The 121,896-nt window shown below is 39.5% G+C and overlaps 16 protein-coding genes, 1 long non-coding RNA gene and 2 other non-coding genes across 30 annotated transcripts; 10 read left to right on the top strand and 9 right to left on the bottom strand.

Moving 5' to 3' along the window:
* The first annotated feature begins 8,544 nt into the window (after nt 1-8,544).
* LOC135609709 (uncharacterized) lies at nt 8,545-11,162 on the top strand. The gene is made up of 2 exons (XR_010485848.1): nt 8,545-9,106; nt 9,237-11,162. It is a non-coding gene; the product is annotated as an uncharacterized LOC135609709 (long non-coding RNA).
* On the bottom strand, nt 9,227-10,436 carry LOC135609708 (probable WRKY transcription factor 65). Its single transcript, XM_065103246.1, has 3 exons — nt 10,288-10,436; nt 10,050-10,187; nt 9,227-9,951 (listed from the first exon to the last, which is right to left on the bottom strand). Exons 1-3 carry the CDS (start codon nt 10,434-10,436, stop codon nt 9,420-9,422), a joined length of 819 nt encoding a protein of 272 aa, XP_064959318.1. The 3' UTR covers nt 9,227-9,419.
* A 2,241-nt stretch (nt 11,163-13,403) lies between the features above and the next one.
* LOC135582552 (uncharacterized) lies at nt 13,404-14,406 on the top strand. Of its 2 annotated transcripts, none has more exons than XM_065102039.1 (3): nt 13,404-13,634; nt 13,707-13,808; nt 13,887-14,406. In XM_065102039.1, exons 1-3 carry the CDS (start codon nt 13,425-13,427, stop codon nt 13,965-13,967), a joined length of 393 nt encoding a protein of 130 aa, XP_064958111.1. In that variant the 5' UTR covers nt 13,404-13,424; the 3' UTR covers nt 13,968-14,406. The 2 variants fall into 2 exon arrangements, with proteins under 2 accessions (XP_064958111.1, XP_064958110.1); XM_065102038.1 differs by having other exon boundaries at nt 13,707-13,788; nt 13,887-14,385.
* Nucleotides 14,407-17,069: 2,663 nt separating this feature from the next.
* LOC135582556 (neutral ceramidase-like) lies at nt 17,070-23,422 on the top strand. Of its 5 annotated transcripts, none has more exons than XM_065103251.1 (10): nt 17,070-17,219; nt 18,483-18,882; nt 19,604-19,812; nt 20,057-20,407; nt 20,518-20,776; nt 20,861-21,131; nt 21,224-21,349; nt 21,928-21,991; nt 22,262-22,431; nt 22,585-23,256. In XM_065103251.1, exons 2-10 carry the CDS (start codon nt 18,581-18,583, stop codon nt 23,131-23,133), a joined length of 2,301 nt encoding a protein of 766 aa, XP_064959323.1. In that variant the 5' UTR covers nt 17,070-17,219; nt 18,483-18,580; the 3' UTR covers nt 23,134-23,256. The 5 variants fall into 5 exon arrangements, with proteins under 5 accessions (XP_064959323.1, XP_064959321.1, XP_064959322.1 ...); XM_065103249.1 differs by having other exon boundaries at nt 17,077-17,293; nt 22,585-23,422; XM_065103250.1 differs by lacking the exon at nt 17,070-17,219 and adding an exon at nt 17,352-17,503.
* A 1,045-nt stretch (nt 23,423-24,467) lies between these two features.
* On the bottom strand, nt 24,468-26,027 carry LOC103981610 (probable membrane-associated kinase regulator 2). Its single transcript, XM_009398357.3, has 2 exons — nt 24,788-26,027; nt 24,468-24,700 (listed from the first exon to the last, which is right to left on the bottom strand). Exons 1-2 carry the CDS (start codon nt 25,974-25,976, stop codon nt 24,603-24,605), a joined length of 1,287 nt encoding a protein of 428 aa, XP_009396632.3. The 5' UTR covers nt 25,977-26,027; the 3' UTR covers nt 24,468-24,602.
* Nucleotides 26,028-26,434: 407 nt separating this feature from the next.
* TRNAD-GUC (transfer RNA aspartic acid (anticodon GUC)) lies at nt 26,435-26,506 on the bottom strand. Its single transcript has one exon. It is a non-coding gene; the product is annotated as a tRNA-Asp (tRNA).
* Nucleotides 26,507-28,708: 2,202 nt separating this feature from the next.
* On the top strand, nt 28,709-30,614 carry LOC135608959 (reticulon-like protein B2). Its single transcript, XM_065102040.1, has 5 exons — nt 28,709-28,917; nt 29,300-29,480; nt 29,574-29,715; nt 29,803-29,872; nt 29,961-30,614. The coding sequence occupies exons 1-5, from the start codon at nt 28,719-28,721 to the stop codon at nt 30,128-30,130; spliced, it is 762 nt and encodes a 253-aa protein (XP_064958112.1). The 5' UTR covers nt 28,709-28,718; the 3' UTR covers nt 30,131-30,614.
* An 868-nt stretch (nt 30,615-31,482) lies between these two features.
* On the bottom strand, nt 31,483-31,555 carry TRNAA-AGC (transfer RNA alanine (anticodon AGC)). Its single transcript has one exon. It is a non-coding gene; the product is annotated as a tRNA-Ala (tRNA).
* A 2,287-nt stretch (nt 31,556-33,842) lies between these two features.
* LOC135609710 (uncharacterized) lies at nt 33,843-45,617 on the top strand. Its single transcript, XM_065103253.1, has 14 exons — nt 33,843-34,456; nt 34,558-34,644; nt 36,259-36,368; nt 36,503-36,553; nt 38,032-38,203; nt 38,318-38,635; nt 38,767-38,970; nt 39,054-39,533; nt 39,637-39,846; nt 40,631-40,819; nt 42,509-42,672; nt 43,265-43,417; nt 44,420-44,498; nt 45,010-45,617. Exons 1-14 carry the CDS (start codon nt 34,022-34,024, stop codon nt 45,445-45,447), a joined length of 3,090 nt encoding a protein of 1,029 aa, XP_064959325.1. The 5' UTR covers nt 33,843-34,021; the 3' UTR covers nt 45,448-45,617.
* Nucleotides 45,618-50,943: 5,326 nt separating this feature from the next.
* LOC135611389 (uncharacterized) lies at nt 50,944-51,837 on the top strand. The gene has a single exon (XM_065107139.1). It carries the CDS (start codon nt 50,944-50,946, stop codon nt 51,835-51,837), a length of 894 nt encoding a protein of 297 aa, XP_064963211.1.
* A 1,088-nt stretch (nt 51,838-52,925) lies between these two features.
* Nucleotides 52,926-58,029, bottom strand: LOC103980941 (V-type proton ATPase subunit E). Its single transcript, XM_009397478.3, has 6 exons — nt 57,820-58,029; nt 56,933-57,033; nt 55,650-55,806; nt 55,143-55,339; nt 53,940-54,039; nt 52,926-53,180 (listed from the first exon to the last, which is right to left on the bottom strand). The coding sequence occupies exons 1-6, from the start codon at nt 57,919-57,921 to the stop codon at nt 53,145-53,147; spliced, it is 693 nt and encodes a 230-aa protein (XP_009395753.1). The 5' UTR covers nt 57,922-58,029; the 3' UTR covers nt 52,926-53,144.
* A 99-nt stretch (nt 58,030-58,128) lies between these two features.
* LOC135609711 (ubiquitin-conjugating enzyme E2 28-like) lies at nt 58,129-62,617 on the top strand. 2 transcript variants are annotated; one of them, XM_065103254.1, is made up of 5 exons: nt 58,129-58,218; nt 58,353-58,450; nt 60,809-60,936; nt 61,705-61,809; nt 62,269-62,617. In XM_065103254.1, the coding sequence occupies exons 2-5, from the start codon at nt 58,381-58,383 to the stop codon at nt 62,410-62,412; spliced, it is 447 nt and encodes a 148-aa protein (XP_064959326.1). In that variant the 5' UTR covers nt 58,129-58,218; nt 58,353-58,380; the 3' UTR covers nt 62,413-62,617. The 2 variants fall into 2 exon arrangements, with proteins under 2 accessions (XP_064959326.1, XP_064959328.1); XM_065103256.1 differs by having other exon boundaries at nt 58,190-58,222.
* Nucleotides 62,618-63,622: 1,005 nt separating this feature from the next.
* Nucleotides 63,623-64,521, bottom strand: LOC135608960 (arabinogalactan protein 20-like). The gene is made up of 2 exons (XM_065102042.1): nt 64,244-64,521; nt 63,623-63,856 (listed from the first exon to the last, which is right to left on the bottom strand). Exons 1-2 carry the CDS (start codon nt 64,347-64,349, stop codon nt 63,750-63,752), a joined length of 213 nt encoding a protein of 70 aa, XP_064958114.1. The 5' UTR covers nt 64,350-64,521; the 3' UTR covers nt 63,623-63,749.
* A 6,186-nt stretch (nt 64,522-70,707) lies between these two features.
* LOC103980944 (jasmonoyl--L-amino acid synthetase GH3.5) lies at nt 70,708-75,054 on the top strand. 4 transcript variants are annotated; one of them, XM_009397483.3, is made up of 5 exons: nt 70,708-70,844; nt 71,678-71,991; nt 72,089-72,190; nt 72,437-73,257; nt 74,326-75,054. In XM_009397483.3, exons 2-5 carry the CDS (start codon nt 71,714-71,716, stop codon nt 74,868-74,870), a joined length of 1,746 nt encoding a protein of 581 aa, XP_009395758.2. In that variant the 5' UTR covers nt 70,708-70,844; nt 71,678-71,713; the 3' UTR covers nt 74,871-75,054. The 4 variants fall into 4 exon arrangements, with proteins under 4 accessions (XP_009395758.2, XP_009395759.2, XP_009395757.2 ...); XM_009397484.3 differs by lacking the exon at nt 70,708-70,844 and adding an exon at nt 70,923-71,061; XM_009397482.3 differs by lacking the exon at nt 70,708-70,844 and adding an exon at nt 71,031-71,170.
* Nucleotides 75,055-75,569: 515 nt separating this feature from the next.
* LOC103980945 (probable polygalacturonase) lies at nt 75,570-81,220 on the bottom strand. Of its 2 annotated transcripts, XM_065103259.1 has the most exons (7): nt 80,990-81,128; nt 80,777-80,901; nt 80,196-80,543; nt 79,785-79,905; nt 78,999-79,173; nt 76,539-76,609; nt 75,570-76,343 (listed from the first exon to the last, which is right to left on the bottom strand). In XM_065103259.1, exons 3-7 carry the CDS (start codon nt 80,538-80,540, stop codon nt 75,706-75,708), a joined length of 1,350 nt encoding a protein of 449 aa, XP_064959331.1. In that variant the 5' UTR covers nt 80,541-80,543; nt 80,777-80,901; nt 80,990-81,128; the 3' UTR covers nt 75,570-75,705. The 2 variants fall into 2 exon arrangements, with proteins under 2 accessions (XP_064959331.1, XP_009395761.2); XM_009397486.3 differs by having other exon boundaries at nt 80,777-81,220.
* Nucleotides 81,221-82,260: 1,040 nt separating this feature from the next.
* Nucleotides 82,261-98,556, top strand: LOC135609713 (ATP-dependent zinc metalloprotease FTSH 9, chloroplastic/mitochondrial-like). The gene is made up of 17 exons (XM_065103257.1): nt 82,261-83,071; nt 83,607-83,760; nt 84,480-84,572; nt 84,719-84,807; nt 87,314-87,437; nt 88,496-88,615; nt 88,977-89,027; nt 89,921-89,982; nt 90,523-90,580; nt 94,951-95,076; nt 95,156-95,236; nt 96,569-96,698; nt 96,860-97,008; nt 97,136-97,417; nt 97,494-97,583; nt 97,668-97,721; nt 98,270-98,556. Exons 1-17 carry the CDS (start codon nt 82,479-82,481, stop codon nt 98,405-98,407), a joined length of 2,394 nt encoding a protein of 797 aa, XP_064959329.1. The 5' UTR covers nt 82,261-82,478; the 3' UTR covers nt 98,408-98,556.
* An 883-nt stretch (nt 98,557-99,439) lies between these two features.
* Nucleotides 99,440-102,298, bottom strand: LOC135609714 (abscisic acid receptor PYL8-like). The gene is made up of 3 exons (XM_065103260.1): nt 101,970-102,298; nt 101,322-101,537; nt 99,440-99,943 (listed from the first exon to the last, which is right to left on the bottom strand). Exons 1-3 carry the CDS (start codon nt 102,177-102,179, stop codon nt 99,686-99,688), a joined length of 684 nt encoding a protein of 227 aa, XP_064959332.1. The 5' UTR covers nt 102,180-102,298; the 3' UTR covers nt 99,440-99,685.
* Nucleotides 102,299-103,646: 1,348 nt separating this feature from the next.
* LOC135609715 (probable protein phosphatase 2C 52) lies at nt 103,647-110,407 on the bottom strand. 2 transcript variants are annotated; one of them, XM_065103262.1, is made up of 8 exons: nt 110,117-110,407; nt 108,535-108,662; nt 108,354-108,452; nt 108,087-108,245; nt 106,989-107,075; nt 106,445-106,536; nt 106,078-106,152; nt 103,647-104,080 (listed from the first exon to the last, which is right to left on the bottom strand). In XM_065103262.1, the coding sequence occupies exons 1-8, from the start codon at nt 110,221-110,223 to the stop codon at nt 103,910-103,912; spliced, it is 918 nt and encodes a 305-aa protein (XP_064959334.1). In that variant the 5' UTR covers nt 110,224-110,407; the 3' UTR covers nt 103,647-103,909. The 2 variants fall into 2 exon arrangements, with proteins under 2 accessions (XP_064959334.1, XP_064959335.1); XM_065103263.1 differs by lacking the exon at nt 103,647-104,080 and adding an exon at nt 105,168-105,208 and having other exon boundaries at nt 110,117-110,366.
* Nucleotides 110,408-112,663: 2,256 nt separating this feature from the next.
* Nucleotides 112,664-115,700, top strand: LOC103981613 (endoglucanase 6-like). Its single transcript, XM_065103261.1, has 8 exons — nt 112,664-112,873; nt 113,081-113,293; nt 113,754-113,954; nt 114,051-114,140; nt 114,251-114,415; nt 114,495-114,779; nt 114,872-115,220; nt 115,399-115,700. Exons 1-8 carry the CDS (start codon nt 112,688-112,690, stop codon nt 115,698-115,700), a joined length of 1,791 nt encoding a protein of 596 aa, XP_064959333.1. The 5' UTR covers nt 112,664-112,687.
* Nucleotides 115,701-121,896: the final 6,196 nt, after the last annotated feature.

Genomic DNA, 121,896 nt, shown 5'->3' on the forward strand with positions numbered 1-121,896 from the left:
CGAGGGTAGTAGAGTTAATCCATGTGATTGTGAAGAAATGCAATTAGATTAACCTTTTTGCTTTTATGATCCCATTGATTTAAAGTCACATGTTGATGTTGGAGAAATTTAGATCATACGTTTGATTCTTAAAGATCGAGGCACAAGACAAATATAAAAAATTGGTGTGTGAGGGATTGATCAAACAATCCCCTCGAAGAGGAGGATGGGAGAAAAAGAAACTCAGACTCCTTTTAGGAATGAATGCCAGATTATTATACACAAGTGACTATAATAATCGATAAATTAAAGTAACTATGATACTAATATTAGATGTAGCTCATAATAGCATGCATCATTTTAGATCCCTCAACAAAGATTTAATTTTATATTTATTATAATTATAAAATTAATCTATAGTGAAAATAATTTTATGAGCCTTATGACCTACATGAATATAAGCATAGCTTTATTGAGATATTATTACAACATTTATATGTTGTAAGGAGTCATATTGTCGAAATAATGATGTTAACATGAAAAAACAAATGTGGATACATATTGGTATATGACTAGTGCCGCATATCAATTTTATGACAACACTTCGTATAATCATTTTATAATAATTAATAAAAATATATAATTATATTTAAATATAAGATAAATTAAACCCGTAGTTTATCCTTTCAACTAAAATAAAAAATCTAATCACTAAATAATTAAATAAATATCCATCTATTGTCTCTTTTTTTTTCTAACTTTTCTCCCCTTTTCATATTAATTAGTTAAATAAAAGTTATTTTTTAGAAAATACTAATATTTTGGGTATTTCTCATATTCCTCTTTTTTTTAACAATACCATTAACTTGGAAAAACCCAAAGTACCCCTCAAAAGTTTTTTTGCCAAATTTTTGTATCTATTTTAAAATCAATTTTCAACCGTTACACTATTTTTATTTGATAATAAAATATTATAAATAGTATTACAAAAATATTATAAATGACTTACCTTTTTTATTATCATTGCTCATAGATAATTACAATATCATATTGTTTAAGCTTTTAATTCATCTAATTGAGGTTAAAAATCTATTTAAATTATTTATAATATTTTTAAATATATTTTACAGTGTTTTTATTGTGGTGACTTAAATATTGTAATGCGTCAAAAATATTATAACAAATCAGAAAACCATAATAAGTAGAAAAGTTTTTGAGAAACAATTTAGGTATTTTTTTTAATTAAGAGTCCTATTTATATAAAAAAAGGTGTCGATTGAAAAATACTAATATTTTCTCGAAAAATCATCCTTAAATATGATGAATCTCATATTTTGATGATGAAACCACTTGATATATGTTTATGATTTAATCTGCGTTTTGAGTGACTCAGGATGCTTTGATTAGGATGAGACAATTAAAGCAGGAAAATCATGTTGTGCCAGATGAACATGTCAAAAGATTGGACGTCGGGCCGGTGGATCGGTCGACGTATCGACAGAAGGCTTCGGGTCGTGGACTCGGGCATCGGGCCAAAAAGAGCGGGTATTGTGCCAAGGATATCGGAGTTGCGGAGTCAACTGGCCGATTGGACAATAGGGCGCAAGAGAGGACGATGCGCCGGAGAATCGGACGAAACGTCAAGGGACCAATGACATGCCGGACAACTTGGTTAATTGCTTAGGATTAATTGTCTCGATCGAAGTTTTGTTTTACATGTGCAGGATTAACTACGATGGAAGTAAGACATGTAGTAAAAGTTGCGCCGGAATCAAGACAATGATCACGTTGGGAGTTCGAGAGTTCGACGGAAGTTCGGACAGTCATCGGAGGTTCTGTGGGAATAAATCCGAGAAGTCCATGAGCTTGCCAAAGAAGCTCGTCGGAACTCGCCAAGTGGATCGTCGCAAGTCCAGGAGTTTGCTGGAAGTCCGCAGGAGCATCACCGAGGGTTCATCGGATGATCGACGGAAGTTCGCCGGAAGAAGCGATTGACGCACCGGAGCAAGTTGCAGTAAATGTCTTAGGAAATATCGTAGTTAGCACAATGATTAAGTTGGAAATGGGAGGTGATCCCATTAACTTAATCTTGGGGCAATTGGGCCCCTGAAAACCCAAATTTGGCCGAATGGATCAACCCATTCGGACCCTGATTTCTAGCGGGAGGTGCAACCGCCCAAGCCAGGAGGTAGCATCGCCTAGGCTAAGTCTCCGAGCGAGATTGGGCGGTGCAACCGCCCCCAGCCAGAAGGTGGCACCGCCTGGGCTCAGTCTCCGAGCGAGACTGGGCGGTGCAACCTCCCCTGACAGGAGGTGGCACCGCCTGGGCTCAGTCTCCGAGCACTGGCTGAGCGGTGCAACCGCCTCAGTCAGGAGGTTGCACCGCCTGAGCTCGGTCTTCGAGCTCTGGCACGAGGTGCAACCGCCCCTGACAGGAGGTGCAACTGCCCCTGACAGGAGGTGGCACCGCCTAGAGGCTCAGTCTTCGAGCTCTGTCAGGCGGTGCAACTGCTCCAGTCAGGAGGTGCAACCGCCAGATCCCGGAATTCCGGGAATTGACAGTTTTGAGCTCCAAATTTGAACTGGGTTGGGGCCTATAAATACCCCACCCATTCAGCACTGAAAGAGCAAGAACATACATCGAAATCTTGATCTTGTTCTGTGATTTTTAGAGCTCAAAATTGTTGAAAATGCCAAAAGTTCTTCTCCCTCTTTTCTTCCAAGTTCTGAGTTTTAAAGAGAGGAGAGAAAAGTCTGTAAGGGTTGTCTCCTTAGCCCGCCAAAAGGAGTGAAACTGTAAAAGGGTGGTTGGCCTTCGCCTATTGAAGGAAGACCTCTAGTTGACGTCGGTGACCTCGTTGGTGGAGGAAGCCAAAAGTGGAGTAGGTCAAGATTGACCGAACCACTCTAAATCTCAGTTTGCATTTACTTTGAGAATCTTATCTTTATTGCAAACCTCCTCAATAGCTTACTGCCTTCTGTGTTTTTATGAACGTGTTTCAAAGTTCAGTGCTTTCCGAATCGGCGTTTAGACGCAAATCAGTTTTATCGTACGAACATCATATTTCAGTTTGCGCTTACGTTCTGATTTCCATCATAACTACAAACTGCCTTTATATCCTTGCTTTAACTACATCTCGCTTCATCTCAAGTTAAAGTGGTTTACGAATCAACTTTCACACCGAAATCACTTTTATCGTACGAACGTCGTATTTCAGTTTGCGCTTATATTCTGGTTTTCATCATAACTACAAACTGACTTTATAGATTGACTTTAACGTCATCTCGTTTGATCTTAAGTTAAAGTAATCTTAGAATCGGCTTTCACACCGAAATCGTTTTTATCGTTCGAACGTTTAGATTTCCGCTGTACTAATTCACCCCCCCCCCCCCCTCTTAGTACTCTTGATCCTCATAAAATAAATATTTATTTATTTTTTTATAATCCATTTCAATTCCCAGTTTAAATAAATAATAAATATTCGCACAACGCAGCGCCAAAATATCACTGGCCCGCGCGAGAGAGCGTCTTCGACTATGTCCGCCTCGTCGGCGACTCTCGGAGTGCGCAATGCTAACCTGCTCGCCCGTCACCGCAGCTTGTCCGTCGCTGTCTCAAGGTCATCAAGGCCCGGATTCGGGACACCGCTGGCCAGGAGAGGTCCTCTATCCTTCACTTCCTCTCCATCGTTGAGTTCTGTTTACCTGATTTCCGTTCTGCTTTTAGGTAGGGTTTCCGGGCTCTTAGATGGGATTTTTTCGTGCTTGAAGTAAGATTTCACCCAACTCTTCCAAGTATGGGCGCCGATGTGGTGCTCACATCTCGTCATTCGGTCAAATTAGGAGAACTCTTGTTAGATTTAAATCGTAGCGTCGGACATGCGACCGATGCCACAGACGGGAGCATGATCAGATTCCGTGGGTCTAGTTTCTCCTTCTCTTTTTGACTTGCGAGGGACATCGAAGAAACACGTTCCTGCTATCACTGACTTCTGATTCTAACCTGTTATTTGCGTCGTGGGGAACTAGCAAACGTGGAATACAAGGTTAGTGCGACGCTGATGCATGATTGTATCTGCGGATGTCAGGCTGTCGTGCTTGATTTTTCTTCTCAAGGAAGTGGATGGATTTAAAGTTGGGGAAGACTTTTAAGGCTAGATATCAGTCATCATGCTGCATCAGTTCTTGGAGAACAAGTCGCAGAACTTCCAAGGCTCACTGAAGATGCACCCACGTGAGGAGAGGAACTGAAAACCTTCACTTATGGTTGGTATGAAATTCTTATAGCTATAAGATGCGCACATAATATAGAAATGACTGTATGGAATCTCCCGATGCTAGCAAAGTCTATTCCCATATGAAGGAACTGGCCTAAGGTTCAATCTTCTTCATTTCAGTGTGCACACTATTTTTTAGCATTTCTTGGACATCGAAATCCTGTACTCCCATTTCTTTTTGTTATTTCCTTGCCTTGTTTAGACAATGTAACTAATGTGATTCTTCTATAGAGTAGAATATTGTGGGTTACCTCAAGAAAATAGTTTTTAACTTAAATTTGTAAAATTTTATCCAATCAATATATGTATACTTGAATTTGGACTAATGTAGAACCAGTGAGTTTGTAAATGGGTTGCTTCATGGATGAAAATAACATCTTTTGTTTGCCATTTGTGCACTGATTTTTTACACCTGAAGGTCCTTATGATCTATCTAATCTTTGAAAATGTGATGACTATTGTTTACTTCCTATACTTGTTTAATATAAGGCTGTAGCACAACCTGTATCTATAATGCTGAGGCTCCTTCATGAGAGTACATTTTAACTCAAATGGCACATCTTGTTTATCTTTCCCTAAATTATTTTAGTTTCAAATTTGGATCCATTTGGATGCAGTGAGAGGATTGTGCAGGGGCAAGAATATACATGATTCATTTGCCAGTCGTAGTTCTAGTTTTTCACTTCAATCAACGTTCTTACTATTGATCTGCTTTCTTCTGAAAATTGTTGTCTGATCTTAGCTTAAATGTGAGTCCATTGGTTACATGATGAGAACTCTTTAGTTCTATATTATTTGTCCTCGTCCTTTCAGCAGGTCAGTTGCTTAATAATTTGGTATTCTTTTAATACTTGTTATTGCTTTAGGATGAATACATGGGAGAAAATTAGAGAAAGTTGTGTGTGAATTATGTTTAAATCTCATGTAGACATTACATTTTAAAATTTTAGAATTTTCATCATTTTTCTGGAATAAACAAATAGATTGGCGTATTGGATTTGGACCCACATCATGGCATCATGTGATGGTGACTTACAGAAATTTCTGTTGATACAGAACCACATAATGGTGTCGACCTACAACATAGTCTTTGATAGAGCAATAGGTAACACAAAGTGCCCATGAGGGAAGTAATGCATAATTTTTCTAGTGCCCATATGTTTTGAGACCATGCAGCAAGGTCCTCATTTTTACCCTTGTTCAGTTCCTCTTCGGCTCACAACATTACCATGAAACATGCAACCGTCCAGCACAAGTTGGACAGAGTGTAAAATGCTAATCTGTGCATAATCCTACATGTAATTGCAGGTATCATGCTGTCACCACTCACCTGCGCTTAGCTGTAGGTGCATTGCTAGTCTATGATGTAACAAGATGTGCTACACTTGGAAACATTGAGCTGACTTAGGCACAGATCCAAATATAGTTGTGATGCTCATCACAAACAAGTCATAGTTCCATCACCTTGTTTCTTTTCTACTGAAAATGACATGGCTTATTCAGAGAGGGAATCTTTGCATTTCATGGAAACTTCTGCACCAGAAGCAATGAATGTGCATAATGCATTTCAGAGGCTTGGACTCAAATTTACCATATTGTGTGAGCAAGAAGGCAGTTAAGGCATGTGATGATGCATCATCTGCAATCCTAGTAAAGGAGAAAGGATAAAAGTGAAACATGATGTTTCTCCAGTAAAATAAGTTGGCCGCTGCTCAAGTTAGGTGATGGTTAATTGTGATTGCTTAAGTTGTGTTTTTTATGCCTGTGCACTTTTCCATACAACACTAGAATGCCTTTTTTTCTTTTATTTAAACTCTTTATTTTGAATTACCTTAATACCTTTTATTGAAAATCAACATCAAATCCTTTCCCTGACAATTCCAGCTAAAGTCGCTAACTTAGCATGTTGTATATAGTTCATGATAAACTAAGGAACTTACAATACTTTGCAAATTTGCTAAACATATGGTTTCTCATTGTAGCTTCTTGGAAATCATGGATTTGACAACACTAATTAGTGTCATTTGTGAACGCGAATTTGTGCTATACATAACAGTTTCTCTCAGTGTTTCTCTTAAGGACTTTGGTGGGATATGTGAATATTGCAGTTAGAAGTGCTGAACACAGTATTTTGCAGTAGTGATGAAATTGTTGGGGTGGATTTGAGGTTGAATTTGTGCAAAGTGCATATCAACACTAGATCATAAAAACTGAAAATGTTTTCTTATATAGATCTTGAGATATTGTAGAAGTTGGATACTATCGATCATTCCGTAATTATGCATTTTTGCTATTTAAATCTGAAGTTTTTCTTTCAATATGGTGGCAAGGGCTAACAAAGTATTCTGTAAGCAAATAATGATAAATCTTTAGTTGGCTTTCCAACTATGCAGTTGGGTATGAGACCGATTTATGTTTAAGCCACATCATCCTCTCTCATGTGCAAGCAGGATTAGGTTGATGCGTTGATCCAAGTGCAAGTTAAAGCAAACAAATGAGACAGGATCTATTGATTTAAGGCTTACAAAAGCTTAAGCTGTTAGAAGATAGTCCATTTTGTATTTAAAATTTAACATCCATGCTGATTTGCAAGCCAGATTAGGCTTAACATTTAAACCCAAGTGTAAGTTAATGGTGCAAGCTCAACTTAGTAGATGAGGCAGGATGTTCTGATTTATAGACATTACAGTTTTGGAAACATTAGGCCAAGCCTAACATGTAGAACTTGAATTAAATAGGAAAGATATTGTGTTGCATGGCTTGGAGACAGACATACTACCTTCTGCACTAATATCATGATAAACTTTTACTTGATTTAGGTTAAGCTATTAGGAAAGAGATCAATTTTTATGTAAATTTTAACAAATAGGCTGTTATAGAATGCTAAAAATCACAAGCATGAACTTATGGTCCATGGAGTAGCATTGGAATGTTTTGTGCTGTGAAGAACGAATTGCTGATTTGTAAGTCTGTATCATTCATTTTCCACAAAAGTCACTCTATAAAAACAAACTATGAAAAATCAACGAGACTAGTGATCTTTATGCATAAGCTGTCCATAGATTGAATTTAAAATCTGGATTGATTGTTCATTAACTTTCAACTTTTTTGTTGTATTATCAGCTAGAATCTACATGCTGTAAGGATTCTTTTTATCGAAATATGCTTTGTTTCCTGTACAATCACCTGTCTTGTATATGCTGTAGATTATAGCAGTACCATGAGATCAAAATCTCAAAAATGTATAAATTAGGGGCAGAATGGAACCAAGTATCAGATCATCTAGCAAGATTTTTCATTAGAAAATTCTCAATATAGGATACTGTTACAGGTGAATTTGGTATTTGATGTTTCATATTTGTTCCTTTGAAAAATAAATTCTTTTGTTTGATGAGAGTGGGAGTTGAATTCTTGCCCTTTCAAAATGTGGTTCTGATTGAAACATGATGGGGTAGTTTTGCAGGTGCAAAATGTTATCATGTTTATGTTTTCAGAGCTATTTGGCAAAGAGCCCTACCATGGAGCAGCATCTCGCTCACGATAAAGACCTGATGAGCCAAGGAATCGTCATGAAAATATCAACAACCTGTTCATTAGCCATTTCTGGATCCGTTTGGTGATACAGAATTTTCGTTGGCTGGATTCTTCATGTCAAAGTGTGCTTTCTCGTGATATTTGGTTGACATGGATATGGCAAAAATAAGTTTGTTCAGACTCGGTCGTGATAGTTGAGGTTTGGTCATGGTTGATTTGAAGAACAGGCAGGAAAATTACCATCACCGGAAGATAATGACTACGACTATGCCCTTAAGATCAAGACATGCTGAACATCCAGATTTACATTTGGCCTGAGCATGAAACTTGAACGGTGATGAGACTAGTAGCAGCGTTTGAATGGAGTCTGAGCTGGGAGATGCCCACTCTTTGTCAAGGATGGAATGGCACTCCACATTTGTCCTTTCGTAGCAGCTGGAGGAAATTAAATGGTCCTTAGTGGAGACACTCTTTGTCTTCTTCCGGTATCTTTTGTTTCCTCCCTTTCCTACAAGGCTGCTGCCTCTCTTAGGGAAGAGATTTCATCTGCTCCTGCTTCTACGGAGTTCATCTAGTACAGAAGAATGGCAGACAGATAGACTTAAAGTCGATTTCAGGTACCTCAGTTTTTTCCAGAAGTTTGAGTTCAAGCAGAGTTTAATTATTGGATAGGAAAGTGAGATTTTATGTCGTGCAGCAAAATATTATATTGCTTGTTGGGCTCTCACAGGAAACCCAATGAGGTCGCACCACATCAGCACTGCCCACGCGTTAGGGCACCATGCAGGGCCCCACGTGATTTAAGTTGGGATGGTGAGATGGCAGCATCCACCTTGCGTCCGCTGTCCAAGAATGCATCTCACAAATGCAGCTGAAGTGACGGAGACAAGGATGTTTATCTAATCGGGTACCATTTCTTTGGTGTTATCTTCTCACCTCCTGTCACTGTACGTGCTTCATTTGTTTGCTTTTGAATCGTCATGCCTTTGCCCTGCGCCTCAAGCTACATCCCATTATTATTTAGTATAAGCACATGGATGACCTCGTTAGCATAAACAAGTGTTGTTCTACCAGCTTTCATCAATAATCTATCCTTTGCTGACGCCCATGGTGACACCTTTTCCAGCTGAACCTTGATGGTTTGATTAGGCTCAGGGAATCATACAGCTCAGCTTCGAGATGTTCGTTGCCGCCCATGGGAAAAGTCCGAGTACTCCTGACTGTAGCAGTGGATAAGGAAGTGCTTGTGAACAAGCAAACAATTACAATGGGAGAGCAAAAAGGAACTCCACGCAGTGGCTACTGAAACCTGAAAGGTTGATCCTAACACTCGTAGATTGATGGGTCCAAATGTTCAATTATTTCCTTCTTCTCTAATTAATTTTCTATTATTTTTATACATCACCTTTCCCATGGACGATTCCAAAATAAGCATATGTATAACAGGAATTCATTATTGGAGCCAACAACGTGTAGGTAAAAAAGATAAAAAGAGGGAAGAAGCCGGAAAAGGGGAAAAGAAATCAAGAAGAGGACGATCTATGTACGTCAACTACAAAGGAAGGAAGATCCGCCAATCGTACGCCGCACGGCTGCTCTTCTCGATCGGATCGACGGCGGGGGTGACCGTCACCCGGTGGTCCCCAGCCACGACGCCGGCACCAGCCCCCGGCGGAGCACCACCGAATACTCCGGCAGTTCTCCGAGCCCGGCGAACAGCGAGTCCTCCTCGGCCCCCCCGCCTCCCCCCGCGGCCTGCTCCTCCAGTTCCTCGGGCAGCGCGGCCGCGGCCCCGGCGAAGATGACCGACCCGTAGAGCAGCTCGTGGGAGTTATCGACAGAAGGGGAGGCCGAGGGCGTGAAGCAGACGTCGGCAAACCACGGGAAGCCGCCACGCGCGTCGACCGTGAGCGCCGACTCCTCCTCTGCGATCGGATCGGAGAATTTCTCGTCGCGCTCCGCGGAGTCCGGCGTGCCGGATTGGCCCAGCTGCTCCTCGGGTCGTGCCGCGGCGTGCTTGTGGTGGTGGTTCCTGGGGACCGGCCAGGTGTGGTTGTGCTCGAAGGAGTAGGTAACCACGATCACGGCTGGGTCGACGCGGCTCCGCTCCACCTGCTTCCTCGCCGGGCACCCCTTGGAGCTGCTGCACCTGTAGTAACCCCTGCACGTCCCATCAAAATCACCAGATCGGTTTCATCTTCTTCTCCATCTCCCTTGTGCTTCTTTCTACTGTAAAAAAAAAAGAAAATACGTACAAACCTGGGATAAGGTGAACCTTTGATAGGCTTCTGGCCGTACTTCCTCCAGGTCCACGAATCCGGTGGCGGAGCCCCCTCGCCGCCGCCCTTCGCCTCGCTGATCGGCATCGTCACCACCCGCTTCTGCACCGCCCGCCGGCTGTTCATCCACGATCCCAGTTTAATGCCAGTAAATCAAGAACACTAAGAAGGGCACGGAACAAGAATCGAATAGCTGTCGAAGGAGAAGAAGGATCCACCATCTCTTGGGACATGGAGCCGAAGACCGGACGGGCTGCGAGTCGTCGGTCGATCCAGCTGACACCGGCCTCCCATCGTTGGCCTCGGATGCGTCCCCGACCTCGTCCGCCTCGGATGCGCCGGGCTCGTTGCTGCAGCTCCCGGTCATTACGATCCACGAAGAAGCAAAATAATTAAAGCTGTACCAACTATATGCTCCGCAGCTGATCCTCCAAGGCAAGCACTCAATCACTCACTTTGCTCGAACCGGACAAGAGAGCTTTGCACCAACATGGCACAAAAGAGCTTTCTTGGGGAATGGATAGAGGAAGAAGAGAAACGGGGAGAGGTGAAGGGTGTTGGGTGGAGGAGCAGATGGGGACAGGAGGCAGTTCTAGTAGTCATCGCAGGCGCACATCCAAGCTATTAAAAAAGCACATAATGGCCGGGTCGCCTGGGCTAGACTTTGTCTACGAGTTGCTCGCCATGACTGCACGGGGAGAGGAAGAGGATGAAGCGATGTGGGGGCACATAACTCCACCTAAACTACTGAAAGAGGCCCGCCCCCACCATCATGCCAATATATTAGTGGTAGCAGCCCCAGCCATGCCCTTCTATTATTGAACCGATGAGATCCGGAACATGAGGGAGGCGAGCTTCACGATGGCAACTTGCTTTTGCTAATCATCTTCTCTTTTCACAGCTATTTCGTCTTGAGGATAAGTTCCCCATCTGCTATTGGTGAGTCGGGATGCCGTGGGACCCGGTGAATCCATCAACCTCGAGTCACCTTCATCTAGAAAGCCTGGAGTCTGGACCCTGTCTGAGCTCACACAGCTACGCAAATCTTCCTTGTCATTTGCCTTGGTGCATAAGAAACTTGGCCTTTTTTTTCTTTCTTCTTCACGTCAGCGATGGGATTAATTATAAATCAAGCGGCTTATAATAATAATAATAATTATAATTATTATTATTATTATTATTATTATGCCATTAACGTGGCCAGAGCTGTATCTATTTGACAAAAGCGACATGTGGTATTGTCAAGCGGAAAGTCAACGCAACTGCCGGTGCTAAACAGCCACTTAGATTCTATTCAATGAGTGGGAAGAATCAGATCGATGGCTGATGGAAGGCACCGTATGACCTCAATCTCTCTGATCGGTCGTCAAGTCTAATCTAATCGCTTACACTTTTTGAGGTGGTTTCCGCCAATACCTTGGAAAGTAAATCCTACCGAAACATGGCTTTAATCGTACACGCATATCCTAATTCCCACTTCATTGGGCCGACACGAGATGAGGAGCATCCCACACGCGCGATAGCAATCTCTACCAAATGGCCGCCTCGTCGCGTTAAACACGTTTCGTCGTCGTCATGCTTCTACTTTTCCGAGAAGGAAAAGGGCAAATACTGGAGACCCCACAAGTCTATTCTACGTCGATCCAATGTTCTTCTCGTTAATATTTTCCTCCATTGGTCGCTCTCTACCGTTCCGATGTCGACACCCATAGATTGACTTGCTCGAGATTTCTCATGCACGCATGGATTGACTAAAACCCATCGGATGGGTTAGAAAACATGTTGTTACAAGTCATTCAAAGTATGCAACGCCGGAAAATAACTATACACGATTCCAAGTTGCTCAACTTGTGCTACGCATGAAATAAAAGGAACGAATTGTTATTTTAATTTTGTCATTATATCTCGTCTACGCGAGTATTTCTATCCATACATTATAACAGTTAACATTCGATACATATATCGGTCGTTATTTTTCCTTGTTATATTCAAATAATGCGATGGCTACAGAGCAGAGCGTAGGACCGACCTTTCGGAGTCCAAAAAACATCTACTCCGAACTCTACCCGAATAACTTCCTGTTACTTGTTGGCTCACACGTAACCTACTGCGGGGGCCACATGGGATCATAAGGTTTTGGGGAGAGATTCTGAGTAGACGAAACATTATGCGACCTTTATTTTGTAGTACGAGTCACGTGCCAATTGAACCGTTGTGACTTCGAAGAAGAAGCAGTCGCTCGATTCAAACCGCGGGTGGCCTCCGCCTCCCTCCTCGGGTCCTTCATCTCGTCGTCGTTGCCGCAGCTTCCTGTGGAGACTCCACCATGGTCGAGGGTGACGAGGTGGTCTTCCACACCTGGGACTCTCTTTGGTTCTTCGGCAACATGCTTTCGCCTCCCTCTCCCGTTCCCAAGAGCGCAGATATATCTTACCCATGTGTGCAGCAAGAGAAAGACTGTACTCCCGCAGCAGATAGATGCCAAGAATCAGAAGCAGGAACCACCGGAGAAGCAGGGATCAGCGAAGCAGGAGCCTACAACACCACGGAACACAGGAGGAAGCAGGGGAAGAAGAGAAGAAATCAGAGATTTTGCTGCAAGGAGAAGGAGCAGGTCAAGGATTTGGAAGAGCTGGAAGTGTGGTTGCGTGGACTGAGGTCGAATGGCGGAGTGCTTACGGCGAGCCGGAGCTGCGGTCGATTCGCGCACTGTGATGGGAATGTCAGGCTTCGTCGTTGCGGTATGCCTCCTCTTGCTGATGGCCTGACCATGAAGCAGCACCTCAAGTCATGGGCTCATGCGGTTGCCTGCGCTGTTAGATAACTCATCAAGACGCAGTTCCTCCTTTGATCGATTGTAGCAGAATTCTTCTTCTTCTTCTTCGTTGCCTGCTGCTAACTTTCTCATTGTTGTTTGTGGCCTTCGTTGGCTTCGCTGTGCTTTGATAATGGTGCTGCGTCTCTCTATTGACATCTATTGGCTGATAGAAGATTGTGTACATTGGTTCTTTCAGTGAGATGGAGAGACTCCCTCATTCCAATTCGCATTGTTCATATCGAACACAAATGAATCGCTGAAGTGAATCAAATATAACCCAAAAGCATGCCATGTGTTATGTTGCAATTGGGCCGTGCACGGGTCCACATATATATATATATATATATATATATATATATATATATATATATATATATATATATATATATATATATATATATATATATATATATATATATATATATATATATATATATATATATATATATATATATATATATATATATATATATATATATATAATGGAAGAAGGGTTTCCCTGGGAATTCAAACACCACCGACTAGGAGGCCCGCGCGATGCCCTCCGCCCTAAAGCCCTCCACCACCACCAGCGCCGGCGGTGACCATGGCGGCGGCGACGAAAAATCGAAGGACACCCCAGTGGCTGCGAAGACCATCGGTTTCCTGGTTGTCTTTGGCATCGCCGCGAGCATCGCCAAGGCCCTTTTGACGAAGCCGAACCCTCATCCCCAGCGGCCTCGAGGCCCCCGCATGGGCTTCTCCAATGTAGCGCCGTCCTTTCACTCGACTTGTTCTCCTCCGTATTACTGGTCTCACTCCCTTTCTTCTCCTTTTTAGAGAGCGGTGTCCGGCGACGGATGGGGCGATGGGCCCTCCTCGGCTCGGACAGTGGTGATAGCAAAGGGGGACACGCTTTGGGGTCTGTCCAAAACATATGGGGCAAGATCTCTCTTCATTATTCTCGGCGACATGGAAATCTCTATGTGAATTTAATGTTTGAAGTGTCTGGTGTTTTAGGTCACCGTCGATGCGATCAGAGAAGCAAATGGGATCACCGGAAACAAGATCTACGCCGGAAAGAAGCTGATCATCCCCTGACTGACCTCAATCTCTCCGTTTCGGTGACCTCTTTAACCTCCTCTTCTTTTAGCTTCGTAGTGGGTTTTATGCTTGAGTAGAAGCAGCCCATGTTTGTTGTTGTATTGGTGAACTGTACTACTACTACTACTCCAACATGATTCTATGACTGCTTGTGAGAGAAAGAAGTAGCGATCCATAAGACTCGTTGAAGTTGAGAACAAGGAATTAGGTTAGTTAATTAAGCACTTCAGCTGAGAAGTAGACTGGAATCTCTATTGTGGATTAATTGCTTTGGAACTGTTTGATCTGTAGAATCTCAGGGAAATGCTGCAGCAGCATGTTTGGTGTATCTAAGATGTAGTCCATGACTAACATTGTTTTGTTTTATTTTGAGGTAACATCAAACAGATAATGTTTCCCTTGGTTTAGATCTCATCACTTCATCCCTGTGCTACCACATGTCTTTGATCAATGATTGAAATGTATGTCACATTCGAGAATGTTGCAACCTAGTCTCTTGAATCAACAGTTGGTACAGTCAGGTTCTCAGGTTCACTGCTTTGAGTACCAACATCATTACATTTGCAGTTTTATGATTGTTAGATTATGTGATCCTATCTAATTAGGTAAGATATATTATCGATATGATTACATTCTAATTATGATTATCGACTAATAAAAAGAAAATCTAATTATAATATGATTCCTTAGGTGATGACCTTGATGGAAGGGACTCTCCTAATCATCATCTTAGACCCTCTACTCTTGTCTATAAAGGGACATGATCTCAGAAGGACCATATATCAGTTATTGAGAGATATAGATCTGTTCTCATCTCTTCTTGTCCCTAATCCATCGCTCATAACGATTCTGTGAAGAACAGGAAAAGAGGAGAAGACGAGTTTAGTTTTACTTGCAGATCGACATTACTGTCGCTTTCGGATCTGACAACGATGCACCTATAGATCAGATAGATGTTTTTTTAATGACATCGAAAGGTAGGCAACGTAAATTTGATCTATGGTTATTTGATTTTAGTTTCTGGTATTAAAGTTTTTCGTATAATAGCATAATCATAATTTTTATGCTTATAATTGATATCAGAGTCATGTTTTTAAAATCAAATATGTTATATTTGTTTATTACCACCCTTTGCTTGCAAAAAGGTGTTTTTTAGTTTTTATATATAATGCATGAACGATCCGTTTGTATTGTCGATCTGTTTTTTATCTAGTTCGTCCTATCGCTTGTTTACGGGCGATGTGAGGTTTCTCGTATTTGATCGATGGACCACTATCGATAGCTTGATGTCGATGATAGTATTGTTGGGGGTGGTGGCTTCTGGTGATCGTCAACCCAATCATGGGGAGCGGTTGTGTACAGGTGCTACTGTACACAGCGAAAGAGTCGTGAGGTATGGTAGTCGACGATGGTCGTATGCACGGATGCTTATGTGCAATAGTCTTACGATGGTTGGCTTGCCTTAGTCGTAGGCGGCTATAGTAGTGTCGTTGCCTACGTGACATTTGCTAGTTGCAACCCGTGTCAACATGACGTTGATGGTCGCGATTCCCAATGGTGATGGTGCGGGCGCATATTGTGCTGCGGTGGAAGCTGTCGCAGATGCTTGGGCATTGTGGAAAGGGGTCGTGGTGGAAAAGGGAATGGTGGCGGCGGCTGGTGAGCTGTGTCACCAGCCAGCTGTGGGTGCCAATGCTGGCAGCAACTATACTCCATGTCATGAGCTAGCTAGTGTAAACTTCATAGTGTTTGGGTTTATTAGAACCTGTGATGACCACTTAGCGGGGAGCTTTATGACTCCGCACATTTGGTATTCTGCAACGTAAATTATGTGAACCGTTTCAATCAATATTTTTCAGGTCACATTTTATTGCAAATGAATGAATGATTGGCCAAAATTTGCTTAAGAATCTGCAATGAAGATGCTGCCTTTTGTTTGCCGGGTGTTGTTCCTTGTCCTGTGTTCTTTCTTTTCTTTTCCTTTACAGTTTGCCACTAATTGATGCCCTTTGTTTCCCGCATGTTGCAAAACCTTCTTGCAGCTGCATTCTTTAGATTTGGAGTGCACGTAACACTATTGTCATCAATATTAGCTGATTATAAACCTTGTCTAATGCTGTTGCTTAAACGCTCATTTCGTCTATTGCTTGTCTGCCCATTTCTGCCCTTCAATCACACGGCAAGTAGGTGAGACAGGTACGCTAAAGTACGGTGTTTTTCTTCCTGAACAAGGTTTGGTGTTCTGCAATCATCTGAAAGATTACTCGGTGGATTAGATAATGGCAATTCCGCATTAAGATGTGAATATGTCATTGTGTTGGATTGGAATTCGTTTGTTTCTGCATTAAGTTTGCTTCATAAATCAGCTTAACCCAATTAGGCCAAATAAGTAATCATTTTCTGCGTTGAGCCAATACCTTCGTGGTTATTCGTATCAACAAGAAAGATGAAAGTGAGCGGTTTGATACACCAGGCTTCATATTTTATTGCAGGGTTTGTTGCTTTAAGTTCTCAATGTAACTAACAAAAATAGAAGTTTACTATTCACAATCCCCTCTTTACTATTGATGATAATCCTCTTCTTGTTGATTTTTTTTTTAAAAATAATAAAAAATATTATTTTATTATTTATAGTTTTAGTATTAGCGATTTTATGTTTTTTTTCACAATCCCTTATTTCATCTTCGTTGTCGATGTTATCATCATCAACCTTGCTCGTCACCATGTCCCTTTGATGCTCATCACAAATATAGTCGAAGGTAATGTGCTCGTCGGCTCTTTGCTTCTTGTTGATGTTTTGCTTGTTGTTGAAGTTGCTTGATCCAAAAATAAGACGAGAATGATTTCAAAGGGAAAGTTTAAAAATTTAAAAATGAGTTGTAAATATTAAGAAATAATTGCAAATAGTAATTTTCTAAAAATAATATGATCTAATTTTAATGGTGTGGCCTTGTCCTTCCTGGTCAGTGAGCTGTGAGAGATGCGTAGGTAATGTTTGATCCAAGTCCGATTGGAGTTCTATCTATCCACCATCTGGTACTAATTGGGCTTCAAACGTGTCGGTGAGATTTAAGTAGGTTGCTTTACTCATGACCTAATTCGTCCGGTGTTTGCGAACACAAGAAAGCGTACTGTGCGAGACCGTCCCAACCCCTCATCCTTGCCGAGCGATTGCGTGCCGTTGCACGCCACGACCTCGTTGTTCCCTCAACTAAATCTCCCAGCGACTTCACCAACAACACGTTGGGGGTATGCAATCCGCCTTGCTTTGTTCCTCCCGTTTCTGACCGTGGTCTCTATCTAATTCGCTGGTGCCAAGCGCGGTACGCTTCTCTGTGATTCGTGCTACTTTTGATTGTTTTTTTCTTGGGGTATCGACTAAAGGGGTTCAGCTTGTTGACCTCGTACGAGGAGGAAGAGGAGCAGCAGCAGCCCTAACACTTGCTCGCTGCTGAGATCTCTTCCCCTCTCTCTCCTCTCTCTCGTTTTGGAGGCGCGATCGGAAGCCGACGTAGTTATCACCGCCGCCGGTGGTCTGTACCTTCCGATCACCTTCACTTTCAGTAGTAATTTGACAGTCTGATCGGATCAGTCTGCATGCGATTTTGAAACTCGAAGCAATCCCACCTCCATCGTCCTTTCCACAAGAAATCCCATATCACTATATACGGTCTTTATTAGTTATCTTCATGGTAGCCAACGTCATCTGCTACCGTGTTAAAAGTTGATTGTTTTCGGCTGTTTCTATGTCTTTTCCATGTATAGTTTGTTCTTATCTGTTAATTAGTTCGTGCTCTCTCTCTCTCTCTCTGTTCTTATGTTCCAAATTTACTATCTTTTCTTTCATTTTAAAATGCTATAATTTGTAGACGCAAAAAATATGTCCATTAACTTGGAGATCTGCTCACTATCGCGTTGTCTATCCATTAGCAGTTTCCATATTTATCTTTTGGTAACAAATACAGCTGATGCCGTGGATGCCCACATCAGTTTGTTACTGTTGCTGAAGTATAATTGTATTGTAACTGTTCCTTGAAGTAGTTATATATTTCAATATGCTACAATTGTCTGAATATTATTTAAAAATCATATCCTATATAAGCAAATATATTAGATAAATATATATTCGTTTGGTATCTTTGTTCATATTTTTTTCCGTGTAGTTCTTCAGATATGATTTGCCAACTTTTAGTCCAGAAAATACATTTGTTGCCGAAGCCTGAGGTTAAGGATCAGCCTCGGCGTCCTAATTTCTGGTTGTGCACTCTTATGTGCTGTAATTAGCTACATATGAAACTTTCATTTTGTTAGAATATCAGCCTTACATTTTAAAGTCAAGTTTTGTTGATGTGCAGTGTTATCTTTAGAGCATGGTGCAATATTTTCTGTCCATCTTGGTGAAATGCTGGATTATGTTCTGAATGTGCATCTACATGTTTAGTTCTTCTACATGCCGGATTCAGTTATTTTTCAGATTTTCTTTTTAACTCTATCTTCTTCCCTGTTGTCTAGGTTCAGCTCAAGATGGCTTGTACTTGAATTTGATTGGGAGGTCCCTTTCCCAGTGCAAGAGGAGTCACATTCGTCTTCTCCGTTGTACCATTGGTTCAATGGCAAACATGTGGTTTTACCTCTTGCTATTAGTTTCCATCCAGAACATTGGAGGAACTCAATCAGATTCAACATATTTAATTGGGCTTGGGAGCTATGACATAACAGGACCTGCAGCTGATGTCAATATGATGGGATATGCTAATGCTGAACAGATTGCTTCTGGTGTCCATTTCAGACTGAAGGCCCGGGCATTTATTGTTGCAGAGCCAGGAGGGAATCGTGTAGTTTTTGTGAATCTTGATGCATGCATGGCATCTCAGCTTGTGACGATCAAAGTCCTTGAGAGACTAAAGTCAAGGTATTCTAGGCTAAATTATCTAAAAAAAGTAGCTACGTTAAGTTCTAATCTCTATGGTGCTCTTTTACTTGGTATTTCTTTTACTTTGTAAAAAAAATATCTTTTTGTTAATGCTGTTTTAAGATTTGGTTTTTCACATTGTTCTCCAAGTTATTTTGCTTTTTTTTCTTTTAGTTTTTTGGTTGTTGATCTCTAGTTATAGCACCATTTCAGGATGTATTGATTGTACTGATGTCATTTAGGCTACCCATGAACTGGTGCAAGTTGATAAGAACTATTGGAGTTCTATGATGGTAAGAGTCTAAGACAGAGTAATTCTTCGTGCTTTATTGGGATATGGAAGTTGCTGCTTTTTTGTTATACCTCAAGTTAGATTTAATTAAATCATCCTAGAGATTCTAGATTATGGTGACAATAGTGTCTACCTATGATTTACAGACACAGGAAATTCAGTGTAAAATTCATGTTGGATTTCTTTTTGGACCAACTTTGTATACTGATACATGAAGAATGTTTTACTGAATATCATCTAAATTTCTTCCTAGCATTCAAATTGAATCTTTTGCTAGGTTTATAGTGCAATGGAGGTGTAATTACTTTCTTGGATATTATATGTGATGATTATTATGCTTAAATCTTTTCATGAATCAAAATGTCTCAAGATTTTAATTTCCATATATTTCTAGTCTAATAATGCATCATGGTGTTTCATTTTTGGCAGGTATGGGGACATGTACAATGACAAAAATGTAGCCATCAGTGGGATTCACACTCATGCTGGTCCTGGGGGTTACCTCCAATATGTTGTGTATATTGTAACATCTCTTGGATTTGTAAGGCAATCATTTGATGTCATTGTCGATGGCATCGAGAAAAGCATCATAGAAGCCCATGAAAATCTCCGTCCAGGAAATATCTTTGTCAACAATGGTAGTGGAAGTCTCTCATGTTTTATGATGGGTGTTTAATTTTAATTTTATTAAGTGTATCAGTGTAGATTAATCTTAGAAATTGCCAATTTAGGAGTATTAATTTCTTTGGTTTATTTGTTTACCATTACAGTTTGTTGAATGATGAAAAATTAGAGCATGCATGCTATTTCAAATTAGCCATGAGAAACATGTAAAGGGATCTGTATGTCTATTTATAATGCAGTTAGTTCTATGATTTTCAGGAGAACTCTTGGATGCTAGCATAAATCGCAGTCCTAGTGCCTACCTTAATAATCCTGATGCAGAGCGAAGCAAATTCAAGTATGATGTTGACAAAGAAATGACTTTATTGAAGTTTGTAGATGATGAATGGGGTCCCATTGGGAGTTTTAACTGGTTTGCGACTCATGGTACTTCAATGAGTCGTACAAACTCCTTGATAAGTGGCGACAACAAAGGAGCTGCTGCACGTTTTATGGAGGACTGGGCAGAGCAAACGGGTTATGCTAAAGGAAGTGACATTGTCACTAGCGTTAGACATAGTTCACTTCATCGAAGGGTTTCAATGATAATTCCTCAACCACATGAGAACTGTATGTTTTTTATATTCTTTTCATTCTTATAGTCAAAGTATGTAAATTACTTGTTAATATGGTATAGGTACTTTCACAGTATTTTGACTTTGTTAAGTCATCTTTTGCAGTTCATAAGTTAAGGCAGCTGGCATCCTCTTTCCTGGCATCAGGTGGAAGGCATTTAGCAAGCTCTGAAAGTGTGTCACAACGTGTCCGAAATGGGCAAGATGGCAAACCAAAATTTGTATCTGCCTTTTGTCAATCAAACTGTGGAGATGTGAGTCCAAATGTGCTCGGGACTTTCTGCATAGATACTGGACTTCCTTGTGATTTCAATCACAGTACCTGCAACGGGAAGAATGAACTTTGCTATGGACGAGGCCCAGGGTATCACTAATTTGCTTTCCGAGTCATTTATGTTAACTTAATTTCAATCAAGTGTTAATCCCTTGGATCTACTTCATTTGTCAGATACCCAGATGAATTTGAAAGCACCAGGATCATTGGTGATAGGCAATTCACGAAGGCTGTTGAACTCTTCGATAAGGCTTCTGAGCAGGTAAAAGGAAAAGTTGACTATCGTCAGACCTACATAGATTTCTCAAAGCTTGAGGTCACACTTCTTTCAAGTGATGGAGGCCAGGAAGTTGTTAAAACATGTCCGGCAGCCATGGGATTTGCTTTTGCTGCAGGAACCACAGATGGTCCTGGAGCGTTTGATTTTAAGCAAGGGGATGACAAGGTTGGTTATAAGGAGTTGGTCATTATTATTTCTCCTCTCTCTCTCGCTCTGTGCGGTAAAACATTGATTACAGAATCTTAATGATGGTTCAGGGTAATCCTTTCTGGAAACTGGTGAGAAATTTGTTGAAAACACCTAGCAAGGAGCAAGTTGCTTGTCAACAGCCAAAGCCGATCTTACTTGACACTGGTGATATGGATCTACCATATGATTGGGCGGTGAGCTTCATATCTACTGAATACAGTAGTCTGTCAATAGACCTAGATCATCATTTATTGAGAAGGAAGATTTAACCTAGATACGATTACCTTCATGTTTCTCTGTGCCTGGACGGCATCCACAACAAAATAAGGCAAAGGATAACATAGTAAGCTGCTATTATCTCAGTGAGGATAGTGAGTTGTAAATTCTAAAAAATCGAATACTTTGTCAATAGGGCAATAGTTGTCAATTGGAAGATTGATTTTCATGAGAATTTTAAGGTAGTTTTGTATCTTTCTCCTCTTCCGATATTTGTTTAGTAACTATTTAATTTTGGATGAAAGATTTTGAGTTGAGATATGTAGATTGGTGCTACTGATATATCAAAAGGACCAAGTATGGACTAACTAAATGCACATTTGTTTTAATCAATAAATTGTCTGTGTCTACTGCATTTTTTTGTGGGATGGTGGCACATTGCACCAATAGTAATCATGCAATAGAGCATTTTGGAATAACTGATACATTACAGTGGCTCTATCTCTTCTTGTTCTCTTTCATTATTGATCATCACTGATTTTCTTTTCCCCTCCAGCCTGCGATACTTCCAGTGCAGATAATCCGAATAGGACAGGTGGTCATCCTCTGTGTACCTGGAGGTAGATGCTTAGTTTGCTTTTTTGGCACATTAAAAGGATTTCAAAATTTTATCATCAGCATCTCGGATTGTGTGTATGTGAATAAATTCTCCGTCTATAATTTCTTTTGGCAGTAATGAATCATTTGAAGAACTGTTTCTCTCTTTCATTATTGCTTATATATTTCACATTTTCTTCTTCATAAATGTCAATTATTTTTTATCCTTAAAATCATCATGTATCAGGTGGATTTTAGAGTAGTTATGAATGTTCTGTTATTTCGCATTGCAGAGTTTTCTACAATGGCTGGGAGGCGCCTGCGAGATGCTGTTAGAACAGTACTTACCAGTGATGGCAATGGCGAATTTGATAGTAATGTTCACATTGTTATTGCTGGTCTATCAAACACATACTCTCAATATGTGACAACATATGATGAGTACCTGATCCAAAGATATGAGGTAAAACTTAGTTATGAATCATGAGAGTGTTCAGTGTATCATCCATTTTCATACATGTCGCTTTCTGCCTTTATAAGCATAGGCTGCTATCTAGTTTTAAATTATTTATTTGTCAAAATTTCCTTACGCTTGATTTGTCTTGTTTTTCTTTAGGGTGCATCGACTTTGTACGGTCCCCACACACTCAATGGTTACATTCAGGAGTTCAAAAAGCTAGCGTCCGCTCTCCTGGATGGCAAAATCATCGAATCTGACTTGCAACCTCCTGATCTCTTGGATAAACAGATCAGCTTTCTCCCTCCCGTCGTCATGGACACAACTCCATATGGTGTCAAGTTTGGGGATGTGGGCACCGATGTTCCTGAAAACTCCACGTTCAGGCCAGGTGACATGGTCACTGCAACATTCTGGTCTGCTTGCCCCAGGAATGACCTCCTGACCGAGGGCACATTTTCGCTGGTGGAGATCTTGGACGGCAGCAGTACTTGGGTTCCTGCATACGACGACGACGATTTCAGCTTGCGGTTCAAGTGGTCTAGACCTTCAAGGTTCAGTGCCCATAGCCATGCGACGATAGAATGGAGGATCCCGGAAACAGTTGCTGCAGGTGTCTACCGACTAAGGCATTTCGGCACATCAAAGAGTTTGTTTGGGAAAATTCGTCATTTCACTGGCACATCCCGTGCCTTTGTCGTGCTGTAGTCTCATCGCCGGCTTCCACGTTGGACATCAGTATTGCAGGAACTCAAATCACTTGCAGCCATTGAAGTTAACACATACTATTTGCTACTCTTGTTTATAAAATCACATCGGTGGCCTTCCGCATCTGATCATATGAATTCAACTATCAGAGTGATGAGTGCATTACATGCATTATGTGTAGTCGAAAGATGAGAGCTGTGATGCTTGTGTTGCATTTGGATGATATTATAGTGCTTGTAAAATATAATATTTTTAAACATCTAAATTAGAAAGATATTAAAACTTTTAATGATTTTCTTGAAATATTTTTTTAAGTTTTTTTTTTTAATTTTGGATGATGCTCTCATTTTCAGTTTTTTTTCATTTGCTATCCTCATTTTTTCTTTCAATATCCTACATATCTCTCGCTTCAATCCCATTATTTCTTCGCCTTCTTCCCTTTCACTTTGCTTTCATCAAATAGAAAAATTAAATACGAGAGATGAATGTTTTCTGAAAAATCATTCTAAAACTTGTAAATATTATTTTTTTTTCTAAAGCGAAATTTTACCCGTTCACAACAAACTACTTACGATGGACACAAGAAAACATGGTTTCTTAAAGAGATCATTGTTGCATCCAAAAGGCCTAAAAAGATGCCCACATAAAACAATCATCCGAAAGCAATAACGAGCCTACAGTTCATTAGCGGTTGAAGAGTTCATCACCATGCGCGTACGACGAACTGTGTGCAGACGAAGCAATTCAATAGATCATGTACACCACAGTACCTTTGACTCCGTTAGAAGAGGAAGATCACCATGACCAATGCCATGCAAGTAATGGTAAAAGCAATTCAATGGTCTATAGTTATGCACTATACTCTTTTCGCTTTTTCTCCTCTTCGCAAAAAGGGTCACCCTTTCTTTTTATAGCACCAAAGCCATGCAAGTCAATGTAAGGAACCATTGCCGTGAAATCAAGCAGTCAATCACGAAACTACTATGTTTTTGTTGGAACTCGAATCCTATGCTGGAAGATCTTGGCGAACGCTTTGTTCCAGAAGACATCAAACCTGATGAACTAACATTATCTACATGCTCAAACAAAGCTGCTGTGACCACCTGACCTGGGAATCCTCACAGGGTTCTAATACTGTCTTACCTGCTGAAGGCTCACAAGAAGCAGGTCTTGAACCGAGCACTTCCAAAAGGAGGAGCATTGGATTCGCTGCTACCACTGTCCGCGAAATCACAGTATGAATACCCTCTCTCTGTCTCTACTTCTCGTCCCTGAAAGAGGAGGGAGAGAGAGAGAGAGAGAGTCGACACAAAAGGAACCGAGACTAAATTGCGATGAGACGATGTTGCATGCTGATCTAATTACAAGAAAGCAGAAAGAGCTCTGCCTAACGACAACACTATCCAATCATCTTCTTCTTTCCTTAAATTTCCTTCGTTCATGCGTTTTGGTCTCCGCATGGACGACGGTCAAGTGGTGCTACTGTTGCTGCTGCTGCTGCTGCTTGATTCCAGCGATCTCCCGTTGCCGGAATCGCTCCTCGACCGCGTCAGCGGCGAGTCGGTCCCTGCAAACCGAGTTGACACGGCCGTCCTTGATTGAGATGGAAGATATAGACGTACTGTAGCACGGACTCGGAAGCTATCGTACGTACCTCTGTTGAATGAGCGCTTGCAGTGAGCGATGGCGCTCTGGATCCCGTCCTGCTGCTCCATGAGGAAGTCATCCTGCCTCCCGGCAGCCGAAGCCGACCGGCTCTTCCTCAATCGTCTGCTAACAACCTTATGCCCCGCCAGTGTATACCCGTCTTGCGACTTAAGTGGCCCGTTAAAGCTGCTCGCAATTGACTCTGCCACTCTCTGCCGGTCTTCTCCGCCCGCCTCTGCGCCCTTCCCGACAGGCCGCAGCGACTCGGAGAACCGGCGCTTCGAGATCCTGGTGTAAAGCGGCTTAAGCTTGTCAAGACACCTTTGGAGCACGTCCCAGGGGAGCTTTTTCTCGTCCGACGCAGGTAAAGCGCCGTCGATGCGAATCTGGGCCGAGCTGCGGCTGCTGGAGCTTCTTGAGATGTTTTCTCTGGCGAAGAGCGACACCGGCGGCGCCTCCTCCGCTTTGGCTTTGACGTGGATGTCGTTGTGATGCTTTTGCTTCGGCGAGGTGGAGGTAGTAACGGGGGAGGCGGCGGGGTTGAGCTCCGGCGAGGCCGACTTCGATCTCCTGTGAAAGCCCAGCTTAAAGGCGCGAACTCTGGCGGCGGATTTGAGGAGGAAAGCGGGAACCTGTGACTTGGTCGACTTGGGCAGCGCGGAGGCGGAGAAGACCCCCAGGGAAGACGGCTCGAGCGGGAGGAGGCGACCCTTTAAGAAGAGGCCGTCGGAGGGGTAGAGCGACAGGACCGGGTCGCAGAGGTGACTGCCACCGTCGTCGTCCTCCGAATCCGCGTCGATGGAGGACTGCCGGTTCTCCCGATGGAGGTCCGCGTCTTCCCGCAGTGGCAGGGCGAGGTCGAGGTCGAAGAAGGGTCCGTCGTCGTTGTCCGGGCAAAGGTCCGCGGTGGCGGCAGGCCTAGTAGCCGAGGAGGGCGCGCCGCCACCGTGTTTACCACCATGTGCGAGCAGCCTGAAGAGCTCCATGGCGTGCTTTAAGGTGGGACCGCCAGACGAGGAGCGGGAGGCAACTTCAAAGAGCGCCCTCGCTCCACAGCAGCGGCGGCAGTGGCACCATAGATTCGAATCAACGATGAGGACGAAACGATCGGAACCTTTTCTCGGCTTCCGCCAGTAGCCTGCGCCACCTAAAAGACTCCTCGGACTACAGTAAAGAAGGTAACTAAGCTGTATCATACTTTTCCTCCAGTGAGTGAGTGGTCGATCGTGAGGACAGGGAGAGGCGGCCACCCCCGAAAGTCCACGGACAGGGTTAGGATACTGTCTCGCGTTCATGCTACATGATTCCAAGAAGTCTTTGGAATCGATGAGATAGGAGGTTGCACGAGGTTGACCGTCCTTCTCAGTGCAGAAAACAGGAACAGGATCCACCAGAACAATGGGTACGACGCTACTGGATCACTCCCACCAGCTTCGATCCATGGAAGACGATGGCATGTGATCTTGATGTGACGACTTGGTTCCACGACAACCCCCGGAAAGTCGACCTGCTACCATCTTCCGGTCTTTCGCCTTCTCTTCTGCAGTAAGCATTCGCATGAGGTCAGAATGTGATCTCGACGATGTGTTCTTTCTCTGCTCGTCGAGCCAAAAATAATAATAGCAATAACGAAAGCACGAGGTAAAAATCAATCCGCCGTTGCCGGGGATCGAACCCGGGTCACCCGCGTGACAGGCGGGAATACTCACCACTATACTACAACGACTCAATGATAAGTCGAATATAATAAACTTATTTATAAAAATATTTACATTTATTTACACTCCCAACCACCAAAAAATAAAAAGTTTTTTTTTTTTCAGGTCAAGAAATTTATTTTGTTGCACTCCTTTTAGATTTTTTTTGGGGGATGATTGATATTTTATTTTTAATTTTCTCATTTGATATATTTATTATTTTTTAATATCTTAAATATTTCTCGGTAGAGACCATCGAAGTAGGTTAGGTCAAGCAAAAACGATAAGATCTCACGTAAGGGAAGGAGATAGCTACGATAGGATAGGAGCGATAGAGAGCGTTACTGTTGCCATAAATAATTTCACTCCGAAGGAATGTCATCGTCGTCACAAAGAGAGAAAGAGACGACGATGTCAACATTTTTATGATAATAAAAAAAATGATATCAATTAAGAAAACTAAAAATAAGAGACATCATTGACAGCCTTTGTTTCCACATGCTAATCGATTCCTATCAAAAGTAAAACTACAGCTTGCAAGTACAGTAACATCCTCATCGTTTCTAATAATGAAATCAATACATCTGTCCTTGGTTTCTAAACATTATAAACCTTATTATTTGATTTCAGATGTGATGTGTCGATGACATGTTCATAGAACGTCACTGTCGACGATAGAAGATCTTTCCCTGGATGTCGAGGGCAGTTACGTATATGAAATATTTACATGTATGGAGTATTATTATATGTACACGTAAAATGTAAATTTTGGAGATATCGTACATTCAACTTTTATCTTATCGCAAGGAAAAAAAAACTTTATGTTTGGTTGTAAATTTTGGAGATATCACGCTTATTAAAGTTTTATCTTGTCTAAGAAAAAAAAAAACTTTATGTTTGATTGTTTGAGTCTGAATCTATCATAAACTCTATTCTAGAAGGTGAATGAGTTCGATAATGAATCTTATAAAAAATTATATTGGGAGCATATCCAACAATGTCAAATGCTTGAGTCAATGAAGGATTAAAAGATCCGATTTAAGTTACGAGTCTAAGTGTTCAAAAGATTAAGATATAAGAGGATGTATTTGAAGGATTTTTTTTATAGTGAGACAGTAATCACATACATGCTTCCTTCGATCATAGATGTAATCACGTACCATCAAACTTAAAAAATTTAAGGCATTACCATGCCATCTAAATAACAATAGAGTGTTAGTCACATGACAATGAGATGTTAGTCAGGCGCCAATAGCATTCAATGTGTCATAATCCTTATATCATCGATTAGGATCACGACACAATATAACTTTTATCAAACTATTAATTTAATTATTTAATTATTAAAATAATATTTTAAGTTGAGTTGATTCGTATTAGTGTTGTGAACCACTTGTTCGAGATTGTATTATTATTACTTAATTATATTGATTTATTGTTTTATCCTACGAAGGATTTTATACGATGCAACTATAGCCTCCATGTTGTTGTTCAGCCTTAACAATAGCTCTTGTAATATTGACGTTCATTTTGTCTAATATATTTCACTATGAGACAAACATAAAATAAAAATATAATTGATTTCGAATCAATATCGATGACTTACAATAATTAATAAATAATATTTTTTTATCCTTATGAACAAAAACTCACATATAATTCATAGTAAGAAGGTTTTACCACCAATATCTGAATTAACAATATTGTTTAGCTTTAGGAACAAAAAACTCGTATATAATCGAAGCATTCGCGGGTTCAAACGAGCAGCACAAAAGGGCGGGAACAAAAACGAACTCGAAAGATGCACGAGATCCCGCTTTTGCCCTCTCTCGAACCTCTCTTTCCCGTGTCGCCTCGGGTCCCACCAATGACTTACCGCGTGCCATCGGCCTCTCTTACCGGCTTACCTACGCGTTTTATCTACCACAACGGCACGTGAGGTGGGCGTGCGGGCCAGTACAAACAGAAAAAGGCAACGGGAAACTAACGTCGCCGTCCGGACGGGCGTCACAGCCCTCTCCGAACAAATCACCGTCGACGTCGCCGTCAAACTAACAGCCGTTCAACTCTTTTTGGACAATGTTGCCCCTATCAATCAACATATTTCCATATTGCCCGTTAATCAAACCGAGCAGCGCCCGATTCGACGGTCGTGATCGCGTCTCCGTGGCCCGGGCCCCTTAATACCTGCTTAAGAGCCGCCGATCACCCCCTGCTTCCCGCACGGGGAGCGAGAGAGAGATGGCGGAGCACAGGGAGGAATCGTTGCTGGAGAAGATCACGGAGAAGTTCCACGGACGACACTCTTCGTCGGTGGTGGATTCGGACGATGAAAAATCTTCGAGGGGACCGTCTGCCGCCGCCGAGGCCGTCAAGGCCAAGATCTACCGGCTATTCGGCCGCGAGAAGCCGGTCCATAAGGTCTTGGGTGGCGGGAAACGTACGAGCTCCTTGTGCTTTCTTCATTTAATTATCTTGCTTGGATTCTCATCGGATATATTTTCTTGATTGCTTTAGCCTCGATCATTTGTTCCGAGTAATTTGGGTAGTCTTGATGCGAATCAACTGTATCTCTTTGGTTCGTCAATCTTTTTACGAGAAAAGTTGCATCTTTTTTATAGTATGTAAGCCCTAATTCGGCCCAAGGAACCTTATTGACCTCGATTTATGCTTGGTTTATCAGGTCCTGCAAACTTTATCGAATCGAACTATGTGGGTTGTCTTGATTGATTAGTAGCTTTTAGCTTGAGAAGTAAACTTTAGATTTAGATTCGTCTCTTTGTCGTATCGACTCCGATGATCCGATGAACAATCTTGAGCAGCTGCTGATGTTTTCCTATGGAGGAACAAGAAGGTATCCGCCTCGACGTTTGGTGCGGTGACGGCTATCTGGGTCTTCTTCGAGTTGATGGAGTACCACTTGATCACCCTGGTGTGCCATGGGCTCATCCTCTCTCTGGCCATTATTTTCCTCTGGTGCAATGCGACCACTTTCATCAGCAAGTGAGCTTATCTATCTCTGTGATTCATGTTGCTCTGTACTGTTTTTTCCCTTATCTCCAATGGCTCCACTACTATTCGTGCTTTCTTTGGCAGGTCGCGGCCACACGTTCCCGAGGTGAGCATTTCTGAGGATCTAGCTCTGAACGTTGTGCTTTCACTTCGATACGTGATCAACCGGGGCTTGGTTGCACTGAGGGACATCGCATCAGGGCGTGACCTGAAGAAGTTTCTTGCTGTATGCTGCTTATTGTATTCTGTCCAAGACGTTTGATAGTTTTGGTGCATTGTTTTGGGTCTCTAATGGCTTGTGCTTTGATTTTAGGCTGCTGCTGCATTGTGGGTTCTATCGATCATTGCCAATTGCTGCAGTTTCTTGATGTTATTTTACATAGGTAATCTAAATTTTGTGATAGCTCATGAGTGTTTTTATCCTTTTTTCTGCATCTTTAGACTTTTAACATCCTTGTGTATCGGGAACAGCATTTGTCGCACTGTACACGGTTCCTGTTCTGTATGAGAAATATGAGGACAGGGTTGATGCATTTGCAGAGAAGGCAGAGGCAGAGTTCAAGAAGCACTATGTTGTGATTCACGTAAAATACTTGAGCAAGATTCCAATGGGGCCTCTGAAGGATAAAAAGTTCCAATAAAGAAGAAGGTATTGTGTGGTTGCAGTTGATCCTGGCAATTCATTTGCTACTGAGTGGTGCTTCAATTGTTGCAGTGTCTGCTTATCCATTTTGCTTGCAACTCTCACTTTTTGAGTTCTTAAGTAGATGTCCATGGACACCCCGAGTTTTACGATGTGGATCTAAGTTAAGTTGGTACTTATTATACCATGGTTAAGAGCTGTTTTATACCAATGGTGATCTTATGAATCATCTGATATAGTTAGTATTTCTGTAAGCTGTCATGGAGTTGTTCCTATTCTAGTATATGTTAAAGTTGGATGAACTATGTGTCTTGCTACAATGAACTACCAGGAACAACTGGTTGTCCAATTGCTTCATGGATGGAAAGATTGCGCAAATAATCCCAGATGCATGGAAGCTGAGAATTACTTGATGTATTATGGCGATAATAGTGTACTTATGCTGGATCAGAGATGCAAGCATAGCAATGGCAGGAGATGGAATGATTGATCAGGTCAGAAAGCAGCTTATAAAATGGATGTGGGTTGGTCTTAGATGGATCTTGTTATCATTGTGAATTATAGTCTGTGTATGGTGTGAGATGAGTGAGGTGAGAGTTGAAATGACCTTTTGATGATTACTCGAATAAATCTACACAATGTTGTGTTGTTTACCTTATAAAATTATGTGAATTTCTTTTCATGTATTGCACATTTCAAAATTGTATATCTGTTTGTTTCTTTTGTATGTTAAACTTTGTCAATCATCATGCCATACATACAATAAAGATGAGTTAGGTGTTGTTGTTACATATATCTTGGAAAATTGCAATTTCATATACGTTCTGAAAAAAATCCCTATTTTTCAAGATCTTTAGGAGATTCTTTTTTATTTTTTAAAGTATATTTTTCATCATGGAAACAAAAAATGGTTGTATGAACTTTTATATTTTTTTTACATGTACTTAGCATGATATTATGACAAATATAATAATAATAATAATAATAATAATATTTTTTATTTTAAAAATATCAACTAGTTTAGTTGGTAAAGATTTTGATAATTTATAAGCTCGAATCTTTTGGCTCTGTCACTTACTCTTTGTAAAAAAAATATATATTTCAATTTATTTTACTGTAAATAATTGTTAGCTTTTCAAATTTGTTGAAATATCATTTTACTAAAATTATTATATTTCCTATATTGTTGAATTATTGTTTACCAAAATTATATCTAATTAGAGTGGAATAAAACACACATGTGGTTTATTGCTTTAATGTCTATATATTTTGTATTAGTGGTTTTTTATATTGTTGTGCCACTTTTTTTAAAACAGTTTTTTGTTTTCAGAAATAAAAAAAAAAAAAAAATGGAGATGCGGGGTATCGATCCCCGTACCTCTCGCATGCTAAGCGAGCGCTCTACCATCTGAGCTACATCCCCGAATGAGTCTCCTTCTAATTTCATGCTATATATTAATTTTAAATATAGTAATTAGCCCTATCGCAGCAGCAAATGTCGATTTGGTTGGACTGACTACTGAGACTAGTCCTTTGGTGAGTGACCACAGCCTCTCGTCCGGGGCAAAGGTGGTCCCTCTGAAGAAGAGGAGGAGGAGGACCTGTCCATGGTCTCCGATGAGTCCTCCGGGCCTCCTCATTTCCCCGAAGAGGACAATCGTTCCTACTGCTATCTTCGCTCCAGCACTTGCTTTCAGGGTGGCGGCTGCCTCTGCTCTGCCTTGACTCCGACTGCTGGATTGGCCGCTGGCGGTGCCAAGAAGAGGAGAGTCGAACCAGAGCCACAGAGACAGCGTTCTTCTTTGTTGGATGGCTCTGCCAGCTCGCCCCTGTTCAGCTTCTCCAAGCCATGCTATATTCCTGATCCGTACTCTCCATCATCTGGTTTCAATCCGTACTCTCTTGTAGCTTTAAGGTGCATTTCTGGTTCTCCATCTAAGTCTTTGTTCGAATGATAAGATGATCAGTGTGAATTAAAATATGCTATAACAAATACATAAAATAATGGATTCGATCTGACCACAGACGACGCTGCTTAGTTTTATACGTGCTTTCCGAACAAACGCAGAGATCTGGACTTCACTCGTCAGGCTGGAGGCTTTAAAGAGGTGAGCCCAGAGGCATGTCCCACTTGTGAGAATACACTCACTCTGCATTAATATAAGCTCGCACGCATCCATGTAAAGCTGCAGGGCGAATCCCGCAAGGAATCGCTCAAAGCATCAATGCCTTCACTCTCCCACCACAAATGCAAATATACTGTTTACAGCACTATCAAAACCATTTTTATAGCGCTGGGCGCTGCCAAGCTGGAAGAACATGGATGCTGCCGCTCTGCACTGTCCATCCATGGAAGCACCGCTCGGCACTTACCCCACTGTTGTGGGCGTCGACCACGAAAGCTTCTTCGATCGCCAGCCTCTCGGTGTCATCCTGTTTAATGTGGCGTCCCTACAATGCATGACAGGGTAACATTGTGTCCACAACACCGCCCATCGGTACCACTTGGCGGACGTTATCGGTAGGTGAGGCATCGTCTTCAACATCTGGCATTTCGATCTTCCTCGCAAGCCAACAAGTTTCTGAATAGCTACTGATCAGATCGACACAGACCTTTGATAATAAGATACTACTGTCCTTGCAGAACGAAGGCTACATCGCAGCAGGTAGATTCATTATCTTATTCTTTCCATCTGACCGTCAAAACATTAGGTACTCATACGTATATAATGTCTGGCTTTGAGTGGGGTCCACGTTCAATGTGATGGGGAGATCTCGTGAGACATGGGGTGGCGCCCATCACATGGGATGAGTCCTCGGCATGTCTTTTTTCCTTTTGGTCCCTCCAGTTTACTCGCATCCGTCCATCCATCACCGCGAAACTTAATGCACGACGTATTACTGTCTCGCCATAAGAATTCACGTCAAAACAAATCCGTCGTATTTAGAGGCATAAGTAAATCTTTTTAAGGGAGGTTTCGATGTAGCGTAGCAGTTCGGATAGCACGCGTGAGCTTCTATTTCTGAAAGGAACGTCGATTAGTTCTGCCCTTTGAGCCGACCAAGCGACGTCACATTAATGCCACAAAGATAAAGCAGAGTTAATGACGATGATGCCCTCTAACTGAAAGTTTCTCCGAAATAATCCCTTTCCGGAAAAAAAAAGCACTTTTCAGAATTTCATAACAACATTCTTTGTTTTCTAACACTTTAAATTTCTTTTTCTTTTTTTGGACCGATCCATAGAATCAGTTACAATATTTTTTTACACTACAGTATTTTTTTAATTTAAATTATATTTATTTACACTATATTATAATATCTTTAACATAATATTTTTTAGTATTACTAAAAATACTATTATATAATATAAAAATAGGATATAATATAATTATTGAGAGAAATTAACAAAATATATTTTTATTTGAGAAAATTATGATGCTACACGTGTACGTACTCGGACGCCATCAACGTGGCATCGAGCGCTTCAGGGGTATCTTCGTAGATATAATTCTATCGGAGGGCAAAAGGTCAAAATGAAGATAGGGGTGTTGTGGTAAATTATTACTTTTCATGAGAAATCCCTCCTATTCCAAAGACGAAGGGAGCTGTCATCACATCACCCAGCTCCCGACAACGGATGTACGGTTACGGATCATCCGCGTAGCCCTCCGCGTCGCTATCCTTCGTCCGATTACCCCACCAGCCTTTCCCTTATTCCCATGTTCGCCCACAGTGAGCGCTCCTCCACTCTTTCCGACTCTGCTCGAATGCTACGCTACTCTTCCCGACCTGTTCTTTCCCTTCATGGCTTCCGGCGCCGTACGAAGCCTTCACTAACTACCGCTACTCTTAAAGCTCAATTCCTCCTCCATGCTTCTCCAGTAGAATGGGTTCCCTTGAGGCGGCCGTAGTAGGAGCTCCGCCGAAGCGGAGCCCCCTCCTCCGCTCCTCCCCGCCCCCCGCCGCCGGCCGGTCCTCCCTCCACCGCGCTCGATCCCGCCTCGCCCGCTTCCTCTTCTCCGAGAAGGTCGGATACGTCCAGTGGGTCCTCACCGTCGCCGCCTTCCTACTCGTCATCGCGCTCTTCCAGGCCTTCCTCCCGGGGTCCGCCGTCGAGCGGCCCGGCGGAGGGAGGGACGCCGGCGGCGGGGGACTGGCCCAGATCCAGGGGTTGGACTTCGGGGAAGGGATCCGCTTCGTGCCCACAAAGCTGCTGGAGAGGTGGGAGAGGGAGAGCCGGGAGGCGAATTCGTCGGCCTCCGGGGCTTTCGGGGGCAGACCACCGCGGCGGTTCGGGCTCCGGAAGCCGCTGCTTGCGCTGGTGGTTCTCGGTTCTTTGTGCTAGTTATATTGGTTCCGCGGTGTTGCTGATGGGTGGGTGTCTCATGGCGGTGGGTTTCCGTTCTTTTTTTTGGTGCGCAGGTGTTCCCGGATCTGCTCCCCGATGCCATGCAGCTGCAGATGGTCAGCATTGCAAGCGTCCTCAAGGAGATCGGTTATGATGTTGAGGTCAGTTTCGAAAGCGATTGATGCTGCATTTCGGTAGTAAAAGATTGATGTTTATTTCATTGGCTTGTAGATGAAGTGACTGCAGTTGAGTTTGAAGTCGAATCTACTGATTCATCCGCAGTTTTGGTTTTTTGGGAAAATGACAAAATAATTGCTTGACCTGTTCGGTTTTAGCTAAAAATTCAATAAAAACGATTTTTTGATCTGGTAAAAATATAATTAGGTTCGGTTTGAATGATTCAATTTTCTCGATGTTCAATTCCGATTGCATGTTTTAGCTGGCTTTCCCTAAGGAGCTGTTTCATGGAGATATATGTTAAGCCTCGTGAAGTGTTCTCTTTTTACGTTTCCCCCCCTATATATACACACGTTACAGACAATATAAGATATGACTTCTACTGTAAAGATCTGGTGGCAGAGAAGCCTCAGGTTTAGTACAACAAATTAAACCTTATAAAATGAAACCCATAGCTGAGTCAAATTTACTGAGCCATCTGCAGTTTTCAGCATGTAAATAGTTTCGCTTTTCCTGGGTAAATGAAAAACAATTACTTGACTTGTTCAGTTATAGCTAAAAATTCATAAAATAAATTATTTTGAAATCTAGTGAATACAATTAGGTTTTGATTGCATGGTTCAATCTTCTCAAAGTTCAATGCACCATTGCAAGTTGTAGCTGGCCTTTCAAATGATCTGTTTCATAGAAAAACATATTACGCCATGTGAAATATTCTCTTTTTTAATTTTTTTTCCTATATATATAAATATGATATGTGACTTCAACTGCTAAGTTGGAAGCTTCAGGTTACATGTTAAACGTCACAAATGCATAGGTGTCCATCCCATTAAAAGTAACTTGAGCTATGAATATGGAACTCATAGATGGAAACCCATGTTGTAACTCTTCGATTAGTCCTATATTGGAAGTGAGCAAGGTTAAGATTGGCTCATAAGAGTTTAATAAGTGTACTATTATCAACCTCAGCTTAAGCATTTTGACCAGTGGTTTCGGTTCAACGAAGTTGATAGGTTAATTAGTCTACCAGACCCGGGTCGTGACATTTGGTATCATAATCGACCGAGTATTGGGGCTGGTGAGAGAGCTCAAGCAGAAAAAAGCTACCCATAGATGGAGTCAAGAGGACCTGTCATGGCGTGGAGGGTGTACTGGTATCAACTTTCAGTGGTTTGGGTTCAACGAAGTTGATAGGGCAATTAGTCTATCGGGCCCGGGTTGTGACACGTGTAAAATGATCCTAGTGCAACTTGATAGAGAGTGATTTAATGTATTTTCATGCTTCATTTTACAAGCTTTTCCTATTCTTTAAAATCCTTTTGGAGGGCTTTTATTGGAAAATTTGTCTACATAGTGGAGGATTGTGCTCATTGTGGGGCTTCAGAACATGTTCTATGAAGTTCTTTGTTCTTCCATGATTCAGTTGACTCTTTTATCCACTAGGATGATGATTTACTAATGTGGAATATTGTGCTGATTAGTCAAATTAGTTTTCATGTCATTCACTGGGAAGATGATCTACTACTAATGTGGAATATCGTACTGATTGGTCAAATTAGTTTTCATGTCATTCTGACAAAATATTTCATATGTTGCAGGTCTTCTCATTTGAAGATGGTCCTGTTCATTCTGTTTGGCAGACTATAGGGGTATCTGTTTGCATCCTGCCTATAACAACAAAACGAGAAATCACCATAGATTGGTTAGAGTAAGTGACAAAGTTGACCTAGTTAAAATATTATATATTTACTTTCTTAATGTGCTTAAGTGTCTTCTGATAGAAACATTATTAATTTCTTGATAAATTGCTTTCTGATTGGGTTTTTCACATTCTTTCTGCAGCTATAATGGTATTCTTGTGAGTTCTCTGGACTCAAGGCCTTTGATTTCATGGTAAACTCATCTTCCATAATTCTAATTCTATTTTCACTTTAATGACTTAACATGCAGATTCTTCAGTGTAGTTTGTTGTGTTTGGTTTGAGATTTCAGTGAAAATTCATTTTTTTGGTTCTATATGGATGCTAAACTAGTTACTGTCAGAGATATTGTTCACTGTACCTGTGTATATTATGTTTGGCATGCTTATATGATGTTTTTATATTTTCAAGTTATTAGTTATTACCATTGTAATTGATTTTAAATGTTGAAATTGAATTCTATAGATGTAAATTTACTAACTATTAACCAAAGGAAATGAAGCCCTTGTACATTCTAACTCTTGAATTGCACAAAATAAGCTTAGACAATAAAACACTAAAAGATAAAAGCAAGTAGTTTAACTCTTTTACTTTGTATCTTTTAGTAGATGTATTAGTCACCAATATATTTTGCCCAAAGTAGCAAGTGAGTAATTTTAATATGAACCAGGACCCAAAACAATGAACCAACTAGTCTTATTCTCCATGTATCCCAAATCAAAATATATGGTGTAGCCCATAGGCCCCATACTTGCACCTTATAAAGGCCTGCTGGGTTTTACTTTCTAACTAGACATTAAAAAAATCTGAATTCTTATTTTCTACCTTGTTTTTATTCTCTGTGGTATGGCTGATAATTCAAACCAAGAAAACCCAAAAAATTGAACCAAATTGAGTTCGGTTTGATTTAGCTTGGTTTCCGTCATTGGTCCAGTTAATGTCAGTTTCGGTCTGTTAAAAACACACCTCCTGACTTTGCTTTCAATTTAACAGGTTGACAAACTTGAGTTGTTGATGATAAACCGAATAGCTATGAGAACTATCCTTATCCACTGTTGATCTTGATAGGTTGAATGGTTAAATTACTTATAGCATCCATGCTATGTTACCATTCGTGCAGCCCGAAATCTATTTACCTCCGCCACTTTGTTGCTCATCCTCTTTCCTACTTTGTCTCTCTTTTCCTCCTTCCCCTTTCCATTATGGACCTCTGCCTCTCTCGCTCTTCCTTTGCTTCTTCTAGCTAGCTGCAGTCGCAGTGCCCACAGCCAGCAGCGTAGGTAGAGGGTAAAGGAACAGAGGAGCTCTTGGCCTTTTAACTGGTAGGTCTCAAGATTGGGGTCTCATCCATCATCAATCTAGTGGTGTGATCTTGGAGGTCATAAGTGGAGTTGCTTATCTTGCTGCAGGCAAATTCACCTTGATCTTCCATGCCACTGGCACTGTACATGCTTCCTCACGGCTGGCTCCTTGCTCTAATGGAGCTATTTCCAAAATAGAAGGATCGTATGCTTCATTAATGCATCTGGAATAGACTCCATCAAACTTGAAAGGAGTAAGAAAAAATGAAATAAATGTACTGTTAAATATTGTTCATATGTTGCTAATAGAAATCTAAATCAGAAAAGTGCTTATATTTCTTTCAAGGTGATATATTCATGTTGGCTTACAGTCTTTTGCAGGAGCCTTTTAAAAATGTACCTGTAATCTGGACCATCCATGAAAGGTCTCTGGCCCTTCATCTAAATAAATATGCTGCAAATGGTCAGGTTCAGCTTTTGAGTGACTGGAAGCAAGCTTTTAGTAGAGCTACCGTTGTAGTGTTTCCAATGTATATAATGCCGGTAATATGTTCTTGTCATGCTGAATCTTTTCACTGATATTGATCCACACAGGGCTCAGATATAACTTGGTAGATTTGTATTATAATGTTTATCAATCTTTTTTCTGTTCTTCAGATGATGTATTCAGAATTTGATGTTGATAACTTTCTGGTTATTCCTGGTTCTCCTGCTGAAGCATGGGAGGCAGATAGCTCAGCTAAACAGAAACACCATAATTTAAAAGAAAATATGGGTTATGGACCAGAGGACTTTGTCATTGCTATTGTCAGCAGTCAATTTTCATATAGTGGTATGTTACTAGATCATGCATTGATCCTGGAAGCACTAACACCACTGCTCCAGCAGCTTCCATATGTGAATACTTCTTTTTCTTCTCTAAAAATTGGCATTTTGAGTCCCAATTTGACTGCTGCAAGCAGGACTGCTTTGGAGGTAATGTTCTTTCTTAAAGCCATCATTCATCCTTGCTCCAATGTTCCTGAGCTTGCTCCTTGTTTCTGGATCCTTTTTTTTTTCTTTTCAATTTCTATTCTTTAATGTCATTGTCCTATGAATAATTTCAGGCAATTGCCCAGAAGGTTGGCTTTCCAAACAGCATTGTGGAAAATATTATAGTTGATCAAGACATGAACAACTTTATGGACATAGCAGATATTGTAATATATGGATCATTTCTTGAGGAGCAATTCTTTCCTAATATTCTTATGCAAGCTCTGAGTCTAGGAAAGTTGGTTGTTGCTCCAGACCTTGTCATGATTAGCAAATATGTATGTAGATGTCTAAATACCTCTTTGTTTTGCCAGTTCTTGCATCGTATTCATAATGAATGACTGCGTTGTTTATGGCTTAGGTTGTCAATGGGATGAATGCATATCTTTTTTCTAAAGAGAAAGTTGACACACTGAGTAAGATTTTGCTTGAAGTAGTTTCAAATGGAAAATTGTCTCTATCTGCTCAGCAAGTTGCATCAGACGGGAAAAGGCATGCCAGAAACTTAATGGCAACTGAAACGATCCAAGGCTATGTTTCATTGCTAGAAATGGTTGTCAAGTTTCCATCAGAAATTGCACCTCCTAAGCCTATTGAAGAGATACCTGTGAAACTAAGAGAGGAATGGCAATGGGATCTTTTTTTGAATATTAGAGGCATGGATAATCTGAACGGAAGCTTTAAAAGATATAAAATGTTAGACAAAGTTGAGGAGCAGTTCAATCAAAGAAATTCTGGTAATACTTCTGCAAATTTCGATGAAGCATTTTCCTCGATAGCCTGGGAGGAAGAGAAAATCATAGAGATGATGAATGCTAAAAGGCGAATAGAAGAAGAAGAGGTGAGAAAGTAGGGTTGTTACATTTCACTATCGTTTAACAATTTGTATTGACTTTCTTTTAACCACTTTTCCTCAGAGCATATTCTGTTGAAACTCGATGCAGTTGAAGGATAGGAGTGATCAGCCTCATGGAACATGGGAGGAAGTCTATAGGAGTTCTAAAAGAGCTGACAGAGCAAGAAATGAATTGCATGAGAGAGATGAAAGAGAGCTTGAGCGGACAGGTCAGCTCCTGTGTGTATATGAACCTTATTTTGGTGAAGGGGCTTGGCCTTTCCTGCACCAAACCTCGCTCTATCGTGGAGTTGGCTTAGTAAGTCGTTGAAAAATCTTATATTATGACAAATTTGTTATCAAAACATCATATCAATACGTCATTCCATAATGATCATAAAGAAAAGTGACAACGATTACTGAAAGTAGTTTATGAAGAAAAGATATATAGCCACCTTGCCATCTCTGTCTCAATTAATTACAAGAAAAAAAGCTGGCTGGTGATTACACTGATGACTTGCAACCATATGTTAGATACTGGTCTTAGCCAAAGCAGGTGATCATATGTTTCAAAATTCTAATCTTATGCCTACGAATTGTGGAAACTTTACATTCTTTCAGAAGTTACTGAACATGTAAAAATTGAGGGAATCATGTCTAGGCAAAAAGTTAGATAATTTGTTGAAATATAGATAATATCTAGTTTACTGAGTACTTAGTAGGTTGGTCTGCTCTTCTTGTTCGGTTATGCTGCATACATTATTAGGCATTCAAAGGATACCACAAGAAGCTTCTTTTGATGATTGTACTCTTATCCAATGACCATTGTTTCTGGGCAAGGGAGTTTGGTTGTTACCTTATCAGCATAAGTATGATTCTGTGCTTTGTCAAACCAAATCTAGCCTAGTCATATGTTAGCACCGCTGACATATGTCGACATAACTTGTTCAGTACCTGTCTGGCATGGTATGTCTTGATCCATGCCAGCACGTGCCTATCAGTATGAGAATTCTTATGTTTAACAATTAAACAGTTCTTATTGTCATTATGACTGGCTATTTACTGATCTTTCCTGCTAACCATGAAATATTGTTATTTAATAGTCCTCTAAAGGACGAAGACCTGGAGCTGATGATATAGATGCTTCTTCTCGTCTTCCACTTTTAAGTAATTCATATTACCGAGATGTGCTTGGTGAATATGGAGCATTCTTTGCTTTGGCTAACCGGATTGATCGTGTACATAAGAATGCTTGGATTGGTTTCCAATCATGGAGAGCTTCAGCTAGGAAGGTTTGTATTGATTTATAATAATTTTACAGTTTGTATAGATCCATGTGTTTTTTGTGGCAATGCCTCTATTGTTGAAGGCTAAAATCCCTGTTTTTCCTGTTCAAATAGCAATGTTGTGTTAAATTTTGTGTTTCTACTTTCGAAAGTAGTTTTTTTTAATGATGCTTTATGACAGTAGGAATATTTCTAAACTTGATAACTTGTATAAATTTCTTTACCTAACTTTAGCAATCACTAGACTCAAAAAGTCATGTTAATCTTGACCATATATTTAGGATGAGATGGCTGACAAGGCTTTCTGGGTTATGTTATAAATTTTCTACCTTTTTTTTGTTTCTCAACAAGTACAAGCTACCATGTTTTTTGGTTTGTTACACTTATCAACGCCATTCATTTGACAACCAACATCATTTATTTTTGGATAAACAATAAACATTTAATTGATTGACAAACATTGAATTGTTGTGTGATACCTCGATTAGTCCCATATAGGGAATGGATATGGTTGATTTTCTAAATAAGATTAGATGGACCTATTTTGTAATGCATGTGGGCCATTTGTTACGACTTGACTAAGGATGTGAAGCCTGGGTAGATGTATTAAGATTTGACTAAGGATGTGAAGCCTAGGTAGGGAGAAACCATAGTACCCCAATTAATCCCACATCAGGAATTGATGATAGGTTTATTGGTATATAAGACCAGATGAGCTTACTATTAGTATTTTGATAGAGGTTCAGTCAGATCAAGACACTGCTTTTATGGTGAGAAACTGAGATGGCATATTCTCCTGATGACTTGTGCTCCATAACTTATATGGGTTGTTTGAATGCCATAACATGGTATACAAGAATAATAGCATTTCTGTTAGGTGTCTGTAAATCTTTTGCACTAATTGTCTTATTTTTCACTGCATGCAACTGCTGTAGAACAACCCTTGGTCTCAGCTTTTATGGCATTGAAATGACCTAAGTTGGTAGTACACCATGGCTTTTGAGGCTTCTCCTTTGTTGCATTGCTTTGGATTCACCAATGTTGCCAATTTGTCACATGCAATTTCTTTACTATTATGTTCTATATTTCTACTTTCCATATGCAGTGTTGTTTTGTTCCCATAATTTTGCCTTCTGGTTACAACATACAAAAATCATTCTTGTAGCACACTTGTTACTCTTGCAGCTTGTTCTTACCTTCTCTTGTTCCATTTTCTGCTCTTCTTTAATCTTTAATCTTATTTCAGTGTGTTTATCACTAATTGTTTAATGTTCTTTTTCCAATTGAACTAACTGAAGCTGCTGAACATAGATATAATTAGTTGCTATATATGTTAATCATTTTTTTTTGTTTTACTGTTTCGAAGGGGAATGCCTTGATGACATACACTGAATATGTTTGCAGTTACTTGATTGTTCATTTTGGAAAATGTAGCAGGCAGAAAGTGCAATAGTTTGTCTCTTGATTCTTGGCCAACTTATTTTATATTTGCAGATAAATATGGTTTTCTTTGCTTCATTCTTTTTATGGAAGCATGGAGGCTAGAAATTCAATATGAAAACTTGTATCTAAAACCTTCAACACAGTGGTTAAATGATGTTGTGATTGCATATGAAACATGTAGAGACTAATAATCGGCAACATAACTATTGTTTCGTTAAATGGGTTAACTGTGGTATTTATTTCTATCTACAGAACAGTTTATCTAAAGAAGCTGAGGCCAAACTCTTGGAGGCCATTCAAAAACGAAGGCATGGAGATGCTTTGTACTTCTGGATTCGGTTGGACAAAGATCCAAGAAATCCTCAGCATCTGGATTTTTGGGATTTTTGTGATGCCATAAATGCTGGAAACTGCAGGTCAGGCAGATGATTTTGTCATTCCTGTATCTTTTTCTTGTCAATACATTTCAATATACAAAAAGCTTTAGTGCAAACAAGAAAAGCTTATAGTGATCATTCTCCAGCTACTATAAACTGCGTGTTAAGGAACCTGTGATTTCACACACTTTTATGATGAAAGCTACACATATAGAGTATGTTCAAGATACATATCCAAAGTTAACACGCTAGGTTTCCACACCTAGATTATGGGGTTTTAGACTTAAGATGAACTTTTGTTGACTTGAAACAATGTGATTTTGTTAAATACGGTCATGCATCTTCCATTCTTTTATTTTGTTTCGGAAGTTTCACTTCTCGTGGCTGGTCTCATCTGAGCAACTGATGTGGCATTTAAAATCCAAAGCACAAAGTCTTACCTGGTAGCAGCTAGTTTTAACCATTCCATCTGGTTACAAGAAGACTTCTTCTTTATCACTGCATGCATAATTCTTGGGGATTATGCTTGAAGGAGTTTAGAAAGCTTGACATGATGGAGATGCCTTGTGAAATTTAGTGTATTCATGAACGATCAGTAACTTATTTTAGACCTTTATTTTACTTTATGAAGGTTTGCTGTTGCTGAGGTTCTCCGAAGAATGTACAATATACAACTTGATTGGAATTCATTGCCTCTGATGCCAAAAGATGGGGATTCCTGGTCGGTTATGCACAGCTGGGTTTTGCCAACGAGGTCTTTCCTTGAGTTTGTTATGTTTTCAAGGTATGATGCATCCATGTTGATGGGTTTTCATAGGGTTAGCACATGTTGAGCAACTACTTGCATATCTTGAAGCATAATTTTTATGTCTATAATGATATTGAATAATTAATGTTTGATGAAAAAGAAGACTACATGGTTTATGGCCACTAGTAGTGAAAGAAAATGAAAATTTTGATTTATCAAGATTATCACAAACCCAAACAAGGTTAATCATCCTGGTTTGTACCAATGCATGAAGGCACCAAACAACAGACTCATTAGATGAATAGTCATGGTGGTGCATATCAAATCTTTGTGGCCCATTTAAATCCAACATGATGCAATAACATTTGAAGTTCTCATTACACTTTTTGGTAGTAGCAAATTTTGTGTGGGTTATTGGAATCAGAAGAACATTGCCACAAAATGATCAGCCTAACTACTAGCAGCTCTCTAATATGTACAGGAAGGTACAAAGAACAATACTTTGCCATAAGAAGACAATTCATTAGAAAGTTCTAGTGGCTATGCTGGAGCTAGCAACAATTTATTCTAGTTTTAGTGATTTATCTAAGCTCATTCCAGAACAAAAACAGAGATCTACATGGTGTGGATGCTCAAATGGAAATGCCAACTAAGAAATATTGTTGATTTTTCGAACTGCTACCCTACCAACTTATGGGAATTAGAGATTATGAAGCAAATCACTCAAGGTTTGGCAAATGCCAATTCCAATAGATGATCAAAAATTTTAAGAAGAGGTAAGATATTTATGCTAGATCTAATTGGTGGTAAAAGAATCCACATTCAATTTGCTTCCTATGAAGTTTGGTGGGCTTTCTGTATGTGGTCAACTAATCTGTGGTATCTGTCATCATGCGAAGGTTTTATTGAATATTTTGATTTTGAGATAATATCTATGGTATATATGTCTTGTCACAATGTATATCTGAAATGCGATATCGACTTCCTCATTTTGCCAGTCATACAATCTATACCTCTAGCTGCCCATTTTCTTTTCAGGATGTTTGTAGATGAAATGGATGCACTGGCGTATGATGATCACCACATGAGCGGGCGTTGTTTTCTGAGCATGTCGAAGGTACTATTCACTCATTAACTTCAGTATCTTTGTTCAGTGATATTTTAGATCTTATTGGATCTTTACTTGGCAGCTGAAGTCTCTTATAATAATGTAGTGATGAATGTTCCTTCCAATGGTAATTGACATAATATCCTTGTTCCACTCGAGTACAAATTGTTGTCTTCAAGTTCCCTATCTAGTAAATCTTGAGTGCTGTTACCTCAAAAGTGACATTTGCTATTTATCATTTTCATGACAGAAAGAAAAGAATGCCATGATAGAAATCCTGATTGTTAATAGCAAGGTCATGAGTAGGAATTCCACCATAGTTTGTAAGCTAATGGACTTGGAATATTAAGAACATGCATCTGAAAGTTATCGCAACCCAAGCAATTTATAACTGAATATATAATGCATTTTATAATGTTCATGTAGGATGGGAACACTAAACTGCTGTAGTTCTTAGTTTCTATTAGATTTTGAGGGCCTGTGAGCTCCAAACCAACATTATTGGTACTGTATATTACAGGACAGACAATGCTATTCGCGGCTGCTGGAGCTTCTTGCGAACGTGTGGGCGTACCATAGTGCACGAAGGATGGTATATGTAAATCCGGAGTCGGGGGCGATGCAGGAGCAGCACAGGCTGGAGAATAGGAGAGGTCAGATGTGGATCAGGTGGTTCTCATACGCCACTCTGAAAGGCATGGATGAGGATCGGGCGGAGGAAGCAGACTCCGATCGCCCTGACCGGAGATGGCTGTGGCCGCAAACCGGTGAGGTCGTTTGGCGGGGGGTGTACGAGCGGGAGCGGAACATGCGGCAGCAGCAGAAAGAGAGGAGAAAACAGCAGAGCAAAGATAAGATTCGAAGAATAAAGAAGCGGGCGCGGCAGAAGACGCTGGGAAAGTACATCAAACCGCCGCCCGACGGAGCTGACAACGTGAACACCACCAGAAGACGGTGATCATTCTGATGTGAGAAACATCATTTGGTCACGCCTGCCCATATTTTTTGTTACTCCTTTTTCTTCCTGCAAATGCGAGATTGTTTCTTTTCCTTCTTTGATGTTTGACAGCAATGTATCCAAGTGTTGGCCTCATTTAGCAGTTCACATGATTTCTTTCTTTCTTCCAAGAGTCAGAAAAATCGGCTGCTGTGGAAACCTTTTGTTCTGGCAGTGCTCTTCAGCAGTGTCGTCTTTGCCATCTTCTGTTCTTTGGTCAACAAGAACATGAATCACAAGCAAATAAGATATTGCATCGAAAGAAGGCATGGTTAGAAGATTCTGATGCTTTCCAATCACTGTAGTGATAATGATTCACTCTATACGTGCAGAAATATATATATATATATATATATATATATATATATATATATATATATATATATATATATATATATAAAGTGATAAAAATGATGACTAATATTTGGTCAATCTTCCCCTCGCAATGACACGATGCTATTACGTAGTCTCCAAGCTTCATAATAATGATCACCTAAGCATCAAACTTACGCCATTTGTTACTCACAACAAATCACTCAGAAGAAGAAAACAGTAGAAACAACAAAGCGTAAACAAGTTCTCCATAAAAGAATCATTCGGCGAGAACACAACAACTGAAGAAGAAGAAACCCAAATGAAGAAGAGAGGAAAAGAACAAGCAAAATCAAAGATGAAGAGCAGGTGATCGTAAGCCAACTACCGAGTCTTTCATGCATGAGGATGCAAAGAAGGGAGCTCCCTTCAGTCCAAGCACAGGCAGCACAGGATCCAGTTTACCTCCCGCATCATTCACTCAGATACCAAGCAGTGCCATATACGTAGTTCTTGATACTTGGATGAATGAGTCGGCAGCTAAAGAAACCCTGCACCCACCAGTGAGTGGACTGAAGAAAGCTCTCTTTTACCCAATCCCATTTCCTGCCCGACAAACTACAGAGTTCATCCCCTCATGCATACGTTTGATCCCAGTAAGAACCCAGGTTCCTCGAGAAGAACAAGGACGCAACCCATACTTGAGATCCTATTATCCAGCTGCTCGCTGATGAAGAGAAACAAGAGGGAAGAGAAGAAAGGCACTTCATTGAACAAGCTGATGGCTCTGAATCCGGGAGAAGCCCCTTAAATAGCTACTCCAGCGGCTTACATCACATCACCATACAGTACCAAATAACCATAGTATAATATTGTCATGGTTGGACGAACAATGGGAGGGACAGCTCTCTCTCTCTCTCTCTCTCTCTCTCTCTCTCTCTCTCTCTCTCTTTTCTTTTAAGCTAACACTCACTACACTAGTTTAATCCCTTTGTTGCATCCTTTTGTCTCCTACATACAGCTACTTTAACCAGGTGAAACTATATAGTTTCTTTTACTTCGAGAGTGTGCGTATATCTTTCTGCGTGGGCTAAACTATACAGTTTCTTTTGGGATGCATCATACTTCATCCATGCAACATCAAATTCATGAAAAGTCGTGACAAAGCTAAACTTTGTTTAGTGCCATGGGCTAATCAAACGCATGACACTAATCGAGACGAACACTAATATGTAAGAATGACCATGACATTGGTTACGTGCATCACTTGCATGACATTCACATAGAAGATCACATCTGATACCCCATAATGATACAGCTCTTCTGCTACGCTTGCATATATGAATCCCTCCCTGGATGCTAACGTTATACTTGTATCATCTGTGCGAGCACACCAGTTCTGTAGGCATTTCGGTCGACATGGTTTTAGACCGATCGAAATGCCACATGCCATGCCTGTGTTGGAGACTAATATTTCTCGAATCAGTGTGTGTGTACAATGTCTGTACATTTTCATGCAAATTTTTTGATGTGAGGTATGCATGTGTGAGCAGAAGAACTCCACCTTGGGGTTGATGAACCTTATGAAAGCTCCGGTGGAAGAGACCAGACAACTCCAGGCAGGGCCCGGAAAGCTGTCAAAAGGACTCGCCTACGGCTCTTGCCAATATATATCGACAACAACTACAGGTCACCTCCCACATCTCGTAAAAGATTAGGATACCCCTATCACTTGAGATTGAGATCTAAGCTCTAGCCATGTACGTGTATGTGTGTACGACGATGCCTGATTACTGCATGCCTCGAGAAGAAGCTGGTTTTCTCATGCACGCGAAGTATTTCTTGTGCTGTGGGAGGACTCGTAATGAAGAGGATTCTGATTGACTGTTGTGATTGAGATAATATGACCGGTAAACTCGTTTTGGAGTCATTTATTGTGTTTTATTCGAATTAAAAGTATCCATTTAGAGGCAACCGAAATGAGAAGGTGGACAATCATCATTGGTAATACATCAACTCATCATTAGTATTGCATCAAATTGGATACCTAAGGAAAGCAACAGGTGGTGGAAGTAACATTGATCTTGAGAGAGAGAGAGAGAGAGAGAGAGAGAGAGAGATTCCCTTAGGCTCTCTGCAATGCGTCTTTTCAACCTCAAACCCTATCTCCACAAAAGCATACAATGGTAGCCTCTGACCTCGCAAGAGATTCCCATCCATCACAACGTCCAATCAAATCCTTTCCTCAGATCTGCTGGTTCAGCATATGGACCTGTATCTTACTGTAATCTTTTATTGGATCGATCGACTCATGCTATTACTCGATTAATCATTTCTTTGAATTGAAAGGTAGCTATCACAAACTTAACTATGTAATTAAATACCATAAAAATATACACAATAAAGTTTTATGTTCATAGATCCACCAAGCGGAAATTAAACATTAATTTACATTACTGTTCTCTGTTCTGTCGAGTTCATCATCATCATCATCACAAAATGACTGATACAAAGTAAGTCATAAGCCATGCATCTCAACAGATGCCAGTCACGTTAGATTCTACTACTCGGTGACTTGCTGCCCCTTCGTCCTGTAAGCATGAAAGATGTTGCATTACTGGAGCTGAACCAGCGAAGTACGAATATTGAGGACTACATGTCCCGACTTAGCCGCTCATCTCGAAGTCTCAAGTCAAATAATGATGCTAGCTGCATGCAGGTAAGGCCATCATTTCATGCTGCTTTGATCTATATGTCCAGATATTGATGATGGCTCTCGAAACTAAGAGTGACTTGGAAGGTAGGCTCCCCTTTTGAGGGAGTACTCTATCATCCCTGTGCAGGCAGCAATGGGTCAAGCGTAAAAGTTCGATGGAATTATTGAATGGGTTCGTGAAGCAGATGCTATGCCATGGTTTCTTGGATGAAACTGGTGCGCAGCTTGTGAGGGTGGGGAAAGTATTCATCTCTAAAGAAGATGCATGAATGGGTGAAATAGTTTAGCAGACAAATGTGGGCTACTTATCCTGTTTGACTGTTTGTCATCGACTCTCGTATTTGCCTTTCTGCTAGCTTTCACCTCTGTGTAGAAAAGCTTGCTTACGAGCTCTTGGGCTAAGATTAATCGTTTCTTACTGTCATTAGTTATCGTATCGTCGTCTCTTCCTGCCGTCACGGTCAATAGTGAACCTTTAGAATCTGTGGCTGCAGAAACATTCATTGCAGATATGATAGGATCGAATGAAAGATCTCCTGTCACCACAGGAAACTCACAGTATTAATGAATGGAAATGAGAAGAAGGTGATGCAGATAGATCAGGAAAGCACTGGAAAAGCTTCTTAGCTAGGTCTAAGTTGGGAAGCAGAGAGAGAGAGATGGAGGAAGGTACAAGTACCGAGGTGATCAGTGTCTCATGGATGGCTACCCAGTTTGGCTGTCCCACGAAGGAAGGGCAGAATCATGGAGAAGGGTTTGGTCTGCTCCCGCCCACCCCTTTCTATATCAATTTGTGTCACGTCAAGATGATCTGGACAGCAGTGAATCTCCAGTGGATTCACGTCCCATCAAGTTAGAAAACCTCCAATTTAATATGACATGATGATGATGATAATGCAAATAATTCGTGTGGTTGGAAATCTCATGTTATTCCACATGAGAAGATGAGCAGATTACAATCATAGATCCCATGATAAGTATCATCATTTTTCTTAGTTAACTAATTCGTTTTTAAGCATATTATTTGCTCTCGTCGAGTTAGAATTTGGAAGGTATTGAGTCTAAATCAAACTGACAGGTGAATCAAAAGCTTCAATTTATTAGGGTGTGAGTCAGATCGATTACATGCAATTCGATTCTTTTATTTCTTTAAATATAATTTATATTCTTAGTTTATCTTTTATTATATCAAACGCATGCATATTTTTCATAGTGCACATTCGAAAAATTCAATTACGAGATTATGCAAAATTCTTACCATCACCTAAAAATATAAGTTTTTATTTTATGTATATATCTATCGAGAAAATCAAATTCTTCATTATGTGAGATTAATTATAAGTATTTTTAAATTAATTTTAATTTAAATATAAACCTCTTTAAACATATATAAATTTATTTATTTTTACTTTTGAGATTGATTAATGAGAAATTTATGAGAACTCACATGAAATATTTATAATAATAAATTTTAATGTACTAGTAATTTTTATATTTAAAAGCTTAATCCTAATTTTAATTATAATTAATTATTTAAATTAAATTCTTTTTTAGAATTATCTAAATCTCTTAATTAGATATTATTATAAATATTATTTTTTAATATTATTTAAGATTAATTTTTTATATTATTTTATAAGTCATTAGTCTAGATCACTTTGATGATTATAAAATAAATATAATAATATAAAATAAAATTTAAAATATCTTATAAATAATAAAATTTTTATTGTAATTCATATCACAAAAGTCTATGGATAAAATTTAAGAAAATAAATTATAAATAATATTATAAAAATATCATTCTAATAATTATTGCAAGTCTTTCCAATTGATTCTAATACGCTGAGACAATGTTCATGTACGAAACATCTATGGAAAAGAACCTCACGAAAACACTCTCATAAAAGTTCTTTTGAATGATTTTTTATTTTATTTTTATTCGTGCCATATCATAAAATATGGCTAATAGTGAAATGAGAAATCTTTTTATTTGGTGGAAGAGATAAGTTGGTAGGAAATGCCGCCTGATTTATGCCTACACTTTCTTTCTCCTTTTTGCACACTATCTCGTAAAGCTATATATATATGTATAAAATATATATATATATATATATATATATATGTATATGTATTTATATCCGTATAATAGACTGTTATCATGAGCCGCTTCTGTTCCACATTTCGCTGGTTTCACAGCTGAGCAGCTGTTACCCCTCTCCGCCGCAGAGGCACCGACACACATGACATACAACCATCGAACAGATAAGAACGTCGAGATGCTGGCGAAGGAGACGAGTACAAGTATGTCTCACCTCTTCTGTTCGGCCATGAGAGACGACCAAGTCTTTGTGCGTGCGTGCCGTCTTCGATCCATCTTCGCTTGATCCAGAAAACTCTTATTTGTCTTATCCAATTGCATGCGCTTCATGGAACTAAGACGCGGTGGGTGCGTCCTCCTGGCCTTGTTATTCTCCTTCTTTAGCTCCTCCTGCGGCCGGACATCGAGTGATGGATCGGCGTCCCGCTCGATGGATTCCCTGATTCGAGATCGTGCGTTTCACGAGCTGGTCCGGCGCCGCACCGGCGTAGCGTACCGCGTGCCCCTCCCGGCGAATTTGTCGACCATGGAGGCTTCGGTTCTGAGGCTGAGGAGCAGCAGTCTGTGGAGGCGAGGAGCCAATCTGTGTGCATCCCACATTCCTCCAGGAACACTTGCAGTGCCTCACGTCAGGCGAGTCGTGGTCGTGTACCAGAACTGGAGAGGCATGTCGGCTTCGTACTTCGGCGTGCCGGGCTACGAACTTGCTGCTCCTGTCATCGGCCTCTTCCTTTACGACGCATCCGATAACGCAAGCTCGGCAGAGCTCGATCTCAGGGTGACGGAAGACCCAGTATCCATCAGATTCCCCGTCGCTGCACCGGATTCCTCGACGAGATGTGCTAGGTTCGACCGAGATGGGTCGGTGCATCTCCAGAATCCGGCATCAACAGGCGAGTGCACGGCGAGGAGCACAGGGCACTTCACGATCATCGTGCCGTCAGGGAGCTCTTCAGGCCACGCTCCTGCAAGGAAAGAGAAGAAGTGGAGGGTTTTGGCCATGGACATCGCCGGGGGAATGTTTGCCTTGGCTTTGGTGGTTCTGATGGGGATGGGTATACGTAGACTGGTGAAGAAGAAGAGGACGATGAAGCAGATCGTGAGACATGCGGAAGAGAATGATGCCCTTGGAGCTGCCTGTGTTGGGAAGAGCAGGCTGCCATCGGCAGCGATGACGAGAACTCGGCCACGTATGGAGAACGAAGATGCACCCATGACATGAGATGGAAAGGAGAGATTGCTGGTGAAGTGTTCATAGGCCATTGTTTTGATTCGATTGGCTTTTCTTTCTTTAGAGTAGCATGGGATATAATTGAAGTTTTCAGTGTAGAGTTGAATTCAGATTGTGATGGAGTTTTTATCATAGCGTTTATCTTTTCTTTCTTGCGCATTTTAAAGCATATACCATTGGCCTTTTTTTTATCAAATGATACCCTCATATTCGTTTTAAGTTTGAGTTTTTTCTTTTTAAGAGATTACTATTTACTATTCATAATCTTATTTTTATTTTTTTAATAATTTAATAATTTATTTTTTTATAAAATAAATATAATTATTCTTTTTCATCCTCCTTGGATAATTTTATTAAGGGAGCGACAGACAACGTCAAAACGATCAACGATAATGAGCGAAACGAACGAGACAACAAAGAGTTCAAAGTACTATCAGACAAGCTAGGGAATCGAAGCGATTAACAACAATGAGTTAAAAGTATAATGCAAGATGTGCACGCGATAATAATAGGAGCATCTGGAAAAGAGAAAAATGATAAAATTAGAATTAGAGGAATAGAAAAAAAAATTAATTATTTTTTTAAGAGATTATGAATAATGGCTCAAGAGTAAAGTTTTTTTTTATTTGGATGAAGACACCCTCAAATTGTTACAAAAATAATTTGATCAAATATGAATTAAAATTTTCCAAAATTTATAATTAATTACTATAAAATTACAAAAAAAATAAAAGTAATATTAATCGTCTTGTAATCTTAGAATCATGTATTTTCCTTTTTTTTATAGAACTGCAGACCTTTTGTATTTGATTTCTTTTTTAATAACAGATGTGATCAAATCATTGTAATAAAAATCTAAAGATATTTTCATCCAAGAAGAAAATAATAATAATAAAAACAATAGTGGAGGCTTTTTTTTTTTTCTTTTTGGGTAAAATGCATATATATGCATGTAAAACAGGTAGTGACCAATCCCATAATCCAACTAGAATCTGTAGCAATTGCATCGGCCCATTTATTGCCATATAAAATAGGCACCAACTTTCCATGTTGCTGAGAAGCAGTTTGGAAAGAGAGAATGATGAACAGTCTCCAAAATTTTAGGGTTTGTGAATAGCTAACAAATTATTCAACAAATAATTTTTAAGTGGTTGAAACAAGATAAATAGATACACACTCAACAATGATGGCTGAGCCATCATTTATTTCTTGCTGAAATAAACATTTGGTATCACAGGAATTATTCAGTTGATCAAGCAGACGGCCTGGTCTTTTTATTACCAAATTCAACCAGCTAATCAAGCGATAACTTGGTCGAAAAGAAGCTTCCGAATCTGCAGAAAAAGGTAAAAAGGTGCTTTCTTGGTAAGGCAACGGCATACATATGATTGATGAAATTGGACCAACAATCAACTAATAGCCATTAGCTCATCAGGAGAGTCTGCTTTACATCAATGTGTGTATTAGGAAGATAACATAGAAACAGTAAACAAGTAAAGAAACCCAAAAAAGGATGACCAATTCACAGCATAATAAAGGGACAGGAATCCAACATGAGGCCCAATATGACTAGATTATGGTCAGAATAAACATTTCATTTATATTATTCCTTTCGGAATAAGCATTGGTGATGGGGTTCTCAAAAGATAAAGATTATTGAACTTGAACAAGTTCTGATCAAACATTGTTGAAATGTTTTTGGGTAGAAATCTTAAAAAATCCTAATGAGTGATGGCAAACCCTATTCTGGGGTCTCTCCACATTCCAGGGCAATATAAACTACAAATTAAAAAGATGAGATAGCCTGAGAATACTACTTCATAGGGTTGTTAAAATGGACAAGAATTAAATGCTACTGTTTAACAAATAATTGCTTCCTGGACATAGATATCTCTACTTTTCCTGAAATGGATCATGAATTGGGGGCTAGGAATGATGTTTTTCTTCAGCTAAATGCAGGTCAAGGCATTTATAAAAAAATTGTTGCAGTAGTTTGGGACGAGACAAAGTTCGCTAGATTTAAGAAAGTTAGTGTTATAATAGAACAACATCAAATTCAAAAAATAAAAGATACTAATGAAGAAAGTGAAAACCTCTGGAAGTTTCTTCCGGAACACGACGTCAAGTCTTGCATCAAGTGTGTTCTCACAGACAATTTTCCCATCTATAGAAGCCAAGACAACACCTCCAGAGCTGAAACACCAAAATAAATCATAAGTTAAATACTTTTACCTGGTGGCCAAAGTTTTCTGAAAATAATCTCTCAAACAAAAGTAGACGAACTTAAGGATTGAGCCCCTAATTCTCATACAAATACCATAGCACTAAATGCTGTTGTGCACAACTTCAATCCAGAAATTATGAGCCCATTAGTTTTACAACAGGCAGGATAAGTGCAGGTAGGCAGTGCATAGAGGTAAAAGGAACATATCATTAAAGGTACAAAATAAAAATTTACTGCCATGGTTCACAGTTGACCTTGAAGGCATAATAAATTTAGCAAGACAATCGGAGGCTGTGGAATTTATTATGTGCATGTTCAGATCAACGAAGAATTGGGATGTGGATTATGCTTTTTTCCTAGTACAATCATTCTATAACTCATATTTGCCTTCAGAAATTAAGTTTCAGTTAAACTTAGGTTGACATTCTACGTTGTGCATTCTGAAAATGAATCATTAAATATCTTGTGGAACAATCATTTTTCATTTGATTGAAGATAAACTCAAGATATGTCTCAGATTTTAGTCTTTCTGCTCTCTAAGATAATGTATCTTTACAATTTAACATATTTTATTTACTCCTGCTAGGCAAATTTGCTATAGAGTAAACTGTGCAACTAGAGTGCAGTTTGATTAAAAAAACTAACATTCTTACGATAAGACATTCTCAAAAATGTCAAATTTTGAATAAGATGTAAGGACGAACATTGTCTTACAAGTTGTTACAAGTCATTGCAATATGGATACAAAACACAGTAAGGTGGGTGCATGGTCTAAAATAATGATCAGACAATAAGTACAGACCCATATTTGAGCCTCCGACCAGGCACCTGTAATCGATCATATAACTTGGTACTCATTAGTATGCTACTCACTTCTTACTATTTTTCAGTGACATCAGATGGTATATGTTGGTATCTACTTTGTTATTGGAACCACATTGGTTCGAGCGGTTGCAAAAGTCAGTATCATTATAATGGTAGAAAATGGTACGAGTCCTATAGAACATCTTCAACATCGATATTGGCAGTAGGTGGCAAGATGGTTATGAAAATTATATGTAAGAGAGATTACCAGTAGGGGCCATGAGCATTATGATGGCTAGGAGCAGGTGGCAAGAAAGTTTTATTATCTACGACAATTTCAGGAGGATGAACATTTGCTTTCTTTGTGTATTCTTCCTTTGCTGGATTTAAAACAGACTCCACAAGATGAAGATCATCCTTGCGACAGCGCAACAAGACAGCTGGCTCTTTCAATCTTAGCAAGCTCTGAAGGACAAGAATTGTCAGTCTTGTGGCAAAATATTGAAAGATAGCTAAAGACAAATCAATAAATGAAGGAAGAAAACATTATTGTCATACTGATCAGAAAAATCAGCATAAAGTAACACCGAAGCATCTGAAACTATAGGTGCTTGAGCATTTGCAATAAAGTTTAGCAATTTATGCAGCTATGATTGAAGATAATGGCCAGAGTGCAGCACAGTATATGAAGTAGAATATACAAATTTGAAGAACCATCTTTATGCAACATCGACTCTGAAAACACATACAATTAGCATTTTAGCATTATCTTAACCTGGACAATCAGCTCTTTCAGAAGCTTTTGGTAAGCTTTTTGATTAACACTGACAAGCAGGAGTTCCTTTGCAGCAGCCTCCTTCATGGAGCTGACTAAATCATCCTGCGCTTGAAGAACTTCAATACGAGAAGCATTCAGCTGCATTGAGTACTCACTGTAAAAACAATATATTGCACTGTCAAACCATGAGCGAAAATCAAATGTCAAAAGTAGCAATCTACAACACAAATATCTGCATTGTGCTTGTGTACATGCAGGTATAATTATGTCAAGCACAATTAAACAATAGAGCCGATATTATCAGTTAGATCTTTATTGGGTTCGTTGCAGTTTGCAGGAGTAATGTTGCATGGTAGGGACCTTGTGTATTGGGCTGCGCTTCTTACAGATTTAGATTAGTATAATAACTCAGACACTCAGGTGTCATGTGAAAGGTAATTCGTTAACACTTTTGTCTAGATATTTACTCCTTTTTTACCCCTGGTAAGAGACATCAAATATGATGAAACTAATATCATAAAATCAGTTTCAAACTTTTAGATGGTTAACAAGTAGCATTTTCAACACACATTCACAAGCTTCAGATTTACGTGATCTCGCAAATTTTTGTTCATTTAGTACAGGGTTTCAGAAAGGCACCGTGGAATCTATGCATACATGAATTCAGCAAAGTAACAAATAACAGTACATTAAAAAAATTATCTTAGAGTAAGACTTCAAATCAACTCAAAAAGAAAGTTGAGGTGGGATAAAAAGTATGATTGTTTAGTTTTACAATCCCAGTCATTCTGACTTTGGGTTATTCAAGAATTTAAAGTAAGCATGTCAACTTACTGATTTAATCTTCTAGTTCTATTATTTCTTATATACACTTTATATCAGAGTTACAGAAAGATGGATCATGAAAGAAAATACCCCCATAATATCACATAACACAGTTGGATTCATAACAACTATTATAAAAGGCTCAAGTACAGAAAGTCTCCACCATGCTGCCCAGTGCAGCTGGCCTACCAGCAGCATGTTTGCTTTCATGCATGCTCTGCTCGGATATAATTGCGGCAGACACATGGGCATGCTTACTAATGGACAAGCAATGACACGGCATGGGCACTAAATTGGAAAGTAAAAGGGGTAAATCTTTCACTGAATTTCAGGTGAAGTTATTTTGCAGAACAATTGTATAACTCTATACATAATGACTTGTAATTCAGAGATCTTGAGATGGCAGTTCAGGATGAGCAATAGTTGTACGGAAAACAGAAATGTTAAACACATACATTTTCTTTCGAATTTCTACTTGCTTCTCTTTCCTTTCATATTCTTGCCTGATCTTCTTCTTTTCAGCCTCAACAAGTTGCAGCTTTTCGATGTTGAATTCCTGCAAGATCCAAAATGTATGAAACAATGTTTTGAAAAGCAATATTTCCAAGTGTGAAAAGTACACACAAATGACAGGATGTGAGACCACTAATGCAGCCAAGACTGTAAATACTACTTTATTAATGCACCTTTCCTTGACGATCAATGTAGCCAACTAAATGAAAGTTATAATGTATGACATCATCCAGAAAGATGTGAAACCAATCAAACTAGTCTCTTCAGCACTTCAAATACATTTCTCTGTTCTTCCTTTCTCATGCAATCGATGTAAGCCCTCGCAAACAAACAAGTTGGTATGATGGCTAATATGCTACAATTAACAAGAGTATCTATCATCACTGCATCTAGAGAACAACTTGTCCTTTAACAGGCGTCTCTTCGATCAGCACATAATGCAATCCAAAACAATCATACAATATTTCTTGCATTCAACACCAATCGAGAAAAACAGATTGAAGAATGTATTATAAAGGAAATTAATGTCTCGGAAGAAGACAATGAGGATAGTCAATCCCTGGATGATCTATCGATATACATGCATCGTAATTGCAACCTATTACAGCCCGAAAGGAATACCAATGACGCTGAAGATAACATCAACAACACCTAAAGAATGCGTAAAAGCTCATCGAAAAATTCCGTTCCATAAAATTCTACAACGATCGACCCTTTCGATCAAATGAAAAAGAAGAGAACAATCGAAAGCCGGAATTGCGATAGGAAAATAAGAAATTGCGAGAGATCCGAGGGGATCTAAAGGACAAATGGGGTTTGCAGGAGGGACCTCCTCGGCGGCGACGGAGATCTCGTTGGCCTTCTCCTCAGCCTCCTGGCGGATGAACCGCACCATCTGCTGGATCTGCTTGGAGACATCGGCGTCGTTCATGTTCGGTTGGATGCTACAGGCGACTCCTTCTCTGGATCGATCGGGAGGAGCGGGAGGAGGATGAGGGGAAATGCGGGAGGACGGAGAAGCGAGGAACGATCGATGTCGATGGCTGAATTCGGTGCGTTTATTTGTAAGAGCTAAAGCCCATTAACGGCCCAATTTCAGATCGTCGCCGTATATAAAGCCCATCAGCCCAGATAGCATGGACCAGGGACAGCCAGGTTCTGATAATAGCTCCAGCCCTAACTCTCCATGAGTCGAGGTTGGGGGAAGGAATCCAAGACTCCCTCGCCGGTAGGTAGCGCTTCTCAGTTCTCCCTCGTTCGGCCTTTCCTTTCATTTTTCTAATCCACTAATATATTTCTTCTCAATCGATCTCTTGGTCTTTTGATCGATCTTTGTTTTTTTTGGGGGTTTGTGGGGATCAGGATCAGGACCAGGACTAGGTCTTCGGCGATGGCTTCCAAACGGATCCTCAAAGAGCTCAAGGATCTCCAGAAGGATCCCCCCACATCCTGCAGCGCAGGTATCTCGGTTTCCGCTGTCTCCGGTCTCCTACTCCTGTGATTCTCTTCCTCCCGTCATCATTTCGATCTTGATGTGGTTGCTAACTTCTTAGGCATCTTGTTTTGCTAGTTCTCTTTCTGAGAAGTTATCGTCTTGCTTATTTTTTGTGGTTGGAATCCATCATCATTTCGATCTTGTGATTCACATTCCTCAGCGCCCTCCCTTCTCTGCCTTTGTATAGGTTTAGAAGGCGCTCTCTTGACATCAGTGCATTCATCACATCTCATGTTCCCCATCTGTTGTGCTGGAAAAACACTACCTTTGCCAACTCATACTATGGATAGCTTAGATTATGATAAGGATTTTATTGAGATTGAGGGGACTGAGTCAGCTGTGTGCCCTGCATTATGTGTGCGTGCTTCACACAACTTGAGTCTCCTAGTGGAAATGGTCTTTGGGTCACCGAGCCGAAGTTGCGATTAGAATGGAAGAAAATTAAATATGATGCAAGTTTGAGGAGGCAAATTAGACTGTGCATTCACTTTTGGTAATTTAATCTATGCATGATTCTTGGAGTTCTGTGTCAAATCTTAGAAATAAGGTGTGTGTTGTTAAATTGTGGTCTTCAACGTGCAATTCCGAAGGTGATATGTGTGATACGGGTTGACTTTGACAGTATGCACGTTGTCCATAGTGTCAACCTCCTATCCCTTGGTAGATCAAGTTTTCATTATTAATATATTAAACAGTTCATCTCTTTTCAAGCATCTATAGGGGATGAATGTTCGTTCTAATGGCAGCCAATTGGCACTGGCTTTGTTGAAGTTTGGAAAGATTATTAATTTCTTTCATGCAGTTTGGTTGTCATGTACTTTCATACTTGATGCTGTGTTTGGATGCTGATGAATGGAGTGAGCTCTTCTTTTCTAGGCTTCAAGTACAAAATTTTGGCACTTGGATTGATGATTCTTCCATATTCTTCCAAATGAATCAGGAGGATTAGGAAGGCTTGTACTAAAACTCCTTATGTATCTATGGTGAATGCAGAACTGACAGACTTGTTTGATTTTCAAATTGTGTTCTCTTCGAAGCACATGGGGGGTTTCCTGAAAACTTTCCCTCCTATCTTGAAAGACAACTTCATGTGGCTCTCTTCTTTATGAAAAAATGGAACAGATATATCATCTTAATACATAATAGATAAACATTGTAAGGAAATCAAAAAGTGATGCAAAATGGAGGGCCTGTAAAACTACGATAAAGCTTTATCCTGCCCAAGAATGTGATGATAATTTGAGATGTGATGACGTAAATTGGATTTATGCATATCATCTTTATACTTAATACATAATTTTGACTAAGAAGTTCTAAGGTATGATTTAGGTCTGCAATAACAGGCTATTTAATCATGTGATTAGTGTATTTAATGATGATTTTATCATAATTTGATATATATTGGATCAAAATTATGTATTTAATATTTTTTTATATGTTTCACATATTTATGATGAAAAAATAGGTAAAATAGGTTTTGCTTATACTAAATATATATTTATTTCTAACTTAAAAACCCTATCCTAACTTTTTTTTTATTTTTCAGGTATTTTTGAAGGATTTTACGTCTAAATTAGGTATACCGCTCGATATGCCCTGGCATTTCGCTTGGTATGCCTTGGCGTATCGCTCGGTACGCCCTGACATATCGCTCGGTATGTCGTACCATACCGTATCGAGCAAAGCTCGGTACATCGGTACGGTACAAAATTTCAATCCTTATTTTGAGCAATCTAAAAGAAGGTATTGTGCAAGGGGGTGGAATTACCCTAAGGATGTCTTTTCTAAGTCTATCTGTCACAGACACCCGGAACATTGTTTAATGAATTGAGTCGAGTCACAACGCATACATTCTCATTTGGATTTAATGTGCTTGTATATGTTTTAACAGTCTCCTATCATCTTTCTTCTTTAATGAGGCATTTTCTATATTTGAAGTTGTTAAAAACATGTTATACATGCAACATTCTCTGACATGCCAGTGTCAGAGAATTGAGTCACAACGTATACATTCAACATACACTCGGAACATTGTTTAATGAATTGAGTCACAACATATACATTCTCATTTGATTTTAATGTGCTTGTATATGTTTTAACTGTCTCCTATCATCTTTCTTCTTTAATGAGGTATTTTCTATATTTTAAGTTGTTAAAAACATGTTATACATGCAACATTCTCTGACATGCTAGTGAACTTTGTAGATGTGGTTGGGTAAAGTTTTAAAATCACGCCAATGTTGTATAACCTAACTTGTATGTGGATTTCAGATTATGATTGTTTATTCTATAGAAAGATTCTGCATGGATTGGCATTTTACAGGTCCAGTGGCTGAAGATATGTTTCATTGGCAAGCAACGATAATGGGTCCACCTGACAGTCCATATGCAGGGGGAGTCTTTCTAGTTACTATACATTTTCCTCCGGATTACCCATTCAAACCACCTAAGGTATCATCAAACACTAAATTTTTAGTATTACGATAACTTTTTACCTTTCTCGATGTTGCCATCTATTTATCTTTTGGCATGTGTTCTCTACAAATTCACCGAGTAAAACATTCTCCCATTCACCAAACAACCTTGTAAACATTATAATATTCATAAAGACTGATTCCTCACTAACAGATGCTATTGCATGACTAGTGCCACATCATGTGTACATTTGAACAAATACGTGCTATTACATGACGAGTGCCACATCATGTGTACATTTGAACAAATACTTCCATTCAACATATTGTTTACCCATATATCATGTGGTCGTTCCTGGGAAGCTAGAGATTCTGTTGACATCTCTGATAGAGCTATAAACTTAAAATTCTGTTACCCAAGGAAGAGTATTCTATTTGAGAACACTTCATATGTTCCTCGTAAGGAATTCACACACCTGATAAATAGTCCTACATTTATCAAGTGTTAAGCATGACCTGAGTTTTCCATCTATTTCAGCATTTATTGTTCACAGTTTGATTTACGTCAATCATTTTGTCAAAAATTCCATCTTATTAAAGATCAGTTAAAAGACCAGATGTAGCTATTAATGCATAAAATGTGGGCTTAATATGTGCTTTTGCACTTAATGCAGTTGTTTTAGTCTAGAATGTATCTTGCTAACTTGAACAACCTGCTTTTGTAATAATTGATTGTTTTGGCTACGCAACAAATTTCAGCAATCATTTGTGCCATTTTCCAACTTATCATGTTTGTGTTCTGCAGGTTGCTTTCAGGACCAAGGTTTTCCATCCAAACATCAATAGCAATGGAAGCATTTGTCTCGACATTTTGAAGGAACAATGGAGTCCGGCATTAACCATTTCCAAGGTTTATTTTCTCTCTTATTTTGTGGTTTGTTATATATCAAGTTGGCTGCTCAGTGTGGAAAATTCATCGGAGGAATTACTGCCTGTACTCCTAGTTACAAAAGATCAGAGAGGAATTACTGCCTGTACTTCAATTTACTCTTCCGGATCGGTAAAATCAAGGGTAATCTTGGCCTGGGAGCTAGGAGATCTCAAGTATAATCTAGTCGTGGATACATGGTTGTGTCCAAACAAAGCAACTTTATGTAGCCATTGTTAGAGGCCAGTTTGTTCGCTACAATAACCTCCATGATTGGAGGCAAATTAGTGATCAGCTCATTTGAGTTGTTTAAGAAACTTAGATCTTGTGCAGAGTTTAAACATGTTTTATTTGCATCAACAGAAAATAGTGATAACCCTTTTTTCCATTCTTTCTTAACTTTTTTTTAGTTAAAATGAGTTTTATTGTGCCTTCTGCCAGGTACTGTTGTCGATCTGCTCCCTTTTAACAGATCCAAACCCAGATGATCCATTGGTTCCCGAGATTGCCCATATGTACAAGACCGACAGAGCCAAGTACGAGGCGACTGCAAGGAGCTGGACGCAGAAGTACGCAATGGGTTAGAACCAGAAAAGGTGGAAGGTTATCGGGGACCCTATCAAATGTGTCTGTTGTTTGTAGGAATGAAATAACCTATATCTATGTCATTTAACCTTTCAAAGACGAGAAAAGAAAGCTTTATCAAGCTATCCGGAACAACGATTTCAGATGGTTGTATTTGATTGTTGCCATAGGTTTTAATATCAGAACCATAAGATTATTCCTTGGATTTTGTTCCTTTGTTTTGAGGAAAGGTAGTCATGAATATATAGCCAGATAGTTATGAGTAGAAACTGTAATATAAGTAATGTAAAATGCATGCACTAAATTATGCCAACTGGAATGAAGCTATTTATCTCTTTGCCCTAAAGCAACCTATTATGGTATTGGTAATTACAACATATTATGATCTGTGATGTGTGTTTTAAAAATCTGATATATATTTTTTTAAGGACAAAGATTTTTGTTTTGTAAATATTAATGTTTTAAGTATGTGACAGGTAAGTGATATGCTGCATAGAGGATTAGCTTCAAAACTCTCTATTGATTTCAAGGTCAAGATAATTAGTATAAAGATAGTTGTTGCACTAAATGGGTGATATCAAAATCACTATGATTTAGGATAGCCTTTTGTTGATATAACAGTTTTTTATAATTAAAATTTCATGTACCATATGTAATAAGGCACCACGGAGATGTCATTTTCTTTGTTCAATCCGAAAATGTATTTTAGATGAAAAAATATTTTTATATCTTAGATAGAAAGATGGAAAATATATATATATATATCTTAGATATAAAGAGTTTTTGTATTATGAAGAAAAAAAAATAATTTTATTCGTAAATTGTTTCGATAGAAGATAAGATAAGTTGATATAAGTACGAAGATGAAAGTGAAAATATAAAATTATTAATATTAGTGATGTGAGAAAAAAAGATAATTTTTTTTAATAAAAATTATAAATAAATATTTAAATATTTTAAACTTATAACATTATATATATATATATATGAATAATACTATAAAAAATTTATGTAACGGATCTCAAGTAATTAAAATTTTTGATTTTATTTGTTGTTGTTCCATACAGAGAGCTCTTGTAATCTTGCAGTTACTGATAATACATAGAATATAAGAAAAAGTGAATATTGATGAAACATTTGCCTTGTGGACAGGTCATCCAATGTAAAACATGCAGCTTAATAAAAGCTCATAAAAAAAGCATCAGCAACATGAGAAACAAGAATATTTAGGATAAATTAACAAGATAATTCGGTTGAAAGAGACCAAATCTTAAAGACAACCAACAAAACAACTCCTCCCTCCCTCCCTCACAAACATAAAAGAAGTACCCAAAGGCTTAGAAGAGCTCGTGGGGGGAGAAGGCATCCGAGGGGTGGATGAGGTAGGTCAGGACCAGGGCCACCAGCATTAGCAAATAAGCAATCCCCTGGTCGATCGATGTCCCTGCCCAAAAGTAAAAGGAAACTGTATATGAATCCATCGTGTAGATCTAACAATATTTCTGCTTCTCGTAAACAAGAAATTATCTGGCTCCTACATGCAATCAACTATGCACTTGCAGTAGGAGATCTTGATATGATGACAATAAGAAAAGAACCTTGGCATTGTCACTAAAATGTTCACAGGATTCAACACTATGTTCAAGTGTTCTATTTTAAAGATGTAATTTTATATGTGCAAAAGAACAACGGAAATCTGCAGGAAGAACCATCACCAGAATCCGAATGGGAAAGGGAACGTGTTTAGCACAAATCCGAGCAAAAAGGTCAGATCTTTGGCTTATAAGATGATCGAACACACAATAACAAAAGAAAAGAAAGATCAAATCACCGTCGCTGGTAGGCGAGGGGGCGGGAGCCTGCGCCTGGACGGCCGGGAGAACGATCGCGAAGGCGAGAACCATAATGGCCACCAAAGTTCTAGGAATCGCCGCCATCTCCGCCGCGATTCCCCTCTGCTTCGTGAATGATCAATAAAAAGCGAGTAACAGCCCCGATCTCTCTCTCTCTCTCTCTCTCTCTCTGGGTGGATCAGAGTCGAGGAGGAGAGAGATCCGGCGGGCACGAGATGAGTCGAATCGCTTCCCCGGTTGGAGAGGGCGGAAAGCTTCGGGCTTTTATCGGTCGGGTCATCGGTAACTAACCATCGACGTTGTGGTCCCCCGCGCTCCGCGGGGCCCAATAGACCCGCATTCGAACCGGCACGCCCGGACCGGGTCATGCCCAACCTACGATCTACCATATCATCTTACATTGGACCGAAATCGAGCAAATAGAAGAGACGCTTGTCCTCTTATTGGGCCGGATATGAACGGCCCATTAAGATACCAATTCGATGGATGCTTGTCCTCACCCTCTTTTCCCATAAATGTATTGAATCCTTTGGGCCAATTAATTATTTTCTTGATCCCATCACGTGATCTATTGGTGGCCTCCACCTGTGTTCTCTTAAACAACAATGCATTCACCGATTCCCAACTCCACCCCACCTTTTTGATTCTGTGGGTAGCTTCCCACCACCTCCTTCATGTCACATCAGAAGCACCTTTGGAGGCAAAAAAACATGTTGCTTTTCCTGAATGGATATTCTAAATCCACTGGATTTGGTGGATGGCATCTGTATCGCAAATGACTTGTGTGTCACGACAAAGACCTCATCAGGTACGTGGACGAATTAGCAGTCGAGCAGCAAAAGAGGAAGAACACATTGGTGAGCTGAGGAGGCACCAATTTTTGTGCCGGTGCTAATCCAGCCTTGCAACCCACTCTATGCTACCTTTCTTTTCTCTCCTTCTCCTCTGCTTGATGTTATGCTTCTTAACCCTCACTGATCCAAAAGTGAAGCGAGTCGATCGGTGAGTTATGTCGACGAAAGTTATCGTTTTGTACAACGGGACTCGACAAACCACGACGCTGGATGTGATAGAATATTACGAGTAATTCTCACTAATCGAATCACGAAAGCAATCTTCTCCGTTCAAAAAACATCGGACAAACCATTCTTTCTTGAGTCTCGTACTAATAAAAGTATTGTTGACGGACTCAAATCAAACATGAATCCTATTCTTACGATGAAAAAGAAATCAAACATGAATCCAAATCAAAATATATGCTAAAAAGTTGTTAGAAAATTTGATATTATTATGATCTCAAACTTCATTATCATACTAATCCATTCGCGAAGCTTTTTCTACTTGGAATTAGAAGATGTGAAATCAATGACATTAGTGGTCCAATCATGTTCGATATCCCAATAAAATCTCGCTATAGAAACATTATAAGATATAATGATTAATGAAACTTGGGCTTAAAACTTGGTCTTACTTCACTCTTTCCACGTAGACGATTAACATATAATATTGGGCTTTAGAGTTGATAGTATTTAGTATTATATATATATATGATGAGTGATTAATTGAAAATGTATTATTGGTCATATCGAGAAGTAAAGAAGAAAAATATCCGCTTATTAGAAAGAAAAATTTACTAGAAGGTAAAGTTCAATAGAAATTATAATGCTCTCTTCAACTACAATAAAGGAGGGTAACACAAATGTGACCATCTTCTCATGGTCGTCAAGCGGCCAAATCGATCTTCACTGTGAAGAACGTCAGCTATGACATATTTTAACGAGGAATGTGCAACTCGCCATGTTATGTCATGCTTATCGTCAGGAGCTTTAAATCGAATTGGACTATTAATGGCGATGAGTTTGGGAGGACAATGAGAGAGGAGGCACTATGATGTCATACAACTATTTCATTAGCTTGTCGCAATTGGGATGCACAAATGTCTTGTAGCGACACATGGCATCATCCACAAGCCATTGTGTCAAACTAATGCTATTAAACAAATCGATAAGCTGTTCTCAAACGCTAATTAATTATGTTTGATGTCGCCCGCAATCATCTCTCTTCCACATAGGACAAAGTAGGGGGAGTTGAAGTGTCATAGATCTTACCTTTGTATAAAAGAAAATATTTTTTTATGAAAGAAACATTTTAATTGATTTCTTTTCCAACATTTGTAGCTCATGTAACAATCTTAATCGAGGGATTTGATGAGTGTAATATTTTTCTAATCGTAAGTGATCGGATAGAACCGATTAAAAATATTATACGAACGATAATTTTTTAGATCGATCGTGCTACTAGTTTAATCTACTTCGAAAATCTGACTTGTGTATCGGAGCGATCGCATTCAAAGGTGACATCCGATAACAATAATATTTAATGATCGGAGTAGGTTTAATTAACTTGGGGAGCAGTTGAGTAGTTGATTGAGTACGGCTCACGACATGCATTAGGAAATGGGAGTAGCAAAGAAAGGTAGTATGCGAGTCTTTAACTTATCCATTTGCCAAATATGATATAATATCACATATTATTAATTAACTCGTCGATTTTCCAACGATCAATACGTATGCTTAAACTTTGTCTTCGTGCATGCATGAAACAATTGGCAATTGGCAATACGTATGCATGGACTTATAGGCATGTCTTAAAGTTCATGACTTGCTCGACGGCTCGTGTTTCCTATTAATTCGGCTTCATTCATGTGTTGATGGATATATTTGGTTAGCTTACATGAAACTTTGATTAAGATAAGAAAGATTTTAAGTGCTCGTCGGAGTTGTGATTCACATGACCATACCGTCGGCGCCATGTTTGTCCTTCTCGTCTCCTCTTCACCATCATTCCCTTCACTCGAGTCTTTCCAAACTCTCCTTTTCACCGCGGCTTAAGCCATGACTTGGGTCACGAACGAGGATGTGGCACCAATCACAAGACTTGCACTACGATGAATGCAATGGATCGTGATTGATTCCTCAACCAGACTATATGTGTCTTCTTAGTAAGTATGTGAGCATCCAATATTTATTTTAGGAGTTCATGATAATTATTTTTTGATACTTATTTTTTGGATAAATATGATATCCAAATCTCTCCTAAAAATGCAATTTATTTGTTTTTTCACTCATACATAATAAATATTATCAAAACCCACCTCATAAAAACAAGAATATTAAATATATTTGTGGAAAGAACTTGTAAGTTTCAACTTATAGTTAATATGAAAGCCACAATTTTATTAACCATTAGAGAGAGAGAGAGAGAGAGAGAGAGAGAGAGAGAGAGAGTTGCATACATGTCATAGGATGAGCGTTATGGACAAATATGTGCTTGTGGACAAGTGAAAGCTTTTCATGAGAAAAATAGACTCAGATATATCCAAACAATTATAAAGAATTGTTTACATCGAACACATGATTTCATATGAGAATCGACCCCATTATTGTTGGAATCCTTTGGGATACACTTGAAGCTGTTTGTTCCACCAGTACTCTCTGAATCATATCCATATACAACGAATGCAATGTTTTGCTCCACATACATGGAATGTAAAGTTGGGCTGTCCTCGTCCTTGTTCACCTCCAGATTCATCCCCCTATCATCCATTTTGATGCACAGACTTCTCCATCAATCATCCATCTTGATGTACCGGTAGAGATTCATCCATCTTTCTGCTGTACAAATGATCATATATATATATATTATTATATCAAATATAGTATGCATGACACTTACATGTCATAATTATGAAATTATCTATTTATTTAAGATTTTATAGAACATCAAAATATAAGAAATTTTATTTTTCTTATATTTTATCTATTTATTTCATTTAATAAAATCTTGAATAATTTTCTCATCTGATCTCACGTATCTATCTTTCTACTGTTGCACTAACATTAACTATCATGTAAGATATTCTCATATTCAACGAATAAACATTATAAGGATCTTATCGTGAACAAGCAAACGAAGAAGAAGATGACAAGCATAGGAGTAAGCAAATATTATACACACCGTGAGGTGCAAGGACAGAAGAATAGGCCAATCGTATGGAATGCAGTGTGCGCAAGGAACACTCATGTGGCATTATTACCATGTTAGCTTCATGTCCGATGGTTGGCCAAAGGGACCAAAGTCTATCTATAGTGTTGGGTGACCCTAATGAGAATCTTACACTAATGTTTTCCATGTCATCTGCCGGCAAAAGGTTAACCTTTTCAGTGGCTGATGTTATCAGTCCCCACTCTTATCCGATCGGTCCCTACACTCCAACTAGTATGGTGACATTATCTATCTTTTATGGAGAGTGCATTTGTTCCTTTCTTAGCTCTCTTAATTTTTCATATTATAATTTTTAATAATTCGGCAATCCGAATTATCGATCGAGATTTTTAAGTCGAAGGACAAAATGATTTGAGCTAAACATAACATGTCACATCTTAACTAATAATAATAAAAAAAGATAAGATCATGCGATTTGAAAGACGATAAAGGTTCCATTATCATGCCTAATATCTTTATAATACCAACATATATCTATGGCAAGTACATATTATATTAATCATCCAATTGCTTTGGGTGGAACTAATCCACTAGCACATGAGGTGCACCAATCCAATAGAAAAATGGGACATCAAAGTTGCCATGTGGAATGGGGTCTTTGCATCCTTGACCTAACTAATTAGGGTGCAAATCTTCTACGAGCTCAGCTTATCATATGGAAATGTCCTGTGGATCAGAAGCATTAATGTATACTTAATTGGAATCATAAGCGTAAGTATAGGAGTCCAGTAGAATACTATCATTAGGACAAGAGGAATAGTTTTGGTCGGATTGCATGCGTACGATCTACAGCAGATTAAGTTGCTGCTCCCCCGTGATCGACGTAGACGACACACGTCAAGGGTTATCGTTGTCGTCCTCCTCATTTACTCGAGGAAAAGTTGTGTGTTTGTGGGTCACAAATGGCTGTATTATTATTATTGCTAATGGAAGCACCCTAATGCTCGAAGTGCTCATCTCATTCAAAGCACCAAGTGGAATCTTCCTCCCTCTCTTTCTCTCTCTCTCTCTCTCTCTCATTTAATATTCCGTCACTTGCTGTGATGCCAAGAAGTCTTCTTTTAAGTGCAATTTTGAGATAAGAAAAGAGAGCCCCACTAAAATAATTCATGGGTACTTTTTTTTTTTCTAATTATTTTGTATTGTCCTATCGTTTGGGACTGAACTAATTATATATTACTTTCTATAATTAGTTATCATTAATATTTTTATCGTTATATATTTTAAAAAATATATTAAGATCTTTATACTTAAAAAATATAATATTTAATCTTATTTTTACTCACATCATAGTCTCTGCTAATAGAAATACCATACGTGTTCAATAATAAATTGAAGATAGATAGAATAAGTGAACCTTACGTCACAAAAACCTAATATGTAATTAATCCTTTCGAACTAGAAAAATATCAACCTCACATCACATCAAGTAAGGATCAATCCTATCAACATTTATTTTAGTCCATCTTGAAATATAATAAATTTTTAAAAATAATATCTAAATTTATTGATGCACATTTTAAGGATTTTTAAATATAATTCAGAAAATATTTATATCATCATATAACAATATTTATGCATAAAATTCATATAATAAAATTTTAAATTCTTAGTCTTTAAGAAGTAAATCCGATACATCATATAAAAATTATGTCAGTGTCATGTTGCATTCCTTAACTATATATATATATATATATATATATATACATATATATATATATATATATACATATATGTATATATATATATATATGTATATATGTATATATATATATATATATATATGTATATATATATATGTATATATATATATGTATATATATATATATATGTATGTATATATATATATATGTATATATATATGTATGTATATATATATATATATATGTATATATATATATATATGTATGTATATATATATATATGTATGTATATATATATATATGTATATATATATGTATATGTATATATATGTATATGTATATGTATATATATATGTATATATGTATATATATACATATATGTATATATATATATATACATATATGTATATATATATATGTATATGTATATATATACATATATGTATATATATATATGTATATGTATATATATACATATATATATGTATATATATATATGTATATGTATATATATGTATATATATACATATATATATATACATATGTATATATATGTATATATATATATATGTATATATATATATATATACATATATATATATATATATGTATATATATATATATATACATATATATATTTATATATATATATATACATATATATATATATATATATACATTTTTTGGAGGATATTTCTATTAAAACACGTATGCAAAGGGCTTGGCACGCACTACAAATACGAAGGTTTGCGTCTCCCACCGGAGCAACGGTTGACGCAACAGGCCAAGGCCTGTAAGGGCAGAAAGGAAGAGAAGAAAGCCGTGCTTGCACCTCTCTTGATCACGGTTCGCTCGCGGGGTAGAGAGAAAGGTGAGAGATTGATGCTTGTATAATATTACTTTCGCTTGGTTTCTTCCGCTTGGCCCTTCTTCCGAAAGGAATCGATGCCTCGGGTATCGAGGGGTCGCGCGAGTCATTATATATTCGTACTTCGATCTGAGATCGGAAGCGACGGAGAGGGTGGGTAAACAGGCGAGGGGGCGATTTCTTGTGGCTGGATTTCTTATTAGATCGAGCAGTTTCGTCGGTAGGTGTCCAAGGGCGCGACCTTTGATGGATTTTTGTACCTGTTCATCGAAGAGTCCTTGGGTCACTGGTCGCAAGTTTGATTTTTGATGCGATTGCTTGATTCGAAGGTGGTAGTTGCTTGAATGCGTTTTGATGTTGTTGTGGTCCTTTTCCTTTCTATTATTATTCAGAGACCCTTTTATTCGGTTTAAGAAAGATAGGTAATGCCCGGTTTGCCTTTTTCCTTATTTGCTTTCTATCAAGTTCTGTTCTTTGTTCATATTTTTGCGCACAGCATGCTTTTTTCTTCCGTTTTTGTCTCTTTCTGTACGGGAATTGTACTTTTCTGATGTTTTCTTCGACATTTTTATGGATTCATTTGTATGGATTTCTACCTCACACGCCATCGCCCCCGGTACTTGGAGTTTGCCTTTGGAACGTTGAATTTCCTTTCTACAATCTGATTCTTTTGCTTTTGTATCACTTTTATTTCATGTCTAATCGAAAATAGTCGAAGTCTCTGATCTCGTATGAGTCACTTGAAGTTTTTGATGTTTTGCTGCTCTTTGGTCTGTAAACTCTGTTCAAATGGTGTTATTCCTCCTTTTGACATGATTTTTTCTCACTTGTGGTAGCTGGTTTGGAGGTTTCCCTCTGTATCATCCGAGAAGATGAGAGTTTTTAGCCTCGAGAGCGTGATAGAGGAATTTGAAGCGTTGACGAACGATGCTGGACGGCTCCAGACAGAATCTCTCCGAAAGATTCTGGAGCAAAATGGCGAAGCAGAGTACTTGCGGAACTTAGGCCTCGGAGGAAGAACTGACCCGGAGAGCTTCAGAGCTTGCGTCCCTTTGGTCACTCATAGAGATCTGGAGCCTTATATTCAGAGGATAGCCGATGGTGATACTTCTGTTCTCACGGGGAAGCCTATAACTTCAATTTCACTCAGGTGGAGCTTTTCGACTCATTCATCTTTTTCATGTGGCCTTCCAAGGTTCTGGTCTTGCTCAATTTTGAGAAGCTTAATTTTGCTTTTCTTGCCACAGTTCTGGTACCACACAAGGCAAACCCAAGTTTCTACCATTCAATGATGAGCTAGTTCAGTCCACAATGCAGATATATCGGACTTCATTTGCATTCAGAAACCGGTACGGGGGGCTTGAACCCATCAAGGATCACTTCTTCTGATTGCACTATGTTTTGCGTCTGATCTCTTTACAAAGTTGCATTTTCCTTGATTTCCTAGGAACATCACCACTGCTAATATAAATTTCAAACATTTGAGTTCAGGAATGGCCTAGTTGATGTCATGTGTTCTTCTTTTTGCTTACTTTAGTATGGAAGCTGAACTTTACTTGATGACATATCGTGTTGATCGAATGTTATATTTGCAGAGAATATCCAATCGGAGATGGAAAAGCTCTGCAGTTCATCTATAGCAGCAGGCAGGTAAAAACTAAAGGAGGCCTTATTGCGACAACAGCTACAACCAATGTGTACAGAAGTGAACAATTCAAGCGCACTATGAAGGATATCCAGTCTCAATGCACTAGTCCTGATGAAGTTATATTTGGTCCAGATTTCCGGCAGTCCTTATATTGCCACCTCCTTTGCGGGCTGATCTACTCAAACGAAGTGCAGATCATATCTTCCACCTTTGCTCACAGTATAGTTCATGCTTTTCGAACACTTGAGCAGGTGTGGGAGGAGCTGTGCATGGATATTAGAGAAGGAGTTCTCTCGAGCAGAATCACTGTCCCATCTATACGTTCAGCTGTTTCTAAGCTTTTAATCCCCAATCCCAGCCTAGCAGACTCTATATACAACAAGTGTGTGAGATTAAGCAACTGGTATGGCGTGATTCCAGAGCTTTGGCCCAATGCCAAGTATGTCTATGGCATTATGACCGGATCTATGGAACCGTACTTGAAGAAATTAAGGCATTATGCCGGAAGCCTACCCCTCATGAGTGCTGACTATGGATCTTCAGAAGGATGGATCGGTGCTAACGTAAATCCTAGTTTAATTCCTGAGTTGGCAACCTTTGCAGTGCTTCCTAACATTGGCTACTTCGAGTTCATCCCTTTAGAGAAACCTGAGGAGAAGGAGCTGGAGAATAGTGCCTCCACCATTCACTATATAGAATCTGAGCCAGTTGGCCTGACTGAAGTTGAAGTTGGCAAGGAGTATGAAATTATTGTTACCAATTTTGCAGGTATTACCATGTTATGCTTTTCTCATTTATCTATTTTCTTGTTCATTTCCTATGATGTGCCTTTTTTGTGATGTAATCTGAAATTTATATTTAAGAAAATACCAGTGACATGATACCAAACTTTTGAAGAAAAGAAAGACCAGTGCAAACAAAAGATGAGCTGTTTTTTGGAGTCAATTGGTTGATAAAACAATAATATCTTCTTTTATGTAATTATTGTCTGTTAAATACCTTCAAAGAAATGAGTGTGTTTGCACTGATAAGTCAATTTCTTCTGACATTTTGTTCCCTTTAGACCATGTGTATCATCAAACACAAAGGAATCTTGGCCAATGAGCTGATGATATGAGGAAAGGCAGACATCAAAGTGATGCCTGCTCAGTAATTTTGAGAAAAAAGTACTGATTTTGCTTCAATGGTTAATTTGCAAGAAAAGATTGTCTTGAATAATTTTCAATGACACAAGTCCATTTTCTCTTACTTGCTGCTGTATAAGGTCAGACAGAGATTGTGTAGATATTATCAAGTTTAGTTTCTGACTGTTTGTTTAAGCTTAGTCGGCTGTCCGCTGTTAATTGTCTCTAGATAATGCAAATTGTGAGTCTTTGAGCTATCAATCTCACCAAATGGACTGTTTGTTCTTGCTTTTTTATGGGACTCTGCACAAAAAAAGGTTGCTCTCACCAATCTGAGCTTGGGTAGGAACAACATATACAGTATGATCCATATAGAAAAACCATTTTGAAACTTGAATTTTGGTAACAAGGTTAGATCACACTCAGCTCTGCAGCTTTATCTCATGATACTGACTTGCTATGACTTACACGAGTTAACTACTTCCTTTGGTCGATCTGTCTTCTTCTTGGATATATATGTTTGAATGGTATAACAGATGATAGGTTAATATAAAGCAGGCTGAAAATTGCAATACACAATAAAGTAAACAGATCACAACATTTACTAATATAGTTTGACTCCTGTAATTTCTTTCTTTAAAGCAGGCTGAAAGTTTGCATTTCATGCTTTTGGTATGGTATTTAGCACTGATCAATAAGCATCCTGTGGCAGGTTTGTATCGGTATAGGTTGGGAGATGTGGTTAGGGTAGCTGGCTTTCACAACTCTACACCAGAGCTTCAATTCGTATGCAGGAGAAGCCTGGTGCTGAGCATCAATATCGACAAGAATACCGAGAAAGACCTGCAGTTGGCAGTCGAAGAAGCAGCGAAGCTCTTGGCCGCGGAAAAGCTCGAGGTTGTGGATTTCACGAGCCATGTTGACACTTCAACGGAGCCTGGACATTACGTAATCTTCTGGGAGTTGAGCTCTGACACAACCGAGGAGGTTCTTCGCAGCTGCTGCAATTGCTTAGACCTCGCCTTTGTCGATGCTGGCTACATCGGATCTAGAAAGGTTGGCACCATTGGACCTCTCGAGCTTCGTGTTGTACGCAAGAAAACATTCGAGAGGATCTTGGAGCATTTCCTCGGACTTGGGGCTGCCATGAACCAGTTCAAGACACCACGCTTCGTCAGCCTGTCGAACAGCAAGGTCTTGCAGATCTTGTGTAGGAATGTCACTAGGTGCTACTTCAGTACTGCCTATGACATCTAAAACTCGTGTATCATCCTCTTTTGTGATTCGTCTTTCCTTTCTCTGTAATCCTTTTAGCTTATCAAGTTCCTCGACGGTCCTACTTAGTTCCTTCTGTAAATCTTCATGGCTGTAGCACAAGAACAGTGGTGTACTATTGCAGTTGCAATGTGAATGTAGGATCACAGTGCTTTTGCCGATTTCAGTTCATTGAAGTGGATTTCTGGCATTACCCTTTGGATTTGGAGTGCATATTTTGGAATGCATATTGATGCATTCATGCACGCAACTGCACCGAGTCACTGGCCAAGCTTGTCGAGGTCACCACCTCTCCATGGGGACAACACCTCGAGACAAAAAGTCAAGACAACGCTGGCCTGCATAAGGATGCTGAGGACATTCCGCTACATGCTTATCGGTGTCATGGAGGCTTCTTCTTCGACAGGTGAGCTGCTCCATGGCCCCATTTGTGTTCGACTTACATATCTATGTAGGACAGGCGTGTGATCACGACGAGGGCCCTGATTTGACAAGAACATTATTCTTCTTCTACCCAATTGACCTGTTTGCTCGATCTGCAGCTTTCAATCGGTTAGCGAAGCTGTTCATGAACATATCTATCAAGGCTGTACCGAATAAGTGACAGGGTGAGGAATTGTGCCCACCAGATTCTTCAAAACGTTTTATTGCCTGAAGACCATGAACCTAACCAGACATCAGTGGCTTAGAATAGTTTGGTTTCCCAACATTAAAGAAACACTGAAAACATGAATGTCATTGAACATTGAAACTACAATCTTTTACTCACGTTTGCTGAATAGGTAAAGGAAATGTAACCTCCCTAAACAAATGAACATCAGAGAGCACCAGTACGAAAGCTCATGCCGTTTGTGATGGTCAGCTCTGCGCAAGGCGATGGCTGAACGTCGAGAGCACCGCCACTCACATCGGCACATGCCCATGCTACTCCCCGTGGCGAAGCCACATCGAGCTTTACATTCGAAAGATGAATTTGAGTGAAGGGAGAGTTCTTGATACCCTGTATTGAACCAGGTTGCTGGATGCGCACGCCCCACACATTTTTGATTGTCAATCCATCGACAACAGGAAGAGCATTCGGGTCGTATCTGTCATCGGGGTGGTCTCCTACATTCCCCGCGATCCTCAGTCCCTTGCGAACATTGCTCAGATTAACATCTGAGATAGTTATGTTTTTTATGAATCCTCCCCTGCCAGAATTGGTCTTTATGTGGATCCCAACACCGGTCTTGAATATATTTAAGTTCTCAGCCAAGATGTTCTCTATTCCACCGGAAGTTTCACTCCCTACAGCGAAGCCAGCAAAGGGGCTGGAACCTGTTAATCGCCGGACGATTATTCCAGAGCTAGGACGAGCATAAGCAATGCCGTACTCATCCCAACCACTCTTCACAGCCACCAAATCATCCCCTGTTGAAATGTAACAGTCCTCGATACAAACATTCAAGCTTGAATCTGCAAGATAGAAGAAAATCAATAATATGATAATTTTAAGGCTTGCACAAGCCAATGAGCCTGATGTTTATGATCACTGATCTTGGCAATGGACATGAAAATAAAGGCACAAGTACTGCAAATAAAAATAGCTTGATCAATAGTCCTTTTCACCCATGACATTAGTGGAATAAAGGATGAGCCAAGATAACATACCTGGATCCACTCCGTCGGTATTAGGAGAATCATATGGAGCCAGGATAGTCACATTTTTCACCACCACATTGCTGCAATGATAAGAGTTCCAACCTTCTTTCAATTTTAAATAACAATCACAAAAGAAAATATGTTCTGTAGAATAAAAAGGAAGAATGTGTGCAACATCCTAGCTCTATGCCTATTAATCAACCAAAAAAGAATATCCAACAACGTTATCATCCTCAATTGTAGCCTCAATTATTACTATTAAGTATATGCTTTCTTGCAGCTTGTTGAACCTCAACATAATGTACTCATGTTCGAACAATTTCAGTGTAACCACATGCAAGGTTGCTTGTGCTAGTCATAGGTGCCCTACAAGACAATCACGTGAGTGATGACACGTGTGACATGATACACACTTTTTTGCTCATTATTTATTTGACATTTTTTTCACTTTATATTACCCGTTACATATATTGTAATGTCTAGGATCTGAGCAGTAGAAATCAGATCGTGATGAAATCATAAAAATGAGACCGATTCACCTTTAAACACAGATCCTAAATAATCCCGGTCATGTGTCACTCGAGAGGGACATCGAGATGATCGGATAGATTGATGTGTTGTATACCCATCCATATAATAGAGGCAGCTGGCCTCATAGTTACTCGTGTAGGGATACTAGGGATACCGCACATGTGCTCATTATAGAATGAGTTCATTGATTGATCCGCTCATGGAATGTTGGATGATTGATGATACCTTATTGTCAGACAACGATTCCATTGTCCCAGTGGTGTATCTGGTCCTTAGACTTGAGACACCAAGAATGTCCTGTATGAGTACTCCACTCTTTGATACTGGACTTATAGGTCTGAAAATTTCAGATCTAGCACAACCGGTAATCGAGAGTGGCAGCCAACCTTACGAGAGCAATTGAGTGTCGATAGAGGATCATCCTCTCTTAGTGTCATGAGAGGAATACTCTATGTGTTCTTGCTCAGACAAATCTTTGGTCAGGGTCATTCGGATTGAGAGACAAAGAGTTCTTCGAGAGAATCCGATTAGAGCGAGACTTGAGTAGAAATCGTATAAGCCTGACAGCACCATGCTCGGAATACGGTCTCTGAGATATTAGATGGATAAGGGACTATAGATACATAGTAACCGACGATTGACAGGTCCAATGGATTGGATTCCCTTGTATCGTTTGGGGACTGTGGTGTAGTGGCCTAATACGTCCTCAATCGATGAGTCGATATGGAGATAATAATTCACTGAGTCGGAAGGAATTTTGACAGGTATGACTCACGGCCAGTTCGATATTGGGCCTAGAGGGTCACACACATATGGTAGGTGTTGCGATGAGTAGATGTTCATATATGAGATATTCGCCGGAGTCCCTATCTTATTGGATATCTAGTTAGCCCATGAATTATTGGATCCTATGGATGAGATCCAATAAGAGCAAATAAGAGATTATTGGGTAGAGATCCATTAATCTAAGTGACTTTGGTAGTTGGATGAAGATCCAATACCCAATAGGACAAGATCCATTAAGGTAAGTTTATAGGGACCTTTATAAATATGAGGGAACCAAAGGGCCATAGACTATACCCCTTTTGATTGCCACTTCCTATTCTCCTCTCCCCCTTTCCTCCTTAGCTAGCAGCCCCTATTAAGGGCGTGTGGACAGTAAAAAGGACCGACCCCTTCTTGATTGTGTGGTGCTCACGATGGGGAGATCTGTGCAACGATTAGAAGAACGTATTCACAACTCATACTGTGTGGATCACCGCTAGAGAGGAGGATAGTTGACCTCCTTTATCCTCTCCCACAGATCTGTAGGTTTTCAGGGATATACGATCTCCCTATGTAACACACATCCCTTAACACACGTGGTTTTTCGGTTTCGTAGGTTTTTTGCGCACTAATCTTCGTACGACGATAAAACCTTCTTTTCTGTAAAAAATTCTGTAATTTTTGTTTTTTGTTCTTCCGCTATGTATGTAAAGCTTTGCATAAATTTTCATGAAATTTGCAATCACAAAAAACATTGATATGATAGTGCCAAGGGGGTTGTGAACCTAACATGGAGGAAGAATGTTCTTCATGTTACAATGTATATATACATTTAGGGTATCTACTTGTGTATAATGATTAAAAATGATAAATGATATTTCAACAAGGATGATACTCAAGGTAACAAAAAATGCTCCATTTACTTAATTAAGTCATGAGTCATGAGGTCATGCACCATGAATGGAAGATGTGGAAGATGTGGCATGCATCCTTGACCCCACCTCCTCTTTCCCTAGGATGTGTGCCACACCCATATTCTCCACTCACATCTTAAGTCACGACTTAGCAGTGACATGAAGCAGTGCTCAAATACCCCTACATACTATTGATAGAACTAGAATAATGTACTCTTAAAGAAAGAAAACAACACTACATAAGGTTGTTTTTCTTAACCTGCAATAGACAGGGTGAATGTTCCAGAAAGGTGAGTCCCGGAAGACCACATTAGAGATGATGATATCTGTAGAGTGCATGAGTTCCAGCAGATTCGGCCTAGTAAAAGGTAGAGTTTTCTGTCTCCACATATTCCACCACACATCACCTTGCCCATCAATTGTTCCATTCTCACCTGTAGCAAAAAAAGCTTGGCTGAGATATCAACTGTTGTATATAAAATTTCGGTTAATCTACTGAACAAGTGCATTCTGAGAAAAGTAACAAATAAAAGAAGGCAGGAGGCAGATTTCCCTTGTATAATGTTGCAGTCAAGGGGGCAAAAAAATGAAATAAGAACAATCAGTTCCTGTTAATTCACAGACTAATGAACTTCTCTAACTCGGAACAATTTTGCATCAAACAATTTGCGAACCCTCTTTTTCCTGCATCACTCAGGCATATTGGAGCTTTGAATTTTCTTTGCCGATGGCAAGAGCTATTTCAACCTAAACTTGGTCATTACACCACATTTCAGTAGCTTATTGAGCTATAATCAGAAAAAACTTGTACAATTTCAGTAGCTTGTTCAGCCTAAAGAAGCCATTTTTGCACACAGCAGTTTGTTAGATCTTATGCTGCTGCCTTTGGAATAGTCAAGCTAAGAAAATTGTACTCTTTGACTCCAAAGTTACTTTATTTTCTACATAGTGCAACTACAGATTTAGACCAACATATGGCAGATACATGTTATTCCGATAGTGACAATTGTAACATACATTAAAAGCATTGAATCCAAAAACACACCTGTTATGGTAACATCCTGAAGTCCATTGCCATGAATCAAACTCATGTACCTGCCACCTGGTAACTCTCGTCCTCTTCCATAAGATGGTAAAGGATGAATCAGTGGCCAATTCACCGTGTCCTGTCACAACCAATAACTAAAATGAGAAAAGATGAAGCATCACCAGCCAAGCTCTACGACTAACGTCCAGCAAGCAAGGTTAAACATCTGAGTTCAGCTGAACGATACACAAATTCGATCCAACATATTCATGCAGCAAATTTCACAAATCAAAGGAACATTTTTTATCCTATTATGCTTCAACCAATAACAAATCTATCCGTTTCTGATAAAGAATAGGTACATAGGCGGTTTTTATTCTTCTCCTCGAAAAAAGGGACATATTCTCGAGGAGGAAATGGGAGTAGAACCTGGGTGGCCTTGATGACGGCGCCCTCAGCGAGGAAGAGCGTCATGTGGCTGGTCAGGTTGAAGGCTTCGGTGAGCCAGACTCCAGCAGGGATGTAGAGAAGGGATCCCTCCGGCACTTTCCGTTGCTCAATGTGGAAGACGGCGCTCTTGAAGGCCGCCGTGTTGAGCGTCTGCCCGTCCCCGACCCCTCCGAAGTCAGTGATCGACACCACCTCCCCCCGGTTCTTCATAGGCACTATCCCGGAGCACGTCTGCTCCTCTTCCGCCACGACAAAGGCGCCGCCTTTCAGCACCGTGAGGAAAATAGCTAACAGTGCCGTCGCCGCCAGCCGCCATCGCACCATTTTCTGTAAGCCACACGAGAAAACAGTAGAGTGAGCGCTCTGTCCAAGATCTTGAAAGGAGGGTTTGATAGAAATCCAACGAGAAAGCTCCAAGGCGAGATTTTTAATGGGAGATTTCTCAAAGGAAGAAAAAAGAGATGGGTTTATCCGTTTCCTTGTGTTTCATCCGCACCGGAACACTTGAGGCCAAAAGAAGGCTTCCAAGATAGATTCTAAAGAAGTGCAAAAGAAATTACCACAAGAAGAAGAAGCAACTCCCAGGATCCAAGATTGAACGCTGTGCAGAGACGAAGATCTACCGAAACCGTCTAACGGAACGTGCGGATTTCCTCCAAAGAGAGATCTTTCCCTTCTTGTTGTTCTATCTTACACGAGGTAGAAGCGTTTTGGATCCGAGAAGAAAGCTCCAAAGAGGGGGTCTATAAAGAAATGGGAAGCAGAAGGATTACAGATAGGAGAAGACGCCAAAGCACGAGGAGTAGACGACCACGGTCCTCTTGACTCCGGTCACAAATGTCGGAGAGTCCGTGTCGGTGGCGGAGATTCACAGCGCTCTCACAACCCCGCCTCAGCCTCGAAATGACGCAGAGTGCTGTCGGGCCTGCCTCCACTGGCATATTTAATCTTCTGCGCATTAAAATAGTTGGGTCTCAGGAGATGCCTGTTGCCACACAGGACCATCTGCACCGACCGCGGTTTGATTCTTCGAAGCAAGCACGAAAATACGGGATAGATTTCGATCCTAAGAAAGCAAAATTTTAGGAAGATTCATGATTTCAAGTCCAGAATTCTTATTGCATAGCGGTAATAATTCCAATCTACAGGAATCTCGAAGAACGATGATCTGACGGGCGGCGGAAGACAATGCAAAATTCACGGACACGGAATAAAGATCGACGCGGAAATTGACCTACGATTTGACGACCGCACTATCACGGTCCTCCAACGATAAGAACAGGCACCTCATACAATGAACGGTAGTAATAATATCTAAGGCTTTATTATATATTATTTTTATAATTAATTATCTTTTCTTTATATACTTTTTTTTAATTATATTAAAAAAATTATATTAATTATCATATATGCTCAATAATAAAGTAAAATGCGTTAGAAGCTCGATAATAAATCATATGATATTTTCATCAATAAAATCGATAATATGAAAAAAAAAAAGATTAAATATTTTATTTTAATAATTATAGAATTTTCAATATAATTTTTAAAAATATAAAAAATTATGATACTGAAGATAACTAATTAAAAAAAAATATAATTAGTCCTGCTTTCTAATATTTAATATTTAATTGATAAACGATGAAAACAATCGTTCCAAAATAAGTGAATTTTTAATTGATTTGAGAGATTTGGTTCATGAATATAAAAATAATTAGATGTACTTACTTACGTCTAAAAAGAATTAAGCGAATACTCAACCAGAATAATTAGATTTTCTTGGTTTTTTTTACTCTGAAAAAAATGGAAATCTCGCTTAGGTGAACGCTCGTTCTTCTAATCGGCCTAATTGTGACTGATAAATACGAGACATAGCGAAATTTCGTGAAACAAATCAAACATGGATAAATATGATGAATTATTTGGGTATAAATCACAAAAAATAAGACGCAAGTTTGGAATAAGGAAAAAATTGGTCTCTCATCGATGCATCGTAAGGTTCCGATATTTTAGCATGCGTAAGCACCAATGGAAGCATCGGTTCCACGCTTTGGGTGCATGACTTGCTCCCTAATCTCTGCTCGCGCGATAAGGTTTCGGCTCCTCTCCTTCCCCTTCCCCTCCTTGTCAACCCCAAATCGTGTGGCTCTCGGTGAACTAAAATCCCTAAATTAACCCCTCTTCCCCCACGAGAGAGAGAAGGAGAGAGAGAGAGAGACGCAGTGGCTTCATTCGCCGCTGCAATCGACGCGCAGCGCCGCCATGATGGCCCTCCAAGCCTTTCTCCTCTTCCGGCCGTTGCCTTCGCCTCCCCCCTCGCGCCGCCCTGAGCGCCTCTGCCCTACCGCTCTCCGTCGCCCCGCCGGCTTCTTGATCCCCTCTCACCTCCACAAATCCCGTTCCCACCGCCGTCTCAACCTCGCCCCCGCTCCCCGCGCATTGCCATCCGAGAACACGGATTCGTTTCTTGAACCCTCATCTCCCGATAAAGATTCCTCCTTGGATGCCCAAGGCCTCCTAAACTCTCAGCTTTCACAAGATTCCGCCGGAGAGAGCTTGAGAGGGGAGCTCGACGCTGCTGCCGTTGTAGGTGATGCCGGAAATGGTGCTGCTTTTGTGGAGGAGTCGGTGGAGAAGACGGGGACAGAGAGCAGGTTGCCTCTCATGTTGTACTTGATGGGAGTCCTGGCTTCGGCTAGGAAGAGTTTGAACGCGTTGTTGATGTCGGAGTGGCTGAGCTGGTGGCCCTTCTGGAGAAAGGAGCAGAGGCTGGAGCGGCTGATTGCCGATGCCGATGCAAACCCCAAGGATGCTGGCAAGGAGAGTGCCCTTCTTGCCGAGCTCAATAAGCACAGGTTCAGCTGCGGCAATTTTCTTCTCTTCTTCATCTATTTGCCATGTGAATCGTTTTTCTTGTTAACAAGATCATTGGACCTGAATTGATGTTGTCAATGGATCATTGCATAAAGTTGCATTTGTCTACATGTTCTTCTACGTGTAACAGTGAGCATAATTGTATGTTAGATATGTAAGCGTTATCTTATCATCCAGACTTCTTCGAGGGAACAGAATCCACTTAATGTGGGTTTTTGTGCTGTCTTGAAGAAATTTGTCATTGAGGGGATGAATTGGATTAACTATCTCACTCAGCTTCACTTGTATGCCCCTTTTTGTAGTCACATCCAATCCTACTAGGAAGGGTTATATATAGAAGGGCTTTTTATTATGTCTCGGGGTTCCTTAATGTAGTTGAAATTGAATTAGAGTGACATGCATAGGTAATCATACTATTCTAGATCATCAGGCAGAATCAGATGCTTATGTGATGTATTAGTGCATAACTGTCTTCTTTGTTGATCTGATCTCATCACATCTGAAATCTTCTGGCAGCCCTGAAGCAGTCATCAGACGGTTTGAACAAAGAAATCATGCAATAGATAGCAGAGGAGTTGCAGAATATCTTCGAGCTCTTGTTGTAACTAATGCTCTTGCAGAATATCTTCCAGATGAGGGTTCAGGAAAACCTTCCAGCCTTCCTACACTGGTATTTTTGACATCATTTTCGTCTATATATTTTTTTGCATCATGTGTATGCATAGTCACTAAGCCAGTGAGAGTATCATGCAGTAATTAATAATGCATTCTTTTGTTTCATCAGTTTTTGTTTTGCTTGTCTTTCCTTTTATTTTCCCTTGCATTTCCCCCTTCCTATAAAATTTTATATGAGCTAACATAAGTGTAATCTTTATCCACTTATATCATTCTATCTACTACTTGCATCATTCTGGTTCATAGGTGACTTACTATTAGTTAATTTATAAAATTTTCTTGGCTAATATCATATTAAGGTCCATAAATTCTTTTAGTATCATAACATGTTAAAAACCAGTTTTAACTCTTTTTTTACAACTTTCATCATCTGTTAATTAGGTTGTTTCTTTACCTCATTGCTTGTATGTTAGAGCTTTCTAATTTTTAATACAAATATTTTGCCACTTATGTAACATATTCATGATTAACATTCTATAGTGCTGTCTCTCCACTTATGTAACATGTTATGTTAATAGGAATTTATCTGTCAATGGTTACTGCTTCAGCATACATGAATTGCAGGGGAACTGTGAACATAGGAAATACAGAAAGAAATGCAGAAAACAGTGTGCATTGATGGGATTTTACCTTTTCTTTTTCATTATAGTTGTCTTTGTTCTGGTATGCTATATCTGAGACCTCTCTGATCGTAAAATAATTTTATGTCAGTAGTTGCAAGAGTTAAAGCAACGTGCATCTGGAAATGAGGATGAGCCATTCTTGAATCCTGGAATATCAGAGAAGCAACCACTGCATGTAGTTATGGTAAGATTGTGGCCTTTCAATTTATTCATTTCTATCTTGAAAATGAATTCTACTATTCAAGGACACATTATTTCCCATATCCTGCAGTTTGCTAAATCTTCTCTACAGTTGATTTAATCTCTAATGTTTTATGTTTTGCTTCACAGGTTGACCCTAAAGCATCAAATAGATCATCACGATTTGCTCAAGAACTCCTCTCAACCATCTTATTTACCATTGCTGTCGGTTTTATGTGGTATGCATTGCATTTATCTTCAAATTTATTTGTTCTTGATGGAAACATGCATAGAATCACTATAGCTTGTCATCTATCTAACCAAGTGTTAACTTATACAATCCACCTCCATTATTTACTGTCAGTTGTCCTGGCATTTTTATGTTTGGTGCACTAGAGTTATTCCCATGAGTGATATTAATTACCTAATATAATGAATATGTTCTAAGAATATGATCCTTTGTTTCAGGATGCTGATTAGAAAATGAAGACAACAAGTATGGTGGAGTCAGTTTTTTTTTTAATTCTTTTAGTTTTTTTTTAATTTTTTTTACACAGGAGGAGCAAAATAGGTTTTATAGATACATGGATGGAAATGGAATAAATATCAATGTCCACTGAAGTTCAGTTAAGAAAGTTATCTTGGTGAATGACTAAGTTGCGTATTTATTCATTATGGGATCTGCCCGGGACTCCAATGTGTTGTCCTTGGTTTTATAGCCTTAGCATAACCCAAATGGCAAGACCAAAATGGTGCTTGTGTCAATAGTCTGATTTTCCTAGTTGGTAACTCCAAAGTGCAGTCCTTGGTGCTAAAATCTTGGCATAATTTAGATAGGAAGATGAAATGGTGCTTGTCATGGTTTGTCATAAAATTCATAAACATGTATATGTCTGTATGTGCACATATACAGATAATAAAGTGGGATGGTGTTACTCGAGTAGCTATCTGTCGAATAGTAGTCTTGTCAAAACTTTTCCATACAAAGTTGTTCATCATAGCTTAACATAGGAGGGATTTTAATTTTAGTTTAGAGGCTAGTGATGATATAGAATAGGACAAAGTTATTTGGGTTAATAATATGATATACATTCAAGGGCATGAGAAATTATTGATTATTAATGTACTTTTCTTTAGAGAAAAAGATTGCCATTTGCTGCATAGAAACCTAGAATCTCCAATCAGATATTCTTTACACATTATGGTCAGAACATAAGATTGGAACAGGGACTGGGAAAACGTATTATAGCTAGCCGTTTATTGCTTTTAAAGTACATCAACTAAATCATAGAAAGGGATTTGGCTCAAGTGCAAAAATTCATTTCCATTCTGTAATACAAATTCTCTGTTGAAACAAGGGGGTCCATGAAAATTGCTGCTATATGGTTGGTTTGAGATAGTTTTCCCAAGGGTCTTATTAATTGATTCCTGTTTTGGACAAAAAGAATGCAAAAAATAAATCTTGTTGTTGAGAAACAAGGTGGTTAAATCCTTTGCATGTCCAATTCTAGCTTGGGAAATAAGGGTTGGCTGAGGTGCTTGGCCACCAACATTAACCTTTGTCATACCTATTATAAACATCTCTATGGTTTATGCTCTGGAGCTAGGTCAACTCACTTGGAAGCTGAGGCATCTTTACCATCCAGATTCCAGATGCCTTGAAGAGCACAAGATGAGTTAATATCTTAGAAGCAATTTATCTCATTTTCTTGGATTTAGCTTGTTGATGTTTGATAGAGAGAGAGAGAGAGAGAGAGAGAGAGAGAGAGAGAGAGAGAGAGAGAGAGAGAAGCGATTTGGGACTAAGAAGTTTAGCATGCATGAATGAAGATCCGTACTAACAAAGATAATATGGAGAATAGGATAGGATTCTCATGAAAGAAAAAAAAAGGCTCTAGTATCGAAACATGTAACTCTCAACCTTCTATACATCTATGTATGCTGCATATAGTATTATTTGATAGGACATGAGTTTTCTCATGAGAACTATATTCAATAATTAATTTGAGTATTAGGGTGAGATTTCACTTCAAAAAGGTTCTTTCTCCATCTTATTATCAATTTTCTCTTGTACAAATTGGGGGAGTAATGATTCTCCGGTTTGTAGCTGGTGCAAATTTATACACCTGCCACATGAAGAAACTGTAAAGTCCCAACTCTTTGGTGTGGCAACAATTATTATTGCAATTGATCTATGTTGATGGAAAATTTATGTGCTGAAGAAATTGTCATGGTTCATCTGCACACCTGATTGAATTTTCTCCAGAAAGGTCCTGATTCTACATGTTAGTCCATCGAAAATGTCTCTGCTCTTTGCTGTCCTAGTGATCGATTTAAGGCAATCTTTTATTTTCCTTCTGGATTCATGGTTTACTTCTTTTCACTTCATTATTTTGGAGTATTGCTTCTTGATTTCACAATAAGAATAGGAGAACTCCTGAAACAAATGGATGAGAATGTAGAAAAATTATATTCGATTTGTGCAAAGAAATATGGATACTTGTGGTCTATAAGGCACATGACAAAAATTATGGAATACAAATGATAGAATCAACTATAAGCTACTTTGCCAGCTAGGTTCTCCTGTGTCATAACGTTCTTATTTGATTCTTTGTCCCATTGCAAACTTTCTTAATGCTTAAGATATCATGATTTTTGTGCTCTTATTTCTGTAAGTGTTGTCACCAAATTTTGCGGATTCACTTAAAATTGCTGATTTGATTTGCATGTTATTTTGATTGCAAGGGTGTTGGGTGCAGCTGCACTGCAAAAGTATGTTGGGAGCTTAGGTGGTATTGGGACATCTGGTGTTGGTTCAAGTGCCACATATGCCCCAAAAGAGTTGAACAAAGAAATCATGCCAGAGAAGGTAATATGATCCTCTTGTGCTTTTATGTGCTTGCAATGGAGGTGTGACTTGTATTGAAAATTTTCAAATATCTGAAATAATTCATATGCCATGTTGATTTTGGTCCATTATTCTTGAAGAAAACACAAGACAATTTTTTGCAGTTTTTTCTTTTTGATTGATATGTGCACATGGATCCTAATGTATTGTGATGAATTGTTTGACAAGTATATGGCAGTTTACCTATGCTATATAAAATGATTATTGCTATTCTGGAATCTCATTAACAGAGTTAAATGTTTGCAAATAAGTTGCATATCCTTGCTTTGAGTAACATTGACAATTAGCAAAAGGCTACGTCAAAAAGATTTTGACTTGTCATAATGGTGATGCAGCCTGACTTTTTGTGCCTTTAGAACTTGTACAGACTACAGAGCAAATCACTTCAATCACTCTACCAGGGTTTAGACTTTTGATTTCCATTTTTGTGTTTTAGAAGACCCTTTATCCTTTAGCGGAGTTTTATTTCACTTATTGTGCTAATAATTTTGAGTTGAAGTGATATATATATATATATATATATATATATATATATATATATATATATATATATATATATATATATATATATATATATATATATATATATATATATATAGATGATAGTACTCTTGAAGTGTATGTATCTCTCTGTTGATTTTAGATTTGACATGTTTGAGGGAAGTTCAACTTGGAAGAATGTTGTAAAATATATTAATTTATGGTTGAAGATATTTTTGTACAGTGAATATTTTATGCAAACTGGGATTACATTTATTGAATATAGCTTTTCTTTTAGAAGGATATTGTGCTAAGCATGTTTAAATCAGTTCTTGCTGTCCTCATTATTGTGATCAAATTTTGTATTGTAATATTTTCAAAATTTTTATTTGTAATTGCTAATCTCTTAATTACTTTATCATGAAACTGATGTTTTATCAAATCTATCTTGCTTGCTTATATTTCAGTTTCTAACATAAGCATAGAGGGGATCAGAAGGATCTCAGATTGTTCTACAAATTCTTGTAATACTTGTGCAGAATGTTAAAACCTTTAAGGATGTAAAAGGTTGTGATGATGCAAAGCAAGAGCTTGAGGAAGTGGTTGAGTATCTTAAGAACCCAGCAAAATTCACTCGGCTTGGTGGGAAATTGCCGAAGGTTCGTGCAAAATTGTTATACTTGCGTAGTTCATCTGCATGTTTTACATATGTTTTCCAAAATATATAGGTAGAGTTTTATCTTTTGGCATCTTGCCCATGTGCTGCAACTGTTTGTTCAGTATCATTGTGTAGCTTAAATCTAAAGACCATTTGAGGGATCTGATAGGTCTAAGATTTGAATCTTGTTTGTAATGTTTAATCTTGTCTTTGGAGTTTTGATCCATGATATGCCTCTGTTATTATGCCAGACTGTGATGATGATGTGCACCTTTTACTTATTTAATTCGGAATCAAGATTTTTACACACTTCCAATATTTGTTTCTTTTGATATATGAACATGGAATATGTTCTTTCATAGGGAATTCTTTTGACTGGCGCACCTGGCACTGGAAAGACTTTGCTCGCAAAGGTGAGAATATGCCTTCTCCATATTCAAAAGAAGTTATCTGTGTATCCATAGATAAACTGTTGTTATGTGTTTGTACATATGAATGCATGGCATTGTGATGTAAATGACTCAGATAGGTTCCATTGGCAGCTTATTTTAGTGTAGGTTGACAATAACACTCAAGCCAGAGATATATTAAGTGACTGACTTTTAGCTCAATAGTTCCACTTATTTACAGATATTTATGCTGTAGATTAACTTGGTTGACTGGTGGTGCAACTAACTTGGCCTAGGTAGCTTGTTGTATTGGTGAGTGTGTTTGCTGATGATCTGTAATTTGGAGTAAGTTAACTCAGGTGACAAATCCCTTCTTCAACATAGAAGAGAATTTGCATATGACAAAATTAAATGATCAAGGAAATTGAAGTGTCATTTTCCTTTGTATTCTCTGCATATGCAGAGAAGAGAGGTTGAAAATTGCTGTTTCTTTTTTTAAGTGTAATAAAGGATTATCATGTCATATCCCGTGGGTGCATGATGAGTTAGTGGGCAAGGTCAGAATTACATTGTTCATAACTGAGCACCTGCTGAGACACACCAGCCACAAACATTACAGTGCCAAGTTTATCAGTGTGTGCTCAGCTGCTCCGCCAATATTTTTATGAATGGCACGGCTTGATATGTATATCTGACATTCAAAACTTGCTGGCATTGCCATATTGGTGAATTCTAACATCCGGTTACCCTCTGGCATTGCCATATTGGTGAATTATAAGTTGTCATTCTTGGTAGTCAGTTCATAATTTGATATACAGACCTTATAGGTGCAAGTTCCCTTTATAAATCAAATAAAATTTACTGTTTGTTATGCGCTGTATTATTCTATCACAATGACCAAATCTTGTTCGCCACAGGCTATTGCAGGTGAAGCTGGTGTGCCTTTCTTCTACAAAGCAGGTTCAGAATTTGAGGAAATGTAAGAGAACCTACATGCATCAATGATCTCCAATTACATGCTATACTTTTGGTTTAACTAAATGTAATTTTGTTTTCCTGAGCATATTAAACATGTTGGAAAAGATGGATTTCATTCATATAACTTCCTTGCCAAGGGTCTGGTTTATCTCGATAATTTCCATTCCCAATTGTTATCGTGGGTAATCTATTTTGATGCCATTTTGAACCTTGTCTGCTTTTTCCTGAATATTATCACAAAATGGTCCTCGCTTTAGTATACATGCACTATCTGACTTTGTCCAGTGGGACAAGGCAAAAGTTGTCACTAACTTGTATATTGCTTTCATCTTTTTAGTGGTAGAAATAAATTGTTGTTATTGGTACAACATTACCTGTTTTAGATAGCTTTCAGGTACAACTTAAAACCAGCATTCCATGTCCTTTGAAGTAATTGAGAATTTCATTATTCCCATTGATTACCTTTCAACAGGGTTTACAAGATGTCTTTATTCTAGAATATCAAATTAAGGAACTTCTTGTGACTTACCTTTCATGCCAGGTTTGTAGGAGTTGGAGCTCGTCGTGTGCGGTCATTATTTCAGGCAGCTAAAAAGAAGGTAGACTTCGGATTACTTCTAGATTTTAATTGATTTATCTACTTATTAGTTATGATTTTGTTATTTCAAACATGATAACATCTTACCTTTGGCATTTGATTGTCATAATAAGGTTATCTCTTATGTTGATTAGTTCTTTCTTTTCTACTTAAAAGAAGTTAATGTGACAATTAACTTCTAGATGCTAACACTTATATCGGTTATTTTTATTATCTGAAACCATCACTTATTAATTACCAAAAGCTATTATTTTGAAAAGTGATGTATGTGGCATCTCATATGCAATTGCATATGCAGTGTGTACAGCTTCATGGGGTGCTTATGCATTACACATAGGTACGAATATGTGATTGCGTGCTGGTCTATATTTTTTCCTTATTTCTACTAGTTAACAAGGTTGATACAAGTATGCATTTGGTTTATGCATCTTTCTTTACAAGTTTCTTTTAACTTATCACTTTCATGTTTTCATATGAATGTCATTGCATAGCTTTTTTATTTGTCCATGGCATATGTTTGTTATTTATCTTTTGTCCATAGAACGTGCTGGTCTATATGTTCTCCTCTGTTTGTCTATACATTCTATCTATTTTAATATGAATGTGCACCCATATAACTTGTGCTATGCAGTATCTTGACCACTTGCATTAGGCATAGAGTGGCCACTTCAGAAAAAGAAGTTTATAAAAGCTGTATTGGAAATTATGTGATTCAACATTCCTGTTACCATTTCTGTTCAAATAAAAAAAAATGAAAATTGTAAACATAAAAATCATATAAAATTTCCAAGGGTAATTGATCCAAACAATTTGCCAATGACATATGGGATGTTTAAATTAAATCTTTTCATGGAATGGTAAGGTGTAGCATGAAAAGTATGGTATTAATTTTTGATGACATTGATTATTTGAATTGGTTTTGGCCAGATGTAGGCTGAAATAAGTTTGATAAACACCATTGACTTGATTTCAAATAATCCTTGGTTAATATGTTTTTCTAAGCAAGATTTTAAAAACTGATCATACCAGTTGGTACAGTCTGGTTTTAATAAGTCCAATGGCTAGCCAGTAACGACCAAATAATTTCACAGGGTTTGGTTGAGAGACGAGATTAGCACCCGGTAAGCTTATTGCATTGGGCTTAGCAAGCGGTAAGCTGGCCATCACCCAAGTGTATCAAATTGCTGAATTGTCATCTTTTTCCCACTGACACAATTGCTCCTCGTCTACCTTCTTATTGTCTGATGACCAGTGATTTAAAAAGCTTTAGGCGTCAAGGTCCAAAACGCCCGAGGCGCTCGCCCGAGCGAAGCGAGGCGCTAAAATATAAAAATATATAATATAATTAATAAATATAATTATTTAAATAAAAATATGATGTTAAATTAAAAAATCTTACAAAATCATAATATCACATTAACAAAAAAAACTCAAAATTCAAAACAATGACAATAATTTCAAATAAATAAAAATTAATAGTATTAAAATCAAAATAATATATTATTAATCTAATAAATAAAAAAATATTGTTACTAGTATACAGTTAACAGAATACTGTTAATATACTACTAACAGTATACTATCGAGTCGATGTGAGAAGAGGCAGCAACGAGCAACGGGAGCGGGAGAGGCGAGCGGCGACAGTGGCAGCGACAGCGGTAGCAGCGAGCAGCGGGAGCGATGAGCGGTGACAATGGCAGTGGCAGCGATAGCGGCGAGCAGTGGCAGCGACAGCGGGAGCGGCGAGCAACGATAGTGGCTGCGGTAGCAGCAAGCAGCTGCAGCAGTAATAGTAGCAGCGAGCAGTGGGAGCTGCAGCGGGAGCGGTAAGCGACGCTAGCAGGAGCGGCGATAGTGGCAGCGGTAGCGACGAGCAAGGTTAGGGTTGGGGAAAGTCGCGAGAGGGATGCTGGGAGACTGATACCGATGCTTTAGTTGGTTCAATCAAACCAATTGAAGCACCGGAGACCGAACCAAACATAAAACATTGGTTCGGTCGCCTGGTTTAACCCGGGCGCTCGCCTAAAGCGCCCGGCGCCTGGGCTCGGGCAAGCACCTAGACATGAAGCAAGGCGCTCGGGCCTCGCCTCGCCTCGCTCGAGCGCCTATTGAAATCGCTGCTGATGACAGTTGTTGTTGTGCCCCTTCTTTTTTTTTTTCTCTTCCTTTTCTTTCACTTCTCCTCCCCACTAAAATTGATGAATCACCACCTCCTCCCTACTACCATAAGTGCTTCTCTACCTGCTATTAGTTTTTACTGGGTTTGACAGCTGACCAGTATATGGATTGTCTATTATCCAATTCGGTCTGGAACCATGCTTACCACCCTATAAGCTTGTTACGCTAAGCTTATCAAGTAGTAAGTTGATTGATGTCTGGCTAAACTAGATCATTTACAACTCGGTACTGTCACAGACTTATCTGGTTTTGCCTAAGTTGTGCATCTCCCTTGCATGTTCGTCCACAAAGGATCAATCTCTCCGAAACCTCTTATGGTCCCATAAGGATCTACAAAACAGAAGATGGATTAGAGAAAGCGTATAACTCGGGATCCCATAAGCAGACATTTTAGCAGACACTTGATAGTCAATACAAATTACAAAGATAGATTTTTTAAGCTCTGAATAATCACATGAGAAAGGGTCCAAGGTGGTCCATCACAACCAAAAGTCCTCACAAGTGCTCACATGACACTTTTGTGGAACAGCGAATCGGTCCTAGACAATACCCCAAAGGCTCATTCAACCATGTGCTACTTGGTTAGCTCTAGGATGCTATACTAGCTGGCACTCTGCACCACTTTGCTGAACTAGAAAACTCCTAAAATGACTGCTTGGATATCTTGTTCTTAGCCAGTTTTGCCTCTACGTGACTACACACAACGTCACAACCTACACTTGCAAGACTAAAACGGTCACAAAAGTTAACCAAAATGGGGCATCAAGCCTATTGTTAGTCCTCTACATGTTGTGCCAAGCATAAACAAAATCGAAGGATACAAACATATGCAAATATTACATCGAACACTCTGTGTACAGATTTGTCCGTGACAGTATGGCTAATTGTACTTCTCATTCTTCTATTTTTTTTTCTGTCTCTTCTCTTCTTCTTCGTCTTCTTTAGCTGCCCTGCATCTCTTCTGCCTCCTCATACTTACCTTCTCCACTTCACCTCCTCCTTTTGTTGCTGTTACTATGCTTCTCCTTTGCCTCATACTTAACTCCTTCACCTTCTCCACTTCACCTCCTCCTTTTGTTGTCATGACTATGCTTCCCCTTTGCCTCATACTTAACTCCTTCACTTTCACATCTATTTGTAGCTTTGTGACTACTATTGATTGGTTCAGACCAGTATTGACACTTCATATGATATCAGTACCAGTCCAGCCACCAACCAGAATTGATAACAGACCAAGTTTTTAATCCTTGCTTCTTAAGTTCATATTATAACTGGTTGAATGTACAAAAAATGTAAATTGATATAGAACTGTCTAAACGGCTCCCTTCATGTGGTTCCTTCAAAACTTGATGCTACTCACTGCTGCTTAAAAAGAAAATCATTTTGTCCTCCAATCTGTTTTATTTTAAAAAATTTCAAAAATCCTTTGCTTTTGCCTCTTGTTCTTGTTGTTTGAAAATTCCAGAAGATACTTGAAATGCACACAATTTTTTTCCTTCCGAATGCAATTTCAGTTTTTTCCTTCAGGCTTGTGCTATGATACAAGTGCACAATTAAAGTCCAAAAAACTTTGATTGTAAAGAACTTCGACATTTTTTCAATTGTAAACAATGTCAATACATTTAAAATTCAAAAAATTGGTTGAGGTCAATATAAATTTTATCTACACTGCAGTGTGTAGATGGTCAATCTCCATTTTTAATTGAAAATTTCAATAAATTGGTCGAGGACATTATATTTATCTACACTGCAGTGTGTAGATGGCTGATCCTCATTTTTCTCTGCGTTTTCTCTGACTTTTAAGTTGAGAATTTTTTCTTGATAGCCATTTTCTACATTTCCACTTAATTGTTCAAAATTTTATGATCTCTTTTATATTTTTTATGCAATAAGAACAAAAATGAGCCTAATTCAGAACTTTAAAATCACCGCATTGTCTTTAGTTCAGCCATTAGTTAACTAAAACTAAAACTGAGACTTAGGACCATTATGGGAACTTCCATACATGTAGATGCATGCATGTGCACATAAGAAGGGGTAAAAAAAAGAGATGATTACCAATCCTCCGTATTGTCATTCTCTACTAGCAACACAATTCTTTTCATAATTCAATTCTCTGCCTTTTGTCAGTCTGAAATTCTTGGCTACCCTCAAGCTAATTGGACTAAAGCTTGTCAATTTTCATTGTCATAGGCACCTTGCATCATTTTCATTGATGAAATAGATGCTGTGGGTTCCACTAGAAAGCAGTGGGAGGGACACACGAAGAAAACATTGCATCAACTGCTTGTGGAAATGGATGGCTTTGAGCAAAATGAGGTACATCATAATGCGAAATGGTATTGTGTTTTCAAGTGCCAAAACTATGCTTCTCAATCTCTGCTACATTCCTTTTCAGGGAATAATATTGATGGCTGCTACAAACTTGCCAGATATACTGGATCCAGCATTGACAAGACCTGGCAGATTCGATAGGCATGTAAGTTCTATCAGTTTTCTGTACATGGTATACTCGTGGTGCTATAGTCCCATTTGTTTCTACAAAAAAAGTGAATAATAATAAAATAAAAATGGTTCAATTCAAGTACTTAACTTTTAGATTCTTCCCTTTCTGGCTTGTTACCTTATGCTAGTTGTGACTGAAAGTATAGGAAATATTGAGTGAACATTAGATGTGCAACTCGAATACCAACTTTTCAAATTGAGTGAACATTAGATTTGCAACTCGAATACCAAGTTTTCAAATTGATTTTTCTGCTTGGCATTGTAATATATTCTGAGTGTTGGCTATGTTGTCATGCAAATTGGCTTAAACAATCAAGAAGGTTAGCCTGTTGCTTCAAGATCATGCTACTGAAAAGCCTACAAGTCATTATGGTTGTATCAGATCATGATTATGACTTTTTCTTGTGGTGTTTCAATTGAAGGGCATTTGCACTACAGCCTGGGTCTCTCTTTTTCCTTTTTTTGGTGATAAATCTTGAATGTTATGTCTTTTGACTTTGTTAGCATAATTATGTTACAAAAGATTAACTATTTATTGTGTCATCTTTAGTAACATAAATAATGCTTCTAGGAGAAGAAAAAGCTACTGGATGGAGCCAGCTTTTGTTCAAGAGAATCATATATGTTTTGTTTCTTTCATGAAACTGAAAAAATGCAACTTGCATCAGAGCATGTCTTTGGGTCATGCCCCAAAGGATATAAGCCATTTTCGTTTTTTTTTTCTTTTTGGGTGTGATCAAGCTGAAAGCTAGTAGTGAAATATCGTGTAGGTTTTTTGGATAAGTTCATAAGATATGAAGGAAGTTCAGTAGCTATGGATCTCATATTACGAAGATTAGCAAGGTTTTGGATGTGAAAATCATATTGGAATATTTGACACGCTAACCTAGCTATGACCCTGCATGGGTCTAAACTGATCATGGGGTGATAGAATTGTGTTTGGCTAATAATCAGATGGTTATGTATCCCAAATACTCTATATTTATTTTTGAAAATTATGGATCATATTGTGTATCTTGTTGAAGTTATCCTGACAGATATAGAAAGCAGTACCTTTGAAATTACCTAGCATAGAATTTTTTTTCTAATATTATCTGAGAATCATAATGCTCGCTGCTCATGTTGTTACTTCTAGAGCAATATATGTTCAGGAATTGTGTTTATTTATCGTTAAAGGTGGAAAGGAACTATACTGTCTATGCACTAAGATCTTTTTATGCTTGCATAATCTTATTTATGATACAATGTTGCTGGATTGATTTCTAGGCTTGGTGCTCAAAAGATTCTAACAAAATCCACTTTCTAGATTGTTGTTCCGAGTCCTGATGTGCGGGGTCGGCAGGAGATTCTGGAGCTTTACTTGCAGGACAAGCCATTAGCTGATGATGTAGACATAAAAGCAATTGCTCGTGGTACTCCTGGCTTCAATGGTGCAGGTTGGTTGTTTTAGTTTCTTACTATCTCGAGTCCAACCTCTAATGCAAATAATTATCAAAAACTCGAATGAGAAGGTACTTCATTTCCAGTTGTTCAACATCAGGGAAATTATTATTTCTTAGTAATGGAATCAACTAAATTTATTCTGCATTACTTGTAGATCTTGCAAACTTGGTAAATATTGCTGCCATTAAGGCTGCAGTAGAAGGCATCGAGAACATAGCTGCTGCACAATTGGAATTTGCAAAGGATAGGATAATTATGGGTACAGAAAGGAAAACTATGTATATATCTGAAGATTCAAAGAAGGTTTCCATGTCATTAATATTACTGTTACTATTATTTTGAATTAACCCTTTGTCATTCTAGATAAAATCTTTCTTCTGATTCTTTTTGTCAATGCAAAAGGTACTGACAGCATACTTTCTTCTTTCAGCTCACTGCTTACCATGAGAGCGGTCACGCCATTGTTGCACTCAACACTGACGGTGCTCATCCTATACATAAAGCGACCATTATGCCCCGAGGTTCTGCACTAGGGATGGTAACTCAACTTCCTTCTCAAGATGAAACATCTGTTAGCAAGAAGCAGCTATTAGCTCGCCTTGATGTCTGCATGGGAGGGAGGGTAGCTGAAGAGCTCATCTTTGGTGAAGACAGTGTCACAACTGGTGCTAGTAATGATCTACACACTGCCACAGAGCTCGCTCACTATATGGTACCGTGTCTCTATCTTTTAACACACCAGTACTAAATTTTTGGATATCATTTTCTTACTATCTGCTACCGAGCAGGTCTCAACCTGTGGAATGAGTGATGCAATTGGCCCAGTTTATGTTAAGGAACGGCCAGGTTCTGAGATGCAGTCGCGGATAGATGCAGAAGTATGTTTTCTATAATGAAGTTATTTCACATTTCTTGTGGTTGAACACTTTAATGTTTCTCATGATTTTTTCTTGAAAATTCAGGTGGTCAAACTCTTGCGAGAAGCTTATGATCGAGTTAAACAGTTACTAAAGAAGGTTTGCCTCTTGATCTATAATTTGCATCGAATGTCTTTTAACATGGTGCTTAATATTAATCTTCATGGTCGATGCAAACCAACTGGACAGAAAAAGTCTTAGTTTGTAGCTCATGTTGATCAATTCCTGTTAAAGAAAGTTTCTTTGACAAACCAAAGGTTACACGTGTGGCTGATTATCTTCATTGCATGCCTTGAAGCTGAATTTTCGGATAGGTATTTATAGCATCTCATAAATTTACTCCGAAAGTAAAGTCAAACAGGGAAAATTTATCACAGCTAGGATATTAGTATGCACTGTCAAAATTTCTCCACTTTCTTCAATACTCGGTGAAGATCTCTGACTTTTTAATAATTATGATATTCTACAAGCAAATCTAAGAAATCTAAATGTTTGAACAGAAAAGAAAGAAACACAAGTTTATAGTAAATAATAGTCTGGGAGTAACATGCCTCGAGTGTCTTTGTTCCTTTTTTGTTTTATTTGTGATCTCCTGACAACATTAGGCTCTCTCTCTCTCTCACCTAAATTTAACTCTTTCTTTGCAGCATGAAAATGCGCTGCATGCGCTGGCTAATGCACTTCTCGAGTACGAGACTCTCAGTGCGGACGACATCAAACGAATCCTCAATCCTTACCAAGAAGTCCAACTCCCTGAACAGCAAGAGGAGCTTGCTTTGACCTGAACGGCGTTGTCTTGACATATTTTTTCGGTCTTTCTTCCTTGTAAACTAATGTACAGTAATGCAAACGTAGGCCAATTTTTAGACTAGTTATGATAATTCTTGGCATATATATTGAGCGTTCAAGGAAGATGTGAAGTTATTCTTTTCAATTTCGCATCAAAATTTGCAGGGAAACCGAAGGAACCAAAATCCTTGTTGGTGGGGTGTGATTTGTCAAACGTCGGTCAATCAGAGAGTCCACATTGACATGAAAAAGGAAGAAAGCAGATGTGTTTTTTGAGTAGGGATGGGATCTGCAGAAGACTTTTTGTTCATTTTAATATTATTATTATGAAAAACCTGTACAAAACATGGGACCTTTTCGAGAAATAAGAACTCGTATTTATTCTTGATGATCATTGGATTTGAAATCACGGTTGGAGATTCCACTCTTTCTGCAATTATTCCTAGTTTTTTTTTTGTTTCTCGTTTTTTTAGTATTGTGTAAATCCCCCACTTTGCTTTTCGTTTTTGATTACTGTGTAAACCACAGATTACATGGATCAAAGATAATTATCCCAAGGCATTAGTTAGGTTCACTCCACCAAAACAGGCAGATGTTTCACGACTCCAACTAATCTACAATGGCAGGAGAGAGCCTCGGTAGAGAAAAACCGGCTATGTTCATTAAGATATAACCAATAGCCAATGTTGGCTTCTCAGCGGCCAAGTCATCGAGTATGTAACATCGTCCTACTATTTATTTTACCTCTAATACCGGCGGATTTGACAGGTCTCAGCCACCAGCCTTGATGAAGAAGCAACGTGAGATTCCACCAATCCATTCATTCAATCACGAAGAAAAGGTGAAGAAGCATCGCAGATCTCGAGAATTAGGATTGCTAGTTTCTAATGCAACTCGAGGCCCCCTTGCATGAGGTCTCTCGTTCGGGTTGCAGGTGATTCCAACGATACCTAAAGAAGCTCGATCACAGAGTGCCAACACATGCTCAGCAGTTTTGCATCCAAATGTGGAATTTTCCGGCTGCAGCATCATGCAAACATAGGACTTAAACTTATAATTTATGTGCATACACCATGGGCTAATAATCCATGTCAATTAAGCCTAGGTTGTGAAATTTTACATCTGGGAAAAAGAAGGCTATATCGAACCACTCAGTTCCCTAATTGTAGAAGAAGCTTAAAGGAAGGACAGAAAAAGGCAGAAGAAGAGAAGTGGAGATGAGAGACAGGAACCTGTCTAATTGGCTCGCCAAGATTCTCAAAACTCTCGGTAGCTCATATTGTTGCAGCCCTCATCGCAGCACTGGCCTCGTCAAAATCCGTATTACTAATCGGTTGTGTGTTCTGCACTGCTAATCGCTCCGACACATCAGCTAAAGATTTGAGGTTGCATTTAATCAAGGCCTCCACGAAGTAGCATGTCTCGTCCTTGGTGTTGCCATCTGGCACATCGACTACGAACGACTCGATAACTAGCGTCCCCGGCCTCGTGTCGATGACCTCAGGATGCACAGTTATGATGGAAGAGTAATTCTGCACACAAAGTAACATGTAAAATGACGAATCGCAGCTGAGAAGTGAAGCATACAGAATCGGATTCATCTTTCGGTCTAATTCATATCAGCAAACACTCATAGAATTGGCCGGTCCATAAAACAGCACCAGATCTTTTTCTTTCCAACAGACACCTTCCTAACATCCAACCAGTCAGAGAAAAATAATTGGCAGAGTATAATCATAAAAGCTTTCTGAAAGAATTCCATATATTTGTCATGTGAAATCAGGGAACACTCATTGTGTCACAAAAACTGGTCTTTGTACATTCTGAGTTTTCATTCCGACAATGCTGCTTCGCATATATGTCAACAAAGCAGGGATTCGAGGAAGAAGAGAATCAAACTCATTCCACTTTTGAATCTATAAATGGAAGTCAAGCAAAAGCAATGCATAAGTATAATAGTTTACCCAGTAGAAAAGATTTCAAAATCATCACAAACCCCCCTTTTTCTTTTCAGTTGCAATTTCTTGATTATTATATGATGATTGTTTAACTTTCCAAATATAGAAACGGATAGACTATATGTCACCAAAGGGATATTAAACGAATGGAATTGGGATATAGATGGAATATATATAATGAAATAGAGACTTTGTGGTTCCCTATGAAATGGGGCATGGAACGGCGCCACTATGAAGAAGTTTCGGGAGTTACGAACAGGTCATAGATAGGCGATGGATAAAATTATAATGGACTTGGGTAACTTGGTGTTAGGTAGATCAGGATCAATGAAAACAACAAGCTTCTTTCTCGAAAACACAAAAGAAAAAGAGTATTTTGTTATAATTCTCGATGCTATAGATTAGTAAACTGCACACTGACAATACCACAAATGCTACATAGCACAATCCTTTGGAACAATTGTTCCAATTATTAGTAACATGAACTAATTAGAAGAAGAAAAGGCAGCATATGGTGGATTTCAGTGACAAGGAGTTCTTGGAACACTAAGAAATCCACCTAATGAAGTTATACAGAGGGAAAAGAAAGTGGTGAGTGAAGGGAGAAATGGAAGGTTACACTATAAATGAGTCAATTTGGTTGCCAATTTATGCAATGATCATATATAAACTAGCATTAAGCCATATATCCATATCAGTGTCATATTTCTTCATTTGATCGCACATCAAAGGATGCTTAGAATACAAATAGATCAAGTTGAGAAATTGCAAGCAGCTGCAACTGGACTTCAGATTTCTGTAGCATCCATGGATGTTCGTTCCTTTGACTAGAGCTTAGCTCTAAGCATGAAGTTTGTAGCTTATGAAGGCAATTTGTAAGCAGCAAAGTAATCCGGTGGAGGAAAAATGGCGAAAATAGCAGAAGATGAAATGCGGGGAAGAGACTGCTAACCCTTAGTCTGTGATCGCCGCCAACAATCTTGACGCTGAGGACGTGCTCATTGTCATCAAGGAGTTCCAATCTCTCGGTGCTGGTCGTCGCCGGCAGCCCCGACTTGACATTAACTTCTCGCACGCTGCCGACCTCAAGATCACCCTGCACCACGCACCTGCTGACGAAGGGCTTGTACTTCTGTGGCTGATCGAATCTCCTCACCAATGACCACACCTGTCACCACAAGATCAAAGACCGCTTGAATCGCTTTCTACTTGATGAGTAGGTAGAAACACTTCACAACCAGATATCAACTCCGATGATATTGCCCCTTTTTTGGATCTAAGGGAACGCATACTTGCGATTGGTAACAAGCAACAGAACAAGGCAAAATTGGGGGAAAGAAATATCTGCTTCGGCTTCAGATCTGGAAAGTCAAGAATTCAGTTCTCTTCAACAAAGCCTTCTCCTTATTTCTCGAAAATGTGCGATGAAAAGAGATCCATTTCTTAAGACACTGATCGGGAGAAGATGCGCGAACCATCAAATCCGCGAGATGGATCAGATCTCCAGAATGTAGGATCAAGATCGAAAGATGGAGAGAAGTAGACAGAAAAAGAAGTTTGGGAGGGGAAGCGAATGAGGGGAGGGAGGAAGAGACGATACGAGATGAACAGGAGCCTTGATGTGCTTGACGAGGGTGGAGCTGCACTGGTTGTCCCTCGGCTCGTGCCTGTGGTGCCTCCGCACGTACTCCGCCTCCATCAGACGGCACCCGTCGCCGCCGCTCATCTGGTCGGACCACCACCACCCGCCGACGCCAACGAACTCGGACTCCCGATCGCCCCCAGCTCGACTCCCTCCCTCTCCAACCATTCACCTACACCTGTACGCTTCGGGACTCACCCTCCTCCTCTCTCGCTTCTCGATAAGAGAGCTCGGAGACACGAGCAAGCAACCTCTTCGCCGAAGCTTATCCTCTCCGCGGTCTTCTACTGCTGTTCACTATTTCTATATGCTTGTTGTGTTACGCAAGTCTCCTTCTCTGCGCCACCACCCGAATCCCTCCGTAGAAAGGGGAAGCGGAAAAGGCCAGTGGCGAGATCCCCTGCAAGACCATTTTCTTACGATTGTACACGTGTATCTGTAGCACTGCTACAGACCCGAGGGTCCCACACGGCTCTCCAACGCTCCGCGAGGTAGACCGCTCTCTCTTCTCCTGAATGGTTGAAGAGGGCAAGAGGGTGCGCAGATTACAAATTGGGATGCAGCGGATCGGCCAGAGAGAGAGAGAGAACGACCGACCGGGGCCCGCGGCGGGACCCCGTCACGTCTAGGATGAGACCGCCCCATTATTGAGAGCATTCCGTGGCCCTTCTGAGGTCAACCATTCGGGGAAGAACGGCTAAACTAGAAATCCGAGCTCGCACGGAGCTTTCTTGTCCGTTTTGGGGCATTGAACGAGTCAAATTTGAGTACAATAAATTAAAATGATTATTATACGAATATTTCTTTTTCTGTCATTTTAAATCGGAAAAACTCCCTTGTGGTGGTGGGTCGTCCTCGATGTGAACTAAAAAGCACAAAATGATAAGCTTGACCATAAAGCTTGTGAATCGGATTCTATCTTTTGGTTCATCAAAATATTCTGACCGCCTATCTTCACCGGATTTGATCCTTTTGTTGTATTCTTGGATCCAATCATGTATATTATAGATAGCTTTTACCACCTTGTCTCGGTCTCGATGGGAATCAGCCATGGCTTGCATGAAACATCGTTCGTGTGTTCGCGCGGCGGATATGTCACAGCGAACCACCTAAATAAAGAGCGATACTGTTATCGTCAAAGGAACAGAGAGAGGCAGAGACGAAGCGAGAAGGCAGAATTGTCTACAGGAAACAGTATACACGGTCATGATCTCAGGGGAAAGAGAAAGATGTTGACGGCGAAGCCAATGAAACGAGAGAGGGTGTCGATGGAAAGCCGGCCATATGGAAGGCCAAGCCAGTAACGAGTAAACCACGGGTGTCTTCCAAACAAACTGTGGGCTTCTTCCTTCCTGTTTCACTTTCCGGTGTTTACTAGAATCTGTGGGCTCGATGTTTGCAGACAAGCTTCTGAAACCAGCAGACGAACAACAACAGACAACACTCTAACCGATGCAAGCAATCAGGCAATCAGAAGACAAAGAACGTTGTGTCTCGTCGACAAGGATGATGTCCATTCATCATCCTTTCCTTAGTTTTGCTACTTGTAATAGAATAATCTGCAGATTTTGTTCTTATCACAAGGAGACACGTGAGGATTGTAGCACCAATCCAACAAATGTGACACCGAGCATGTCGGCAAACAACAAAGTTCGTAATAGAATATAATGAGAATGTTGCTTGAGGATTTCCTACACTCGAAAAATAAATTAATAAATGAAACTAGAACAGGAAGGGTCGAGTAATAGAGTCGACGACATGATGATCACTGCTACGTGGGTGATAGAAAAGCCTCTAATTAATAAGTTGTGCATACGACAATAGACTGAGAGTAAAAAATTTTATAAAACGGAAGGCGTCCGAGCATCAAGTAGGCTCCCACATGGTGAATCGAGACATCAACCATGAGTACCTGCAGGAGGAGGAGAATCTACTTTAGTTTTCTCGTGATGGAATCTGACCACGATGCATGTTATGTTGTCTGCACTGCCACGAGAGAAGGCGGTCTCCGTCAACTTCCGAGCCGCAGCATCAGGTTCTTCTTCAGCTCTCACGATTGATACAGCATCCTGATCCATAAGGATGGCAAGAGAAGGGAAATGCAGAGTTAGTAAAATCGATATAAATGTAACCGGACAACTAGAGATGTATGTATAATCTGAACAAAATACAAGCCACACCGATAACTTCGCTATTTAAAGTACCAGGTTTTACTCCAGATCATGGATGAAAAACAAGGGTGGAATGTATTAACCAAAATTCCAATTGAGTGGCTGTTAGTAGTACTATTGGTAGCAAAGAATATCTTCAACCAAAGCATCATCGCCGAGTGGGATTGGAGAAATGTGCTGGAGTTGTTGCGAAAGCAGATAGAGGGGAGATCAAACTCAGGATGATCCAAGTGACCAACTGGAAGCCAAGAGATAGAGAGAGGAAAAGTTCCTACAAAATGGAGATTTATAGTAGTTGGAGTTAGCCTTGGTGGAAGCCCCTCTAATTCTCAAGTCAGCCAAAGGTTATTTCAGCACCAAATAAACAAGGGCAAGGGTCCCCAATTGTAAATGCCAGAAAAGCATTCACACAAGGAGAGGCTAACTGGGCTTTGACAGTTTCAAGACCTCAAGCCGAATGGCATTTGTTGGTAACTGCAGTCACCCAATGACGGTATTGTTTCCCCACAACAGGGGAATGGGATGATGCCGATAGCAACTTGAGTGAGAGAGGACATCACACATCACTGGTGTCATCTGTGAGGTCCTTGAGAGGAAAGGCAACCAACCCGGATGAAACAGACTTCAAAGAGAAAGACCAACGTCACAGTTCTCATGCCCAATTAGTTGTGTCTGCGGCCATAATCACAACCCTTACCCAGTTGTGGTTGGCGGAAGCCAACCTCGCTAGCCGAGTTGTTCACAAGGGCATGCAGCTTGCAGGACAAATGCCGCATATCGCAGTGAGCCATATCAAGAAAAAACATGTTATCTATATACTATATAGCAGGCCTTTCTCAGACAATAGATGCCACCAGTCAGTCAATTCACGACTATAGTCAAATTAAGAAAAATTCTAGTTTGAGGGTACATTTAAAGAAAGATACCTCGATAGAAATGCTAGGATGAAGTTTGATTTTGACTAAAGAACAGAAGGGCTGAAGTTTTTTTCTTCCCCTCATTCTATTCTTGTTATCTCCCTCTTCTCTGCTTTATAAATTAACTGTCATCAATGATGCAAGTTCAAACAAATACCAATATGCTAATTTTATGATATCATATTTAGATTGTCTTCAAATCTATATGTAATAATCAGATCAACTAGCCAACATTATCAAGTCCCCAGATACATTTGCTAGGCTTTCTATATATGATTGCAACAATTTTGATCTGACATCACATTAAGCACTAACTCTGAGAATTGATTCATACAGTTACTCAATTTTCATGTAGCAAATACTAAATCACTGATACTTATTTGAGCTTTGCATTGTTTTTTAAAATCATGTCATATTAAGAAAATTTCAATATCAAGCAACCAGTCTACCCATTGCATGATCGTGACATCACTGTTCATCAATTTTCAAAAGATTCCCCATTTGATGTGGTTTAGTGGAGATCAGAAAATCCTTTTGGAACAATTTTTTATTTCCTGAAATAAGTTCCAGTGAAGCAGCATCCAATAGTCGTTTCAGAACAGCCACCCTTCAGTACGCACCCTAATTTGTCGAACTGCCAACATCTTTACGATAGCAATGAATCGTATAAAGTTTGTGGTAAATGTTTTTGTCAATATTAAGAAGGCACATATTACAACCACATTCCAGGTCTGATGGTAATTGCTTTGTATAATGAATTCCTAAGGAAACATAGAATATGTATAAAGTTTCATCCAGATATGTGTGCCTGATATGGGAACAAATAAAAATACAATTTTAAGAGGATACATGAATTATCCTTATGTACTTGAGAAAATTTTCTTCTAATAAATGCTGATCAGCTCTAATAATGTATAGTAAAATGAGATTTTCCATATTTATCGAAGAAGACAGTTCGAAGGAAAAAGAGAATCTAACCTCATTTGTTACCACATCCCACAGCCCATCACTGGCCAAAACCAGAAATTCCAATTCATCATCGACCACTTGTTCCTGAAAGAAGGTTTAGCACAAAATGAACTGCTCATATAGTTTGCAGATGATATGTCACTAAAAGTGTATAGCGTTTAACAGTTTGCTATGATGTGTAACTACAAGTTTATTTATAGTCTCTTATGCAGCACCTGAAAATTCCGGTGCGTACCATATTTGTCAATGCAAGCAAACTTCTGCATATAATTTCATAATTTCTTTTTACATCAAAGTCACAATAACCTACAAATCTGTCGAAGTTTACTACGAGTCTGTAGGGGCTGTGAGGAAACCTGAATCTCTAGGGGAATACCTGAATCTCAGGTTCTGCCACAACAAATTGTTTCAGAAGGCGGTTACCAAATGCTCGTGACATTGCCAATACACCTCCAACCCTCCAAGTACCTATAAAACAAAAATGTCCACAATCAACCAACAGCTCAAAGTTGTTCAATCCAGATGCCACCCGTCTCCCCTCTAGAAAAACCAAGTCCAGCGGAAACACCTAACTATATGGGTCAAAAATCAAGTACCCAAAGTTTTGGACAGAAGGACAGTACTTTTTCTGACCATCAATATGAAGTATATTTTACTTCTCTACCTTAATGATCGATGCATTTTTCTCTTGGTCACCCCATCATTACCAAAATATGGAGCAAATTTCTATCAGCTAGAATCCTAAACAAAATGGGAACACAGAAGAAACATTGCATAACAAAAGAAAAAACAAGACGACCTCTGTTCTAATATCCAATCCATATACTCAGTACTTACGCATCATGTATAACCTTTGGGAAGAACTGATATAGCATTGATCTTAGTGAGGAACAAGAGAATGTACTTGTCTTCAGACTTACCAGCCCACATGACAACTCCTCCAGCATCCTCAATTCTCTTGCGCTCATCACTTCTGTTGGGCTTGTGATCATCAGAAAGAGGAATTGCTACAAGAACAAACAGTGTGATGCTTCAGGAATAACTCATCAATGTTAACAGCTGTAGAAGTATAGACATGTCATATGGCAATAAAGTCTGTTTGTTTCCTAGCTTAGTGTTTCCAGTTGATCGATTGTGGAGGCCATTCTCTTTTTCAAAGTGACTCATAATGAGCCATAATCCAGAAATTCAAAATCATCACTTGCATCAAATAACCATTCACTTCATTGGTCCAACTCATCCAAGCAAGTATTAAAATTTTATTCAAATAAATCATAAATATCATACAGTTTTAGTTCGATGGACACATCTTTATGTCTCTGATTTTGTAGAGTTCCTATGAATGATTCTATGAAGCATGGATGAACATGCAACACAGACGACCTGGTACACAGGCATATCAGAAATATAAGATATGACATTGTATGGACACACCAATTAATAATTATCTCTCCCTCTCTCTTTTTGGTATGAAGATATACATTGTATAATTTACACAATATAAGATCGTCATATATGTAACTCATAAGAAGCACGAAAATCATTGACGAATATGCTTAAGAGACAAAGGATACTGAGGAGACATTCACGGATAGTAAAATGATTCATGTATACACATGTATCACAAATATTCAACATGTCTGAAAGTCTATTGTAGATAGTAAACTGACCTATGGTAATACCATTTAATACTCACTATAGTATGTTTCTAGAAAATATTTGTGAAGTGTTAGTGTCTGGCATGGACATGTCGAGCGGTTTGAAGTGTTTGTGACTCATAGGTTCCTATACAAGGCACATATATTTGGAACAAGAATGATGAGTCAATTCCTACACAAGGCATGGGTATCTGGAAAAAGAATGATGTGTCAGATGTACCAGCATACCAACATGTGGTATGTTGTTATAGCTCGGACCTGTACCCCGAAATTATAATCCTTAATCCAATCTTCGAGAACCTCTTTAATACATCTTTATCAATAAAAAGAAAAAGTTGAGAGATTAAAACTAAAAGTCACCTTTTCCTGCTTTTGATACTATGGCGCGTGAATCTCCAACATTAGCAACAAACAAGTGTTTGCCAATCAAAACCGCTGTAGAAGCTGTAGAACCATCATCTCTGGAAGTATTGCATTCAGCATCCAAGAAATCTGAATCAGTTTTTTTATATGTTTCACCTGCAATTTGCCATCACAAGGCCACAAAATTGGACATGTTTACATGGGGAGAAAAACTGCCTAAAGAGGTCATAAAAGCATGAAGCAATTTCACAAGTGTGTCAATACTTATGGCAAGCTTTGTGTCTGTCATGAATTTTGGGTGCCTTGTGAGGTTGTCAAATAAGTGATTCCTTAAATATTCAGCAGCACGTGAGCCACCATGTCCTGCAACACCCAAATGTCAATAAGATGAGACATATCATATCAATACAACCAGAAATAGACATTCCTAGGAAGAATACCAGACCATCAAATATTCCAAAAAGACTAATTGATTGTCCATCAATTTTAGCTGATTTTAGATCATAGTAGTCCTCCATGCTTGCTCTTTTTCCCCTGAAGCTGGAGTATCCACAAGCTAGCCTTCCATCCTCACTGCAAATGTCAAAAAATACATGAGATTGAGCCTTCAGATGAAGTACACGATGAACATGGCCTAAATAAAGATTTTTTTCTGAACAATTTGTAGGTAAGCTAGAAAGCAGAAATCTAAATCTAGAACACTCATGGTTGTAAGAGGATTTCATGAAACAGAATAGAGAGCTCCCTTTCTATGTGAAGAGAGATGCACCCCAATCTCTCTCTCTCTCTCTCTATATATATATATATATATATATATGTATATATATATATATATATGTATATATATATATATATGTATGTATGTATATATATATATATGTATATACATATATATATATATACACATATATATGTATATATATATATATGTATATATACATACATACATATATATATATATATGTATATATACATACATATACATATATATATATACAATACATATACGTACATATATATATACATACATACGTACATACATATATATGTATATATTTATATATAGCAAAGGGATAGCTTTATAAATTATTAGCATTTTGTTAAGCAAAAGTTGGGAACTGTTGATGCTACAGCAACAAGAAGTTTACCAATGTAAATACGTGAATAAGAAGTCATGAAACATCTAGTTTGGCTTTCACGAACCAGAAGCAGCAAACTCAAGTCCCCATATCATTTCATTGAGCACTTATCTCAGTTACCTGATCATTTATCAATCAGCATTAAACTACTTGGATCATGTCATGGTTAACCTTGCTATGCAACAAAATCTTCTTTAACCCATTGTCCACTTTTTAAAGAATGTTTACTTTATGTTACAATCAATTCTATCAGGAACTTCTTAAAAGAGCATTTTAACAACACAAGCCTATTGCAGATTCCATGAGCCGTAGAACCTAATATCTTATATGTAATTGACACTCGACCATACATTCTCAACAAAAAAATCCATTTCCACATTTCTAGGACCTTAATAGCATAACAGACAATTATATAGCTACACTAAAACCCATACAAGAAGCCTATTGACCTTGCTTCAAATTAGTTTTTATCTTTTCTATAGAAGATAACTACAATTCTGCCTACTTCAATGATCCTTCATCTTACCAACAGAAACTTGCATCTTGCATGATAGAGGACCACCAAAGGAACTCTAATCCTAAAGAATTTGTCAACAAATTCTTCCTTGTATCAAGCACTACCACAGACCGATGACTATGTGGTGCCCACGATAAATGATATACACTAGGCAACAATTTTAGCATTCTGTCTCACCTGCCATGTCAGAAATAAGTGCGAAAGGTGCTCCCAAAAGTTAAAAGCATTAGGGAATTAATCAACGAGTATTGTTGCACAAAAGCTGAATGCTTCAGTACTCATAATCAACATATGAATGAATAAATATAGAACATTCAAAATTTTAGAGTTGGATTACAAGCACTTGGTTTACAAACATCCCGAAAGTTTACCTTTTCCATCGTCCACTGGCGTAATCACCGTTGCCTGAGCGATCCTTTTCAGATGATACATTGGTGGCAGCTCCAGGCTTTGCAGATGGACCAGAATCGACCATCATCTTCACAACCGTTCCAAATACCCCGCGCGCCCTACACGCCACAACCCAGGCTCCGCAATCCGGGAACAACTCGAGTCCTCTATCTGCCCCTCTTCTGCTAAAGTGGGATCCTCTGGGTTCTTTGTCCGACTGACAAAGTTGCCTATGCCGGCATTACATACCATCGAAGCTGCTTGCTGATGGCCTACAATGCCAGAACATTTCATGCGAGAAATCAAAGAGAGGAAAAAAAAAAAAGGAAAAGTAAATTGCCGCAATCCGTCACAAAAAGCAGATCTTGCTCGCTCGATAAGTATAGATTGAAACAGAAAGGTAAAAAAAAGGTTCCTTCGTGGAATCTGATCTATGATTTTTTTCGACTATCAAGATAACATCCATGGATCATCCAAATCAAGAATGCACAGACTAGAGAAAACGTAAGACCCAATAGTAAATCCAATTCACAGAAAACGAGCTACAACAAAAGGTATAGATACTCAACAACGGAACCTTCTGATCGAAAGCCTCGTCGATCCGACGACCAAGCACCCAAGGAAGCCACCGGCGCCGAGATCTTCCGAAGCTTACAAAGTGGAGGGCGATAGGGATCTGCGATCCGGAATCCGACTTGGGATTTCGGAGAGGGCAGCAGCGATCGGAGGAAACCCGAGAGATAAGGAGGAGGAGGTGGAGGAGGAAGAGGTGGTGGCTGTTTCAGTTTTAGCTCAAATAAACGGAGAGCGAGCTCGGCGGAGCGAGAGATGGGGAGTTTTGTTGGGTTGGCACGAGGGAGAGCGAGAACGTGGCATGGTGGTAGCAGCAGTGCTATGTCGGTTGCCGTAGCAAGAGTCGTGCCCGTTACGAACAGATTGTAGCGCATGGTGACGCGTAAACCGGTTTGTGATACAGTTACAAATGTAAAACGTGTACAGTGTACTTCTCTTTTTTTGGTAAGTGGTGTACTGTATACACAGTACACTGTGTGTACAGTGTACTTCTCGACGTAACGTATAGAGAAATACGTATAATTTCACATCCACCTGAGAAGGTTGTACATAATGCGTACTTACATTATATATATAATATGTGTATCTATGTATGTATGTGAGCGAGAGATTATGACCACTGCTGCCGCCTTCCGTTTCACTGCAGTTTATACTTAGTAGTAGTCACTTAGTTTTCGAGGAAAGCAGCCAAAAATAAAGGATATCAAATGCCTTATCGTCTCCCATTGGCAGCCAATTTGTCGGTGGGGACTTTTTATTGGCTCCAAGACATTATTAACCCATTGTGAAAGGGTTGTGCAGATTATTAGCATAATGATCGGAAGACATTTTCCCGCTGTTTTTGAGGGTGTTTGTCTGGGTCAAATGGATTTGGTCAACCATGCAAGCGTGTCTTTAGCTTCTCGAGTTCCTCCCACCTCCCATTGATACACGCACTTATATGCTTCAAATGCTCCATGGCCAAGAGATGGCAAGCGTTTCGGATCGGTGGCGGAGACAGCGGCGGTCGCTCTGTTCTGCTGCCATTGGTTTGCTTAGGATTCAAGCCATATGCTTACGGGACGCACGGATCTGTTCTACGTATCCCATCGGAAAACGCCTGTAAGATGAGAGCTACTGTCTCATGCAACTTCAGTAACTTTTCAGCTGACACCAATATGGGTTGACGCAGAAATGCGATGAGGACCAGCATAACGTCACCACTGAATCATGCATAACGTAGATGTAGAACCCATCGAACGTATTGTCCGAAGCGTGCAGGGGGCGTCGGGTATGCACTCCCATGCTTGCCTCCTCGTTTGCTCTCCTTTTCCGAGTTCCGAAGAAGAAAGCAAGCGACTAATCTAATAAACAAAGCAAAAGCACGTAATTTGGAGCGCTGGGCATTTACGGCTGCCGAATGGGCGCGACTCCATGCGAGATGGCCGGCGAAAAGGCTTCCACCCCGGCAGATTTGATTCTTGAGTAACCGCCCCCGATTAACTGCTCCTTCAATGCCTGCAACAGTTCACTCTCTTTAGCAGTGGGAAAGTGATGATGAAGAGCAGATCCATTGTGTTGGAAAGCATCCTAGGGGAGAGGGCCAAGTATCAAGAGACGGGTGTCCGAGGAGCGCCACCAGATGCTTGTCTTTTCCTCTTCTCAGCCGTTTTCGGCTACTGAGACTCCCAATCGGAGGAAGAGAGAGAGAAAGGAGCGATGATGTCTAAAAAGATGCACAGACAACCACTACTGTTACATGCTTCTCTCCATAAATACAGGTCCGGCACTGTATCACCACCTCCCCAGACCAGGTTCTTTGCTAGACGCTTTCTTGCAGTCATCTTCTACCGTGGTATATGAGGAGTTTAACTGAGAGAAGACAGCCACATTGAACCGTACGTCTATGTGATTTTGTTTTGGTGTTTAGAGGTTCGTCATCCTCTTTCTTGAGGGATTTCTGTAGCTTCCTCTGCCGTCTTCCCAGATACCGCTTGCAAATGGCTGGGCTAATCGTGGTGCTGCTGGGTATGGCTATGCCACTGGCTTCTGCTGAGCATGACTATGGGAAGGCTCTTAGCAAGAGCATTTTGTTCTTTGAGGCCCAGAGGTCCGGGTACTTGCCCAGCAACCAGAGAGTGAAGTGGAGAGCCAATTCTGGGCTGCTTGATGGCAAGGCTAATGGGGTAAGCTCCTGCAAATTACTCTTCCTCCCTGTATGCCTAGTTCTTAAGTTGACCATTTGCGGTTGCCTTTTTCCTTGTCATTTGCACTTTTCTTTTCTATGTTACAGTGCTTGAGCCCGAGAGGCAATTGTGCGGTTTAAGAGAGGAAGAGTAATTCCATCTTTACCTTCATAAATGTTCCTTCTTCTTCCTTAATGCTATATATAGGTTGATCTTGTTGGAGGATATTATGATGCCGGAGACAATGTGAAATTTGGCCTTCCTATGGCCTTCACCATCACCATGATGTCCTGGAGCATAGTCGAGTACGGCAAGCAGATGGCTGCAAGCGGGGAGCTTGGTCATGCCATGGAGGCCGTCAAGTGGGGCACTGACTACCTCATCAAAGCCCACTCAGAACCTTTTGTCCTCTATGGAGAGGTGAGAATTCCTTCTTAGAATGAACCCCCTATCTATTTATCGTCTTCTCAAAGCAAATGTGATTTCAGCTATGAGTATCCTTGTTGAGTTCTTTAAATTGTCGAACAGCATCATGGCTGTCTGATTAATAGTGTTCAGAGTTTAGTGACTTTTACCAGCTTCCTATGAAGCTGCTTTGTATGTTTCCATGCTCTCTGCTCTGCCCTGCCCTGTAAGAACAGAGGTCTCTTCTTGTCTTCTTTCACCTCTGTCGGTAAACTAAACGTTTGCTGGGTTCTCTCTTTTGAGACGTGGAAAACATGTCCCGTTGCATCACAAGACGAGCAGCAATTGCACATGAGCATCGTGAAGTGTATCCTCGAATAAGTGCCGGATGTCTCGCATAATACAGTAAAAAATTCTTATGATTTCTCCATATTTGGTGACCTTGATTTAATTCCGAGTTGATCGATCTCTGCAGGTGGGTGATGGAAACACAGACCACTTCTGCTGGCAGCGGCCGGAGGACATGACGACGAGCCGGCTGGCCTACCGCATCGACGTCAACCATCCCGGTTCGGACCTTGCCGGGGAGACGGCGGCGGCGATGGCTGCAGCTTCCATGGTGTTCCGGCACTCGAACCCAGCTTATTCATGTCAGCTTCTCAGCCACGCGAAACAGGTTCCAAGTCCAAGACAAACTGCTTTCTCTCTCTCTCTCCCTCATGGTTATCATCGATCTTAAATTTAAACTCCTGTTGTTTCCTTGTGTTCCCAGCTCTTCGAGTTTGCCGACAAGTACAGGGGGAAGTACGACAGCAGCATCACGGTGGCCCGGAGGTACTACCGATCCTACAGCGGGTACGGGGTAAGTTGAACGGTCCTGATTCCATCATTCGCGCGGTAAATCATCGATCGGACGGAGGGGTACGACCTAGCGATCTTTCACATGGTTCCGGACCTGGTTTCCCGGCGCAGGATGAGCTGCTGTGGGCAGCGGCGTGGCTGTACCATGCGACCCACAACCGCTGCTACATGGACTATTTGGCTAATAACGGTGGCTCACTCGGTGGGACGGGGTGGTCCGTGACCGAGTTCGGTTGGGACGTCAAATACGCCGGTGTTCAAGTCCTCGCGGCTAAGGTCTTCTCCCTACTCCTGTTGATGTTCTCAGACATGTACATGTATCATAGCATCATTGCCCACACTGTGTGTCTGGCAGTTTCTCCTACAAGGGAAGGAAGCTCAACATGCACCAGTGCTGCGGAAGTACCAACAGAAGGCAGAGTACTTCCTCTGCTCCTGCCTTGGCAAGGGAGCGCACAACGTTCGGAGGACCACCGGAGGTCTATTGGTCCGGCAGCGGTGGAACAACATGCAATTCGTCACCAACGCCGCCTTCCTACTCACCATCTACTCCGATTATATCACATCTGCCGGAAGAAACGTAGCCTGTGCCGCTGGAACCGCATCGCCTGCTGAGCTTCTTTTGTTCGCCAAGTCTCAGGTAATCTGTACTTGTTGTTCGAAAGCCGACTTACTAAAGAATCAGAGGTAAAGATCTCTGCTTGCACGATGTCTCATAAGCATTTCCTTCAGGTGGATTACATACTAGGAGACAATCCAAGAGGCACCAGCTATATGGTTGGCTATGGGAAGTCTTACCCCCGGCAGGTCCACCATCGTGCCTCCTCGATTGTCTCCATTAAGGCCGATCCCTCGTTTGTGAGCTGCAGAGAAGGCTACGACACATGGTATAGCCGAAAGGCTCAAGATCCCAACATCCTCGATGGTGCCATAGTCGGCGGCCCTGATGTCTACGACGACTTCGCCGACGAAAGGGACAACTACGAACAAACAGAGCCCACGACCTACAACAATGCGCCCATGCTTGGCGTATTGGCTCGGCTTCACGCTGGCCATAGTGGCTACAACCAGCTCTTACCAGGTAGCTAAAGCACCGCTGCAACTTCTTTTGATCTATGATCAGCTGTATAATGCTGTTCATCTTTCTTGCAGTCGTGCTCTCTATCCCTGGCGTACCTGTCAAGAACAAAGACGGTAATCACATTCCTCCTCCTCAGCCATCCACTCCATGTTAATTCTTCTGCGATAACTTTGTGCAGTGACTGCACTCTCTCCGCCATTCACAATTGAGCAGAAGGCAACCACGTCATGGGAGTCCAAGGGAAGGATTTATTATAGGTACTCCACAGTGGTGACTAACAAATCATCAAAGATTGCAAAGGAACTCGTCATCTCAATATCGAAACTCTATGGACCTGTCTGGGGACTCGGCAAGTCCGGCAACGATTACACATTCCCGGCATGGCTGGACTCTCTCCCGGCAGGGAAAAGCTTCGAGTTTGTCTACATTCACTCGGCTTCTCCAGCTGACATCATAGTTTCAGGCTACACATTCGTGTGACTTGTGGTGCGACATGTTCTGCAGCTTATGTGGTCCGTGACATCCCCATCTCCATTTTTGGTCTGTGGGTGGCGGTGAAGTTTAGGCGTCTTAGTCCTTTACTCAGACTGCGTAGAAAGGCGTGAAGGAGCTCATGAATTGCTGATCCTCTTTTTCCTTAATCAGCCTAGAAAATAGTTAAAACTCTGCTCGAACACGATGGGGAAAGTCTTCCAAAGTGATGTGTAGCTGTTCCTGGGCGAAACAGCGGCTAATATGTAATTAGTTATATTTGGTAATCTATTTTTTTTATATTTTTAAAAATTATGATAAGATTTTTAGATTTATACAAAAATATTTAATTTTATTTCTTTTCATATCATTCGTTTTGTTGAAGAAAATATTTTATTTGTTATCATGTGTAAAAAATAATGTTAAAATACGGTTAAAAAATAATTTTATAACTCCATCGATATTAATTTTTTCCTCTATAACTTATTTTGTAAAACTAGTTCTATAATAGTGTGTGAACGAGCCAAAATTAGTGTTTTACTTTCTAATAAAACTTAAAACATTAAAAAAGCTGAAGCAAGTAAATTTGTTTGCAAAATTTCTCTCTTTTGATTTTTTTTCCTTTGGACAATGAGAATAATGATGTGAAATTACTTTTTTAATCATGGTTTTACATATTTTTTGCACATGACAACACGTGTAATATTTTCATCAATAGAGTTGAGAGGAAACTAGATTAAATATTTCATTTCCTTAAATATAAGGATCACAATATAATTTTTTTGAAGTATAAAGATCGAGGGTTAAAGATAATTAATCACAAAGTGTAATATATAATTCGTCCCATTAAGGTTATACTGTATATCATATATAGTGTTTTGGTTCACTCATCACGTTCTATTGTAGCCTGATTCAATCCCAAAGGCGTAGATCCATCCTTAGGAGCCCATACGCAGGGCAAGGGAGGTGACCCAAGCAAGCAATCAAGGCGATAGATGGACTCCGAGGTGTTGCAAGCTCTCAACGACTGATCTGTGATCATCTCAGGGAGTGGCTTATTTGTTGAAGGAAGCTCGAGATCATACCGAGGTGCACCTTGGCCTTCTAGATATGCTCAACATCATTGCAAGGTACTCTTTAGATGTGTTTGGGTCCTGCATAAGCGATTGACATTGGGGGGATATCCCTACCTAACATTTCCAATGCTAAAAAAAGTTTAGATAGCTGACAAGCACAGTGTCAAGGTAGGACGATGAATTAGGGTGTTCCTTACCCTGTTAGGGGATCATTGATGGTGATAACTGACAAGCGCATCCGACGATGTTAGGATAGGATGCCCATGATAATATATTTTGTCAGGGCTCATGGCCTATCTAGGATAGGCAGAGGATGGCCCTTTGTATCATTCAAAATGTAACATCGAGGAAGTTACGTCATGCCGCCTAGCTCCAATGCATGCGTACATGTCTTCCCTTAACTATGATTGAGGTGATGGGGTGAGTTAACAGCGTTGTTATATTTTCTATTAATATCTTAATATATTATAAAGATATACGCCGAGTCCAATTAGGTGAGTCATGCTGTATACAGTTAGTACATTTGTGGGATTTGATTGTACACCTGGGTGTTATGTATATGCGGAGTAAACTGTTATCAAACTAAATTGATACAGGAAGCAGAGAGACCATTAGAATGAGAAAGGAGCACCCGCATTGAATGGCTGAGCTCACAGGTGGTGGACAACCTTTGCTTGACCTGTGCATGAATAATTGACAGATACTAGCTTGTCCAATGACACGAAGCTCAAACACGCGTTTACCCATCGAACCACAAAGTCCTCAAGCTGCCGTTCCACCAACGAAAGAGTGAAGGGTGGACTTAGGTTTCATGTATGTGGAAGTCATCAGAGAACTCTAATCGATGATGCCAAGAACAGTCGAAATTGAAATGCAAATGTTTGTCATCGGTTGCAACATAGGCTCTCTAGAACCTCTCATCGCAGTCGGACGGATCACATCGAGACCTCTATAGAGCATCGACCGAAGACTTCCCAACACATGTCGAGTCAAAACCGAGTCGAACTAATCTACCATTCCATGTCGGCTGCCGACGCTATCAGAAATCACTTCTGTTTCGAACGCTGCTCGTTTGTTTCTTGTTGACTCTTCTCAAAATAGAAACAGATTAGCGACTGTCTCAGCTTTGTTTCACGTTCATAGGCACAGAGGAAATGATAAAAGAAACCCTGTGAATCAACGACAAAAGGATGCAAACCGAGAAATTTGAGGGACATGTGAACCGAGTTGATACTTTTGATTGATTACACAGAAAGCATGTCCGCTGAACACGACCAAGAATTGACTGAACCATCGCAGCACACGCTATGTTTTCATCACCCCAAACTCTTCTCAGCAGCTCTCCGGAATGCTCTCAAGCACCGGTCTCCAATAGTCCATGCCTCCGGTGGGGTTGCCACTGCACCCTCCGGCTCCTTCCAGTTCGCACTGCATCTTCTTCGATGCGCCATCGTCGCTGGCGGCAAGCATGGACAGAAACCGAGCTGCCTCTTTCTTCGTTATCACTATCTTTACTCTTACGACCTCCTTCTTGCCGCCGTCGTCATCCGCGAAGCGAACCGAGCGCTCCGGTCGTTCAGGGGTTGCCTTCTCCCTTTTGCTGGGCGCATGAGCAGCTTGTAGCGGTTGCCTCTTCTCCGGCTGAGTCACCTGCAGGTCTCTTGGAGCCACAGCACATCGTGGTCGACTCTTGGTCCTCCTGGACTCAGGAACCAAGCAGTTCCCCATATGTGCGTCTGTGTGTCTGTGAGAGAGAGAGAGAGAGAGAGAATGGTGAGAGGTGGAGAGAAGCGGGAAGAGGCGGAGCTGCTTTATAGTGTGATTAACGTCAGAATAAGGCAGAGTTTAGGAGCAAATTGGAGGTGGCATTGGGGAGCAAATTGGTATGGTGTGATGATGAATTCTCCTAATTGCTTGGACCCAATGCCGCCTCGAATGCAAATTGGAGGTGGCAGGTCTCCTTCAGGACCGGTTCAAAGGAGACTAATGAGGGCTGTCATGTCTACGTAGACTTGGTAAAGAGCCAATGAACAATGGGACCTTTCAGGAAGTTTGATACTACGAACATAAACACATACATTGAAAGACATGTAGGTTTCTGCGTCAGCCTCGTGCATTAGTACAGTATTATTATTTTAAAAGAGATTACTGTATTAGATTATTTAATCCTAAGTAAAAAATATATTATAAATATAATTAAATTTTAAATATGATTATAATTATAAATAAAAAAATTTAAATTATACTAAGATTTCTTAAGATATGATAATGAATTCTCTTAATTACTTATTTATCTTCTCTTTATCTCTACACAATCGTTAATAATGATATTGTGAAAGGTAAAAAAGATGAGTATTATATAGATAAGTATTCGATAGTTTTTGGATTCGACGAAGACAGTGCACCTATAGATCATATAAATATTTTTTAAATAATATCATAAAAAATTACTTATCATAAATTTAATATATTATTATTTAATTTTTTTAGTATTAATTTTTTTTGATAGCATTAATATATTACGATTTTTATGTTAGAAAGATATAAAGAAAATAAGCATAATCTTAACCTTGGTTTTCGTGTAAGTCAGTCGTGTGCATCTCAGCTACGACTTCCAGTGCTTTCATTCATCGGAGTGCATTCAAGAGCAGAATTAGTCAGCGCCATCGTCGTTCTCGTGGAATCGGCTCGGCTACGTGAGCCACACACTCATATCGTGGCATGACCTCTGCTTCCTCAAGGCACCTCGACGACACAGTAAACTCTTATCTTCTTATCTTAAACTCGTGGTTACAGTACCGCGCTTCTTACTATTCGGACGTGTGATTCCCAGACACCTGAAGAAACTTCATCGCCTTACTATTTATCCAGCGATGACCAGTGATGAGCTGCGGCGACTTTACTCGTCAAGAATGCTGTGAGATTGACCACACTTTACTTCAACGTTCGCAAGCAGTTGCCCATATGTGCCGTGGAAGAAGGGAGAGATCGCTAAGTGACGAGATGAGAGAGATCACGTAAATCCATGAAACCCGAGGTCAGAATGAAGAGCCAATGTCGAGAGGTAGACTTCCAAGTCGGAAGGCACACCGTCAAGGACGCATGGAGAAGTCTGGCTGCTGATGCCCAAAAGTCAATGACTTGTGCTCTCAATTCACATGCAGATGGATTGACACTTTTTTTGGGATGTTCATAATATATTTTCTTAGGATTAATTATAAATTATCTTTTATAATTAGTTATTCATTTTTATATTTTTAAAAATTATATTGAGATCTTTATATTTTTTTTACTAAAGTAAAATATTAAGATCCTTATATGGGATTAAAAAACTAATTTCATAAATTAAAAAAATTGTTGGAGTAATGGATTTTCATATTTCACTTTTATAAATATAGAGATCTTAATATAATTTTTAAAGATATAAAGATTAAAATGATAAAGTGCACGAGTGAGCTACATCGAAGAGTTTTCCTTCAGGTATCGCGTCTTGGGGATGTCTAGCGGATTGGATTTCTTGATGCTCGATTTGGATCCACTTAATTCGACCCACCTCATCAAAGGATCGAATCGGATCCGGATTGGATCGGGTCCGGTCCTCACTAATATTCGTGTCCCAGCAACCGACATCCCGCCACCGTGAAACCCTCCGGGCGATTCCCCTCTCCTCTCCGACGAGCGAGGAGGCGGATGTCTTCGAATCTCCTGGGGGTGACGCGCTCCGGCCACGAGGACGTGGAGTGGCTCGAGCGGCTCATCGTGCGGGAGCTCCAGCGCGAGCCGGCGAACGACCGCGATCGTCATCTAGAGAAAGCAGATGGAATTGCCTGTAAACCAGCTGGATCAGCTGATCCCAGTTGATCGTCACTTGATTTCAGCTCGGAATAAGAAAAGGTGAGAAAAGAGGAAAGAGAGGGAGCAATCCAGTGAGCTTATTCTCCGTAATGCGAACCCATCACATTTTTTAGCTTAGCAGGTTCCGCGAAGACCTTAAGGAATTTAGGTGTCTATTTGTCTACTTCTAAGATTGTTGACATGCAACATACTTGCTAATATTGTGAATTCACATTAATTTACTCCCCATACATGGATGGTTGTAGGATTACAAATGCCAATTAGTATTCATGTTGATCCTAACGTACTGTATGATGATGAAATTTTGAATTAATGACTGATGTTATGAAGTTCTGACTGTAATTCATTCTTATAAGTGAAGTTGCAATAATTTGTGAACAAAATTTTGTACTATAAAACTCAGGAACCCCCTTATCCATCATCTTTGTTAAGGATGATGTATGTGTATGTTATTCGTATGTGTTTTTTTTATTATTTCTGAAATATTCTTGAGTTCATCTTCTATTGAAATTATACTGATTAGTGTTTTTTACAAATTAGTTTAATTTTTAATAGTTGAACTGCATTTTTTGCTCGAACACAATTTGCAAACTTCGTATATGGTACATTGCTCTCTTGTCGGTGGTTAGATTTCTCTCACTAATTTTATCATAGATGAATGATGAGAGAATTGAGTAACGAGATGCAACATCGGTTGTCTCTTTCATTGCATGACGCTTGTATGTGATGATTTGTGCATAACACGAGAGCTTCCACGTGTCAACCATATTTTAGAATTTGGGATCTGGTATTTGGAATGTCAGATAATGCCATGACCTTTTCGTTTTCTTGGTTGGCTTTGGTCCTTTTTCTCTGTTATATATATCTGTTCCACTGATATACGTAGTTGGTTCAGTCAGGAGGTTATACAAGCTGATACTATTCCTTATTGTGGGCAATCTAATTTGGTCTGATTGGTGTCAGATTATCAATGAATCTCTTATCACTGAATCCTAATCTAGGTGATTAACAACCTCTATCCGCCTAGCCTTCATGCTCTTAATATGCATTTTATATTTCTGCATCTATTGGCACGACTAGCAGCGGGTAGTACATAATGCTAGAACGCTTTTAATTACGAGTACTTGGGAACTTAATATTTCCTTGCCACAGCACTAATTTGGGGAATCAATTTCATGATTTAAGTCATCCTATTGTTGCGAACAGATAGCAATAAACAAGCTGTCCATTTGTCACTGCGGTGTGTATATATATATATAATATATATATATATT

Source organism: Musa acuminata, chromosome BXJ2-4 (assembly GCF_036884655.1).
Source record: "Musa acuminata AAA Group cultivar baxijiao chromosome BXJ2-4, Cavendish_Baxijiao_AAA, whole genome shotgun sequence".
Taxonomy (NCBI): Eukaryota; Viridiplantae; Streptophyta; class Magnoliopsida; order Zingiberales; family Musaceae; genus Musa; species Musa acuminata.

What these genes read in the sequence shown, in the direction of transcription:
- LOC135609708 (XM_065103246.1), bottom strand. Translation starts at nt 10,436, where the DNA reads ATGACCGGGAGCTGCAGCAACGAGCCCGGCGCATCCGAGGCGGACGAG. An exon ending in GCTCCATGTCCCAAGAGATG is followed by an intron (nt 10,188 to 10,287) that starts GTGGATCCTTCT and finishes GTGGATGAACAG; the next exon opens with CCGGCGGGCGGTGCAGAAGC. An exon ending in AAAGGTTCACCTTATCCCAG is followed by an intron (nt 9,952 to 10,049) that starts GTTTGTACGTAT and finishes TGGGACGTGCAG; the next exon opens with GGGTTACTACAGGTGCAGCA.
- LOC135582552 (XM_065102038.1), top strand. Translation starts at nt 13,425, where the DNA reads ATGCCCTCCGCCCTAAAGCCCTCCACCACCACCAGCGCCGGCGGTGAC. An exon ending in CCCGCATGGGCTTCTCCAAT is followed by an intron (nt 13,635 to 13,706) that starts GTAGCGCCGTCC and finishes TCTCCTTTTTAG; the next exon opens with AGAGCGGTGTCCGGCGACGG. An exon ending in AAAGGGGGACACGCTTTGGG is followed by an intron (nt 13,789 to 13,886) that starts GTCTGTCCAAAA and finishes CTGGTGTTTTAG; the next exon opens with GTCACCGTCGATGCGATCAG.
- LOC135582556 (XM_065103248.1), top strand. An exon ending in AAATATCTTTGTCAACAATG is followed by an intron (nt 19,813 to 20,056) that starts GTAGTGGAAGTC and finishes TATGATTTTCAG; the next exon opens with GAGAACTCTTGGATGCTAGC. An exon ending in CATCCTCTGTGTACCTGGAG is followed by an intron (nt 21,992 to 22,261) that starts GTAGATGCTTAG and finishes TTCGCATTGCAG; the next exon opens with AGTTTTCTACAATGGCTGGG.
- LOC103981610 (XM_009398357.3), bottom strand. Translation starts at nt 25,976, where the DNA reads ATGATACAGCTTAGTTACCTTCTTTACTGTAGTCCGAGGAGTCTTTTA. An exon ending in CAAGCGCTCATTCAACAGAG is followed by an intron (nt 24,701 to 24,787) that starts GTACGTACGATA and finishes CTCGGTTTGCAG; the next exon opens with GGACCGACTCGCCGCTGACG.
- LOC135608959 (XM_065102040.1), top strand. Translation starts at nt 28,719, where the DNA reads ATGGCGGAGCACAGGGAGGAATCGTTGCTGGAGAAGATCACGGAGAAG. An exon ending in GGTCTTGGGTGGCGGGAAAC is followed by an intron (nt 28,918 to 29,299) that starts GTACGAGCTCCT and finishes AATCTTGAGCAG; the next exon opens with CTGCTGATGTTTTCCTATGG. An exon ending in CTTGATGTTATTTTACATAG is followed by an intron (nt 29,873 to 29,960) that starts GTAATCTAAATT and finishes TATCGGGAACAG; the next exon opens with CATTTGTCGCACTGTACACG.
- LOC135609710 (XM_065103253.1), top strand. Translation starts at nt 34,022, where the DNA reads ATGGGTTCCCTTGAGGCGGCCGTAGTAGGAGCTCCGCCGAAGCGGAGC. An exon ending in ATCACCATAGATTGGTTAGA is followed by an intron (nt 36,369 to 36,502) that starts GTAAGTGACAAA and finishes TTCTTTCTGCAG; the next exon opens with CTATAATGGTATTCTTGTGA. An exon ending in TCTATCGTGGAGTTGGCTTA is followed by an intron (nt 39,847 to 40,630) that starts GTAAGTCGTTGA and finishes GTTATTTAATAG; the next exon opens with TCCTCTAAAGGACGAAGACC.
- LOC135611389 (XM_065107139.1), top strand. Translation starts at nt 50,944, where the DNA reads ATGGAACTAAGACGCGGTGGGTGCGTCCTCCTGGCCTTGTTATTCTCC.
- LOC103980941 (XM_009397478.3), bottom strand. Translation starts at nt 57,921, where the DNA reads ATGAACGACGCCGATGTCTCCAAGCAGATCCAGCAGATGGTGCGGTTC. An exon ending in GTAGAAATTCGAAAGAAAAT is followed by an intron (nt 55,807 to 56,932) that starts GTATGTGTTTAA and finishes TTGTTTTTACAG; the next exon opens with TGAGTACTCAATGCAGCTGA. An exon ending in TCCGGAAGAAACTTCCAGAG is followed by an intron (nt 53,181 to 53,939) that starts GTTTTCACTTTC and finishes CTTTTTCTGCAG; the next exon opens with ATTCGGAAGCTTCTTTTCGA.
- LOC135609711 (XM_065103254.1), top strand. Translation starts at nt 58,381, where the DNA reads ATGGCTTCCAAACGGATCCTCAAAGAGCTCAAGGATCTCCAGAAGGAT. An exon ending in CCCCACATCCTGCAGCGCAG is followed by an intron (nt 58,451 to 60,808) that starts GTATCTCGGTTT and finishes GGCATTTTACAG; the next exon opens with GTCCAGTGGCTGAAGATATG. An exon ending in ACCCATTCAAACCACCTAAG is followed by an intron (nt 60,937 to 61,704) that starts GTATCATCAAAC and finishes TGTGTTCTGCAG; the next exon opens with GTTGCTTTCAGGACCAAGGT.
- LOC135608960 (XM_065102042.1), bottom strand. Translation starts at nt 64,349, where the DNA reads ATGGCGGCGATTCCTAGAACTTTGGTGGCCATTATGGTTCTCGCCTTC. An exon ending in CCCCTCGCCTACCAGCGACG is followed by an intron (nt 63,857 to 64,243) that starts GTGATTTGATCT and finishes ACTTTTGGGCAG; the next exon opens with GGACATCGATCGACCAGGGG.
- LOC103980944 (XM_009397482.3), top strand. Translation starts at nt 71,150, where the DNA reads ATGCGATTGCTTGATTCGAAG. An exon ending in TGCGATTGCTTGATTCGAAG is followed by an intron (nt 71,171 to 71,677) that starts GTGGTAGTTGCT and finishes CACTTGTGGTAG; the next exon opens with CTGGTTTGGAGGTTTCCCTC. An exon ending in TATTGTTACCAATTTTGCAG is followed by an intron (nt 73,258 to 74,325) that starts GTATTACCATGT and finishes ATCCTGTGGCAG; the next exon opens with GTTTGTATCGGTATAGGTTG.
- LOC103980945 (XM_009397486.3), bottom strand. Translation starts at nt 80,540, where the DNA reads ATGGTGCGATGGCGGCTGGCGGCGACGGCACTGTTAGCTATTTTCCTC. An exon ending in CCGTCATCAAGGCCACCCAG is followed by an intron (nt 79,906 to 80,195) that starts GTTCTACTCCCA and finishes TGGTTGTGACAG; the next exon opens with GACACGGTGAATTGGCCACT. An exon ending in ATTCACCCTGTCTATTGCAG is followed by an intron (nt 76,610 to 78,998) that starts GTTAAGAAAAAC and finishes TTATCATTGCAG; the next exon opens with CAATGTGGTGGTGAAAAATG.
- LOC135609713 (XM_065103257.1), top strand. Translation starts at nt 82,479, where the DNA reads ATGATGGCCCTCCAAGCCTTTCTCCTCTTCCGGCCGTTGCCTTCGCCT. An exon ending in AAGAAATCATGCCAGAGAAG is followed by an intron (nt 87,438 to 88,495) that starts GTAATATGATCC and finishes ATACTTGTGCAG; the next exon opens with AATGTTAAAACCTTTAAGGA. An exon ending in ATGGCTTTGAGCAAAATGAG is followed by an intron (nt 95,077 to 95,155) that starts GTACATCATAAT and finishes ATTCCTTTTCAG; the next exon opens with GGAATAATATTGATGGCTGC.
- LOC135609714 (XM_065103260.1), bottom strand. Translation starts at nt 102,179, where the DNA reads ATGGTTGGAGAGGGAGGGAGTCGAGCTGGGGGCGATCGGGAGTCCGAG. An exon ending in TCAAGGCTCCTGTTCATCTC is followed by an intron (nt 101,538 to 101,969) that starts GTATCGTCTCTT and finishes TTGTGGTGACAG; the next exon opens with GTGTGGTCATTGGTGAGGAG. An exon ending in GCGGCGATCACAGACTAAGG is followed by an intron (nt 99,944 to 101,321) that starts GTTAGCAGTCTC and finishes CTTTGTGTGCAG; the next exon opens with AATTACTCTTCCATCATAAC.
- LOC135609715 (XM_065103262.1), bottom strand. Translation starts at nt 110,223, where the DNA reads ATGATGGTCGATTCTGGTCCATCTGCAAAGCCTGGAGCTGCCACCAAT. An exon ending in TCTTTTTGGAATATTTGATG is followed by an intron (nt 108,453 to 108,534) that starts GTCTGGTATTCT and finishes TGGGTGTTGCAG; the next exon opens with GACATGGTGGCTCACGTGCT. An exon ending in TGGCAGAACCTGAGATTCAG is followed by an intron (nt 106,153 to 106,444) that starts GTATTCCCCTAG and finishes ACCTTCTTTCAG; the next exon opens with GAACAAGTGGTCGATGATGA.
- LOC103981613 (XM_065103261.1), top strand. Translation starts at nt 112,688, where the DNA reads ATGGCTGGGCTAATCGTGGTGCTGCTGGGTATGGCTATGCCACTGGCT. An exon ending in TTCAAGTCCTCGCGGCTAAG is followed by an intron (nt 114,416 to 114,494) that starts GTCTTCTCCCTA and finishes TGTGTCTGGCAG; the next exon opens with TTTCTCCTACAAGGGAAGGA. An exon ending in TTTTGTTCGCCAAGTCTCAG is followed by an intron (nt 114,780 to 114,871) that starts GTAATCTGTACT and finishes CATTTCCTTCAG; the next exon opens with GTGGATTACATACTAGGAGA.